This window comes from Crinia signifera, chromosome 2 (genome assembly GCF_055691185.1).
Source record: "Crinia signifera chromosome 2, ASM5569118v1, whole genome shotgun sequence".
NCBI classification, from domain to species: domain Eukaryota; kingdom Metazoa; phylum Chordata; class Amphibia; order Anura; family Myobatrachidae; genus Crinia; species Crinia signifera.
This window is the reverse complement of record NC_139218.1, coordinates 322688984-322826806: the sequence shown is the minus strand read 5'-3', so window position 1 is coordinate 322826806 and position 137823 is coordinate 322688984. Positions and strand designations below refer to the sequence as shown.

General features: G+C 45.7%; 1 protein-coding gene and 1 long non-coding RNA gene across 4 annotated transcripts; one reads left to right on the top strand and one right to left on the bottom strand.

Annotated features, from left to right (window-relative positions):
* Nucleotides 1–19920: 19920 nt before the first annotated feature.
* On the bottom strand, nt 19921–116569 carry LOC146057686 (transmembrane protein 198). Of its 3 annotated transcripts, XM_083169207.1 has the most exons (6): nt 116314–116569; nt 114881–115104; nt 41807–42047; nt 40034–40609; nt 24661–24809; nt 19921–22561 (listed from the first exon to the last, which is right to left on the bottom strand). In XM_083169207.1, exons 3-6 carry the CDS (start codon nt 41994–41996, stop codon nt 22412–22414), a joined length of 1065 nt encoding a protein of 354 aa, XP_083025333.1. In that variant the 5' UTR covers nt 41997–42047; nt 114881–115104; nt 116314–116569; the 3' UTR covers nt 19921–22411. The 3 variants fall into 3 exon arrangements, with proteins under 3 accessions (XP_083025333.1, XP_083025334.1, XP_083025332.1); XM_083169208.1 differs by lacking the exons at nt 114881–115104; nt 116314–116569 and adding an exon at nt 81907–82312; XM_083169206.1 differs by lacking the exons at nt 114881–115104; nt 116314–116569 and adding an exon at nt 81915–82310.
* On the top strand, nt 82189–117118 carry LOC146057687 (uncharacterized). The gene is made up of 5 exons (XR_014469764.1): nt 82189–82556; nt 103505–103587; nt 105519–105785; nt 113123–113161; nt 114614–117118. It is a non-coding gene; the product is annotated as an uncharacterized LOC146057687 (long non-coding RNA).
* Nucleotides 117119–137823: the final 20705 nt, after the last annotated feature.

Below are 137823 nucleotides of genomic sequence, written 5' to 3'. Positions count from 1 at the left end.
AAGTATTTAGAAAACCACATTAATAACCTATGACATCGCTAAGCGGCAGACAATGGGCTCTCCCCGCCCCACTGGATCATCAAGTGCCACCCATGGGACCATCCCACTGCTGGACCATCCTACAGCCTGTTACCACCTGCGATCCCCTGGCTGAGATGCCACATACTATGCCGTCCAAAGTCCGCAAAAATCCTAATTGCTTCTTGTCCAAACATTTCAGATATCTGAGGCTCAACCTGTAATGCTAAACAGCAGTGGTAGTCATTTGCTTAAATACGTTGTCCACCCGCACACCACTTTTATTGCACTGGCTTGCACATGCGCTCCTACTGCTTTTACAAAGTGTACAGGTTCCCATACACTAGGGTGATACACTTATGGTTTGGTCACTTTTCATGCGATCGTGGTGATAAATCACATAAAAAGTGTCCAAGTCCGATGTGGTGTGCGGTCCTGTGCCCGTTGCACTGGCTGCAGGAGAGATGTGTTGGTTTGCAGCTAGGCGGGTTTGGCTGGGATCGCATGCGATATATCATATGCAAAAGGACCACATACGATATATTGAATGAGATCCTGCTGCCTGGGTAGGTCACAGGTGGCTCAAGGGGGGTTCGGAAGTGACTTCTTTGAGGGGAGATGTCGCACAAGTGTATGGACAGCTTTAAGCTCAATCTCTGTATTCCTTCTGTGTTTTTCAGATGTATACCTGTAAACAGGCGCTGGTTTATTAACAGATCTCTGCTAAATTGTTCTTAAGCTCAACATAATCTGCTGTGCCTTATACTTATGTAAGAAGCACACAGCAGGCAATACAAATACAGGCTCTCTAATGGTTATATGTTAGCGCAGCGAGCCACCGAGCCCGAAGCGTGGCGAGCGCACGCAGATTACTTCACATGTATTCCGCTGCACTCACCACACTATCTAAAATTCAACTCCACGCCTACGTGGATAGTGGGGGTATGAAAAGGTCAGAGGACGCAAACCGCCGCCCCTCGCGGGCTCGCTGCGCTTGCCACGCTTCGGGTTGGTGTTGATAGTGGGGGTCGCGTTGACAATGGGGGTGCATTTAACATTGTAAGCACCCATCAGGGTGCTTGTACAATTAAAAATCGCATCGCATGCCATTTGCTGGCATGCAATGCTATGCGATATTTAATTGTACATTCCGGGTCATTTAACGCGAATATCGCATCGCATACCACTAAATACGGTATGCGGTGGTATGCGATGGTATGCGATGGGCGCCATTATAATACACAAGTACCATATATCTTTCTGCAGATAGTATATTGTAGGCTCACGTGTGCTCTGACGGTAACTAGTGGAAAACTAGGTGCACAAATAGCCATGACCGCATTCCGAGATGTGCAGGAGTCCATGCATGGGATGCATACAATACTTGTGGAGCACATATGGACATTAACTTTGTCAGGCCCTATATCATATTACACGTGTACGTCACACCAGCAATATTGTCGCAGATTTACAAATGGTGCTGCTAATATGTCTATTCTGGGTGCAGAATATTTTATATTGTGATAAGATTAACCATATTTCTCTTTTTCTATGAGCCATTAAAATATAAAAGAGTATATATTTATAAAATAGAAATTTATCACATATACAGTATGTTCTTTTTTCTGAATAGTGTAAAGAAAATGCTATATACGGTTGAAATGTTTACTCTTCACATATATTTAAAACGCAGTGGGTGACATTCTATGGGATGCGATTTGCGTTTTGTGGCGTTAATTAGTCAACAAAATGGCGACATCGCATTTTTCCGTCAAATCGCCAATTTAATAGAGTGCGCTAAGGGACTGAAATCGCATTTTATGTGCGTTAAGGTATGCTGACCAAAAGTGCGAACTTAATTCGCATTTTTATCGCATCCAGATGTTTTCGTATAGAAAAGTATACAAATCGCTTATTTAATGCAATGCGCATTTGCAAATCGCACTTTTTAGGTGTCTAACAATCGCACTTATTTTAGACCAGGTTCTGTTTGGCGATTTGGGCCAGAACTCATTTTGGTCAAGTGCACACATGGTTAATTTCACCACAGGTGCCCTCATTTTCACTCACAAACACCCCTACATAAACCCCAACATCATTAAGGACACCTGTGAGGGTTTCAAACATAGAGATTTTGCAGACTATTTTGGAGTTGCTTATCTGTGATGTGGCCCATTTGGAGGAGCTGCGCAGGAGGGAGGAAGCTGCGCAACAGATCCAGGTAGCCCCCCGACTACTGCGTACCCCACGTATGTATTGTGCTCGCCTGTACCTGGACTCCCTCTCGGATCCACAGGTTGTGGGGATGTTTAGGCTGAACCGCATTAACCTGTTGGACTTATATGAGCAGGTGAGAGATGATTTGGACCCTTTTGGGGGAGCCAACTATGTAGTGTCTGGCCAGCACAAATTAATGTGTGCCCTCTACTATTTGGCCACAGGCTTCACTCAGTCTGTGACCTCATGGGCCTTGGGGGTATCACAGGCCACTTTCTCTAAGCATTTTACTCAAGTGTTACTTGCTTTAAAGAAGTTGTGGCGGACATACATCATCAGCCGTTACTTTTCTGGTAAGCACATGTGCCCTGTACTCCAAAATGTACCTGTGGTGTAAGTGTACTCATAAACAAATTATTGACCAATACCATCTGTTTCCACCCACATTTAGCCTAATACACAGTGCCCAATGGATGCAAATGGTGGTGCTGACCTATCCCTTGCTGGTATCTAGCTTGTAAGTACATTTGATACATGTATGAATGAAGGTTGCAGTCAAACATGGCTCACTGGTGTTGTGGAACTACATGTGCCAGCATGCCCTGACACACTACAACCATTACAGTCCAAACCATGAGTGTCAGAGCCTGCTGGAATATGTAGATCCACAACCTTTGCCGGCCATGGAGTTACCCCACACTACTTTAGTGAAATCCCATTGTCATATACCATTACAATATGTTTGAATTCACACAATAATTGGTTTTTATAAAAAGACACAAACACAATGGTATGCGGTTAGACATTTTTACTTCTGCCTACTTTTTCAGACGCAATCTGCATTTTTGCAGGTGAAAGATAACAACTGTGGGGGCATGTTACAAGATGTTTGGGATTTGACAAAATGAACAAACATATATATGAGCTACCTTCTGCCAGCATCATGCACCCCTACACCACTTCTAGACCCTGCGCCAAGGCCACCACAGGTCCTAACACTCCGACGGGGTGGGGGAGCCACTTATTGGTGTGCTGGATACACTGCTGAGGGTTGATGCTGCGCCACCTCCCACATTGGCTTCCAGCTGCTGTATTTGGGCCTGCATAGCTAGTAAGGCATTAGTCTGCGCTGTGCATGATTGGGTTAGTGCAGCTATACTTTGCGCCAGGCTGCCAATATACCTATTCTGTTCCCTTACAGCAGCAGTTTGTTCTGCAAAACGGGTGTCAATGCTGTTAGCAATGCGCACATGAGTGCCTACACCTACCCATACACTACGTGCAATTTTGCGTAACTGAAGGAAGGTGTCACGCATGTACCCCTGGATGTTACCTATTTGCAGGCTTTGGGAGGCCATGAATTCTAACTGTTTGTCCTTGAAATTAACCAAGGAGTTAGCTACTTGGGAAGCAGAAGCTGCTGTATGGGGTGTGTTGGTGGGTGGGGGTGGGTTGGGAGACACCCCACTTGGGGGAAGATCACTCTGTGACGAGGTTTGTATTTCTTCCTCTGCCGCAAAGGTCTCGATCGGATCAAGAATGATGTCCATTTCGTCTAACACCATTATTGAAGAATCTGTTTGGTTGGTCCCTAGTTGTATAGCACCTGTGGATACAGATGAAGAGGTAAGTACTGATGCATATATAGGCCACACTGTCGTCTATACTGTTTTACATAGGGCTTGAGATGCTGGACGCACATACCTAGGGGTGTTATGTACTTACACATGTACCCCGATACAGCATGTAACATTGACATTAATAATAAGTCACATGCCTAGCTCAGATGACATTCATTTCCAGGGGCGGATTGGGAATTAAAACCAGCCCGGGAAATATCTTAAAGCAGCCCTAATGTAGGGGCGGCGGATCTGAATTTTTTTGGGGGTGTGGCCTATTTCAACAAGGCCACTCCATATTTTTGCCGCGGTGGGGGTCATGGCTAGTGGCTCTCTGAGCTGCTGGCTATGTCCCCAGCCCCTCAGGCTGCAGTATAGGCGCATGGGAGGGGGGACGCAGGGTGGAGTAGAATGCTGGGAGGGGAGATGCAGGGTGGCTGAGGACAAAGGGAGGCAGGACGTACGCAAGGGTGGCATAGGACACAGATTATGAGGGGGGCACGCAGAGTGACAGAGGATGCAGGGAGGGGAGTCGCAAAGTGGTGGAGGATGCAGGAAGGGGAGACGCAGAGTGGCGTTAGTTGCATGGTGGCAGAGGATACAGGGAGGGGGGACGCAGGGTGGCGTAGGATGTAGGGTGACAGAGGGGAGACGCAGAGTGGCGTTGGTTGCATGGTGGCAGAGGATACAGGGAGGGGGACGCAGGGTGGCGTAGGATGTAGGGTGACAGAGGGGAGACGCAGAGTGGCATAGGATGTGGGGTAGCGGAGGATTCAGGTAGGGAGGGGGGAAGCAGGGTGGCGTATATATGTAAAAATATATATGTGTGTGTGTGTGTGTGTGTGTGTGTGTGTGTGTGTGTGTGTGTGTGTGTGTGTATGTATGTATGTATGTATATATATATATATATATATATATATATATATATATATATATATATATATATATATATATATATATATAATCCTCCAGTCAGCAGCACTCCCACAGATTTTTCAAACTGAATCAATACCACACTGGGTTAAACGATGAAGCAACATTTCGAATTTTACTTCTTTTTCAAGCTACAACCAACAACAGAATGAGAGACATACACTTACCTAAATAGAGAAGTACAATCATGTGTCTCCGGTCCATTTCCACGAATGGGATCCGGGCTTCCCCCACTTCTGGGTCAGCATCCGTACGCCATCACTTCCCCCTCCGTCATTGAGGGTTACGCCGGTAACCAAGCAACGTCCGCATTGCGTCACCACAGCGGACGTCAGCTGGATCCCCGTCCTACCCATAGTGCTAGGGTTACTGGTAGCGTATTGCCGAAGTCTTCCTGAAGCGTCCTGGAGTTGCACAGCAACCGGTTCGTGAGAGCCCTAGAGAGCGTAGAACATACAAATTAGTGCACACATATAAATCCTTAATCCTGTGCCCACAATAATACCAAAAGCAACACACAGCAATATGCAAATGAGACCACAAAATGATCATGAGGAAACACAAGGGGGGGGGGGGGGGATAGGGGAAATGGGGACAAAGAGAGACAAGGGAGAAGCAGGAAAAATATAAATATAGAGAGATATGCAATGAGTATCTACTAAGGCATAATTCACAGAAACACATTAAGATACCACATAAATATATATATATATATATATATATATATATATATATATATATATACACTACTTCACTGAGGCCACACATTGGGTGGGTAGAGTTAGGGTGCGGGGAGTGTGTGCTAGAGTTAGGCTGCGGGAGTGTGTATGGTTAGAGTTAGGCTGTGACTGTGTGTGTGTGTATGGGTAGAGTAAGGCTGTGTGTGGAGGGGGGGTGTATGGTTAGGGTTAGGCTATAGGGGGTGGTATGGTTAGGATTAGGCATCGTAGGGCATCTGATCGCATCACATCACATCGCATGCCATATAGCTGCATGCGATGCGATGTGTTTTTTATTCAATGACAAAAATTCTCTGTGCATGGCGAGAGATTTTTTCTCTCGCCATGCACTCTCCGTGTTCCGGAGCCTCCTGCTCCCACTTTTCAATGTATTTAAGACTCGCCGCCACTCGCGGCGAGTCCTAACCCCTGCAGCGGACGAGCGTCCGCGGCAGGGAGCTTTCAGGGAGCCGGGGGACGGAAGCAGCCAGAGAGATTAAAGTCTCCCTGGCTGCTCCAGAGGAATGTGGAGGGGAGCTGGGCTCCCCGGGACCCAGGCAGCACAGGCTGCCCCCCCCCTATAGCCAGCGGGGGACCCAGTATTCACTGCACCCGATCGTGCATATTAACGATCGGGTGCAGTAAATATATGAATATCTAATGAGTGGCTCGAGCGCTGCGGCCCCCTGCTGGCTGCACTGTGTAAAAAAAAATAAAAAAATTACAAAAAATATATATATATTTTTTAATTAAATATATATTCATGTGCTATAAGCACATGAATAAAAATAACATGCCCCTTCACAGAAAAAAAAAACCTGATTTTTTGACACCAAAATAAAAAAAAAAAACCTTTTAGTTTAAAAGTTCACATTCCAGCTCTCCATCAAAAGATGGAGAATTTCTACACGGAGAGAGACGGCGAAAATCATTTAGAAAGACGGCGAATATTTCACATTGAATAGGGTGGTTCACTTTTGGAGAGCAAAATGCTCCGTCCAAGGCGAAAAAAGCAAAAATTCTCCATAAAACACGGAGAATTTTTCTCATTGAATACTGCCCGGAGAGTCTGCAAACATGGAGAATATGCAGAAATCCGCGGCGAGTGCATGGCGAGAGAAAAATTCTCTCTCCATGCACGGAGAATTTTCCTCATTGAATACTGGCCTAAGTCAGAAAGAATTTGAAATATCTGACTGGGAAGAGCAATTAACAGGCTTGGATGGGGACCACTGCTTTGAAGTCAGATATCTCCGGTTCCCAAGGGCTGATTTTTAAAATTCTTGTACCCATGGAAAGAGGGGACCCTCAGCTTTCAGCTTAGGCCCCTTAGATTCCTGGAGGGGTTTCGGGGGAATGTTAGAGCACTAACTGCTCTTTGGATGTCGTGTCACTGGTCCTGTGTTATCATTAATGTATATCTCAATAGTGGCAGCGTATTAGAATTACCAATAAATAATTTAGGAAGGCTAAGCACTTTGCAGATAGCTGGGATACATGCATGTCTTACATCTTAGTCATCAGGTAATAATAATATAGGTATAATGTGGGTTTTATTCTCACATTCTGTCTTTGTTCTTTACTGTATATATATAATAGGATCATTGAGGAGGAGGAGAAAGCAGAAGTCATCTCTGAGTACGTAGATCATTGTAAAGTGTTATAGTAATGAATAATATGTTGTACTGTAGGACTTTAATCACAGTAATTATACAGAGCCTCCATCCAACCAACCTCCTATCTGACATTGTGTATAAATATCCTATTCCCTGGTACGCCACTGCAAAATCCCAATAAATAAAGCACACATAGGGCAACTTGCGGCATTAACGATATCATTAACTATAATTCCCAGGCAAATTATATAGAGCATACACACTTAATGATATCATTAGCAACATTATTCAGTGACATCAACTGGAGGCCGCTGAGCACACAGACATTGGTGATATGTCAAATTGAGCTGCATGCACAGACAACGGGGGATTTTCTAGGGTGTCGTTAACACCCTGCGGGATTGAGGATTGCTTGTCATTCGTAGCATACACACCGGGTGATATTTTAAAACAATATCACTCAGAAGGGCCAAATTAGCTATATCGTTTAAAATAAATTACCCAGTGTATACACACCCTTACATTCCCAAGTCCAATGCATGACCATAATTCTAGCATAGCTACCAACACTCCTTTTTTCCTGAGACTGTCATGCTGTCGCATCCATGAATCACAGTGTCCCGCTGGGGGGAAAAGCACTGTTACCAGGGCCTGATTAGAGGTCGCAGGTGCCCTAGGCTAATACACAGGTAGTGCCCCTTGTAATGGTGATAAACACACATGTATGGGCTGTCAGGGACTCGTCATTCATACTGCCCATGTGCAATGTAGTGAAGAAGACTTTGGCTTTAGAATGACCATCTGGCATTGTAGCACAATGTATACAAAATAATGATTCCATCGGTAAGTTAAATTGGCACAGCCATCTGCCAGTGACCTTAATAGCTACCCCCCCCCCCCCCACAGTACATTGGGGCGGGTGAGAGCTAACAAACGTGGAATAAATTAGGCCTTCATTTTGTTCCTCAGCTGTCACCTGCAAGGTGACCCTCCCAGTCCTGGTGCCCTAGGCTGCAGCCTAATCAGTTTATTGGTTAATCAGGTACTGACTGATTGCTATAAGGCTCCACTCTTTTTTTGGATACGCACCTTAGGTGTGCTCAGGTTCCCAGGTCCATGATCACATAAGTTGGAAGGTTTGCTCTAGTTCAGTTCATGGCAGCCCTGACCCAGAAAAGCCCAGAGAAGAAATGCAGGTGGCAGCTGATGCCAGGCCTGGCTATTTGCATAAGTAGAAGTGGGATGGTCATCAAATTATGTCAATGTCGTAAACATTTTGTAGGACCCATCTCTCAATGATGCAATATCTGCAGTCTAATGGCTGTTTCTGACTGTCAATGCTGCTGTTCTATAGATAAGATGGTCATATTGATGCAGAGCCAAAACCGTGCCACCCTGGTTTCCTACATGTGTTTTGTTTGTTGGTTTTGGCAGGAAAAAGGGCAAAAAAAGATTTTTACAGTGGATTCGGTCCAGACTCTGCCGAAGATCAAGGACGTAAGTAACTATACCGTGGTCTCCACTTATTGCTAAAAAAAATCATTAGAACTTATGGCTATGTTCTCAATACTGGTCACAGGTGGCTGATCTGGGGTGAGGAAGGAAGGGGGAAATTTGAAAAAATAAATTCTACCTAATTTATCCCCTTTAATCCTACAGAGACATTAGGTACCCTTCTGCTTCTACCCATCACCAACTGCATCTCCCTGTCACCCTCTTCTTGTTACCCAGTACTTCTGCTCATAATTTTCTACATTACTGACAGAGGCCTCCCCTTGGCATCACCCACTGTCTACCCTGTCTCTCATACCTGATGTCACCCATTGCCTCTAATTGCATACCTCTCAACTTCTTGAAAACTGGATGCGGGACCCTCGCGTGGTACAGCTGCACCAAAAAGGGGACATAGCCTATGCAAATTAGGGGAGTATTGTATGCAAATGATGTCTCAGTCAGGCCACGCCCCTTTTCATCCTCTGCACAGCATCTATTCCTTTCACAGCGTCTATCTGCCTCTTCCCTGTGTCACTATATCTCCATACCCTCTCTTTCCTGTCACCCCTGCCTTGCTAAGGTATTACCCTCTCCCCATCATACAAATATAGCATTCCCTTGAATGATCCTTGTTGTGAGATCACACCCCAGTTCTGAGGCCATGCCCACAGTTCTGGGAGCAAGCACATCTTTTGTGTGCTCAATATACAACCCCACCTCTTCCCCTATTATTTTTACCACACTCACAAAACAGAACGTCACTAAGTAACAAAACATAACTAAGAATATCATTATACTGCTACATTGTAGGTAGAACGCGATTCTGATTTTCACATTCTGTTTTTATATTCTATATGTAACAGGGCACCTGAAAAGAAAGTAGTCAATACTGAGTAAGTATATCTTTATAAAGTACTATAGCTTGTAGTGTAGGACTGTAGATTACAGGCTCTGTGAGACTGGGGGCGGGGCCACAATGGTGCAGAGAGGTTACGGTTGGACTTTTCCGGGGGCCATTCCCAGAGAGGAGACAAATATGTTACACTGTAACATACACACAGAGCTCCTTTACTTCTGTCCATGCTGCTGTTCTATAGAAATATTAGTACAGAACCAAAAGCTTGTCGCATTTACCAACATAAGTTTTAAGCTGCCGACCTGGGGCCACACCGAGCATTGTAAACTTCTGTGCGCGGCACGGCTTCTTGGCCGTGTGGGGTATCGCCGCCCGGCTGCTGCCGATGTGTATGAAAGGGACATTATTCTTGTTATATGTTATTGAACGGCTGATATATCACTGCTACAGTACATCGGTCAGTGTATACCAGCGATATGCCTGAGACCATCGTGCACGGGAGTGTACATACTGTAGGGCCTGATTCATACCTGTTCGCGAGGCTGCATATATTTGTAGCCTAGTGATCAGGTACATGCTGCCCCCCGAATGTCTGCTCCCCCTGCTGCCCGAATTCACTTGCCAGCATGCGGCTGAACAATCATTCCATGGCTCTTCACCTCCGAATGATTTTTCTATCTCTCGCTAATAAAGGTCAGTATAATATTATGGCTGCAAATAGCCGAATTTGGTGTGGGTGCTGATGTCATGTGACGTCAGCCGCCCGCCCCAATTAGGCATCAATACGCCGGCTTTCACAGAGGCACGCCCAGTGTATTTTTATGGGCATGTCCACTGTTTTTGTGGGCACGCCCATGAAACGCTGGGAAGTCCCCTGCCCGCTCCTCTTGGAGCGAATACCATGGTGAGTGCGAAGGCGGTCGTTCTGGGGGTTTGCACATGCACATATCCGTGCATGCGCAAACTCCTGCTACGAGCAGGTCTGAATTACCCCCATCATTAAGGAAATAGAGCATGCACACCCACTGAAGTTTACACTGCATCGTTAGCGATACCGGTATCGTGCATATCGTTAATGATCTATAGCCCAGTGTGGACCCAGTATTACATTTCAAAAATAGTTTATCTGAGAAATATACAATTCTGAGGCGGAATTTAAGAAAAAAAAAGGTCCAATGTTGTAATTTTCCCAATATGCGCTATACATTCAGAGACTAAGAAATGAGAGCTGTGATCACATATGGAATACCGCCATTCTGATATATGTATTTTTCATTTCAGATGCAAACCAGCGACATTGCAACACCTATTGGGGCTATATAACACCATGATTTTGCGCCCCAACCCCCTTTCCCACCTCCCTTCAAAAAAAAAAAAATCTACATTTTAATCAACTTTTTTTTTTTAATTAAAACTTGTAATTGTCTGATAATTGTCCTTTAGTGTTTCTTCACTAACTAATCCCTGACTGGCAGTGTCTCCGCTCCACAGTACAGAGAGCGAGATGGGACAGAGACAGCTGCTGCAGAAAGTTAGCAGTTCTGTTTGTGTAAAAATAAGATAGACAGTAGAGCACATTGCAGGGTTGAGCAGCGGCAGGCAGTGCGAATGCTGGTGACAGATCACTTACTCTTACTCGTGGCTGTCACAGGCTTTGTTATCCTCCAGTGTCATAGGGCGGTATTCAATGACGTGAATCGTTGGTCACGGCGATTCTGATTTCAGATTCGCCAGCCATTCGCCGGTTTTTTGACGGTGATTCGCCACGCGTAGGGATTCGTCGGGAGTCGCCGGGACTAGCTGTGTCACCCTATTCAACGTGGCTGAGAATCGCCGCCCCCAACGGCGATTCTCAGCCAATCCGGCGAATTCCCATGAAAATTCCTATAGACAAAAAACGGCGATTTGTAGCGAATAACATTTGGCGATTGGTGCTTCATTCGCCGGTCGTCATCGGCGAATAGAGGTCGTTGAATAGGGTGATTCGCTTTTTCAGCTCCAAAAATCGCCGGCACACACGAAAAAAACACAGATTCGCCATAAAACTTGGCGAATCTGCCTCATTGAATACCGCCCATAGTGTAATGCAGGGCTACCAGACGGGAGGGGATAGGATGAAGGTGCTTAGGGGGGTATCCGTACCTGATGAGATAGGTAGGAAAGTGAGAAGGATTCAGAGACAGATAGGAGCTTTGCAGAAAGGATGGAGAGACACGAGGAGTTCTGCTGAGAGGGGACAGGCTGGAATGGATACTTAGAGAATATAGGGTTCACAAAGGGTCAGAGGAGCTGTGAGCTGTCTTGGCACGTCCAATCGGGGTTCCTCCTTTCACCATATGCTAAGCTCCACCAAAGAGGGTTCAGCACATGCTGAAAACCATGCAGCAGGAAGGAATGCGCCACTTTAGAGATGGCCATTGGTGTGTTTACCATCGATGATCACCATTAATGGTAGAATGGTATCTAACAATCAATGGTTGTAGCCTATGTAATATATCTCTATCAATGGTTTTGCCAACCGATGGTCATTTCTGTTCATTCACTGGCTGGCCCACAGGTCTTCTACAGGCACTAAATAAAAATCTCATATGGATCAAGCAGTATAAATGCAAGGATAGGCGATACAGACAAATGTTTGGTTTTATACAAGTATTTTCTCCTTTAAGAACACCCGCTTAGTTCCAAGGGCCCGATTCAGACCTGCTCACAGGACAATGTATATTCGTTACATATTGAGCAGGTAAACATTGCCCCCTTGAACATATCCCCACACGAGCGTGTGAGCAGATGTTTAAGCTTACACATCCTCTCGTATGTGGCTGCACAGTGAAAAAATCATTCGATGGCCGCACATCATCGAATGATTTTTCCACCCTTCGGTTTAAAAGCACCGTCCACTTTCCGCTGAATTGGGGACGGGCAATGACATCATGTGACATCAGCCGACCGTCCTAAACAGACATGGATACGTCTACACTTGCAGGTGTCCGCCCAGCGATTCCCTGGGCGTGCCCACCATTTTTATGGACATGCCCATAAGTGCTGGACTGACTCCAGCAACCGCCCCCTGCCCTCCCATCAGTGTGCAAACACCCCGGTGAGTGTGAAACTCGCTAGGGCATTCACACCGGGGTTTGCACATACCCCATCATAGGGACCGGTCACGAATTCAGACCTAAATGAACAAGTCTGAATTGGCCCCCCAAAAACTGGCTGATTCGGAGGTACATTTATTTATTTATTAACAGTTACTTATATAGCGCACACATATACTGCAGCGCTTTACAGAGAATATTTGAACATTCACATCAGTCCCTGCCCCAGTGGAGCTTACAATCTATATTCCCTACCACATGTACACACACACAGACATTCTAGGGTTAATTTTGTTGGGCGCCAATTAGCCTATCAGTATATTTTTGGATTGTGGGAGGCAACCGGAGTACCCGGAGGAAACCCACGCAAGCACAGGGAGAATATACAAACTCTGCACAGTTACAGCCATGGTGGGGATCGAACCCATGACTTCAGCGCTGTGAGGCAGTAATGCTAACCATTACACCATCCGTACTGCCCAAATGCAGAAGGTTGCCTGTGATGTCATGCAGATGTCAATACAAAGTCCTTCCCTGGTGTAAATGTGAATGTGAGGGACTGAGATGCGCACATGCTTTAATACCGATTGGTGCACCAGTTTCTCTCTATGTGTAAGGTGACCTATTTGAGTGGGTGAACATCTGTGTACACAACCACTTATACCAACATGCCTGTGACACTCCCATAAGGCAAACCATCTCTGTGCTCTCGCAGACACTGAAGTGGCAGATACCTTAGACGCCATCTTTGCACCTTCTTCCCCAGCCTCAGTAATGTACTCTGCTGCACATCTGAGCTTTTCAGCTAAGATAAAGGCCTCCGAATCAGGCTGCAGCTGATTTCCCAAAGCCTCAGCCCTCAGCATCATTGCTTTGGCTACCCATGCTGAGGCAATAATAGGGCAGAGTTTGTAACTCACTCCTTTAAATACTGCTTTAAGGTGGTGCCGGACGGGGTCCCGTCGGTCGGGATCCCGACTGTCAAAACACTGACAGCCAGGTTCCCGACGGCCGTCGGCTATTTTCCCTCGTGGGGGGCCACGACCCCCATAATAGAATAGGTGGCATAGCGAGCCACCGTGCCCGTAAGGGGCTTAGTTGCGCTCACCATGATGTCTGGGTCCGGTCAGTCGGGATCCCGACGTTGGGCTAATGACTGTCGGGATCCCGACTGTCGGACCCCTGTACCGCACCCCTTTAAGGCATCCTTCCACCTGCTGGGTGACCTGGAAAACATGCACCATTGGGGGTACTTGAGGACCAGGGTTGGGAACCACTGCTATAGATGTTACATCTGCCCCACCTGCAGTGCACATTGTTTTGCCCATTTTCCAAACAAATTTGTACTGCGATCAGATCTGAATAAGGGCCATAGTCACTTTCCTATCTGGAACTTTCCAAGCTTCCCCCAACAAGGAAACCATGCCTTCATCCGAAGGGAACGTCACAGAAGCTCTACGCATTATTTTAAAGACACAATGTGCCTGCACTTTGTCCTCCTCAGACAAGTTTAATGCCTGTTTCACAGCAAGTCCTCAATACCCGGGACAGAAGCATCAGCCTCTTCCCTCTGCTCCCAACTTACATCCTCTTCACACACACCCTCTTCATCTGAATCCAAATTTAAAACAGAGGAGATGTAGCTAAAGGCCGTCTGGAGGAAGGACTCTATGTTTTGCAAAATGCTCCATAAGGGAGTTCATCCTATGAACACTCTGTGCAGTATCCTGCATGACCTGCAATAACAATGGATCCCCCTGCAAGGGGGCAATAGAGCCCATAGATGTTTGAGAGGAAGAAATAAGGCCAGGAGACTTCACTAAGTTATCCCTTTGCCTATTTAAAGCCTCAACCAAGGCATTCATAGACCTCCCCAACGCAGCAGCCCACACAGGTTCCTGTTGCTCAGGCCTCTGGGCTTGCGCTCCACTGGGCACAGACTCACAAGCAGGGCACAACTCCCCTTGGTCCATCTGTTCACATGTTAATTTTACCCTGCAAAATCTGCAGTCCAATAACAAGGTGGGTGATGATGGCAGATACAAGTGTGGCGACAGGCTGCGTACCAGACTCATAGGGGTAAATTTACTAAGATGGGAGTTCTATTGAATCTATTATTGTGTAGAAGGTGCTAAATAAATAAGTAGAATCGGATTGCCAGATTTAATATGAAACAAATGATTATTTTTTTATACATTGAAGATGCAGGGAATTTATGGCTTTGTTGGGATTTTTTAACATTCATACAGAAAACAGACCTATATCCGACATGGTACACTGTTAATTTGAGTGCCAGGCACAGAATTCATAGTCTATGACCGATGCTAGAACGCTTATTCTCAATGTACTCTGCTGTGTTCGGTATAGGACTTCTGGCCAAAGTGTGCATAATTCCATGGTGAAATGCAGCCTGATAAAGAAGATGCTGGTCTGCTTTCTCAGTAATAACAGAAGACATCTTGCTAGTTTAGCTTAGTTTTTTTTCTCCCTCTAAATGGAACATAAAAGATAAAAATCTTATCATGTGCAAAAGTGTTCAGGAAATGATTATATAACAAGGTCTGCTCAGGATAATAATCAATAGACAGCCTCCCTACTCAGAACAAATGCAGCTTCTGAAACAGAAGTGCATTAAAAGCAGCAGGGAACAGCTTACAATGATTCATCTGTATCAGCTCTCTGCCACTCTTCGCACAGCTCTTCAAGGATGAAACCCACTTTCACAAATTCAATTACTTTTATAGTGCACATAAAGCAGAAGGCGATATTATGTGGTCTGTCCAATGTACAAGAAAATGCAACCAATCAATTTGCTAGAAATAAGAGACATCACCGAAACACGCCATCCTTGAGTGATATAACTAGTTTCTAGTAACTTGGTAAACAAAATTTTAGTTCAAAATGACAGAAAAATGTGTGTAGGCAACAGATACGCCACGTAAAATGGGGTCAACATTTGTTTTTGTCTTTATCTATACAAAACTAGCTGCCAGGACAGTCTATATAAAAAAGTACTTGTCTTGGTAGGCATAAATTGGACCTAGGTTGCCATCACTCTCAAATGCTAAAACAAGGTTTCCTGCTGTGTGGTCCAGGAAACTGCAGCTATGACACACATGCATGGTGGAATAGCTCTCTTACGGCCCATACACACTGGGCGATTTTGAGCTTGTATTACCAGCAGACGAGCGACAGGGAGGACAGCTTCCCATAGCGTCCTGCTATGGAAAGCTGGTCACCCCCAGGAAAATCACTCAGAAGGGTGTAACACTCCCTAGAGGAAGAGTATGAGCGCGGCTCAAGGCACCTGCTTTGGCAGCGCACCACAGCGCAGGGAGATGCCTGCACTGCTGCGCCCAAGGAGATGGAGTGAGACGCTGGTGGCTGGGGATGAGATGCCAGCAGTGGAAAGTGGGATGTGGGTAATGAAGGGTGAGACGCAGCCAGCGCTGCTATGATCAGCTGAGAGAGGGCAATATGCTGGTACTGCTGTGCACTTGCAGCTTTGCCTAGGGCGTCTACATGCCTTGCACCGGCCCTGGCATCAACTCATGCCCGTGTGTCTCTGAGGGATCAGTGAAAGCCCTGCACACCAGGAGAAATCAGAAAGAGAATGGTCTCTTCCCTGGAGATAGATACAGATGAACAGCAGTCAGAATACTGGCACCGGCATCTCGATGGGGAAAATACTGACAGACTTCATACCATAAAAGACTGGCGGTGTGAGCTTACGGTTTGATGCATGCAACTGAACATGTGGTAATTCAGATTCACACCACTCAATTTAGCCTTTGATGACAAAATGGTCCGGCAGGAGTCCTTTCTGTGCAGTACAAACGACACACAACACATTTTCAACCTCCAGTCCTTTTTCAAGTGTGTATTGATGCTGAAAAAAACATTCCATACTTAAGGCAGGAAACTGAAAGTGGTGTTTTCAGCACCAAAACAGACGGTTTGCATATCACCACTAAACCGGAAGTAGGAAGTGTGCGTTCCACCTGGTAGCCAGAACCGGAAGTAATTCACGATGTGACCAGATAGTAAGTAATGTCGGATAAGTCATTTTTGCACTTTATAATTTTTTATGTATACAATGGTAATTAAATTTGTTTTAAATACTCATGACTACTAAGGAGAATTTCATCAGCTTTCAGAAATAAGCACTCAAGAAACTTACCCAACTCATTTCTCCAAAATCGGTCTACAAGCATAGGGGTATATTCAATGAGGACTGCTCGCTGTCACAGCTCGCATGGTCATTATCCGACTAACCCCTGCACACACACAGTTTCCAAGTTGCTGTTTTGTTTGCACCAATGTAAAAACAGCCTGTGCGGCCACCAAAACAGCGAGGCTCACAGCTTAATGCCGCGAGCTCCCTGCATTAGCCGCAGGCCTCGCTGTTTGGAGAAATCCTAGCTGTCCTCTGACAGCGAGGGTTCCCCCGGAACATTGAATAGGGTGAGCGACCGGCCGCATTGAATACGGCCCATAGTGTTGACTTGTTTGGTAAACTGCGGCGCTGCTAATTTCTGTTCGCACTTATTAACAAGTTGCTGTTCAGGTGCGATTTTCAAGCAGAAAATGGCACCAAATGAACCCTAACTAGCACCCTTCGCAGGGCCGAATTGGCTGAAATTTGCTTGCACCCCTATGGAGGTGAAAGCACTTTTCTGCAAATTCAGCCCGTCGTAAAGTGCGCCCGGTGTTGTGATGATTCGCACTCAGTGAATCATCCGCGCACATCGGACCTCTTAGTATTCATAAACTCCTTTCCGTCTATAATAATGTAGGGCAGGGGTGCGTATGAATCACAGAACATCAAAGCTTTATACTTCAGTACATATATATATATTTTTTTAATATCTACCATATCTACAGACAAAATGCTAATGTAAACTGTTCTGTCCACTTGACACTACCAGCACTGTTATAAAGCAATTTAAGAAGAATCCTTGGTACAAGCTATACTACACCATAAAAAAAAAAAAAAAACCACAACCAAACATCAGCAATGTTTTGGACACATCAAACACTTTGTGTGCGTCCCATACAAACATCTGTGTAAACGGAGCATTGTATCACCTGTTCAAACAAATCTACAAAGCCATTTTAGGAATTGACAAGTATAAACACTGAACAGAGACCTTTAATGTTGAAGCCATTTATAGTTGTACAGAAAATAGTGACAAGGAAATAGGGCAATTAAAACTTTCATTAAACTGTATACAGGACTCCAGAGCAAGACAGGTCATTTAAAAAACTGGTTCTGATTATATCTTGTGCCAAATCTAGAAACAGCAACCATCAATACTCTAAATAAGTTACTCTATGGATGGTTTGTGATTCCCGGATATAATTGCCCAGTGCATGCTTGGCCAACCTATGGCTCTCCAGCCGCTGTGAAACACATCCCAGCATGCTCTGCTGCAGTGTTAGCTTTAACTCTAGCAGGGCATGCTGAGACTAGAACAACCACACCCCCAAAAAATTAAAAAAACACAACAACCTTAAAATAGATCTTTACTGCTCATTGTCAGTGTGCTATATTCCATTTTGAACACAAGGGGGAGGTATAAATCATGGTGAACACATCTGTTAAATATTATCCACAATCAAAGTGGAAAAAATGATCTGTAAAGGCTATGAGCCAGATGCACTTAGCTTCAAAAGTGATAAAATGGAGAGTGATAAACAGCCAGCCAATCAGCTCCTGTCTGCCATGTCACAGACAGTGTATGAAAAAGGTCAGGCAGGAGCTAATTGGCTGGTTGTTTATCACTCTCCATTTTATCACTTGGTGCATCAGCCTATGTCTGTTGTGTATTTCGTCTGCGAAAAATCTGCACTACATTAGTACATCACACCTTCATATGATTCAACTAGGATGTACAGTAGAAGATCTAGGTCCTCGTCTGAAAAATAGAGCACACAACATTTTGAATGAATATATTATATTAAATTAAGTTTAAATGTCAAGTATAAATTCTTGGGATAATAAATTAATGCTACAGCTGTCATGGAAGGGGACATTAGAGCTATGAATGCAAGATTAGCACATACAATAGAGGTCCCCATACACTACTGCGAATTGTCTGAAATCACATCAGATTTCCATCGAAACCCAGCAAGAGTTCTTCCATCCAAATTGCCCATTTGTACATGCGACTTATCAGATGCGATTTATGCACAACACTTTTATTGGCAAGCTGCTCAATCAGAGGTAATGTCATTCAGGTGCCAACAGGGAGGGGTAAATCTTGTTAGGAAAAAAAAATGTGATTTATGCACAAGGAGTTCAACTGAAATTGGATGGAATACATCACAGGTGCTAAAAAAGCAATGGGCCCTGATAGCTGCACATCGGATTTATCATTCATACAGCATATCTGACCTCTCACCCGATGAACACAGGATCGCGCATTGGATCAAATGTCAAACACATACGATTTGGCCACTTTTCACCCAATTTCTCGGCCTGTTGGAATTGGGTGAATAGAGGCTAAAATCGCACTAGTACATGGGGGTCTTTATGGTTATATTTATTTTTTTAACAGTCCCCATCAGTGGTTTCTGTGTGAAGGAACTAGTGATAAAGAGCAGATATGCTTTGGCTCACGCTTCTACATTTACAGGATATAAGGTAATGCATTTGGTAAAAGTATCAAAAAAAAAAAATAAAAAAAAAAAAATAAAAAAAAAAAAATTACATTATTAGTAGATCCCCATTGAAAATACACCAGAAAGTGACTATATGACAATCTACAAAATCCAAACAAAATTCTTATTTTTGTAGCACACGCTGAGGAACAGTATAAGGCAGATTCAATTAGCCATGGGCTGTACATCTATTTTCCTGTTCCGATAAGCAGATTCTGCTTGTGCCTCCAAACGCTGCCTGGGTTACAGGTAGAAGGCCTGATTCAGACCTGCACCCATTGCCAATGTTGAATGGAGTTTAGCCATTTATTTTCTTCTGCACACATATCCAGATCCTGTGAACACATTTGTGATCATATCCAGATCCTGTGAACACATTTGTGATCATGTGATCGAAGTTCAGTAAGGTCTTAAAAAAGGTGTGTGTGGTGTGTGTGTGTGTGTGTGTGTGTGTGTGTGTGTGTGTGTGTTATATATATTCTTGCAAACTGCACAGAACACCTGGATGGTCAACCTTTGTCTCTTTTGGATAGAACCTCAAAGACAATCAATAAATAGATTTCACAAAAACATTATAATAAAAAAAGGCATAATAAAAAAACACACAAGATATGAAAATGCCAAGGAGCAAATGAATGCCTAAGAAAATCCATTGATCACAATTGAGCTACAGAGACATGAAAAATACAATATATTCCAACAAATCTATATTTATGAAATTGGTTTTATTGTTATCAGCTGTTGAGTAATGGCACATGCACTTAGAACAGTGCCGCATTGATAACAGCTAGAATATGACTATGACAGGTAGAAGGATGCTAATCAGTTACAGGAAAGCATTAGATGTAGCACCAGCAGGGTTTATTTATCATTGTGTGATCAGGCATGAGTACTTCCCCTTCACCTTAAGCCATCAAAGACAGCAACTGTGAATGTACAAATACAGTGTTTCTCCAGCACTGCCACAGGACACCAGCTTCAGGCTAATGGTGCATACCTATACTAGCTTACACACACAGATAACATACAGTACTGCATTTTCCAGGACACTGGCTGTGAAGTCATCCTATTCTCTCTTTATAAATGTATTTTAAGGGTAATGTATCAAACCATCTAAAGACCACAGACAGGGAAGATTTCTATAATAACTAATCTGCTTCTATCTAATCATTTTATAGGATGCGGTTGAGAAATTATAGCTAGGAGTAGATCAGCTGCTATTGGCAATTTCTCCACTTGCCCTCTTTACAAGGTTTGTTACATCTCCCCCATAGTACAATACACATCAAATATTTATGAGAAGGAACAAAATACTGGCTGCTTGGGTACATCAGACTAGAATGACTTATCCGGAGAAGGGATCAAACCCTTACCCCAGCAGCATTGCTTCTTACCCAACATCCTAAGTTACAAGTTACAATCACACTTGACTTCTGTGAGCATCAGTGAATGGCAGATTCAGAAGAAACCATTTAAAAATCCACAGCTATTGCAGCTACAGGGGGAATGTAACATCGTTAGTAAGCCGGTTAGAGGAAAGGTCTTCCAGATATACAATTATTGGTAGGAGGTGTGGGGGATATGGGTTGGCAGAAGTGAATATATTTTTTTATTTCACAAAGAAAAAAAAAACCACACGCACCTTTCCTCGAGGACAAATTCCCTTTGCTTGACCAGACTACTTATTATTTTGTGTTCTCTCATTTTAGTAAATGCTTCATATTGATATTTAATAAAGTGCATTAGTTTCAATGTTGTCACAATTCCAAGACACCATGCCCGGTTATCTGCAGAATAGCGCAATACAATGGAGTGGTTGAATTTAATGTCTTATCTAAAAATATACCTAACTTTATTTATTTTTAAATATAAAATCTACATTATCTGGGGTTTGTAATCCTGTATCAAAAGCCATGAACTCCTAAGCTATGCCTCCTCCCCTTAAAAAAAATAACGAATTACATTCTGAAACTCTGAAGATTCACTATTATCTAGTCCTGATATAATGACCTATACTAAGAAGTGCAACTGGGCCCAAGCAGAACAAGTGCTAACTAAGATGGAACATACTGTAGTATGAGCTGAATAACTAATCTGCAAGATTTATTCCGCCAAGATCACCTAGTTGTGCTTTTTCTGTATTGTAAATGTGGATAACAGGGTTAGAGCCCATTTTGGAAACACAATGTCTACTTGATCGCTAGGTACACTCTCTACAACAGATGCCTGTAAGGCTGGTCTTTAGGGGACCTCACACACACACACACAGAAAGGTAATACAGATAGTACCTAACCATCATATAGCCCAGCAATAGAGTTACAAAAAATAACCTTCACTCTTTCAGGCACAATTATAAAAGCCTACACAGCTGGACTACTAGGCCCCATACATCTGCGATGGATTGGTGCAATTACACGATCCGCCCCAGCACTGAGGAATGGGGGTGATCCAACATAGTGGACTTCCTCAATTTGCCAATACCAGCCAAAATAGGATCAGGATGGGCACATCAACTAAAATGTAAATGTAGTTTGACAGATTCTCCAACAGAATACGATGGCCACCGCTGTATGTGTTGGATTGGCAGATTGAGGGATCAGGGAAATACCTGTACAGTGCAGATTGTATGGCCTGCATTAGCCATAAAGGAAAGAGAACTTGGTACGGGTATTATTAGAGCTCCAAGCATTCTGTAGTCTCACAAGCTTTCCACTACCTTTCAAAAATCTGCATTGTAGGAGATTAAATAGCATTCAGAAAATCCGCCATCAGTTGATTTGAGATTACAGTTGACTCTTCTGTTTGAACAAGACTTTATGGCTAAGTGGTGCCTGAGAGAACACGGTTTGCCCTGAAGGTACACTTAACATTTTCACAGGTCCATGAGGAAGATCTGAACTGATCTTGTAAAAGGCACCTACTGTATCCAACACTTGTCTATCTGGCAGGTACAATATAAAATGTAAAACTAAAGTAATATTAAACACACACAGTCCAAGCTCCCTGGGACTTCTGTTACTTTATTTGGAGTCTTTAGGAGAGGAGCGCAGTGGCTCTAGTAAATGAGAGGAGATGTACGAAGAGTCACACGAAGAGTCATCGTGTAAGGCACAAAATGCTGCCCTGACACCTACAGTAATGGCAGCTGTGCTCCCTGGGTGCGAGAAGAGAGAGAAAACCTCAGACACGGATGACCGGAGTAGTGGCAGTAAGGGGCACAGTAGAGCCGCACTCATAGTCCATGTCCACAGTAGTCTGCATGTTTGTGCTTAGGCTGCTCATGGAAGTGCCTGTGCCAGTCTGACGTTCTCTTAGGCTCTGCAAGTAACTCTGCAACAGAGGGGGGGAAAAAAGCTGTAAGGTTCCAAAAGCTATAATTACGTGACATTAACAGGCAGTAAACAGAGTGGAACAAAACAAATACTACAAATAACAGTTTCTGCAAAATTACAGACAATTCCTGTCTTGATGTAAGCATCACTGCCTAAATGCAAACCAGTCAATATACAGTAATTAGATACGGCCATCATTTATGCTCATCACAAGCAGAATCCTCAACATGAAAGTCTATAGGTCACACATTGGGCTGGACGGCCTTAAAAAGATAAAATACGGTACTTGTTTCCTAGCACGGCCACAATCTTATGGATCGTGTACCTTTAAGTTAAGGTACACGATCCATACGATGGACCCGATTTCCTTTGAAATCAGGTCCATTTTGCCGGCTAGGACACAATATCGGGGGCATCGCGTCGGTCGGGACCATTAACATTGGTCCTGACGCGACCGACGCGATGCCCCCGATTTTTACATAGGCTTTAATGTTAAAAAATATTTTAACATTGAAATCGTGAGAAAATGTGAAAAATGTGAAATGGGCCAATATGACCCATTTCACATTATAGATGTCCCCGTCGTCACCCCACGATAGACGCCAACCCGAAGCGTGGCGAGCGCAGCGAGCCCGCGAGGGGCGGCGGTGCGCGTCCTACGACCTTTTCATTCCCCTACTATCCCCGTCGGCGTGGAGTTGAGAAAAGAAAGTGTGGTGAGCGCAGCGAGCCACCGAGCCCAAAGCGAGGGGACGCGTATAACTTCACAGGTATACGCGTCCGCTCGCCACGCTTCGGGCTCGCCACACTATTCTATTCTCAACTCCACGCCGACGTGGATAGTAGGGGAATGAAAAGGTCGGAGGACGCGCACCGCCGCCCCTCGCGGGCTCGCTGCGCTCGCCACGCTTCGGGTTGGCGTCTATCGTGGGGTGGTGGTTTACGCCGTTAAATTTGGGGGGGTTGGGAATATTTTACATTGAATCCAATGTAAAATCGGGTCCCAGGGACCTGATTTACATTTCATTCAATGAAAAAATCGGGTCGAAAATCGGTCGGTCGCGTCGATCGCATCGCATGCGACCAAATCGCATGCGATGCGATCGACCCGATTTTTCCGACACGACCACCCGATGTAAATCGGTGTGGCCGTGCTAGGAAACAAGTACCTAAAATACTAATATTACAAAAAAGAAACAAGCACTGCAAAGCTATGCTGGTCATACACTGAATGTCCGCATTCACTGGTTTCAATAAACAGCAACACAGAAGGGCAATGCAACTACCTGAGTGCAATAAAGGTTTCATAGCAGAAATTTAACTGCATTTCCTTCATATATTGATTTAACACTTTATAGCCATTGGGCTCAGCATCAGCTGTGCAGCAGCAGCAGCGGTCTCTCATATATTCCATTAGGATGTGCGTTCTGCTCTACAGTGCACTCCAGCACACGCAGCAGTGTGCACTAGTGACCGACTTGTTTGCCATGTCAGTAATGCACATCTGATTCAGAGACGTACGCTATGCTGATACTTATGGAGCGATTATCAGCCAACTGCGCATGCGCTATGACCGCAATGTGCACGCAACAATTGCCATTACCATACTCGCATGAAGGATATATTTGCAAGTGATTGACAGGAAGAAGCCAATTTGTGGGAGGCAATGGAGAATCTCAAGTTTTTGGGACAGGTCTCAGAGTCACACTGCGATCCTGTAAGCAAATAAACATGACGCCGGCATCAGCGATCCCTCAGCAAGTCTGCGTAAAACAAACTCAGGTCACTGAGTCAATGTGTGTATGAACTGTATTCAGTGGTACATATATGCACACAGTTGGCTCCGGTAGGTCTCATTATAATTACTGGCGGTTGCGCATTAGCATATTGCCGCACATCTGCTGCATACACATTGCCCGTTGCAGAGACATTATAGTTATGCCACTATATTTGTTGGTATTCCTATGTATATAGGCTGACTGAATGTGAAAGGAAGCATTTAGTTAACCAATAAAGCCTTCATTTTGCAAAACATCTCATTAGGTAAAAAAAAAAAAAAAAAAAAACCTGCAAACCCAAACATGGCGATTCTCTCACCGGTGCAAGGATGTCCCCAGTGTATCTTTTCATAGTGTTGGCCTTACGTCGGTATGACCCTTCTTGTGAAGGAACGGTCTGCCGCTTTTTGGCCTCTTTCTGACGAATTCTAAGAAGCTGTAGGCGTTTCTGGCGTCTGCTTAGTATCACTGTCAAATAAAGAAAGAAACAATCGGAGAAGTTACAGAAAATGAGATTGTACAGTTCGGAAAAGCAGAGCAGCAAAATCCCAGTTTAAGTTTCAGGACATGTGTGCCAAGATACAATGATAGACTAGTTCCAGGAAAACATGGCCAGTGTGTAAATCCCATGGAAGGAGTTAAAAAAAAATAATTTGTTAATTCAAAGAGGGTAAGTTTTGTGTCATCTCCGCCAGCGACAAAAGTATGAACATAAAACAGATTGGGAACAAGTAATATACATTTGAATTAAGTTCTTAGTTTTAAAAATGGATTTGTTTGCCATTACTGCAAAATGGGTGATCAGCAATTTCCAAGCAATGAGCAGAGTTTTGTATCCACTTCGTGCAGTGTGAATTGTTGCAGACATAGAATTACATTGGCCTGTAGTCCTCATAAATTGTGACAGAAGGTCAATAGCTTTTCATCCCCTCACATTTAGCGCTAACCCGTAAACACTTCAGTACTCATGACCGTCACATGGCCTGCAGACTCAAGTCACAGAGCTTATTCCTACAAGCTGGACACATTATGCAGCCTTTGTATTGCAGACACAATTAGCACATTATAGTAATATTTCCATGTCACGAGACTATAAAACGCAGCTATGCCCCAGAGGACAATTACATCTAACCATGAAAAGTTTCATATAAAGTCATAGGAATAATAGTAAACTTACAAACTCTGACTGCAAAGTTAAAACACCCAGTAGTACAGTGTTTTTCAAGCACTGTGCCGTGTCACACTAGTGTGCCTTGAGCTGTTCTCAAGTGTGCCCCCAGATCTAGAGATGCTCAAACCAGCTTACATCCACATCCAGTTCAATGGTTATTTACTGTGTCACTTCTTTTCACGTAAAAGGACCAGTGTATTTTATTTTTGTTACCTGTGGGCTCCGGTGTGATTGTTTTTATATCGGGGCCAATAGGTTTGTTTGTTTTTTTCCTGTGGGGGCCAATGTGTTTTGCCCTGTGGGGATCTGATGGTGTGCCTTGGCAATTTTAAAATCTTATTTAGTGTCCGCACAAAAGGTTGAAAATCTCTGCAGAAGTAGATGATCATTCCTGACCATCACAAATGGTTATTGCCAGCCCTGCAGGAACACTGATAAAAGTCAGCCTCCTCTTAAGGATAGAACATGGACGAGTTCCATCTGGTCTATTTAAAATAATTTTCCCAGATTATGGAAAAAAAGAACAAAACCCATCAATGTAATAAAGACCATCTTATTCTGATCCTTATCAGCTTGGAACAAGCAAATACCTTGAGATTTCTTATGCTCTTTGTACATGTTAGTACACTTAAAAGCAGCCAGTCTCAAGCAAGTCTTTTTAAAACAGTAAGTAAAGTAAACCAAGTAACTACTGTAGTGTTTTATTTAATTTATTTAAATAAAATATGAAATGCTCGGTTCTGACCTCGAACACATGCAACCTCAAGATAATGCATTAGCCGCCAACAGTTGTGTTGTGAGCGTGAGACAGGATAATTTTAAGCAGCTCGCTCAGTAAGCAAAGCTAATGCAGTACGTTACAGAACCAGAGCTCTGTATTTGACATCTTTTTAATATTATTGCGGTTGTACAAAGAAGAGATGCAAGTAGAAATTGGCACAGTAGTGAGGGTGCACTAGGGTGGTTAGTGTATGCAGAGGGGTCTCAATATACCTAGCCTCAATCGCTATGCTCCAACAAGCAGGAATAGTGCTTTTTGCACATGAACGTGCTTCGTAAATTGCGACGTTTTGTGACAATACTGCACTGATTAAATGGATATGCAGCACTTCCATATCTTTGATCAACAGAGTATCTAAATTGCAGCAATTCATATACAGACTCAGACTTAGGGGGGTATTTAATGTTTAGGTCACGGCGGTTGAGCTTGGTTTTCCGTTCTCGGTCAGCTCGACCGAGAACATGCAGGCGGGATTCAATATCCCGCCTGCCGGAGAGCGAAAAGTGGGCGTGACAGCGAGTTGCGGCCTGCAGCTCGTCACTTCCCAGCCGCTCTCGGCAGAACGAGCCCAACAGCTAGTGAAGTTGGGCTCGTTCTGCCGAGAAACCCTGCTCAACGCTGGTCGGGGAAGACAGCATTGAATAGGGCCCGGCGGCCATCTCCCATGGGGAGATGGTCGCCGGCGATTGAATACCCCCCTTAGTCGCACACAGATATACAAACCTCACATATAAAATTAATCAGTGCAGTCTGGTGACGCAGTGTTGTTATATTGCAATTAAGATGCAGCCATCAGAGGCGTGGCCTGGAGTAGCTTGGAGTAGGCAGCATTTGTCAGCTCTCCTGCTTAAAATCCTGCTACCAGAAGAACATTTCTACTATTCTGCATCTGGGGTGATACTCTACATTCTGTAGCCACTTCTGAGCCACTTTACGGGGCTCCTGCTCTGCTCTCTGTCCACCGACCACTGGATGTTTAGCGTGACCTAGTCCGGTAGTGTGGCGTCCCTGAGCCCACCAGCTGTCTCCCGGTGCAGTGTGTGGCTGACGCTGTCCTCCTGCTTCGCTAATCTGTGTGCTGTGGTTTCTCCTTGGTGGCCTTTCCTGACGGCTTGCTGAGACCTTCAGTGATTTGGTCCCCGGCAACTGTCCACTCATTTTGCCGCTTCTCCTGGTGTGTTGAGATCCGAGCCCATCTTGGAATCCACCTGATCCTTGAAAGCGGTGAGCTCTGGTGGCGTGCTAACAACTGCCATCTTATGGCTTCATTGATTTATGGATGGCGATTTTGGCTCCCCCTATCCTTTCTACAGTGAGTCACTTGTCCTGAGGGATTCAGTATTGAATCCCGGCGGTCGGGATCCCGGCGTTCAGATTCCCGACGCCGGAATCCCGACAGCCGAAATGCCGACAAGGGGGGGGACATGGATCGCCCCCCCCTTGCGGGCTCGCTGCGCTCGCCACGCAGCGGGCCCGGTGCCTCGCTACGCTCGGCACGCTAATTTATTCTCCCTCCAGGGGTGTTGTGGACACCCCAGGAGGGAGAATGTGTCGGCATTTCGGCGGTCGGGATTCCGCGGTCGGGATTCTGAACGCCAGGATCCCGACCGCCGGGATTTTAACTGCATCCCGTCCTGAGTTATGGAAAGCTCTTTGCAATGGATCCTCTGCGCCACAACAGCTTATTATTATTTGTGCTGGATGCTCCCCTGCTCTTTATTGTGCAAATTGAGACAGTGCTGTTTTTGAGACTTTCTCTTTTCATAGCACACAATATTGGCTAGACTAATGAATAATATTTAAGTATATCTCACTACTGTGGATGCCGTTTTTATTTCCATTTGATTTTACCTAATGTGTGTTACTTATTTGGCTTGTAGTAGGGAGGCAGAGCTAGTATATTCTGGCTCTGAGTGTTTTCAATTTTTGACCTCATATTCTCATGTATACATTAGGCTGCTTATTTCTCAGACTACTGTTAGGTACTGAATGGAGAGGCAATTGTATTTGAATTGCGCACTCGCTGTGTAGATACCTGTGTAGGACCTCTTATGTTATAGTTGTGATTATACAAAACTTGTGGAAATGATGTGATGCAGGCTTTTGTGATTAATAAACAAAATGCTACGAGAACCACAGCACAGAAACGAAAATTGGCAGACATAGGAGAGGATGTAGAGGAGGGCAACACAACAAGAACCAAAAACATCACGACAAACAAGTAGAACAACCACATAATCCCAATGACAATAAAGGTATTTTTAATTTGAGCAGCACAGAACTTACGACACCAGCCAAAAAAGCCCTTCAAAAAGGCCTAAAATTTGCACCAAACCACAAACTAGACAAATTTGAAACATACCTTGACATTAAAGCTTTTACTAGGAAGCTGACACTCAAGAAATATTTTGCTAGGGAAACAGTACAATACACACCCAGAAACACTGAAGACATTTACAAACACACGACTCTAAAAAAACCTTCCAAATTTAATCCAACACACATAAGGGGGCACCTCATCAATACATTCGAGACAATGGTAATTAATGACATGGAAAAAATAGACACCACCAACAAAAATAGAACCAAAATCAACCTCACAAAAGCAGAGAGAGAGGCCATCACAGCATTAAGAGACAATAAAAATCTGACACTGAAACCGGCAGACAAAGGGGGAGGGTTAGTCATCATGGACACAGCTAAATACACAGAGGAGTCACTCAGACTGCTAGGGGACCAGACAACATACCGCATACTCAAGGGAGACCCAACTTCAAAATACAAAGAAGAACTACAATCACTACTCATCAAGGGACACAGTTTAAACATACTGAACAAAAAAGAATTTGAGTACATCAACCCCACCAATCCAGTGATACCTGTTTTCTATCAACTACCCAAAATACATAAAGACACAGTAAACCCACCAGGGAGACCTATAATTTCCGGCATTGATTCCATAACAGCTAACTTATCAAGATACATAGATACATTCTTACAGAAACACGTCAGTACACAAAGATCATACTTTAGGGACACCACTCATACACTGCAAACACTTTCAGAGGTTGAATGGAAGGAGGGAATGTGGCTAGCAACCAGCGATGTCACTTCCCTCTACACCATAATAGAACACACACACGGAATAGAAGCAGCAAAACACTTCCTAGAATCAGACACCACCATACCACAGGAACAAACCACCTTCATCCTTGACTCAATCCACTACATACTCAATCATAATTACACCTGGTTTGACAATCAATTCTACCTACAGACCAAGGGTACTGCGATGGGGACGAGGTTTGCCCCGAGCTATGCCAATCTCTTTATGAGTAAGTGGGAGGAGGAAAACATATGGAGTGGGCATGGCTTCGGGGGAAACCTCGTCCTCTGGCGCAGATTCATCGACGATGTACTTTTCATATGGGAGGGAACAGAAGCAGAATTACTTGAATTTACTAAACACATCAACAACAATAACCTAAATCTTCATTTCACTACACAGTACAGTCAGTCAAAAGTAGAATTCTTGGATCTCGAGATATACATTCACAACAACATCATAGCCACTAAAACATTCCACAAACCAGTAGATGTGAACAGCTACATCCTCTCCACCAGCAGCCATCACCCAAACTGGATAAACAGCATACCCACAGGGCAATTCACACGCATCAGAAGAAACTGCTCCAGATTGGAGGAGTACAAACAACAAGGACAGGAACTCAAACAGAAATTCATTGAAAAAAAGTACAACCCACAGACAGTTGAGGAGGCATACACCAGAGCGCTTACAATAGACAGGTCAACACTAATCAATAAGAATCACACAACAAAGAACACCGAAACCAATGAAGGCCCATATTTCATCACTCAATACAATGACTCGGCCAAACAAATAAAACAAATAATAAATAAACACTGGTACATTTTGAAGCAGGATGATACACTAGCAGAAAACCTAACTGAAAAACCAAAGACAGTATACCGTAAAGCACCTGATCTCAAAAAACAATTAATACACAACCACATACCACCCAAAAACCTTACACAGAGCAGACTGGACGGATCAACACACGCACTGGGATTCCACTATTGTGGTACATGCGCAGCATGTAAAATAACAGACAGGAAAGGACAAAGGAAAGTGACAGATATTATCTCACACACCACAGGACAGACATACAAAATCAAACAAGAGATGACGTGCCATACCAAAGGGGTGATATACCTTATATCATGCCCATGCAATAAACAATATGTAGGGAGAACCATCAGACCCATAAAAACCAGAATGTATGAACACATTCACAACATCAGAAAGGGATTTGAACAACACAGTCTATCACAACATTTCAATGAGACACACAATAGAGACCCCAAAGGGATGACATTCACCGCCATTTCACTAGTACCACACAACTGGAGAGGGGGTGACTATATCAAGAAAATAAATAAGGAAGAACTTAGGTGGATCTATAAATTACAGACAATGCAACCCAAAGGGCACAATGTCGACTTCAACATAAGCGACATAGTATAGACACGACACACCTTCACCCCCATTCATTTAGGGGGTCTTGAAAACAGCCACATCTACAGGTGTCACATCTACACCATATACTGTGCCCAGTACAAGTTTAGCTTATTTTAATCCATTATTTTAATCAAGTTGATACCTTCATCATTCATTCTGCCATAACTCAACTGAAATCAAATCCAGTGCATTTCAATAGACCCTGATTCCATCTCAATACAATCCAACCTCTCAGCACCATTTTGCGGTACAGACACCCCAAACCCACACCCCCATGCTCCCACAAACGGAGAAGGTTGACAGCAAAAAATACTCAAACTATAACAATCTTAAACTTCGGTGCTTAAACAACAGTAACTCTACACAAATAGCACCCAATCAGTATGTATGTGCAAGTCACTTTGCCTGTCAAGCAAAAAAGTTGACATGGTCAACATACAAAGATGTGTCTACACATCAGACCAAACAACTTGCAGCCACAAGCTACGTAACGCATATCAGCTTGACGGCACCACTGACAGGCTACAACCCCGCCCACTACAGAACCAACAACCAATGACTGAGCTCCTGGGCGGGTAGAAATACAGGTAGACAAGAGACAGCACTGCATCCTTGATAAAGGCACGCATGTGCCGAAACGCGTTGGACACCAGGACACAAGCCCTGCACCCATACAGCCACCCCAAAGTCTCCTCCGCAAGGAGTCGAGCGCGCGCCGCTGCAGGACTTCCGTCACCCCGGGTAACGCCGTCCAGCCGAACCCGGAAGTGACGCGAACGACTGCATCAGCGGTGCGGACCAGACTGTCGGCTATCGCACCAAGTGAGGACGCCGGTGAAGACTCGTGGAAAGACGCGGCAAGCTCTCTCTGCAAGCAACGGAACCAGGTATCGGGTAAGTGAACGGTGCACCACCGGAGGGTAAGGGACGCCAGCCCACCGGTACCACCGGACACTTTCCTTGACCACCCAAACTTTTGATCTAACAGGAAACTTCCGCTGCCACTCAGCCTTACAAGTGCCCATTCACAGCTGCAAGCAGCCCCCCCCACCACCGTACCCCACCCAGCCCCATTGATTAATCAAACCCTGTGCATTGCCAAAACACAGAGGTTTCTGCCCAAGTACAATACCGCAACCCAATCTGCAGAAGACACACAGTGAGATCTGCAAGATTGGAGGTCCTTGTGACTTACCCAGCTTATGTTTAAATGTCAAAATAAAGCATTTTGTTTATTAATCACAAAAGCCTGCATCACATCATTTCCACAAGTTTTGTATAATCACAACTATAACATAAGAGGTCCTACACAGGTATCTACACAGCGAGTGCGCAATTCAAATACAATTGCATATACCAGTACCCCGGGATCTAAAGGCAGAAGAACCCAGAATCTGCTGCACCGCAGAACCAATTAAGAGTGGAGCGCAAAAACCAAACCCCCAGTACCATAGATTGCAAAATTTGCCTACGGTTTGTGCAGCATGCACTCACTACACATAAGGGGGACATATCCTTACAAGTAAATGGGAATCCTTGACCTCAGGAACAGTAGGATAGATAGGGCCAACAGTACCTTCTCACAATTTGATCAGACAGCATCTGTACTGACAAAGGGACAAGACATACAGACACGGATTTTCAAACTAGAGAAATTATTGAACAAAGAATCTAAATTGTGGTGGGACACATTTGCATTACAGTGGTATCTAGACCAAAACACAATACCGAAAGGGCTACAGATCAAAAAGAAACCTACATGCAATTTAGACAATGAGGACTTTATGAATAAATGGAACACTATTCTCAAAAACAACTCTATACAATTAATCCAACTTCTGATAGAACAACATGAAAAAGATTTAGACCACCTAAACGCAGAAATAGACTCAATACACAAAATTTTAGAGCCCCACATCACGGACGGAGAGTACAAGGAAATAGAAACAATCACGAAAGCTAGGCTAAACAAGGGGGAGGAAAACATAATAGCCAAGAAAAAATCCAAATTCCTAAGGGATAAATGGGGTATTAGAAACAAAACCATTGACAAAAAGAACAAGACACCACCCAGAAAACAACAGACTCTGACTTCACTTACCCACAAGAGACCGACCACCTTAAACAAAAAACATCTTCTCACACACCCCCTGAACAACTACAAAAAAATATACAGACACCCCAGAAACAATAACATACTAACTTACCAACAATACATGAAAGTCATACACACTGAGAGGGACACAGAAGTAGAAACAGAGGAGGGAGACACAGAGGAAACATGTGCTTCAGAGGGAGACTCCTCCTTTTCAATACATGGAGTAGAGCAAATAGATTATGCGGAAACAGCAAGACAGTCACTGGGAAGAGGCTGCATCACACAGAGAGGAGACACGGTAGAGACAACAGAGATAGGAGAAGGAGGAGACATACAAACCCAAAGGACAGGAGGGGGACACATACAAGAGGATCCCACACAACCACCACAATGGGACATCAATTTTTTAGACATAGAGGCAGGTCTCGCTGCCTGTCAGACACAAACACCAACGAGAACCACAGCACAGAAACGAAAATTGGCAGACATAGGAGAGGATGTAGAGGAGGGCAACACAACAAGAACCAAAAACATCACGACAAACAAGTAGAACAACCACATAATCCCAATGACAATAAAGGTATTTTTAATTTGAGCAGCACAGAACTTACGACACCAGCCAAAAAAGCCCTTCAAAAAGGCCTAAAATTTGCACCAAACCACAAACTAGACAAATTTGAAACATACCTTGACATTAAAGCTTTTACTAGGAAGCTGACACTCAAGAAATATTTTGCTAGGGAAACAGTACAATACACACCCAGAAACACTGAAGACATTTACAAACACACGACTCTAAAAAAACCTTCCAAATTTAATCCAACACACATAAGGGGGCACCTCATCAATACATTCGAGACAATGGTAATTAATGACATGGAAAAAATAGACACCACCAACAAAAATAGAACCAAAATCAACCTCACAAAAGCAGAGAGAGAGGCCATCACAGCATTAAGAGACAATAAAAATCTGACACTGAAACCGGCAGACAAAGGGGGAGGGTTAGTCATCATGGACACAGCTAAATACACAGAGGAGTCACTCAGACTGCTAGGGGACCAGACAACATACCGCATACTCAAGGGAGACCCAACTTCAAAATACAAAGAAGAACTACAATCACTACTCATCAAGGGACACAGTTTAAACATACTGAACAAAAAAGAATTTGAGTACATCAACCCCACCAATCCAGTGATACCTGTTTTCTATCAACTACCCAAAATACATAAAGACACAGTAAACCCACCAGGGAGACCTATAATTTCCGGCATTGATTCCATAACAGCTAACTTATCAAGATACATAGATACATTCTTACAGAAACACGTCAGTACACAAAGATCATACCTTAGGGACACCACTCATACACTGCAAACACTTTCAGAGGTTGAATGGAAGGAGGGAATGTGGCTAGCAACCAGCGATGTCACCTCCCTCTACACCATAATAGAACACACACACGGAATAGAAGCAGCAAAACACTTCCTAGAATCAGACACCACCATACCACAGGAACAAACCACCTTCATCCTTGACTCAATCCACTACATACTCAATCATAATTACACCTGGTTTGACAATCAATTCTACCTACAGACCAAGGGTACTGCGATGGGGACGAGGTTTGCCCCGAGCTATGCCAATCTCTTTATGAGTAAGTGGGAGGAGGAAAACATATGGAGTGGGCATGGCTTCGGGGGAAACCTCGTCCTCTGGCGCAGATTCATCGACGATGTACTTTTCATATGGGAGGGAACAGAAGCAGAATTACTTGAATTTACTAAACACATCAACAACAATAACCTAAATCTTCATTTCACTACACAGTACAGTCAGTCAAAAGTAGAATTCTTGGATCTCGAGATATACATTCACAACAACATCATAGCCACTAAAACATTCCACAAACCAGTAGATGTGAACAGCTACATCCTCTCCACCAGCAGCCATCACCCAAACTGGATAAACAGCATACCCACAGGGCAATTCACACGCATCAGAAGAAACTGCTCCAGATTGGAGGAGTACAAACAACAAGGACAGGAACTCAAACAGAAATTCATTGAAAAAAAGTACAACCCACAGACAGTTGAGGAGGCATACACCAGAGCGCTTACAATAGACAGGTCAACACTAATCAATAAGAATCACACAACAAAGAACACCGAAACCAATGAAGGCCCATATTTCATCACTCAATACAATGACTCGGCCAAACAAATAAAACAAATAATAAATAAACACTGGTACATTTTGAAGCAGGATGATACACTAGCAGAAAACCTAACTGAAAAACCAAAGATAGTATACCGTAAAGCACCTGATCTCAAAAAACAATTAATACACAACCACATACCACCCAAAAACCTTACACAGAGCAGACTGGACGGATCAACACACGCACTGGGATTCCACTATTGTGGTACATGCGCAGCATGTAAAATAACAGACAGGAAAGGACAAAGGAAAGTGACAGATATTATCTCACACACCACAGGACAGACATACAAAATCAAACAAGAGATGACGTGCCATACCAAAGGGGTGATATACCTTATATCATGCCCATGCAATAAACAATATGTAGGGAGAACCATCAGACCCATAAAAACCAGAATGTATGAACACATTCACAACATCAGAAAGGGATTTGAACAACACAGTCTATCACAACATTTCAATGAGACACACAATAGAGACCCCAAAGGGATGACATTCACCGCCATTTCACTAGTACCACACAACTGGAGAGGGGGTGACTATATCAAGAAAATAAATAAGGAAGAACTTAGGTGGATCTATAAATTACAGACAATGCAACCCAAAGGGCACAATGTCGACTTCAACATAAGCGACATAGTATAGACACGACACACCTTCACCCCCATTCATTTAGGGGGTCTTGAAAACAGCCACATCTACAGGTGTCACATCTACACCATATACTGTGCCCAGTACAAGTTTAGCTTATTTTAATCCATTATTTTAATCAAGTTGATACCTTCATCATTCATTCTGCCATAACTCAACTGAAATCAAATCCAGTGCATTTCAATAGACCCTGATTCCATCTCAATACAATCCAACCTCTCAGCACCATTTTGCGGTACAGACACCCCAAACCCACACCCCCATGCTCCCACAAACGGAGAAGGTTGACAGCAAAAAATACTCAAACTATAACAATCTTAAACTTCGGTGCTTAAACAACAGTAACTCTACACAAATAGCACCCAATCAGTATGTATGTGCAAGTCACTTTGCCTGTCAAGCAAAAAAGTTGACATGGTCAACATACAAAGATGTGTCTACACATCAGACCAAACAACTTGCAGCCACAAGCTACGTAACGCATATCAGCTTGACGGCACCACTGACAGGCTACAACCCCGCCCACTACAGAACCAACAACCAATGACTGAGCTCCTGGGCGGGTAGAAATACAGGTAGACAAGAGACAGCACTGCATCCTTGATAAAGGCACGCATGTGCCGAAACGCGTTGGACACCAGGACACAAGCCCTGCACCCATACAGCCACCCCAAAGTCTCCTCCGCAAGGAGTCGAGCGCGCGCCGCTGCAGGACTTCCGTCACCCCGGGTAACGCCGTCCAGCCGAACCCGGAAGTGACGCGAACGACTGCATCAGCGGTGCGGACCAGACTGTCGGCTATCGCACCAAGTGAGGACGCCGGTGAAGACTCGTGGAAAGACGCGGCAAGCTCTCTCTGCAAGCAACGGAACCAGGTATCGGGTAAGTGAACGGTGCACCACCGGAGGGTAAGGGACGCCAGCCCACCGGTACCACCGGACACTTTCCTTGACCACCCAAACTTTTGATCTAACAGGAAACTTCCGCTGCCACTCAGCCTTACAAGTGCCCATTCACAGCTGCAAGCAGCCCCCCCCACCACCGTACCCCACCCAGCCCCATTGATTAATCAAACCCTGTGCATTGCCAAAACACAGAGGTTTCTGCCCAAGTACAATACCGCAACCCAATCTGCAGAAGACACACAGTGAGATCTGCAAGATTGGAGGTCCTTGTGACTTACCCAGCTTATGTTTAAATGTCAAAATAAAGCATTTTGTTTATTAATCACAAAAGCCTGCATCACATCATTTCCACAAGTTTTGTATAATCACAACTATAACATAAGAGGTCCTACACAGGTATCTACACAGCGAGTGCGCAATTCAAATACAATTGCATATACCAGTACCCCGGGATCTAAAGGCAGAAGAACCCAGAATCTGCTGCACCGCAGAACCAATTAAGAGTGGAGCGCAAAAACCAAACCCCCAGTACCATAGACTGAATGGAGAGGACCTGTTCTGTTAAGTCCTTTTATTGCAGGAGAGCTGGCCCTAGCCTACCTAAGGTCACTTGCTTTCTTTGCCCCAGTCCGATATCCGTTTAATATCCACAACATGGGTGGGTGGTAATGGGATTCAGTAGTTAGTGGGGTAAGTTTATTTTATTGGATCCAAACATGCCTAAGTTGGGGGGGGGAGTTGTACAGGGTCAGGGGTTGTATGGTAGGTTTGTTTTGCGATTTGTTTTATTGTGAGTATTGTGGTGGGCGGGGGGTATTGGTAGCTGGGTATACTATATATATATATATATATATTTTTTTTTTTTTTTTTTTCATTCAATCTGCTTTTTAGCTGCACTACACTTTAATAGAAATCTTGTAATGTCTCAAATATGTGGGTCCCGACAGCTGTGACCCTGGGCTTGTTGCGTTTTGCTTGACTGCATATCGCCAGGTGGAATTCAACGTCCTGCCTGCCAATTGACGAAAACGGGGCGCGTCCACATAAACGTCCGTGGATTATCGAGATTCGGCCTTGATCACACCAATTCATGGCCGTTATTGACGTAACGGGCCCGGCCGCTTTTAAAGTCGGGCCCATTCTGTTAATCTGCCTCTTCAAAATCGGGAAAGACAGCATTGAACAGGAACCAGCCAATATTTCCCCTATCGCAAATAGCGGCGGGTATTGAATACACCCCTAAGTGAAATAAAAGCAGTTTTTATTGTTATGGAGTTCAAGAAAAATACAGATTCACAAATTCTGTGATCCCTTTGTTACTTATTTTTAGTAAGTGCTGAACTGTTGTGATACAGTTCCGAGTAATGTTGCTAGGTACAATAAATATATAGTGTGATCTCTATCCACACTCCCTTCAGTCCACTTCTCTCCATCGCTGACCTCTCACCTAATCACCTCCACCCACTCCCGTGTCCAAGACTTCTCACGCGCTGTCCCCCTGCACTGGAACAACCTCATGCCACCCATCAGGCTTTCTGATTCCCTTAACTCCTTCAAGCACTCCCTCAAAATCCACTTTTTTCGACTAGCCTATCCCTCCTCCTACTAACCTCTTTTGATCCTCCATCCGTTCCTACTTATCCTATTTTTTTTCGTTCGTTCACCCACCTCCTTTTAGTATGTTAACTCTTATGAGTAGTGCCCTCCTTCCTCACCCTACCTCTTTACCTCACCAGTGCTCCTGTCCTTCCCTTCCTCTACTTCATCTTCAGTGTCCTCGACAATTTCGACACCTACTTCTGAACGGATGCTGATTTTAGTTGTACCAGCTATACCTCTATTTATGCTGTATTTTATAAACACACCCTGTACGTACTACCACTACTACACAGTTCAATGTTGAATGAAGCCAGAAGAAGATAGTGTGTTCACCAGACAGCAAGTGACAAGCAGTTGTACAAAAATTCACTCAAGAAGTATGTAAAGGGGAGGTGAGAATTAGGAGTAGCGAGACAAGAGTCAAGATGGGGTGACAGATGGTCTAAGATCCGCAAGATAAGCACATGTTTAAAAGGGTATTGGAAGTGATCCAGTAGAAAATACAATAAAATAGTAAGCTAGTGGCATGCAAGCAGAGAGGGGAGGGGGTGGCAAGAGGAAGAACAGAAGCTGAATGGTAATAAGATTAAAGGGGCAGGAAGGTGTGTGGGGTTTGCAAGATTTGTCAGGAGAAAATAGGTTGTAGATTTTGTTTACGAAGTTGGTGGCAAAATCATGGACCTTTAGGGAGAAATAATGTGGACCATATGGGGTGAGATGTAACAAAAAGTGAAGTATATTTGCTTGCTTATCAAGTGAAAGGCCAGTGTTTTAAGATGCAATGATGTATCTACAGTGGAGGAAATCAGAAAGGCATGGAATTTCTGTTCGTGGTACTCAGTAGCTTCTGAACACTTTACAGATGTTAGTTCTGTTTGTGCCATGGTGGACACGAGTATGATTTTTGTGGTTCTCAAACAGTCCTCAGGACCCCACACAGGGCATGTTTTCCGGATCTCCTGGCAGGAGTCCTTGTATAACGGTCACATTTAAAAATCCACAGGCGACCTGAAAAACATGAAGCCTGTGGGGTCCTGAGGATAGAGTTTGAGAACCTGTGTTTTAAATAATATGGAGTTGCTGGAGATGCAATTTTGGTGTGTGTGCGCGTGTGTATGTGTGTGTCCATGCATGCATGCATGCATTTTAAATTAAGCTGGAAAAAGCAGTGGGGATTTAATGGAAATGTTAAAATCACCTAGTATGCAGCCAAAGCCTAGGAGAGAAGTAAGCTAATTCTCAAAGTTGTCAAGGAATAGAAAAACTGGACCTACAGTAGGATTGTGGGATTAGGGATGTAGGCAACACCAACAACAGTGGAGAAAGTCTTTATGAAGTCAATGCCATACACTGATTGAGTGTCCTCTAAAAATTAACAGAAGCAGAAGAATGCCCATGTCGGATTCATAGACCAGGAGTGTGTCTCTACAATAGGTTTCCTGTAAGCTGGGGGGGTTATAGCTAAGGAGGTTAGAGGAGGTGTTTTTTGTTTTTAAATACTACAGATGGAGGAGCCCACTAATGAAAGATAATTGGTGATTGGCATTTTGTATTTTATATTTTGGCATGGCAGAAACTCAAGTTTACAACGGTGAGCAGGCCCAAAGCTGCACTACAGAATATCAATACAAAAAACATTGATCATTTGTTTGGCTAAAAGGTAACATTCTAACATCAGTATTCAGTACTGGCATGAACACAGTGAGCAATGGTATACTTACCATCAGTATGAGAGAAGCCTTCAGCTGTAAGTTTCCACTGGACAACAATTCCTAGTATGCTCAGCACTACCCACATGCCAAGCACGACCCAGCTGAACCAGCAGAGAGAGTGTGAGGCTTCCAGACGGAGACGGTCATATACATACTGTACTAGCAGCAGCATCTCAACAAAATAATCTGCACACACAGTCATGATGGAGGCACCAAATGTAGCAGTGGAAATCACAGTGAAAAGTTTCTGCCACTGCAAGTTCAACAGAGCGAAGAGCATAGCAGATCCCATCAGAACTCCTACTGGAATCCAGGCTGTAGGCGGGTGGTAAAACTGCTCTAAGCCCACCAGGCAGGCAGTGGCCAGTAGCAGTCCAAGAAGCAGACCAGTCATAAACAAGCCCACGCTGTGCACAAGCATTGTGACCAGTCCACAAAGGAGGCCAATGCCCAAGGCAATGCCTGCGCTGAGCTCCAGGCTCAACTGTGTCTCCATGATCCGTTCCTTGTAGCAAAGTAAAAAGATGACTGCTGAACCAGCCAGCAGGCCTGACAGAAACATAATGGCTTTGAAGCACCTGTAACCTGCAAAGAGAAAGGAAAACAATCAGTGGTTACAGATACAGAGTTAGCACGCCACTGTATAATCCTGAAAGGAGGACTCATAAAACGGGTATGGATCATTGGACAGACAGCAACTAGGTTGACAAGCATTAGGTCGACATGGGGTTTTTCATTTTTTTTGTCCCGAATGTCAAAAGTCTACATGGACACTGAAACATAGCACCACGTTCGTTCGCCATGCTTCGGGCATGGTACCTCACTGCGCTTGGCACACTATTTAATTCTCCCACCATGCCCTAGTGCAGCGGTTCTCAAACTGTGGGTCCTGACCCCAAAGTGGGTCCCGAGCTTCTCAGCATGAGGTCGCGACTCCATGTTGCTGACCATCAGGCTGGTGACTTGTCTAATATTAGTCAGTGATTCAAGGAGTCTGGAAAATCTGTTGAATTGTTATTTTAGACTCCTCCCATCACTCTGTGCCTCCACAATGCTGCCATGTATGTGCTGTCTGCTGACTACACATGTAACACATGATGACCTTCTGCACTTGCTGGGGTCCTGTCATTATTTGTATTGTCTGATGGCGTCCCAGAGCAAAATAGTTTGAGGACCCCTGCCCTAGTGGATGGTAGGGCATGAAATACGAAATGTCGACATAGTGACCATATCCCTATAAACCAGCAAACACTATACTATTGCTATGTGTAATTTACACGTATGTAAGGGTTTGGAACTATAGTGTTCTTCAATAGTTTGGCAACACTTACTGCTTACATGAGAAAGGAAACCTGCAAAAAGTGAAGAGTAACACTAAAACCTATGATTAATTAATGTGTGTGTAATGAATAATTCAAAAACTTATGACAAGAACTTGCCTCCTATATTTGCCCATCTCTTCAGACGCTACCTTATAGTATAGGAATCCTGTAGGTTAGACGTATACAAGATAGCAGTGAAAGGCAGAATACTTTCTTTGGCTGATAATGAATACGTTGGGGAAAATCTTATCCACTTCTGTGCTGTATCATTACTTTGTTCTAAACACTAGACTTCATTCTTTTGATGGTCAGTGCCCATAGCAGCATACAACTAGCTATGACAAAATGCTTTCTCACGGATCTTCTAACAAGCGTGGAAGCTACAAATCTCTTTATATTATCTTAACTTTTTTGGGAGGGTGGGGCTGGTAGTATTCTCCAAGACATTTCTCATGCTTACCAAAGAATGTATACACAAGGCCAAAGAGGCAACATAACGAGCAGACCACTGTTGAAACCACATCATAATGCCTTCCATTTTCCAGGCTACATAAGTCCATGAAAGGGTCTTCTTGCCCGGTGTCCACAGTTTGGACATTGAAGTTCTGCAGTACGCCAGGCAGGACAAAGGCTGATATATCAAACGCCATCACTGGATGTGCAGCGTGTGATCAGGTGACCGTATCCATTAATTTAAAAGCCTGCAAAAGAACAGAATAAAATTATTTACCAAAAAAATATGTTGAAAATACTTTCAAGGAAAAACCGGTTGCATAACATTAAAAACCAAATATTACAGTTGCTCAGGAAAATTAAAAAGGAGCAAAGTCTGAAAATATATGATACACAGCTTGAGAGCACTCTGTCACCTTAAGGTTTGGATTCGGACTAAAAAAAAAAAAAAAAGAATTACATTGGTTACAGAGGGATTAGAGCAATATGGTTATATAGTGTTCATTCTAGAACCCTGCACTTTTCTAAACCCATGCAGTTCCTCTTTCCTACCAGAGGGGTCACTCTCTGCTTTGGCGCTTCTAACACTGCCTGGTCTGTATCTCAGCACTGACACAGACCAGACTGTGCTGAGGAACATCAGAGCAGAGAGCTTCATTGATACAACTTGTGATTATATCCATGCAAGTAACTGGATCTAGATGCCCATACACTACTTCGATGTATCGCAGCAGCATATGGGCCATCCAACACCCTTGAGCCGCCCGGGAAGGATGCATGCATGTGAAACATTGCATATGACAGCAGGTAAGAAATGATTGGCACATCTAGGTCTGCCAATTTAGAATGTAGTTATTAGGATTGGATACTTCTCCATCTGGAATATCAGAATCGCCTCAGTAGAGGAATTAAAAAGTTTTGGGTCATAGGGTACATACATTAGGCCAACATGAGTTTTTCACATTTTTGTCAAAAATGTTAACATAAAATCGAGCTTTGTGCATGGTGGCACGGTGCCACTCTGCACACTATTATATTCTCCCTCCATGCCCTAATGGAAGGTAGGGTTTGAAAAACTGCCTGTCGGCATAATTCGAATCGGAATAAGGCGAAAAAAACTCATGTCGACCCAATGTGGGTGTCGACCTTCCAACCTTGTCAACATGAGCCATGTCGAACTAAAGTATGTTTACCTAGCCACTGTATCCCTGCGATTCACCTGTAAGATCACAAAATGACTTTTGGTGTTGGCACAAACATCTATAGGAAGTCCATGTTTGCTGAGGTTTCAACCTATGATTTTCCCCTTCTTGTATAGTGCTCCCTATGTTTATACTACTGTATGATAAGAGGAACACATTTTCAACCACATAAGTCTCTACTTTAGTTGAGTACCTATTAAATAGTAGATTCTATGTTTATAGCCACTTATCTTTAGCTATGCATGCGTTGCTCAGTGTGAAGAGCCACAAAACCATAGTTACTTGTATGACCCATTGCATGCGGTGGATCCCAGAGAGGACAATGGTAAAGACGAATGTGGCTCTAAGCAACACAAAAATACTGTATATGCTTATTTTGGGGTTTTAGTAAATAAAGCACTGTAGTCCGTAAACCAAAACATTAAAATTAGTTCTAAAGCTGCCCATACACGGTCCGTTTAACGGATCTGTTTGGGACTTAATAGTACACATCGCATCGGATCGCATGCCTTGTGCATGCAATGTGATCCGATGCGATGTGTAGCAAGTACAAAAAGTATGTGCAGCACATACTTTTTGTACTGTACTATGTGATGTGCGGGAGCGCGCATCGCATAGTACAAAACGGAGCCGCTGCAAAATGGAGCGTGTATGGGCTCCTTTAATGTGATATTTTGATACTTTTGAAACTGCCGAAAAAGTTTCACATATTTAAATTGACATTGGGATTTGATTGCCAACAGTCATCACAACGCATTTTACACAATATATTTTTAGTAAGGCCATTTAAAATGGACAATGGATCACAAAGGGTTAAAAATTATGCATTTTGACAGGTTCAATTTAGTCTATTGATCGTACACCATGGAAGAGAATATATTGTTATATTTGTTACTTTTCTATGAAAAAGTGGGTGCAGGAACTATTCCTATTAAGGCCATACTACACCCAAATAGAATGGCTAGAGAGGATTTGACTTTGCTTCCTGGTGAACAGATCAGGACTTGCTGTATGGTGTAGGACTCAGTGGTGTCACACTCATGGCCCTCCAGCTGTTGTAGAGTTACACGTCCCAGCATGCCCTGCCACAGTTTTGCCAATCCATTATATAAAATCTGTGGCAAGGCATGCTGGGACATGTAGTTCCACAACAGCTGGAGATCCATGAGTTTGACACCATTGGTGTAGACTGTAGATACATAAATTGGTGCACTACAAGCTCCATCACAAGATGATTAATTTTGCATTTTAAATATTCCCTTTCTAGAAATGGTAGTCTATTAAACCTAGGAGGACTTCCGGCGGGTGGCGCATCCAAGATGGCCACGTTTTACTAGAGCTCCGCTCATCCAGGCTGCATCCAGCGAAATCCACACGGAATCCACCCAGACTCGGGCTGATAACCGTGCCCGGCTTCCTCACAAACACCAGGGGAACACCCCGATACCAATATCGTGGACTTTGAAGCTGAAACAGCCTCACACCGCCGAAGTCTGGCCCGTGATCGGGCCCTCACGTGGGACGCCGCCAAACAGAGGGAGACGAGAGTTCCTGACCTCCCCTCCTGCAGACACCGGTCCCCCCGGAGCCCCCTCCGCACCTCGTCCATCTTACCTTCACTCCGCAGCGAAGCCCCGACAGTCGGAAGAAGAGGACCAGAGGAGGTAATCGGCTGATCCGGTGGAGGTGCCTGGAGACGCGCGGACGCAGAACACCCCTGGACACCGGCAGTCAGACGGCACAGGGAAGCGACACCCTCAAGACACCACGCGGTGAGATCCCTGACGACTCCAGCGCGCCTGGAGGAGAACGGAGACGGCTGAAGCTGCGCCGCGCACGACATCCCCTGCCCGGAGGCACAGACAGACACTGGGCGGAACGCCCTGAGGTAACAATCGCCGGGGAGACGGAGCAGGGAAAATCGATCCCTCCCCACCCAAACCCTCTATCCCCAGCCCCTGTGCCCAAAGCCAGCCACATCTGAACCCGTGCCCTAGCGACAACGGAAAACCGGGGGGCTTGAAATCCCCTCTGAAGCCCACACCACCGGATAACTACACATACCCTCTATCCCCAGCCCCTGCGCCCAAAGCCAGCCACATCTGAGCCCGTACCCTAGTGGTGGCGAAGGACCCGGGGGGCCTGGAAACACATCTAAAGCCTATACCACCAGACAACCAGGAGGCTAACAGATTGTGCCCCATAGGGTGAATGCCCATACCCCCAGCGCTGCTGAAATACTGGGAACTTGCACCAATCACCCCTATCCCCCCTGCTCTTACACCTGAACTTGCTGCTTGACTCTATAAAACACATTAACCAAAAGTGCCTTGAAGGGGCACATCCATTGGATAAAAATCCCCCCTACTACTACTACTACTTCATTGTGACTCTGAGCTAATCAATAGGTGCTGGGAATCCAATTTCCATGTTGCATGACTGTTCTACCCCATGATACATGTGCCCTGCTGCTTACCCATCCCAGACACAGGATTCTGCACATACTCCACCAACCAAAAGGTGTCCTCTAACAAGTGCCTGCGGATCTCCTGGACCTACTGTTATACCACCCTGCCCCTGGCCTCATTTTTCCCCTTCTTCAACCCTCTGGAGCTGCCCTAACCCGAACACTCCTGAAGGATCACAGTCATTGGATGGACTATCCCTCACACATCTGAGACTTGACGCTATCTGGTAACGGGTGGAAATCCACCCACATACTACATAATTGTTTAAGGTCATAATATATGTGCATAACAGCTGAATTACTCTGATACTGTTTAACACTGTACTAAACAGCATAACTAACCAGCACAAAAGGCAACAATTCTGCTCAGCTCCTTACAGGTTAAAAACTCATTCTTCTATATCTTTACACCAAAGTACTGTATATTTATCACATTTATTGAGCACTTGCTGCCATCTTGTGGCGAAAACTGAAATTACCTCAGTTTATCAGATTCAACAGCATATACTCCATACTTTAAAGATTACTGAGAAATCTGTCGCTCAATAATTTTTGAATACTAACGCCTTACCACTGCTCTGCAGGCGAGACGGGAGTTACACTTATTTACAGCCGTTTAGAGCAAAGTGTGTAGGGTACAAAACACCTACTGCCCTGTTATTATATATTACTGCATAGAAACAATGTAGACCACAACCCTCAGTAGGGGGAAACACTCATCTGCTTTAATGTGATAATGTGATATATGACTATTCTTACTTTTTGACCTCCACTAGTGGGCCTGACTCCATTTTAACCTTCTGCCGTCTGATCCTAACTATTTAAGAAACGGAGGAGAGAGGGTGACCCCAGAAAAGATACACCACACGGTACAGTCAAACTATTGTTGCCCAACTCTACACCCTAGACGAAACCCCACCCCTTACTCTCCCCATTTTCCCTACTCATATCCAATCTGGTTAATGGACAGATTCCTGTCCCCACCACGCTCACGCTCCACCTCATCATCTGACGAGCATAGAATGGGCCGCAACAGAACCACTAAACAGACACCCCTAACCCCTCATTCCTCACAATCCACCACGGATGTGAACCCCCCACCCGACGATGACTCCCCCTCAGATAGCCAGACAGGCTTCTCATCCACAGCACAGGAAATATTATCAGTCCTGATGCCACATATTGACAAAAAATTGGATGAATTCAAAACCTCTTTCCAGACTACAGTCCGGGAAGTTGCATCTAACACCTCCCGTATTGCCGACCTTGAACAAAGAGTGAGTGACGCAGAAGACGCCATCACCAGTGCACAATCCTCCTCTGATGCCTCAACCATGATGATACAAGAACTCCAAGACAAAATTGAGGATTTAGAAAACAGGAATCGGAGGAATAACCTCTGATTCATAGGTATCCCAGAAAGTGTTAAACCAAATATGCTGTCAGATTATCTCACCTCCAAAGTATTACTAGCCTTAGACGTATCAGACGTAGTTGACTTCCCACATATAGAACGAGTACATAGAATCGGGCCTGAAAAGTCAGACCCCAACTCGCGCCCTAGACCAGTAATAGCACGATACCTTGATTTCAGAACAAAGGAATCGATACTACGTGCTTACAAGAAAATGGAGCAACTTACAATTGATGGCACCCGTGTACTCATCTTTCAAGATTTCTCGGTGGCAGTAGCCCAAAAACGTAAGGCATTCTCCCCAATATGTAAATTCTTGGTAGACTCCCATAGGAGATTCGCCCTATTGTATCCGGCCAAATTACGGGTGACGGACAACGGACGCACCCTATTATTCGATGACCCTGAAGCCGCAAGAGCACACTTCATGCCATCAATGGGTTCTCCTGGCCCACTAGTGAATACCTGAACCTACCCACAACACTAATGTTCTTTATTGTCTCCCCCTATGATAGATTTTGATTAATGATAAGTTTCTCACTATTAAGTATATTGTTACTATTGTATAGTTCACATCTGGTCGGTTCTGATACCCCAATCAGAACACACCGGGAAAGTTTGGTTTGGAAAATATGGAAAATGTTGTCAAAGCTTCATATGTTACCTACAACTTATGTTTTTTTAATTACTCACACTAAAATCGTATTGCAACATCAGGCATGCTTAATATACTTGATATGGGGTCTACTACTTATCAAGACGCGGTCCCACACTCGCTGGGATGGGGGACCGCCCTGTATGTTTAACTTCTGCTCTAGTATCTTTGCCAGGGCTGGAGTAGGATGACACCGCACATCCCCACTACCTTACCATACTCTTCCCCCCCACACTCTATTAATGTATTATCTTGGAATGTGTGCGGCCTAAACTCCCCAATCAAAAGGAGGAGAATAGTATCTCACATAAAACATCACGACCCAGATATCACCCTATTACAAGAAACCCACTGGAAGGCTGGTGAGGACTCAACACTCAGAGCCCCATGGATTGCAGAGTGCATATCCGCCCCATATGTCACTAAATCAAGAGGAGTGGCCATACTCTTCTCAAAAAAATTGATTTATTCCATTACCGACACAATCTTAGACCCTGAAGGCAGATTCTTACTATTAGATATCCGGATAGGAGACTCGACGTACACCATCTTGAATATATACGCCCCCAACACCCAGACTTCAGATTTCCTATGCCAAATTTCCCAACTACTAGCACAACGACCAAATTCCTCGTTAATTATAGGAGGAGATTTTAATATAGTCAAAGACCCTACATTGGACAAACTACCTCCCCCACGAACTACCTCTTCCAACATCTGGACATCATTTAACACATTCTTGACCCAAACACATGTGACAGATGCATGGAGACTATTCCACCCTACGGACAAATCATACACATTCCACTCGGGAGTCCATCACTCATTCTCACGGATAGACTACATTCTAGTAGCGGATCACCTTATCTCTTCTGTTACCTCAGCTAACATAGGAGACATCTTAATCTCGGATCACGCTCCCATAAATATATCCTTTAACATACCCACTACGAACACGCTACACAGATCTTGGAGATTTCCCTCCTATCTATTCCAATCAGAAAACTTTCGCCAATATCTAAAGCACCACTGGCTAGACTACGTAGACACCAACATAGAACATTGGGATACGCCAGTATTATTCTGGGAAGCTGCAAAAACAGTAATGAGGGGACACATAATAGCATATGTAGCCAAACGAAATAAAGCATCCAGAACACAATACGACTCCCTCCATACCAATATGAACTCTTGTCTCAACGCCTATATCTCCAACCCCACTGATGACAATCACACAGCTTACCAGCAGGCGAAACACCTTCTCGAAGACTTCCTACTTTCACAAGCTCAAAGGCACCTTGACTACACAAAGAACAGATATTATAGATGGGGGAACCGTACGGGGCGTTAGCCAACCTAACTAAACCCTTCCACCGCAGAAGCCACATCACATCCATTAAACGAACCAGTGACTCCCCACCCCTGACAAAGACGCACGACATAGTCAATGCGTTCCAGGATTTTTACACTACGCTATACAAGGCGGACACCCCAGATTATACGCAAATGGACCAACTGATTAGAGACTCTAAACTCCCATCCCTCACCCAATCCCAAATAGAAATGCTTGACAAAGACATCACAGCTGAGGAAGTGACCCAAGCCATTTCGTCCCTCCAAACAAACAAATCCCCGGGGCCGGACGGATTTTCCGGGGAATATTACAAAATATTGCAACCAGATATCATCCCGGCAGTGTTAGAACTCTTTCAGGCCATTCACAAGTCCCGACCCTCTTATCCCACATTCAATGCGGCATACACGACCCTAATCCCCAAACCCGGACGTGACCCCATGAAACTGGACTCATACCGCCCCATCACCCTTTTGAACGTAGATTTCAAGCTCCTATCTAAAATAATGGCAACTAGAATACAGACCTTCTTCTCGGAAATCATTTCACCTACCCAAATGGGATTTGTCGCGGGTCGACAATCCGTCAAGGGTATTCGCACGGCTATCGCCTCGGTAATCGCCTCCAACCTCCACCCCAACGCCCCACACATGTTATTGAGCTTAGATGCCCATAAAGCATTTGATACCGTTTCATGGCCCTTCCTATTCCTAACACTATCAGCCTACTCCTTTGGACCCCATTTCATAAATTTGGTTAAATTCTTTTATGACACCCCTAGCACCTCCCTACTTATTAACGGAACTAAAAGTACACCTATTCAGATGCACAGAGGGACCAGGCAGGGATGCCCCCTCTCCCCGATTCTATTTAATCTCTCCCTAGACCCCATCCTCAGATTAATTGACTCCTGGCCCACCCTACAGGGAATACGTGTAGGCAACATGGAAATTAAAACAACCGCGTTCGCGGATGATGTCTTAATCTATATAGCAAACCCTAAAATTTCTTTACGCCCACTCCTAGACCTACTACATAGCTCAGGCAGCTTATCCGGCTTCCAGATTAATCTGGAAAAGTCAGAAATCCTATATCTAAAGCAGGGGTTCACACGCCCCAAGTGGGCCGCTCAGCTACCCATGAGATGGGCTAGAGGCCGCCTGACTTATTTGGGCATAACCCTGCCCAAAAATATACAAAACTTATACACCTATAACATAAGCAAAACTATTAAAAATCTCGCCAGAGATCTGGGCAGAATGGGCCACCTCCAGCTGTCCTACTTGGGAAGGGCGAACCTCTTGCGAATGATATATTTCCCTAAACTCCTATATCAACTCCAGGTTTTGCCCCTTCTTCTAACTAAATCAGATACCCTCGCTATCACAAAATTGTTCCGAACCTTTATTTGGAACAAGGGGAGAGCAAGGATCGGAATGATAAAACTAACTCAACCAAAATGGAACGGCGGCATTAATTTCCCAGATATAACGGTATACAACCAAGCGGCGGTATTTAGATACCTCAAAGACTGGCTACTTACAAATCAAACCTATGCCAATACCACTCTAGAACAAAACTTCTTACCCCACATCTCCCTAACTGCCTTCCTACATTTAGAAGACAAAGACATCCCTCCAGAAATACACACTAATCCCCTCCTAATGTCCGTCCGTAAATTATGGCTAACCCTACGACACACTTTTAAATTAAACCCAAATCACTCCATACACCTGCCTTTCCTACGAAACCCCCAATTCCATGATGGTAATGCCCCACCCTCCTTCACAAGCTGGAAAAATGCCGGACTTTGTAGAGTAGGGCAATTGTTAGACACCTACTCTCATAAACCACTCACTTTCATGGAAGCCTCGAGAGACTACCCATTCATAACCACCCTCAACCTAAATTTTATCCAAGCCCAGTCATACGCTGACAAGATCTCAAAACTCATTCCGGAAAGAGACTGGAATAATGACCTTGACAACGTACTCTTGGCTCCCCCCCTATCTAAAAAAGCGATCTCTACCTACTACAAGTTTCTCCGAAAACCTATGGATTACACATCACAACGCACAGGCCTTAACCAATGGTTAGAGCACTTCCCTACCCTAACAACAGACACCCTATTAAAAACCCTACAAACCTCAATCACGACATTCCCAATGGCCAAATTCTCGGAAATGTACCTGAACATATTCCACAGATCATACATTTCCCCCTCACGAGGGTACCAGATGCAAATCCTAGACTCCCCGAGATGCCCCAAATGTAATTGCTCTCAAGCAGACCTATACCACTGCTTTTGGGCCTGCCCGCTAGTTAAGAAATTCTGGTCGGAGGTTCGCGACTTTGCCAGCGAACACTTGGTTAATTACACTCCACTCACCCCGGAATGGGCCATTTTTGGCATCCTTCCTGAGGAAACTAGAGCCCCAAAACCCATCAAAAAACTAATGCTGGCAATCTCATCGGCTGCCCGCAAAACGATCCTCCAAGTATGGATTCAAACTTCCCCTCCAGCCCTGGCAATGTTTAAAGACAAATTATTTTTTATTTTTCACATGGATTGGTTGGAGGCCTCTCTCCAAAAGGACTCACGTACCAAACAGTTTTTTACTACATGGAACAGTTATATGGAAACTTTACCCATGTCAACTAAACAAACCCTTCGACAATGTTTCCAGAACACCCGCTGGTACGAAGAACGAATGCTACTTAATGATCCTCCGCTAATCCTAGAATAAAAGATTCCCCTCTTTTGCTAGGATAGACATTCCACACACATATGTTAATAATATGGTAATATATGTCTAAAATGTAACTCAATACTACCTCATGTACTCAAAAAAATGTTTGTATCTGTATCAAATGCCTGAATGTTCAGCAATGTATTTTGTTACGAAATGATGCTTTGACTTAATAAAAAGTTGTTTTAAAAAAAAAAAAAACCCTAGGAAAAGAAAATGTGGACTTGCATTTAATATAGGGATCATAATTTAAACAATATGGCTTGCTGAATACCAACACTTCCAAGGGCCACAAATTCCTAGGACAATTGTTAAAACCTAAAACGTTCCCTGTAAATGAATGCCAGTTGATAACTATGATCAGTCTTCATCTGGATATAAAGTCTCTAGTGGTGTTCAGAGGTCTATGTTTGTGTTCAAGATATGAAAAAGGAGAACAAGGTAGCAGCTGGGAATCCCAACCATGTGTGTGTATGCTGCCGAACCCTTCCCAGCTCCACATCTGGTACACACACTGGAGAAGCGGCCACCCCCCAGCATGAAACGTGAGAGCTCACGACAGCCCTGAAACCCTATACATGCCTTAGAGAAGCAGCACTTCTACAATTCAGGACAAGCATATGTGAATCGCTCCAGGATTTGTTATTTAGTGATTTAAAAGGTATATAGGATATGGACATTCCATTATCGAAATACAATACATCCAGTTGTACAGTCCACTCAAAAACATAAAATATTTACAGTGGAAGACAAATCAAATAGTATCATCAAATAATTCTCTGTAAGCAAGTACAGTTATGGTGTGTACACACGGCGAGATTCCTTTGCTATGTGATAAGTTGTGTGTACACACAGTGCAATTTAGCCTTCAATTTTGACTATATAGTCAAAATCGAATCGGTATCACGTAGACACCGAATGGAGATAGAACGTCTTTAAGCTTTCTATGCTGATTTGATGCCGATGCACGCTCCCGTTCAGCTGAAATCAAAAAAGCCAAATAGACCATACAGCAATAACTATATAGTGCAGATTGTAGATAGTATGAATTGTATGTAAATAGCACATGAGTTAGCAAAGATTGCATAGCAATTGAATCTTATGGTATGTACACACGGTGGGATTCCTTTGCTATTCGACTTGCCATACAATTTTTGCTAACTCATGTGCTAATTACATACAATTCATGCTATCTGCATTAGATTTCCACTTTATAGTCATTGCTGCCCTGTCTATCTGGGTTTCGATTTGTGCTGCCACGGGAGCGCGCATCGGTATCGCAAGGTAAAAAACCTGTGTGATCTGCATGTGATCTATATAGTCAAAATCTCATGCTGGATTGTACCAAATGTACACACCATTAGACAAATAGCAAATCTCACCATGTGTACAGAGCATAAGATCAGATTGCTATGCAATCTTTGCTAACTCCTATGCTATTTACATACAATTCATACTATCTACACTATCTAATCATTGCTGCACTGTCTATGTGGCTTTTTGATTTCAGCTGAACAGGAATAGAAGCTTAAACATGTTCAATCTCCATTCGATGTCAATGCGCGCACGCCTGTGTTGTGCGCATGCTTATCTCAGACGCATGTGTCCGCGTGAACGCGCATTAGTGATCAATTTCCTTTACAAAATGTATTACCAGTGAATAAGTATGTACAGAAGGTAACTGCTTATTGATCATATATTTTAAATGAATACAAATCACAATTTATTTGATTTTCCATTTATTGCATTTGATAAAACAATTCAAACAACTTTTAAGATAAAATTTAGAATTTTAAGGGAATATGTCCTGGTGCAGAGTTCGGGGACAGAACGACCATGATGGGATGGGGTATGTCAGGCAGCGAAGGTTAATAGTGAATCGATATAGAGGTTAGGTCCAGCCGGCAGTCGGAGCACCGGTTGGAGATAACCAAAGATCACTGCTATAGGCATCGATTAAGTAGAGATTCGCATAACCTGACCACTTGTGTCGCAGATCACTAAGAAGATTGCTTCTTGGGTACAACGCTGTGCATGAACTCTACTACTGTTGCATACCCATTATCAACTCAGCTATTAGATTCTTAAAGATTCGCCACAGTGAGGCATTAACTGGCTGAGATGCTCTAGTGGGACCTCAGTGAGTGTCAGAGTGAATTACGCACTAAAAAGGAGTAATAGTTTTGTGGGGGAACTCAGAAACCCAATGGTCCCTTGACAGGAGAAGTAGCTTTTTTTTTTGAACAGGAGGGGCCGTCTGTTATGTACATTAGAGGTTAGGTCTAACCGTGGTCGCAGTCGGCGCACCGGTTGGAGATAACCAAAGAACATAAGATATCCAGAAATAGTGACAGCAATGGGGAACAAAAGTTCTCAGAGGAAGGAGGCTGTTAAAGATGGTTGGATAAGTTGGGCGAAAGCGTCATGCCCAAAGGATCCCCTGGATATATTATGCAAAGAAGTATGGCATATACGCAGTTGCGTGTATGAATGAATGGGTCAACAGGACCAAAAACAGTGTGGTAGAATTGACTATTGCTGGTAGTTTTGGTCCTGAAGTTCTGCTCACAGTGAAAGATAAAATTTGTCAAATTTCATTCAAAAAGGAAAGGTTGAAGCAACATGATTGTGTAAATTTTTGGCAAAGAGAAGGTCAAATACAAATTCAAAAGAATTGTTTAATGAACGAAGGTACAGTTAACTTGAGAAGTACAACTACATACCGCCCATGTTATATTACCGAGGGGGCAATTACCGCTAGAGGAGAACCTAAAATAAATGTACCATCTGAAAATTATATTAACCTGTACCCCTTTTTAATCCCACTTAAGGATCCTGAAAGTGAAGCCAATGTGATGCTGACCTCAGCCGCCTCCTACCCGATAAATATGTGCCGGAGACAAGCCCAGTTAAGGAGGAATTATGAGAACTCCCAGATAGAGGAGACGGCTGACGCCAGTATTCTACAAGGAGGGGCAGGTACGGCTGACGCCAGTATTCTACAAGGAGGGGCAGGTAAGTATGACACACAGACACCACAGAGACAACCATTCTAGAAAACAAAGAAATAACTTTTGACATGTCCACTTTGCACCCTTCATGTCCCTTATGGAAAGCCAGACAGGGATGGGGTGATTCCAGTAAGGCAGGTGGATATGCATTGCCCTCTGACAAGGACAGACTTAATGTCTTTAATCCGAGATTTCCCGGACCCATAACAAAACCTAATGGCCTGCGAGTCCACTGCATTTTGTGGCGAGCCCCACCATTTTAATGAGCACACTCACCATTTCCACCTCGCTGAAAAGAACCAGTGGGGTAGAAACAGCGAGTAAATGGGTTGCCGTCATAGCAATGAATACAGCCCTTAAGCTCTAGTAAGTAAGGTAAGCATTATAAAGACTGCAGAAGGGGACAAGGGAACACGTTTCCTATCCAATCAGCTTGTAGCCACGATTTATAAAATGATAGGTACTGATCCACTCTTTAGGAGGTTTGTCACAATGGGACAAGGACTGATATGAATTATATATTCTCTGTAAAGTGCTTTGTAAAAGTATTGACACTAAATAAATAACTGAAAACTAATGGAAATACTGAACACTACAGGGAGAATTTGGTCAGCATGCTGTGCTACAGGAGGAACCTTGTAGCATAAACATCCACATATGATTATATAAAGTAGCAAGACTTCTCACATGTGTAATGTTCTCTATTTCATTTTAATGTCTCACCAGGTCATAGCAGATAGACTGCTGCTTCCCCTCACAGCCATAAGCCTGCGTCTCATATCAGTCATACTGTCCCAACATCAGCTGTAAGGTAGCGGGGCTGGTGTAACAGCGGTCAAACACTGAGGTACGTAGTATAACCAGATTTCTGTGTCATGTTAGCAAGCTTGAGATTGGCGCAATGCCTTGGATAACAGGACATGTAGAATGAGCAGTGGCCAAGCACATCCACCACAGACCTGTTTCCATGACATGATCATCACCATCCTATTGATCTTGCACAGGTGTGGGAAAGTATATTTCTTGGTGCATTTTAAATACAAGGGTTTATTTTTTGGGGGGTGTAAATTTGTAGATTTGAGCACATGGGTCCCAAATAAGTGATCCTCACTTTGCTTGCCATGCTTCAGGCAAGGTGTCTTGCTTTGCTACTGCTGCGCTCAAACTTTACCAACCTCATGTTGACCTTTTCAGGTGTGAACCGTTTCCACGTAAACCTTTTCACCATGTCAACCACATTGACTTGTGTCGCCCTATTGACTTTCAACCTATCATCCTGATAGGTTAAGAATAGCTTCTATACACGAGTTGTAAATGGGTGAATTTCCAGTTATTGCTACAGCTCCCATAGCAATGACTAGCCCATGACAGAGTGGACTGTCCCAATCAGCTTGTAGTTTACAAATAAGGGGTAGAATCAGATGGGATTGGAAATAGCATCACTGCTGCTTACTTGGAAGCAGCAGCAACATTGCCCAGATATGACAATGCGGCAGCGGTCCCGCACGCATTATCAGTGCTACATCCAACAAGGCAGCATTATTTGATTACTTGTGACACCATCAGCCAGCTGAGTGGCCCGTGACCCCATGTTGTGAAATGGCCATTGTCGCTGCAGCCAAATGGATATGGTCAATCGCATAAAGGGCCTTATTCTGGTTCACTCTCAGAGGCAAATGCCTTCTCAAATGGACAAAACCATGTGCACTGCAGGTGGGGCAGATGTAACTTGTGTAGAGAGAGTTAGATTTGGGTAGGGTGAGATCTATATTGCAGTGTAGCAATAAAGCAGTCAGTATTTTCCCTGCAGAGAAACAAAATAAGGCACCCAAATCTAATTCCCCCCCCCCCCCCCCCCCCCTGCAGAGTACATGGTTTTGTCTATTTGAGAAGGATTTTGCCTCGGAGATTGAGCTAGAATAAGGCCCGATGTCTGTAGCTGTGCTGCTTGCAGGCAGTGCCAGATTAAGTTCTACATGGGCCTGGAGCTGAAAATGATCAAGGGCCTAATGTGCGCAATGATAGCGGGTGTGGCCAGCACCTAATAATGTGGGGGCATGACCAGCATTCTTGTCACCCAGGGGTGTGTCTCTATTTGTGTACTTCGTTTCATCATTATATTTACAGTATGTCAGTAGTTTGCAGCAGCACTCAAACAGACTTATAATAATAGCAACAGCAGTACTTTATCTGGTCCTATGCCGTTACGGTCTTAGATACCCATCATCAGGGACACAAAGTGACACATAAACCGTACACATATAAATACACAGTTACCAACGTAATCCCCACCCACAAAATAGACCTCATTGGTCAGTCACTCACCCACCGCAGCTGCAGACATCAGTGCACCTGGACACCGGATGCCGGAGATAGCCTAGCTCAGCCAACACATGCAGATGGACACCCTCACTACCCTTAACACCATTTATTTACAGTTTCTTATATAGCGCAGCATATTCCGTTGCGCTTTACAATTGGACACCATGCTGATCTCAAGAGCTCTGGGAGCTCAATCCTTGCGCTATTCATAGTGCGCGGAATTAAAATCAACCCCTAAGTTACTAATGACTGCTTCTATCTTCTCCGTGCCGAGTCTGATGCGGATCTTCAAATTAGCTGCAATTACACATGCACTGCGTGTAACTATCTGTGAGCACTGCTTAAAGAATCTACCAGTGTGACTTAAGAGGAAACGTTGGATAATCCTAATGCAGTTAACTTTTTTCAGCAGTTAAATAGTTAGGAAAAGAACAGGATTATGCGGATGGTGGAAAATGTGACAGTCTATTACTGCTCTAGATGGAAAGTATCTTGTTCCTCTCCAAAACATCTGGCACTGGATGTGCAAACACAGGCTGCAAGCACTGATGAGAAAACCACAGTGTACTTCACTACCTCACTGATCTGTAAGATGAACTCACTAACGGACACAGATGGACACGGGGCTAAGAATTCTGTGTTCACAGCAAAAAGCAACACAATTTAAAAAAAGCAAATACATTTAATAGGAGGAGAGATTCAGAAAGTGAGAGATTTGGTAAGAAATCTCCATGTTTTGTTTTTGTTTTTTTAAACGGCAATCATTTACACTTACAATCAAACTGGTTTTGTAGTGTAAATGATTTCCACTTTAAAAAATATATATATGGAGATTTCTTACCAAATCTCACCCTATTACATTTCACCCATTATATTTAAGAGTTTGCCAAGAAGTCTCAGTGATACTACACATCTAGAGTGATCTGTCCCAATGTCCAATCACTGGATATCAATAACCTTATATTTAGGCACTGTGACGGACTTTAGAAACAGGCGATGCTTTTCTGGCAAGAGCACATGGTCTCAAACCATTAACAAATGTGCAGCAATTATGTATGCCTGCGTTCATGTAAGTTATATATCACACATATGCCAAACATTATTAAGCATTATTATTTGTGCAATTTCTAAGCGAGCCATGCGAGGGGATGGGGTCCATGTCAATTACGTCGACATTCGGGACAAAAACCATGAAACTCGGGGCGTGGCCTGGCACGCTGGCTGAGCAGACGCGTCTCTCCGGAGCTCCTGGATAACCCAGCGTTTTCTCCCTTCTAATCTCTCCCCACCCGCTCCAGACTGCCTCCCTACCCTTCCATTAGCCCTCTCTATACCCCCCGCCTGACCCGGTCCGAGGTCGCGGAGCCGGGCAGCACTTTTAAGTGCTGCTGAAGGTTGCGGCCTGGTCCGGCGATAGAAGCCGGGGACTCGAGTTCGGGGAGGAGGAAGGAGCGGTGAGGCGGCGGACGCCGCTTCAATACGGCCGACGGGAGAATCCTCCGCACCCTCCGACTAGCCGCTCAGCAAGCCCTCTCACCTGCTGCCCAGCTGATTGATAGCCCGGAGCGCACCTTCCACCCGCAGCGTGCCGGAACATAGAAGGCAGGCGCCCATCCTCAACACCAGGTGTCACAGAGTTCCCGCACTTCCGGTAAGTGGAGACCTGCCACTACCTGGGACTAACCCCATTCGGGGAGCACTCCACGCCGGCCTCTCACCCTCTACCTGGCCGCGGCTGGACCCGGCCACCACCGCACCCCCACGTGGCTCCGCCATTTTCTCCTCATCCCCACCTGGGCTTGCAGCCCCCCGCAGCAACTCTACAAGACCCCAAAACCTCTCTTGGGACTACCCCCACTTATTAACCACAGGGCTGAACTGCACCCTGCATCACCTGCAGACCCCCTCTTTAACTACCAACTGTGGATGCACTGCTGGGGCCTGTACTTAGCCCACCCTGCCTCAATCTCTCCGGGGGCACTAAGCACCAATACAGCACTCTGCTGAATCCCAGAATACCCCTCAGCCCACATCCCAGCTATAGGGATAATTACATCTCTCAAACACCCCAGGTGCCACCAAGCTCACCCTAGTGACGCTGTGACATAGCGCACTCCAGACAGTCTCTATCTGCAGCACTCCCCATCCAGGCCCCAATGTGAATACCCACATCTCATGGCTGCCGCCCCGTGACGACTACATTTTACACTATATATGAAGCGATAACCTGTTGCAGGAACCCCCACGGTGCCTAATACTACCTTCCCACCACCTGCGCATTCAGTGCCTGCCTCAAATATGGCCCCCAAGAGACCCAAGGAGGTCGCCCCAACCAAAATAAGCATGTCTGCCAGGAAAACTTCCCAAACCCCACAACCGCAAACAAGCCCCTTGCAGCATGCATACATTCCCCTGGGAGTCCATGAGGAGCAAAATCCCCCTATCGGGCTGGCAGGTATAGATGCTGACTCTGACGAACCGGTTACAGTAAAGTCTCTCTGCCAGGTCTTCTCTGCATTCCAAGCAGAGATAGCCAAAGACCTAAAGCTGGCCATCCGAGAGGTTAAAACTGAGCTGGTGGCGATCGGAGACAGAACGGACCACTTAGAGAAGAAAATGGAGGAGTTGGTCGCATCTCACAATGGTCTTATATCTTCTTATGACCGTCAACAAATTGAAATCACCCAATTCAAAGCCAAACTCGCGGACCTCGAGGACAGGTCTAGACGGAACAACATCAAGATCAGGGGCATCCCAGAGTCAGTGACCAACGCCGAACTCGAAGGCTATGCCACTGCACTGTTCTCTAGACTCCTTCCCTCCGCTGATCCCAAAGATCTTCTCATCGACCGCATCCACCGCTTGCCGAGACCCAAAACAATCCCAGCCGACCTACCCAAAGACACCCTCCTCCGGGTCCATTTTTTCACAGTTAAAGAACAACTCCTGAAAGCAGCACGTGAAGCAAAGAAATCCGATACTTTAGGAGGCCTCCAACTGTTTCAAGATTTCTCCCCTGCGACCCTGGCTAACAGGAGAGCCTTCGCCCCTATTACTATGGCACTACGCGCTCACGAGATCCGATACCGCTGGGGGTTCCCTGTGAAGCTGATCATCACACACGAAGACACCACCTACAATGTGTCCACTTTAGAAGCTGGAATGAAACTCCTGCTAGAATGGGACATCTCAACTGCAGGAACCCAAGGGCAGAAGCGCCCCCAGCCCCTCCGCCAGGAATGGGCTGACACTTGATGACCTCTATGCAGTCACGGACATTCCCTCTTCATATCTGAACTCCCTTGCCACCCTACCTCCTTACCTCCCCACAGCGGGTGGAGGTTTATGCGATAAGTATCAGTTTTTATTACTTACAAATGGTTGTAGGATGTTAGGCACTGGGAATTTGCTTACAGATGTTTGTTGCAATTTGATGTTAGTCTGTTAAAAAAAATTTTTTTCTGTTTTTGCCTATGTGCATCGTACCCCATACAATAGTTGGGGTCCATCCGCGCCCGTTCTAGTGAGTTGTATACAGTATTAGTTTACCCACTTCCTTCCAAGTTACACAGGTGGAATGTTTGTTAATTTGTAATATGTTGCTTAGTTCTTAAGGAAAAACAAAATTGAAAGGAAAGTCGTTTCTGGGGCGGCGGCCTTCCTCTTCCCTGCTCCCCGGTGAGGCCGGGCCCCCACCCCAAAAAACCCTCGATACGACTGCATGAAAAACCTTTTTCTTTCCCCTGCAGTAGTCATGCGGGTCCTAGTTGCTGGACCCTTTTGTTTTACCTTTCCCTTTATTCTATTCTCTTTCTGTTACCTGTCTTTCCTCCCCTCCACCCCCCCCCTGGACTGCATTCCTTACCACCAATTTACGCCATCTACCACTCCTCCCACAGACACACCCGAAATATCCACAACATTTTTTTAAGGACATGCCATGCCTAAGCTAATATCTTTAAATGTTAAGGGGCTGAATTCCCCACACAAGCGCAGGATGGCCCTGTCATATCTCCACAAATAAATGGCGTATATAGTGGCCCTCCAAGAGGCGCACTTTGCCTCCTCTAACCCACCCAAATTCAGAGATTCAAACTACCCGACAACCTATTATGCCAATGGCCCCTTCAAACGTAATGGTGTTGCTATCCTTTTTATTCGCCATACTCCCTTTATCTGCCAGTCCCAAACTGCTGACAAGAATGGCAGATACCTGATACTCACTGGCCTCCTAGAGGACAGACTGACGACTATAGTATCCATTTATGCCCCCAACACGAACCAGGTGGCCTTCCTCCGCAAACTCTTAACCCTTGTACGAAAAATCTCAAAAGGCTCCTTGATATTGTTAGGTGATTTCAATCTGGCTCTTGACCCCCGGCTGGACAAATCCCGTCTCCCCTCTACCCACCATACGCATTCAGATAATCAATCGACAGCCCTACGCAATCTATTACTAGAATTTGACCTGTATGACACCTGGAGAATAACTTACCCAACTGGCCGAGAATACACTTTTCATTCTCAAGTCCATAACACCTACTCTAGAATCGACTAAATCCTATGTGATAAGTGGTCCCTCCAACACTCCACGGGAGCAGATATACTCCCCATTACCTGGTCCGACCATGCACCTGTGGTGTGGCAATGGAACTTCCTCCCCTCACTAGTCCCCCCCAGGCCTTGGCGCCTATTCCCTCACTTACTAAAAGACCCCTCAGCCAAAGACACCATATTAAAAACAATGGAAGCATATATGTCTAATAACCAGACAACTGATACCTCGGTGATCAATCACTGGTGTGCTTTTAAGGCGGTCACCAGAGGGGCAGCCATACAAGCCGGAGCCACAATGAAACGCAGAGCCGTCGCAACTCAAAAAGCCCTAGAGGCCAAACTAACAGATCTTGAAAACAGGAATAAAAAATCCCCCTCTGTCTCCCTAAAGACAGAGTTGGCCTCGGTGCGTAGCCAACTCCAGAAACTACTCCTTACACGCACCCAATCAGCTTTAAACAGGATGAGGCATAAATTCTACTTAGCCAGTAACAGATCGGGCAGGATGTTAGCCCGAAAACTACGTGCCCAGCAGGCCAGAAATAGAATTAAATACATTATTTCTCCAAGTAAAGAGAAAGTACATAATCCTAAGGCCATCGCCAATCAGTTTGCTGACTACTATTCTAAGCTTTATAATCTCTCCTTAGACCCCTCCACGCCACAACCTACTAATGCTACCATCGGTGATTTTTTAGACAACTTACACTTCCCTTCCCTTTCCCTTGAACAACTAGATTCCTTAAACGCCCCCTGGTCGCAGGCGGAAATCCAGTCAGCCATTAAATCACTCCCTCGCAACAAAGCCCCTGGGCCTGATGGCTTCATCACAGACTTTTATAAGTCTTTCAGCGACCTACTGTCCCCCTACCTAAGAGATCTTTTCAATGAGCTCTCCTCTGTGGGGAAGGCCCCCCCAGAACTACTGGAGGCCCGAATAGTGACCATCCCGAAGCCCGGCAAAAACCCTGCGTTGTGCCAAAACTACCGTCCGATAGCCCTGCTGAACACTGATATCAAAATTTTTGCTAAATTAATGGCGTCCCGAATAAATTATTTTCTACCCTCGCTGGTCCACCCAGACCAGACAGGGTTCGTCCCTGGGCGACAGGCCCCGGACAACACTAGAAGAGTGTTCAACCTAATTGACTCATTATCTACAGGACAGGACTTGCTTCTCCTCTCACTCGATGCCGAAAAGGCATTTGATCGCCTTAACTGGCAATATATGCAAGAGGTCCTTTCACGTTTTGGCTTCAAGGACCGGATTTTGCGGTCAATTATGTCTCTATATAGTTCCCCATCGGCCCGAGTGTTCAGCAACGGCTTCCTTTCCACCCCTTTTACAATCTCCAATGGCACAAGGCAGGGTTGCCCTCTTTCGCCCCTGATATTTGTTCTCTCCATTGAACCATTGGCTATGTCCATTCGTGATAACCCCAATATCCCAGGTCTCCGAGTGGGCTCTGCTAACCATAAGTTGAGCCTATTCGCAGATGACGTGCTACTTTTTGTGACAGATCCCCCCAAAACGCTCCCACATATCCACGCAACACTATCCTCCTACAGCGCTGCCTCTTATTACAAACTTAACACATCCAAGACTGACGCCCTCCCGATTAACCTTGCAGATTCCCTCCCCTCACTGAAATCCATATATAATTACAACTGGCAGCCCGACTCTATAAAATACTTAGGCATACATATCCCCCCAAACATGAAATCTGTATTTGAGGTTAACCTGTCTCCCCTTCTCATTTCCCTTGCGTCTCTCTCCAGATCGTGGCTAGCATTCGAAATCTCATGGATGGGTAGGATGGCGGCATTTAAGATGTCGCTTCTACACAAGCTTATGTATCTGTTCCGCACCATCCCTTATGTATTCCCGAAAAAGTCTCTGCAATTGGCCACCTCTATTCTAACAAAATATGTATGGTCAACAAAACCCCCAGCTATGGCCCGCTCCAAAATGTCCCTCCCGAGAGCATTTGGAGGACTTGACCTCCCTGAACTGTCCTTCTACCAGACAGCTTGTCTCTTGGCCCCATCTAAGCACTACTAATCTCACTGCCCACACATCCCTCTCTCAGACTTACTAAAGATCCCAAAACATATAAGACCCCCCCTCCCAGCCCTACTCCCCGCGACATCTGCCACCCTACATGTGTGGGACCAACTACTTTCCACTCTCCGTGTCCCTTCTGCCCTTATCACTACTCTCCCTATCACTACAGCGGCAAAACTCATACCCAATTTCAATCTGAACCTCTGGAAACGCAACGGGATTAAAACCCTAGGAGATGTGTTAAACGCCAACACATTCCTCTCCTTCGCTTCCCTACAAGAAACATACTCCCTCCCCTCCCATGAGTACTATCACTACCTGCAGTTGGCCCATTGGTGGAATTCACACCTTGCCAAATACTCTCCTCCAGAAGCTCTCCACCAGACGGTCCTCTCCCGCCCCTCTATGACGATCTCCACAGGTGATATTTCCTTTTGGTATAGGACCCTGATAACTCCCCCTGAGTTTACTAAGACAGCAGCCCATAAGAAATGGGAGATAGATCTAGGCATCCAGCTCTCCGCCCCCCAATGGAGTAAGATCTTCCTATCCTCATACACAATGTCCCGCTGCCTCAATCACTCGGAGATGCATATAAAACTGATTAACCGCCTTTACCTGACCCCCGACCGTCTACATACCTTTTGGCCAACTTGCTCTAACATGTGCTGGCGTCAATGTGGGAAATATATTCCACATTTTTTGGTCTTGTCCCAAACTCAGGGAGTACTGGAGAGAGGTATTTGGTTTGATATCCACAGTAATTCAGATAACTCTCCTGCCTGATCCACTCCTAGCCCTACTCCACGTATACCCCCGGGAACTCCCGGCAGGGAAAACATACGTCCTCGGACACATTCTTATCGCGGCACGTGCAAACCTTGCCCAACAGTGGAAGCAACCCTCCCCGCCTTCCTTTCTCCAGGTTATTTTAAAAACTAATCACCACTACCTCATGGAGACCGGTCACCAACCCCACTCGACTAACCCCCCCCACCCCACCCTAAATGGGCCCCTTGGCATACCTACATAACAAAGGGAGCGGGGACCAGGTTTTTCCCCCCTGACCCCTCTGGGCAGTCAACTACGTTTAGTCTAAATGAAACCCCGGACCCGGAATCTCCCCCACCTTAGGTACTAGATAACAGCCTGATCAAGTCAATGGAGCCGGGACTGTTAGGGAATGCTTATCTCAACCTGCCGTACTGCCCTACTTGATTTGATTTGTCTGGTGTATTATCTACCTCGTATATAGCCAGCTCTGTGCAGCGGTGTGCCTATGTTCTGTTTTATTTATGTTTTGTTCTATTTATTTTAATTTGTAAAATTGTATTGTTTTCAATCCAGAATGCTGTTCCCCCCCCCCCCCCAAGTACCCCCCTTCTTTCTTCTGTACCCCATGTAAAATACAAAAAAAAAACCATGAAACTCAAGTCAACCTTTTGACTGTCGACCCACAAACCTGACAACCTTGTCAACCCAATAAATGTCAATCTAATACGGGTCAACCCAAAGACCCGCACTCTTCTATAGGGGGAATGCATAGCAGATGTGTACACCACGTTACATAGATATGCACACCTGACACACTCACCCACTTAGATCTGTGGGACTAGAAAAAAAAAAAAAAAAGGTGGTGGGAACAGTAACTGGGAAATGAGTGGCCCATACACACTATAAGATTATCTTTCCAATCTGGCTGGTTGGAATAAAAATATGGAAGTTTGGAAACAAATTACAATCAACCATTTGGACAAAAGCAGTTATCTGCATAAATTGTTTTAACCAATTTGTCTGAATGACCATTTTTTGTCTATTTTCCCCCCATGTTACCTATATCCTATTTCAAACACAGCCTGTGACATAGCAGGCAGGAGCTGATTGGCTGGCTGTGTATCACTCTCCATTTTATCACTTTTGAAGCTTAGTGCGGGATGCAGTTTAAATCCCGGCGGTCGGGATCCCGGCGTTCAAAATTCCGAACGCCGAAATCCCGACACTTTCTCCCCCCCGTGGGTGTCCACGACACCCTCGGAGGGAGAATAAATTAGTGTGCCGAGCGTAGCGAGGCACCGGGCCCGCTGCGTGGCGAGCCCGCAAGGGGGGGGGGGGCGATCCACATCCCCCCCTTGTCGGGATTCCGGCGCTCGGGATTCCGGCGTCGGGATTTTGGACGCCGGGATCCCGACCGCCGGCTTTTCATGCCGAATCCCTTAGTGCATCTGACCCAGTATCTTATATACCAGCATAGACATCTACAGTACACCTGTAAAAGCAAAAATCAATTGTGGATGCCTGAGGTCTGGTGCAAATGCTGATAGCAACGGTCACCAGCTAGTTGCTTCTGATTGGCTGTTTGCCAATTTGCAGCTGAAGTTACACATATTATAGTATATTGTTAATGTATTTAATGAAGATTTTCCCTTGCTACATAGAAATGAGTTATAGCAGATGTGCTCCAGAGGCTTGCTTTTGTTTAATTCAAAGATGAATAGCAGAAGCGTATTTTGCTCAGTTGGTCTATCCCCTCGTGTCATTCCTTGGCTTCAGAAAATTCCTGCAGTACAGCACCCAACTTAAACTTCAACTATTAAATGCTGGGTCAGGTCTCGACGCCTTTCCTACTTTGACCCAGGTACCTCACTCCTCACATTAATAATCCAGAATTTTCCCCGGGGTTCAATTTATGAAACCTCATTAGAAGATTTGCGGTGGATGTCTTACCTGGGTCAATTGGTTGATAAATCTGGCCTACGTTCTTTCTCTGATTTACGCAATGGTATTGGCCTTCCATCAAGTCTTTTTTGGTTCTATCTTCAAATCAGACGCTATATCTCCTCTCTCCCTCCATGGAGTTGAAGCTGGGAAACTACCCCCTTTGAGCCACTATTTCTATCACAAAGTTTGCCAACACACTTGGTGTCCAAATTTTACCAGGTATGTTTGGGTAATTTCACTAACTCCATGCCCAGCTATAAGGAGTTGGGTCGAGACTTGACGGAGGACCAATGGAGCAAGATATTTAGATTCATATTTGCGTCTTCGTCATTGGTAGACACTCAAAACTCAATATAAAGATAAGATTTTGTCTCGTTGGTACAGATGCCCCTCCATACTGCATGGAATGGATCCAAATCTCCCAAATGTGTGCTGGAGATGCAACCAGTCCCTGGGTACCCCCTGCATATCTGGTGGTCATGTCCAATACTCTCCGAGTATTGGTGTCAGATTCACGCCATCTCCGAGAAAATTATTAATTTCCTGCTCCCTTTCACGCCAGAATTTTGGTTACTCAGTTCAACAGACATATCCATAACCAGGCATTTAATTAAAGCAGCCAGAGCAATTATACCCTGTTATTGGAGGTCAGCTACATCCGTCGTCCCCCCTCTTACAGTGGTTTCAGAGAATCGACTTCTATATGTCCATGGAAGACCCTACATCCTTCCTGAACCACTCCTCCCAAACTTTTACTGCCATGTGGTATGGATGGTTAACATTCAAGGAATCCTCAGAATACTCCATGCACTCTATGTCCGGCCTTAACCCTAAATCACAGTGATCCTTCAACAATCCTTCTCTCTCCCTCTCTTTCCCTTTTTCTTCTTCTGTTATATTGAATAATATTACTGTAGAAGTGAAATATGTGTGATTCTTATTCAATGGATAAGCGCAGTTGTATTATAATATGCTTGAACATTGTACACTGACTGTGAAAACCTTTACAGATATGGAAAGAATACTGTATATATGTTGTTTTGAAACTTTCATTTAATAAAAAATGATTGCATTAAAAAAAATTCTTGGGTGCAAGTTTGTCTGATGTATTCCTGATACATAGGGCTCATGGAGAAGAGCTTCACATATGTTGCAGCTTTGAAAAAAATGGCGTAGTTGTTTCAGTCTTAGTGGGCAAATGTAATATTAGCAAATGTGTCCAAACTGAACCCATTTTGGTGTAAAAAGTCCCCAAAGAAAGTTTGCATATTAACTATCAGTATAAAAAGTCTGTCACTAAAGAATGAGCCAACTGCAAAAACACACATCACCTACAACTAGATCATTTCTATTCTACTTTACACAACAGAATACTGCACTTTAGCTGATATACAGCCTGCGAGGCAACAAGATTATTCTGCATTATTGGAGTTTTGGAGTTGAAGGGAACCACTTGTCACCGAAAATAATATTAGAGGTGGTAGAACATGCCCAAAATGATTTTTTAATGGGTAAGGGAAAATTGATGTTTATTCATAATTAGGTCATGCTCACCCCTTATGTTCTACAAAGAAAGACAAAGCGCTAATTGTGTGCCCATGTGCCCTCCCTTACTCCCCCTTTTTCTGTCCTCCCTGAACCCCAACTCTTTGCTCAGTCTGCCTGGGAACATTCAGCTCTGACCCGCTGGCCTCAACTGAATGTCAGATATTTGCAGAGAAGGCTGGCAGTTCCATTATCTATAAAGGGCTCTTATTAAGGATGACAGTTAACTCCCTTACTTCCCCATGCACTCTCATGGGGTGGGGGGGGGGGGTGGGGGGACATGCCATGAAGTAGAGTCGATCAATGCTGTAATAAGGGTTAATCAGCAGATTATCCCAGCTGCTCGGAGTCTTGATTTTAAACGCCCGCATTTTTCAAAAGTGGAACCGGCCAATGGTAGCAGCTGCTCTCCCCTAACGGATTTTGTGCACAAGCTGCTATTTTCTTATTCGATAAACAGTCTCATCTGTTTCTTCTAGAAAATAGACCTGCTGTTAGTTTACAATTGCTGCAGAAAGCAGGACTATTCACATTGACATGTTAATCACTCTTTATGAGACTGGAGCTGGAAAAACCCTTCCTCCACCATTCTAAAAGAAAAAAAAAAATCTATTGAAGCCAAATAAATTGTAAAGCAAGTAAGACAGTACATAAAGGGGAATTAGCATTCAACTCCACTTAGCTACAGTACTAACAAGCCCTTCTCTCATTATTCACTGGAAGTGTGACCGAAATGAATATGCCGAATAGACAAACACATACATACGCAAACACTTACCCATAATTATAAAATGAAAACCGAAGGCACCGATGTGACCAAAATCCTACCATACCCCAATTACAGTTTAAAAAGTTACCATATAAAAAAGGTAAAAATAATTATGTAAATATATCACAAAAGTCAAATGCGAGTCAAAATGATGGGAAAATAATTTAGGTTTAGCTATTTTAATAGGGAAAACACAACTGATTTTGGGCTGAGCCAATATTCAGCCTAAGGGGTATTCAATGTTTCCAAGGGAAAAGGCCGGGATTCACGACTGCAGATTCAGCGTTTTGAAAAGTCGAATCCGCTTTTGTGGAAACAGCCGCTACGTTTTTGAATTAGAGGCTGTTTCACAGAAAAAGATGTGAATGGATTTGAATAGATGGAATGCGAATTCCATCTATTCTGTGTGACAACGGACGCTAATTCACAGTTTTCATGCAGAAGATTGAATACCCCCCATGAAAGTGGTAAACTTACTAAAATGGGAGTTCTATTGAAGATGGGATGTAGCCCAAAGCAACCAGATTCTATGGGCTACATCCTATCTTCAATAGAACTCCCATCTTAGTAAATTCACCCCAAAAGAACGCAATGAATCAGTGAAGTCATAGGGCCCACCTCATATTTGCAAAGAATAGCACAGCCACAGAGGATCAGCTGTGCAATTTCATACAAATAAAACGCAAATGCAGCAGGAGGCATCTGCAGGAGAGACACCTGAAGCATACATCTGAGCGCTGCGCCTCCTTATGAAGCCCCGGTTCACTATTGGTCACGATTCACAACAATTGCAGACTGCCGTCATTCTGCATAATCTGAAGCTATTGCATTTAGCACGACTCCCCAATGGTGGTACATACCTCCATTTTGACGTTTTGAAGAACAGCTCAAGTTGCAGGGGATGCGGTCATTTGGTCTTCAGCATGATGGTCGACAGTCATTAGGTCGACTTGGGGCTAGGTCAAAAGGTCATTAGTTCGACAATGTCTAGGTCGACAGTGATAAGGTCGACATGGGGGTTTCCTCTGTTTTTTGAGCCGACAGGCGGTATTTCATGCCCTACCATCCACTAGGGCGTGGTGGGAGAATAAAATAGTGTGCCGAGCGTAGTGAGGCACCGTTGCCAGATGCATCGTGAGCGCACTTGAAACTGTGTCCATGTCGACTGTGTTGACATTCAGGTAAAAAAAACATGTCAACCTTTTGACTGTCGACATATGCATTGTCGAACTAATGACCTGTCGAACTAATGACCTTTCGACCTAGAGCCATGTCGACCTTTTCCCATGTCGTCCTAATGGTGTCGACCATTATGCTGTAGACCAAATGATCCCAACCTAAGTAGCAGACCCATACTCTGCGACCCAAATTGCACAGCATGTTAATTCTACTGGCTAGGGACTGCAGGGGAGTATTTGTGTGCAAACCAGGTTTATGTACAGAGCTGAATTAGATCCACAAGAGTCATTCCTGCATGATTTGGGTTTGATAAATAATCCCCTAATCTATTTTATATATAGACATATTTTGCTACTGGTGAATACATGGGCTATAATGTGTCATACCTCAGCCCTACCATAGTGTAACCATCTCTCTTAAGGGTGCATGGTCAGGTATATTCAGAAGATTTCCTCCACCTAATGCATTGGTGATCATTGAGGGCTATGGTTATCCACAAAACGCATGGACCAACCTAAGCCGGTAACACAGAAGCGCATGGCAGGGATTCTTAACAATTCTAATTAAAGAAACAAAATGTAGGCGTGCGCGTTTCCCAGCACTATATGATCATGAAGGCTTACAGAGGCCCCAATGTAACAAGATACAGCAAATAGAATGCATACGTGGTCAAAATAGGAATTGTAAGAAGCCAGAGGGAAACATATGCTTAATTAAATGTGAGCGCAGCGAACTGAATGAACAATTCCTGGAAAGAAAGGTGAGGGTGGCTAAATGGCAAAAAGAATGAGAACCAGAATGTAGCACTGGGCATATGATCAAACAACAATCTTTACAAGTACATTTATAGACTAAAGGTAGTTTACATTTATAAGTGTCAACAGCTTAAGTGACAAAAACTAAAAAGAAAGTATGACAGCAATGCAGTAGCGGAGCCACAATGTGTCACTACTGCAAGGACCAGACAGGTCAGAACGTCATATACTGTAGGAAGGAGAAATGTTACCACTCACTGCCACATGCCAAACCTTCTCACCAGCTGCTGCCATTCCCACGCTGACATGGATATCAGAGGGAGGCCAAAACCAAGTCTGGCACCAGTTAATAATTCTATGGCCAACAATTTAACAGTCCGATATGGGAAGCACATTTTGTGCCGGGTGGGACAAGATCTCACATTACTCTTAGGATGCCATGAGACCTTGTGTTTCCCATTGCAAAGGAAAGATGGGACCTCCCTGTTATCCTCCACCAATTTCTATTATCATTTGCTCAATATTAAGTTCTCGCACCAACTCCAACTCACCAATCTACCACTATAAAGGCCCCCCATACATCAGAACGAGATTGGACCCAACCATCCAATCTCAAGTGGTCCTGCGACGTATTGCGTGCACACGATCACACCATGCGCCCTCCTGCGGGTCGTGAGGTCAGCCTGCAGATAAGACGTGCTGCACGTTTCATCCATCGCCTCAATACGGTCAAAAAAATGATCACACGTGCTTCGTTCGACCGTTCCATGACCTGCATACGACCTGGTAGTATGCAGGTTGCGCTGATGTATGGCCAGCTTAACACCTAGCTGCCTTCTCTACTAGAGTGTTCAGAAGTCTTCTAAATCTTGGGAGAGGTATCCCTGACTCCCTGGATCCTTAGTGTATTAGTATAGTATATGATGATAATAATGAGTATACACACTGAACCATATTAGAAACCATATCACTCCGAAGGGCCAAAAAGAGAGCAATATTGTTTATAATATTGCTTAGCATGTATGGGGCTTTAACATTCAGCAAGAATGCTATACAATGAAGTACATTTCAGAACAATCATTATCCTTGATATTTTAGTATTTACTAGTTACCAATTGGTCAAAATGATGGAACAGCATAACAGTGTAAGGTCAGCGCCGGACCTTACAAGGTTATGATGTCACTGTTTGCTCGTACGAATAGATCCCCCAAGCAATAGTGGTGCACAGTCCTTTCTGACTAGATTTTGACTACATGTAGTCAAATCACCATGTGTATGGGCGTTCTAGCTGCCGGGAAACTTTCCCTAGCCTGCATCGCAGCAGGTGTATGGGGCTTAAGAAGGTCATGCAATTTATTTATATAGCGCACACATATTCCACAGCGTTTTACAGAGAATATTTTAACATTCACATCAGTCCCCGCCCCAGTGGAGCCAAATAACCTACCAGTATATTTTTGGATTGTGGGAGGAAACGGGAGAACCCGGAGTAAACCCACGCAAGCGAGAACATTCAAACTCTGCAGTTAGGACCATGGTGAGGCAGTAATGATAACCATTGCACCATTCGTTGCCCAGCTTAAGTCCTGAAGCTTTTAAAGTGGCCATGACAAATACTTATAACACTGAACTTGCAACAAATGTGAAATTTACAGCACACATCGGTTCAAAGAATGATTTCCCTAAAAAGATAGTAAATGGAAGTAAAAGTCCCTGGAGACTAATGCTATGCAGGGAGCGATACAAAGCACTGCAAGCGACGGGTAACAATGGTCATGTTGGGAGAGTTCACCAACACACACACACACACGTGTCATCAACTGCTCTCTTCATAATGTACCATCACGGTCTGCAAGGCTGCTTATCACATTACCTCATGTTCTTGATGCAAAGCATATGCATATGAGCGGATAACAAACATCTTAACATTTGCTAAGCAAAAATCATGCAAACACCACATAGGCTGATGAGAGCTAAGTTGTTGATGCCCTGCAATAGTGGTGGAATACATATATTCTCAACAGGCTAGTGCTGCTTTCAGATCGCAAAACTGGCTTTGACCCTGTATTTTAGTGTTCCCGTTAGGCTTCTTTTGCAGGGCGCTGCGCCCTGCCCCTTTAAAACATGCTCAATTCCGCCCTGCCCTTATTGTCCCGCCCTGCGCCCTGCATAATAATATCTTAATGTCTCTCCCCGGCCGCTCCGCCCGCCCTGCGCCCAGCATAATGATACACGCAGCTTGAGCTGCGTGTACTTTCTCTCCCTGGTCGCTCTGCCCGCCCGCCCTGCGCCCTGTATAATGATACACGCAGCTTGAGCTGCGTGTACCGTCTCCCCCCTGTCGCGCTGACATGCCGCTCACCTCTTGCTACGTGAGCGGCATGTGCTCCTGTAAGCACAGATACAGCAAGATCTCAACTACAGTACCGCACAAATTGACGGATTTACAGATGGACGCCGTCAGCACAGCAGATAAGCAGCAGGAGGCAACTGTTAATAGATAGAAACTTTGTGATCCATTGATCCATTGCTGCATCCAAAGACACAGCATCAGATAATAAGCCTAAACACTGGCCTCCCTCCTGGCAAGCTGACATGCCGCTCACGTAGCAAGAGGTGAGCGGCGTGTTAGGGCTAATACAAGCAGCATGCCGCCTCCCCCCTGATTTAATCACCCTGTAGGTAATTTTTGGGGGCATATTACTGTTTTTTTTTTTTGGGGGGGTGGGTAGGGGGTCCTGCGCTATCACAATGCCTGTTATTGGTGAGGGGGGGGTCCTGCGCATTGTGATATTGGTTGGGTGGGGGGGTCCTGCGCTATCACAATGCGCAGGACCCCCCCCCCCCTCACCAATAACAGGCATTGTGATAGCGCAGGACTCCCACCCCACCAATAACAGGCATTGTGATAGCGCAGGACCCCCCCACCCCACCAATGTCACAATGCCTGTTATTGGTGGGGTGGGGGGGTCCTGCACTATCACAATGCCTGTTATTGGTGGGGTGGGGGGGTCCTGCACTAACAGGCATTGTGACATTGGTGGGGTGGGGGGGTCCTGCGCTATCACAATGCCTGTTATTGGTGGGGTGGGGGGGGTCCTGCACTAACAGGCATTGTGATAGTGCAGGACCCCCCCACCCCACCAATATCACAATGCCTGTTAGTGCAGGACCCCCCCCACCCCACCAATAACAGGCATTGTGATAGTGCAGGACCCCCCCACCCCACCAATATCACAATGCCTGTTATTGGTGGGGGGGGGGGGATCCTGCACTATCACAATGCCTGTTATTGGTGGGATGGGGGGGGTCCTGCACTATCACAATGCCAGTTATTGGTGGGATGGGGGGCCTGCACTATCACAATGCCTGTTTCATTGTTTTGGAGTGATTTATTGAGTGTTTAATTAAATTATTTGCTATGATTTAAAAAATGTCATTTTTATAAATGATATGCAGGCCCTGGGTCAACATGCACTGGGTCGACATGGTGTTTTTCACAGTTTTTTGAGCCGACACATGTGCTGACAAGTGGTATTTCATGCCCTACCATCCACTAGGGCGTGGACGCGGTACTACCCCCACCCTCCCCTCCTCCATGTCCATTTCGACACTGCTGACATTCGTATTAAAAAAATGTGAAAAAACCCATGTTGACCTTTTACTGTCGATCTACAGTACTTTAATATGTTGTGCTAATGATTGTGTCGACCGTAATGTCATATTCACCTTGATCCATGTCGACCTTCCTGCATATCAATCTAACAACTGTCAACCTACTTGGTGTCCACTGATCCATACATTACATAAATGACTTTGCAGAGTGATGGTTTGAAGTTCAGGTGTCGCAAGAGATGGTTTATATAGCCTAAAATGTGCTGATGTTTGAAGCTCAGGTGTGATAAGATGGGTTTTATAGCATAAATGTGCTGATGGTAGGGATGCCCATCGAAGATTTGAAATCATTGATGGGTACTTATGTAGTATCTGGGCACCCGATTTTTTGATTGTATGCCTTAAGTTAAGGCATACAATCAGATGCGATGCGATGACCCGATTTTTTCCATAGGATTCAATGTTAAAATGAACTGAGTCCATTTTAACATGGAATTCAATAGGAAAAAGGGGTCCTTTTCATACCCCTACTATCCAAGTGGGCATGGAGTTGGATATAAACCTGTGGCGAGCGTAGCGAGCCACCGAGCCCGAAGCGTGACGAACGGACGGTATTCTGTGTCCCCTCGCGGGGCTCGCTACGCTCACCGCGCTTCGGGCTCGGTGGCTCGCTACGCTCGCCACAAGTTTATATCCAACTCCATGCCCACTTGGATAGTAGGGGTATGAAAAGGACCCCTTTTCCCATTGAATTCCATGTTAAAATGGACTCATTCCATTTTAACATTGATTCCTATGGAAAAATCGGGTCCATCGCATCGCATGCGATTTGGTCGCATGCGATGCGATCCGATTTCTAAATCGGGCGCCCAGATACTACATAAGTACCCATTGATGTTTATTGCTGATGTTGAATACTTTTGCCATCGATGTGGGAGAACTAGATGGTTTCCCTACATCGATGGCAAATGAGAACCGATGGTCCTTCTTTTTTTTTTTAACAAGGTGCCGGGACACGGAGCATAGCTCCGCCACTCGGAAGTCCCGCCCCCGGGTTTTGATCGGCCCAAGGCCCATTCAGTCATATATAAGGAATGACCATTGGTAGCTAAAACTATCGATGGTTATCCATCAGATAGTTTACTAACATCGATGGCTGGGAGCAGAATTGTCATCAAAATAAACCATCGATAGCGTCTGCACCGATGGCCATCCCTGGCTGATGGTTTGAAACTCAGGTGTGATATTAAGATTTATATTATATAGCATAAATGTGGTGATATTTGAAGCTCTGCTGTCACAAGATGGTTTTTATAGCATAAATGTGCTGATAGTTTGAAGCGCAGGTGTGATCAGATGGTTTAAAATCATCTTGTCACACCTGACCTTTAAAGAATCAGCACATTTATGGCATAAATGATGTGCTGATGTTTGAAGCGCAGTTGTCACAAAATGGTTTATATAGCATAAATGTGCTGATGGTGTGACGCTCAGGTGTCACAAGATGGATTATATAGCATAAATGTGCTGATGGTGTGACGCTCAGGTGTCACAAGATGGTTATATGCATAAATGTGCTGATGGTGTGACGCTCAGGTGTCACAGGATGGTTATATAGCATAAATGTGCTGATAGTGTGACGCTCAGGTGTCACAAGATGGTTATATAGCATAAATGTGCTGATGGTGTGACGCTCAGGTGTCACAAGATGTATTATATAGCATAAATGTGCTGACGGTGTGACGCTCAGGTGTCACAAGATGGTTATATAGCATAAATGTGCTGATGGTGTGACGCTCTCAGGTGTCACAAGATGGTTATATAGCATAAATGTGCTGATGGTGTGACGCTCAGGTGTCACAGGATGGATTATATAGCATAAATGTGCTGATGGTGTGACGCTCAGGTGTCACCAGATGGTTATATAGCATAAATGTGCTGATGGTGTGACGATCAGGTGTCACCAGATGGTTATATAGCATAAATGTGCTGATGGTGTGACGCTCAGGTGTCACAGGATGGTTATATAGCATAAATGTGCTGATGGTGTGACGCTCAGGTGTCACAAGATGGTTATATAGCATAAATGTGCTGATGGTGTGACGCTCAGGTGTCACAAGATGGTTATATAGCATAAATGTGCTGATGGTGTGACGCTCAGGTGTCACAGGATGGGTTATATAGCATAAATGTGCTGATGGTGTGACGCTCAGGTGTCACAAGGTGGATTATATAGCATAAATGTGCTGATGGTGTGACGCTCAGGTGTCACAAGATGGGTTATATAGCATAAATGTGCTGACGGTGTGACGCTCAGGTGTCACAAGATGGTTATATAGCATAAATGTGCTGATGGTGTGACGCTCAGGTGTCACAAGATGGTTTATATAGCATAAATATGCCGATGGTGTGACGCTCAGGTGTCACAAGATGGTTATAGAGCATAAATGTGCTGATGGTCTGACGCTCAGGTGTCACAGGATGGATTATATAGCATAAATGTGCTGATGGTGTGACTCTCAGGTGTCACAAGGTGGATTATATACTGTAGCATAAACGTGCTGATTGTTTGTAGCTCAGGTGTCACCATTTTGACCTTTTAAATTAAAATGTGCCCTCGCGAGTGAAAAATGTGCCCTCGCGATTGAAAAATGTGCCCTTCGTGTGGTCAGCACCCTGCCCTAAAAAATTTCTAGAGTGAACACTATATTTGAAAATGTTTCCAAAAATGAGTCTGCCAGGTAAAACCCCTTTCACACCGCATCTCTTAAACGGTATATTACCGCTTAAGTGCGGTTTTTTGGACACTGGCAGACCCGTTTTTGGAAACTTTCCAAATACAGGGTCAAAGCCAGTCTTCAGCGCGCACCCCCCTCCCACACGTTTTGACACCCCCCAATGTGTTTAAGAACACAGCTGCCCCCCCCCCCCCCCCCCCCTGCACGGGTTAACATCCCCGACCCCCCCCCCCCCCGCATTGTGTTTAAGAAAAACCTCCCCCCGTGCAGCCGGTACCTCCTGAGGATCCCGGCAGTATGGACGGCTGGCTGCACTTATGAAAAAAAAAGGGACTTTCAGAAAATGGCTGCCCCATAGGAAAACCAGTTTAAAAAACTGTCTTTCGTATGTGGGCAGCCATTTTCCAAAAGTCACTTTTCTTATAAAAAAGGGATCCTCAGGAGGTACCGGCTGCACGGGGGGGTTTCTTAAACACAATGTGGGGCGGGGGCGGCAGCCTCCAGTACAATGAATATTTAATGAGCTCATTAAATATTCACTGCGCTGAATTTAGGACCCAGCTTATTGGCTGCCTCCTAAATACAGTTTCAGACCCGATTTTGATGCCAAAATACCGGGTCTGAAACGGGTAGGACCCTCCATTTTAACCGTTTTACAAAATCGGCTTTTGTAAACCGGTAAAGTGGTCCTGTACCATTCAGACCACACAGATTACCGTTTTAAAATGGTTAAAAATTGGCAAAACACCGTTTTTTAAGTGCGGTCTGAAAGGGGCATGAGTTTTCATGATATCCTTATTCAGATGAATGGATGGCCAGAAAGTGTTCCTTAAAACTTAAGGTCTCCGCGGGCATCGCATAGTACAAAAATTATGTGCTACACATACTTTTTGTACTGCCCACAGATCGCATCGCATGCAAAACACATGCGTTGCGATTCACCTAATAAAGCATTGCTTTGCACGCTGCTTATCGCAGCGTGTATGGGGACCTAAACTCTCCAAACACAAAACCAATATTTAAAGTCAGTATTTCTTTAAAGAAAATTTCTGGTTACATCTCACAGGTCAAAATGAATAATGCAGTGTTCACACTGCCAATGTGAACAACACAGCTTTTACCCAGCATTTTAATGCCAGGGACAGCAGCGCTGGGCCCCGTTTCCACACCTAAGGCAAATTTCGGGGTGAAGCAGTTTATTTATTAACAGTTTCTTATATAGCACATACATATTCCGCAGCGCTTTACAGAGAAGATTTCAAAATTAACATCAGTCCCCAGTGGAGATTATACTCCCTACCACATATACACACACACACACACACACACACACATAGTGTTCATTCTAGCACCCGCTATCTTTGAAAACCCATGCAGTTCCTGTTCCCTGCCTAGGGTGTCACTGTCTGCTGTGGTGTTTCTAGCACAGGTCTGTTTGCATATTAGTGCTGATATACAGATCACACAGTGCTAGAAGCACTACAGCAGACATCGACACCCCAGGCAGGGAAGAGGAACTGCATGGGTTTTCAAAGATAGCGGGTACTAGAATGAACACTGGACACTCTAATTGGGAGCCAATTGACCTACCAGTATATTTTTGGATTGTGGGAGGAAACCGGAGTACCCAGAGGAAACCCCTGCAAGTACGGGGAGAATATACAAACTCCACACAGTTAGGGCCATTGGCGGTCCCATGCGCAGCTCTGGGGTCACCCGATACAGCAGCAGCATTGGCGGTCCCATGCGCAGGCCTGGGGTCACCCTACACAGAAGCAGCATTGGCAGTCCCATGCACAGCCCTGGGGTCACCCTTCACAGCAGCAGCATTGGCGGTCCCATGCGCAGCCCTGGGGTCATCCTACACAGCAGCAGTATTGGCAGTCCCATGCGCAGCCCCGGTGTCACCCTACACAGCAGCAGTAGTGGCGGTCCCATGCGCAGCCCTGGTGTCACCCTACACAGCAGCAGCATTGGCGGTCCCATGCGCAGCCCTGGGGTCACCCCCTTCTGGCATGTTTTAGCTATAAATGTATGTAACATCCACATCCACTGCACTACAGATCCCAGCCTAGCCTCTGCATTGTCTTCTGGCATGTTTTAGCTATAAATGTATGTAACATCCACATCCACTGCACTACAGATCCCAGCCTAGCCTCTGCATTGTCTTCTGGCATGTTTTAGCTATAAATGTATGTAACATCCACATCCACTGCACTACAGATCCCAGCCTAGCCTCTGCATTGTCTTCTGGCATGTTTTAGCTATAAATGTATGTAACATCCACATCCACTGCACTACAGATCCCAGCCTAGCCTCTGCATTGTCTTCTGGCATGTTTTAGCTATAAATGTATGTAACATCAATAGATAATTGTATTTTGTTAGATGTATGTATAGATTGGAAGGTTCTAAGTAAGCCAATATTAGCATACCTCTTGGTTGGCTAATCAGGCTAGTTTATGATCTTTGTACAATTAGCATTTCAATCAGGTGGGCAAATGGTCTGGCCTGGCCTGGCTCTTAATTTGGGATAGTATTTCTGTAGGGTTAGAAGCAAGACAGCTTGCTGTTTTGCAGCTGGCTGTTTTAGCAAAGGGTGTTCTTAACTAAGGGTAGCATCTGAACAGTTAAAGAAACAGTTGAACAAACATTGAACAACTACATAAAGAAATACCGGAGGAACACAGAAGGACATAAAATTCAACATCATCCACTGAAAATCCAGCATTCTGCAGTGAGTTACCTGACCCAGCATCACCTACAGTCTGCACAGCCAGGACAATGAACTTCATACTGAACCATTCTATGTACCAGAGCCATGGTTCCTCAATCCTGTGCATTCCCTATTCACTCTGCATGCTTTCTGCCCCTGGCAGGGTGTGCTGTGGCATGGCCCACGGTGCAAAGCTATTAGGGGTCAAGGGTGCAGGTGGAGGGGGAAGAGGAGGATAGGAGGAGAGAGAGGACTACTTTGTCCATTCTCTTTACCTGCTGCCTCGTGTCCTGCCATGCTCACTTCTTGCCTCAGGTTTCCTTACCTGCACCTCATGTCACCTGTCTGTCTCCCCCTCCCTCTAGATTGTAAGCTCCTTAGAGCAGGGCCCTCCTCCCTCCTGTTCTCACTGCACTCTTCTTGTATTTCAACTACAGCTCTCTTACTCATCTACAATCTATACCTGCATCTATTCTCATTCACTTCCTTATATCTCAGCTGTATTGTGTACTAAGAATTGTGCTTTAATTGTGTTATGACTAGTTCTGTGTACCCTGTACTGTTCTTTTGTGTTCTATATGTACAGTACTGGCTGGTGCAATCACCATGTGGCGCCGCTGATTGGCTGCCTGGGTGCTGCACAGCTCAGTAATGATATGTTCCAGATGTCTGTGACCCTCATTAGAGTACATCTAGTATATATATCAGTACTGTTACTGGCTACCTAGCTGGCTGTGCAATCACCATGTGGCGCCGCTGATTGGCTGACTGGGTGCTGCACAGCTCAGTAATTATATGGTCCCCATGTCTGTGCTCCTCATTAGAGTACATCTAGTTTATATATATCAGTACTGTTACTGGCTGTGCAATCACCATGTGGCGCCGCTGAATGGCTGCCTGGGTACTGCACAGCTCGGTAAATATGTTCCCCATGTCCGTGTCCCTTATTAGAATGCGTCTTGTGCATATCTGTATGTGTGATGTACATTTGTACTGCCATTGTTGCCTGTTCCTTGTACTGATAACCCTTTGTATTGCAGTATGTGCATTGTTATTTTTATTGTCTGTAAAGCGCCTTGAGTCCTGTTGGAGAAAGTGCGCTATATAAATAAAACTTACTTACTTACTACTTACTTACTTACCTACACAGCAGCAGCATTGGCGGTCCCATGCACAGCCCTGGGGTCACCCTACACAGCAGCATTGGCGGTCCCATGCGCAGCCCTGGGGTCACCCTACACAGCAGCAGCATTGGCGGTCCCATGCGCAGCCCTGGGGTCACCCTTCACAGCAGCAGCAGCATTGGCGGTCCCATGCGCAGCCCTGGGGTTACCCTACACAGCAGCAGCATTGGCGGTCCCATGCGCAGCCCTGGGGTCACCCTTCACAGCAGCAGCACTGGCGGTCCCATGCGCAGCCCTGGGTCACCTCCTACACAGCAGCAGCATTGGCGGTCCCATGCGCAGCCCTGGGGTCACCCTACACAGCAGCAGCATTGGCGGTCCCATGCGCAGCCCTGGGGTCACCCTACACAGCAGCAGCATTGGCGGTCCCATGCGCAGCCCTGGGGTCACCCTACACAGCAGCAGCATTGGCGGTCCCATGCGCAGCCCTGGGGTCACCCTACACAGCAGCAGCATTGGCGGTCCCATGCGCAGCCCTGGGGTCACCCTACACAGCAGCAGCATTGGCGGTCCCATGCGCAGCCCTGGGGTCACCCCCTACACAGCAGCATCGCTGGTCCCCTGTGCAGCCCTGGGTTCACCCCCTACACAGCAGCATCGCTGGTCCCCTGTGCAGCCCTGGGGTCACCCCCTACACAGCAGCATCGCTGGTCCCCTGTGCAGCCCTGGAGTCACCCCCCTACACAGCAACATCACTGGTCCCCTGTGCAGCCCTGGGGTCACCCCCCTACACAGCAGCATCACTGGTCCCCTGTGCAGCCCTGGGGTCACCCCCTACACAGCAGCATCGCTGGTCCCCTGTGCAGCCCTGGGGTCACCCCCCACAATGCAGCATCGCTGGCTGGTACCCTGTGCAGCTCTGGGGGCCACCCTACACAGCAGCATCGCTTGCCCCTGTGCAGCCCTGGGTGGTCACCCTACACAGCAGCATCGCTGGTCCCCTGTGCAGCTCTGGGGGCCACACTACACAGCAACATCGCTGATCCCCTGTGCAGCCCTTGGGGCACTCAACACCGCAGCATTACTGGTCCCCTCCGCAGCCCTGTGGGCACCCTACACAGCAGCAGGCAACAGTACTGTACATAGCGCACCACTTTACCAGAGCGCTGCCGGTCGCTGGAAGATGCTCCCCATGCAGCCAGTTGTCACTTCCTCCGGGGGCCAGCAATCGGAGAGAGGGGAAGGGGGTGGGGTGCGGCGGCTTGTGGCTGCACCTCTTCTCTATTGAAGGCTCGATCTGCGGGGCTTCCAGTACAAACTAAGCAGTAGTGCTGACGGGAGAGTTCAATGATAAATCCCTATCTGTCGGTCCCAGTCCAGCGCTACAGGCTCCATCTCCTTCGCCACACAGCGATGTGATGATGGGAGTCGGACTGACTGGCGGTGACCACATTCAAACTAGCCCAGAGCCCAGCAACACTACTCCCCGCCCCGGCCGCAACAGCTGAAAGGTGACGTCACCCGACCGCACCATCCCAGCCGGACAGGAGGGGCCAGCAACACGCCGGCCACTGATGCACACAGCCCATAAGGCAGCTGCGACGTGTGGGTATCCGCTTTATTTCACTGGTCAATACTCGGGGTAAGCTCATGTGCGGGGGTCACCTGAAATCATGAGGTCGCGCTCCCCTCCTGAGTGAGAAAGTAGCCGGGCCTATAGTTGTGGGTAACATTGTCTATGTGGAGAATGAGATGACTTGTGTCCAGTTGTCCCAGGAGCCAGGACTTTGGTGTTTGTGAGGTAATGCCTGCGCTTGTCAGTCACTTTATCACCTAGGTACCTTCCAGAAGTCCATGTATTTGCTTGATTTGTACACCCATCATTTGCAAATGCAATACAATAAATCAATGTGCCATTGACACGCTTTCACAAGCATAACAGATGTATGCTAAGGTGCCCATACACGTTGCAATTTTAACATGCGTTTTGGATTTTTAAAGTTCAAAATACATCACATAATCTTAAATCGCACCGTGTACCTGCGGGGATGCGATGTGATGCGCGTCCCCGCAGGTACAATATTCTAAAGCACAAAAAGTACCTGCAGGCAGTATTTTTTGTGCTTCATTGCATCGCATCCGTTTTGGAGTACATGTGATGCGATGCAATGTCCATTAGTGACTATTAACTTAAAAAATAAAAAAGGCTGAAATCACATCGCACCCGCACAGTACAGTACATCGCATCCCCTTCCAGTGCCAAAATCGCATGCCACCTTAAAAGTTCAAAACGCACAGCACATGAATATCGGTGCGTGTATGGGCACCTCTACATATATAGATTTCTACATATATAACAATTTAAGAACACAAAGCTACATATTTTATTTATTTACTACCAGTTATTTATATAGCGCACACATATTCCGCAGTGTTGTACAGATAATTTGAACAATCATGCCCCAGTGGAGCTTACAGTCTATATATTCCCTACCACATATAGGGTTAATTTTGTTGGGGCCAATAATTTTGGATAGTGGGAGGAAACCAGAGTACCTGGGGAAACCCACGGGAAGAATATACAAACTCTGCAAAGTAAAGGCCATAGTGGGAATCGAACACATTACCTCATTGCTGTGAGGCAGTAAGGGGGTATTGTGGGCACAGCTGGCCCCAGCCACTCATTCCAACCACAGCACCACCCGAAGCTGCCTCCGCTAAAGCCCACTGCTCCCAAAGTGCTTCTAAAGTGCAGGCTTCTCCTGCACCTCCGGACACTGGCAGCCATTAAAAATGCGGCATCATCTGGTGAGCCAATCAGAGCTTGGATACCGGCAGACGCTCTGATTGGCTGCAAGGCAGCGAGCTCTGGTTGGCTCACCAGTCGCTATATTTTATGTGGCCGCCAGTGTTCGGAGGTGGTGGAGCAGACTGCATTCCTATACAAGCAGTGAGATTCAGCGGGGCAGTGGAAGTGGGCAGCGCAGCTCTGCTCCCCCCACCAGTGACCAGCAGAGCCGGGCGGTGAGAGAGCACCAAATGGGCATTATGTATCATGGCGGGGGAGGCAAGAAAACAGTCCCGGGCCCCACAATTTCTAGTGGCAGCCCTGCCCGTACACACGGGGCAACCTGACCTTTTGTCCTTGGTCACAATCATTGATCTAGGGAAAGCCATCACAATTGATGCAGGGCATACACACGGATACTTTAATATCCTCAACCAATTACAATAAACAATCCATCTTATATATAGATTAATGGATGGCAGTAAGAAACAAAAGAAACAATGCAGTAACTCATTCATTCACAATGCCTTCCAGGCTCCAACCCAAATTACCCGGGTAGGAGTCCTAGGTAAGTCAACCCAGGATTTCTGCTTTGAACGTGTTTCCACTAGCAAAAAATATGTAATGTCAGACTGAGGTGTGGGTGTAACTGGTACCTTGCACTCTTGTTTCTTGCCTGCCGCTGTCCGTCAGTGATCCTCCAACTTCACTCGCCTGAACTCTGCAGGCAAAGGGACAAGGAACCCCAAAGAGCAACACCCCCACACACACGCCCACAATGAGACACTAAGCACATGTGAGGATGTTTTATTATGCTGCTTTCAGACCGCATAACTGGCTTTGACCCTGTATTTGGAAACGTTTCCAAAAACGGGTCTGCCAGATAAAACCCCTTTCACACCGCAGCACTTAAACGGTATATTACCGTTTAAGTGCCGATTTTTTGACACTGGCAGACCCGTTTTTGGAAACTTTCCAAATACAGGGTCAAAGCCAGTGCAGCCTTCAGCCCTCCCCTCCGTGCAGCTCCCCCCCCCCCCCCGCGTGTCGACCGAGAGCATGTCGACGCCCCCCGCGCATGTCGACGCCCCCCGCGCATGTCGACGCCCCCGCGCGTGTCGACGCCCCCCCCACCCCACCCCGCGTGTCGGCGCCCCCCCCCCCCGTGTCGACTTACCCCGTGCCGGTACCTCCGTTGTGGACTGCAGCTCAGTATGCTCGGAAAGCACTTATGAAAAAAGTGTCTTCCAGAAAATGGCTGCCCCATAGGAAACCCTGTTTAAAAAAACTGTCTTCCGTATAGGGGGCAGCCATTTTCTGAAAGACACTTTTTTCATAAGTGCTTTCCGAGCATACTGAGCTGCAGTGCCGGGAACCACAACGGAGATACCGGCACGGGGTAAGTCGACACGGGGGGGGCGCCGACACACGCGGGGGGGCCGTCGACACGCGCGGGGGGGCGTCGACACGCGCGCGGGGGGTGTCGACACGCGCGGGGGGGGGCTCCAGTGCTGTGAATACTTAATGAGCGCTCATTAAGTATTCACTGTGCTGAATTTAGGACCCAGCTCATTGGCTGGGTCCTAAATACCGTTTCTGAGCCGATTTTTGCGCTAAAATACCGGTTCAGAAACGGGTAGGACCCTGCATTTTAACCGGTTAGAAAAAACGGCATTTTCTAACCGGTTAAGTGGGACTGGACCTTTCAGACCGCACACATTACCGTTTTAAAACGGTAAAAAAACGGCAATTTACCGTTTTAAAAGTGCGGTCTGAAAGGGGCATTAGACAGCACTGGATCACGGGTCACCGCTATAAGTAAGATTAGGTGATCATGATGCAATAGAAGTAACAACTGGCCAGCAATGACAAAAGAATACAGTATAAATGGCTTTGAACGATATCGTGCGCAATGGGGCCCTGTCACCACAGGCCACAATTCACACGTTATACTGCGCACCATTACAGTTAAGCAGTCAATGAATAGTGCAATCAATTTCAATCAATTAAAATCACAGGGCAGGAATATGCATTGAATAATACAGTGTAATACAATCAATTAAAGAATACTGTGCGCGATGGGGTCCACAGTAGGCACTGGGCCGCAATTCACACAATATGCTACACTAAAGGTCTCGTTACACATTAAAGTTAGGCACATACAAGTAAGGCAATTCTGTATTGATAACACATGAATTGGTACTGTGTAACAATGAAACCCCAATAGGGTGTACTCATTTACCTAAACTGCTCAGTTTACCCCTAAAGTTAGGTACCTTTGGCAGTGTGACAGTTCCTGCGGCCTTGCAAGTAAAAGGCCTGTTTAGTGACCTGTGTTAAAGAGGGCCTGTTTGGAGAGGCCGGCTGTCCTGAATGTTGGGCCTAGAGCTGAGGGCCCGATAAGGCAGCCAAAAGAGGTGGCGTCCGGTGATGCAGTTCCTGGTTAGAAAGTGAAGGGGTTTGCGGACCACTGGGCAAGCAAAGGCCTGAAGTGTTGCTAGTGGTGGAGTGAGTGGGTGGTCAGGTTAAGCAATTACCATGTACCTGAACCTCTGGTGCCATTGCCAGCTCCTGCCGGTCACTGCTGGGCTGAAAGCACACTGCTGGGCTGGAAGCTCACTGCTGGGTGTTACACTGCTGTCCCGGACCCGCCGGGACAGACAGTGTAGACGAGTGCCGGGGGAGACGTCGGGGGCGTCGCGCAGCAACGCCCCTAGCTTCCGTCCCCACGGCATCGTCAGCAGGCATCGGGGCGTTGCTGGGCAACGTCCCCGAGCGTCTCCGTCGGCGCGCCGGCGCGCTGACGTCATGCGCCCGGCAGTGCAGCGCACGTCAGCGTCGGCGGGGATTTTGAATAAAGAGCCGGCGTCTGCCCAGGACAGGCGCCGGTTATAGCTTTTGCACCTCAGGGTCTCAAGTGTTCCTGGTTCCCACCTACCCGCTACTCCTGGTTCCTGTGCCCAGTCATCCTGCATCCTGTCGTTGTTTCCCAGCCGTGTCCTCCGTTCAGTCTCCTGTACTCCTGGTGTCCGTGTGTTGTCCTTTATCCGTATCCTGGTTCCCGCTGCCTGTTGCCTCCTCGGTGCACAGATAAGTGGGGTCTACCCCCAGACAGCCCTTACTCGTATTTTGATATTGATGGAAACACCTCTGTGTATTGTTACACCTGCTTGGGATATTATTGTGGTACATCTTTGCGTATTGTTACGTCCACCCTGTTATCCACGGAGCAAGGGTGACCTCGCCTTTCTTGGGTTAGTTAGCTATCCCCTTGTTCATCCTTGGCATTGGTGGCGGCGTTGTCAACCCTAAAGACCTGGTGGCATCGGGGGCGGAGCCTGACTAACGGGCTCTGTCGAACGCGGCTATTATAGGCGAAGCCTAGCTCAGCACGCGTCCGCCAATCTCATTCGGTGACAACGGAGTCAGGGTTGGCGAGGACACCCAGTTATCATAACATTATAACCGGCCAAACTATACTCTGGGACTGTTCGCTGCCCCTACAGCCCAGAGGTTCGGTAGTCGTTGTGAGCCCCAATCATGGATCCGACACAACAGGCTGCTGCCCACTCCCTTGCAGGACAGATGCACACGCTGACGCAGAAACTGCAAGAGCTCACCCTACGGGTAAACTCACACGAGGAACGGTCACAGTCTAGCTCCTCCTCCGGTAGGGGTCTGGAGCCTAAGTTAAATCTTCCTGACCGTTTTTCAGGTGACAGGTCCCAGTTCTTTAATTTTAAACAGTCTTGCAGGCTTTATTTCAAGTTACGCCCAGTGTCTTCCGGTTCTGAGGCTCAACGGGTAGGAATGGTTATATCACTCCTGCAGGGAGACCCTCAATCTTGGGCCTTTGGCCTTCCTGATGGTGCTGAGGCTCTCTCTTCAGTGGATGCATTTTTCTCAGCTATGGGGTTATTGTATGATGACCCGGACCGGGCGGCCTCGGCTGAGTCAAATCTTAGGGCCTTGCGTCAAGGGCAGGACACAGCTGAGGCATACTGTACTCAGTTCAGACGTTGGGCTATTGATTCTGGCTGGAACGACCCAGCGCTTCGTAGCCAGTTTCGGATTGGTCTATCCGAATCCCTTAAGAATGCGTTAGTGCATTACCCCACTCCTAAAGACATAGATGGGATCATGCAGTTAGCCATTAAGGTGGATAGGAGATTTCGGGAGCGGCAGAGGGAGAGACGGTCTGGAGTGTTGCCTTCCTCATCTGCGGACGAGTCTACCGAGGTACCCGGAGACGAGCCTATGCAATTGGGGGCCACTCGACTATCTTCCTCCGAAAAGAACCGCCGACGTCTCAAGGGCCTCTGTTTGTATTGTGGGGGTCCCGGTCACCTTGCTGTTGCTTGTCCGCTGAAGGCGGGAAAAGACAGGGCCTAAGTGATACTTGGGGGGTTCACTTGGGCCTGTCGAGCTTTTCTCCCTCAGATTCCGTATTGATTCAGGTATCAGTCTCTGTGACCGACCGTTCTTGGAACGGATCTGCCTTTGTGGATTGTGGGGCGGCCGGTAACTTCATTGATGAAGGCCTGGTGCACCGATTGGGCCTCATGCCCATACCCTTGGCCAATCACGTCTCTGTATGTGGGTTGGATGGCCGTCCACTGTCCAAAGGCAGTATATCGTTTAGGACTCCCTCCCTTCGTCTGTCGGTGGGGGCTCTTCACTCCGAAGATATCACCTTTCTTATATTTCACTGTCCTCTCACTCCTATTGTCCTGGGGCTGCCTTGGTTGAAAAAACACAACCCTGAATTTAATTGGGAAACTGGTGAGATCATTTGGTGGGGAAGGTCCTGTTCGGATGTTTGTCTCACTCTCCCTCTCCGTGTGATGCACCCTGATCTTCAAGCTCTCCCTCCTCAGTACCGCGATTTTGCGGATGTTTTTTCTAAAAAAGAAGCCAACACCCTGCCTCCTCATCGCCCCTTTGATTGTGCCATTGATTTAGTGTCTAACGCCAGACTTCCTAAGGGTCGTTTATATGCGTTATCCGCACCTGAGTCCCAAGCCGTGGACCTCTACATTAAAGAAAGTCTTGAAAAGGGGTTTATTCGGCCCTCAAAATCCCCGGTAGGGGCGGGGTTTTTCTTTGTAGAGAAGAAAGATGGGTCTTTACGGCCCTGTATTGATTACAGAGCCCTTAACAAAATTACGGTCAAAAATTCCTACCCATTACCCCTCATCTTCGTATTATTTGACCAGATTCGGGAGGCAGTGATTTTTTCCAAAATAGACCTCAGGGGGGCCTACAACTTAATCAGAATTAAAAGTGGAGATGAGTGGAAGACCGCGTTTAATACCCACTCGGGGCATTTTGAGTATCTTGTGATGCCTTTTGGTCTAGCTAACGCCCCGGCAGTCTTCCAAGACTTTATTAATGAGGTCCTTCGGCCTTTTTTAGGGGGTTTTGCTGTAGTTTACTTGGACGACATTCTCATTTTTTCAAAGTCTCTTCCCGAGCATCGGCAGCACGTCCGCCTGGTGCTGCAGAGGCTACGGGAGAATCATTTATATGCCAAGTTAGAAAAATGTGAATTTGAAGTGTCACAAGTGACTTTCTTAGGGTATATTATTTCCCCTCAAGGTTTCTCCATGGATCCATCTAAGGTTCAGGCCATTCAATCCTGGGCTCGCCCAACCACGCTCAAGGCCATTCAGCGATTTCTTGGCTTTTCTAATTACTATCGCAAATTTATCCGCTCCTTCTCGGACATCGTGGCCCCCATAGTGGACTTGACCCGGAAAGGGGCTGACCCAGGACAATGGTCTCAACTGGCGATGGATTCTTTTGAAAAATTAAAGAAAGCGTTTTGCTCAGCCCCAATTCTGCACCACCCAGATCCCAGGCTACCCTTTTTAATCAAAGTCGACGCCTCTGATGTGGGTGCTGGAGCAGTCCTGTCTCAGAAGGGGCCACAGGATCTAAAGATTCATCCCTGTGCTTACTTCTCCCGCAAGTTCTCTCCAGCCGAGAGAAATTATGATGTAGGCAATCGTGAGTTATTGGCCATCAAATGGGCGTTTGAGGAGTGGCGTCACTGGCTTAAGGGAGCTCAGCATACCATCACGGTGATCACCGATCACAAGAATCTTTCTTATATTGAGTCCGCCAAACGCCTCAATCCACGACAGGCTCGGTGGGCACTCTTTTTCACCAGATTCCGGTTTATTATCACCTTTAGGCCAGGTTCTAAGAACGTGAAGGCGGATGCCCTCTCCCGCAGTTTCCAGACTTTCCAGGGATCTGAGGTGAAAGCATCCCCCATCGTCCCTTGCTCGGTCATCATGGCGGGCCTGACCCAAGATTTAGCCACCTTAGTGATTGCTGCCCAAGCGTCGGCTCCTCAACAGACCCCACAGGACCGTCTATTTATTCCCCAGAAATTACGGGAGGCGGTTCTCAGGGATTTTCACTCGGCAAAAAGCTCCGGGCATCCAGGTATTGCCAGAACTTTGGAACAGTTAGCCAGGACTGTTTGGTGGCCCTCTATGAGGCAAGATGTCGACAGATTTGTGGCCTCATGTCTGGTCTGTGCGCGACACAAATCTTCTCGACAGTCTCCGATTGGGCCGCTGTTTCCCTTGTCCATTCCTGAAAAACCATGGTCCCATATTTCCATGGACTTTATCGTTGACCTTCCTCCGTCTAGCAAGTTCACCACCATCTGGGTTACTGTGGATAGATTTTCCAAAATGGCTCACTTTACTCCATTACATGGGCTCCCTACAGCTAAACTCCTAGCGAATTTGTTCATCACCAACATTTTTAGGCTTCACGGACTCCCGGTTGATATTGTCTCGGATAGAGGTTCCCAGTTCGTGGCCAGGTTTTGGAAGCAGTTTTGTTCAGCCTTAGGGATTCAGGTCAGTCTCTCCTCTGGTTACCACCCGCAGTCGAATGGACAGACCGAGAGGGTCAACCAGGCTTTGGAACAATACCTCCGCTGTTTCGTTTCAAAGTGCCAGGACAATTGGGCTGAGCTTATTCCATTAGCGGAGTTTGCATATAATAACTCTTATCATACAGCTATTAAGAGCTCTCCTTTTTTCTGCAACTCAGGTTTTCACCCCAAATGTAGTTCTTTCATGCCCCCGGTTGATCCGTCAAGATCCTCGTCCACTGTCTCGTTTTTTAGGAAAGCCTGGAAGAATGTACACATAGCCCTTAGACAATCCTCAGCCCGGTCTAAGATTTTCTTTGATAGGCATAGAAGACCGTGTCTCTTTAAAGTGGGTCAGAGAGTATGGTTATCCACACGCCATATTAGACTTCGACAGCAATGCCCCAAGCTGGGTCCCAGGTTTATCGGTCCATTTCCGATTATCGGACAAATCAACCCGGTGGCATTCAGACTTCAGCTTCCCAGATCTGCGCATCAACAATGTCTTTCATTGTTCCCTGCTCAAACCTGTCGTCGGAACCCTTCCATCCAGCTCTACACGTACTCAAAGACCTGTCTTGGTTAGGGGGCATAAGGAGTATGTGGTGGAACATATCTTGGATTCCAAGGTAGTCAGGGGTCAGCTCAAGTTTCTTGTCCATTGGAAGGGGTTTGGAGATGAGGAAAGATCTTGGGTCCCAGAAAAGTTTTTGCATGCGCCCAGGTTAAAAGCTGAGTTTTTTAAAAAATTTCCCTGGAAACCGGGTTCTAAGGGTTCGGTGACCCCTCCTCAAGGGGGGGGGGGTACTGTTACACTGCTGTCCCGGACCCGCCGGGACAGACAGTGTAGACGAGTGCCGGGGGAGACGTCGGGGGCGTCGCGCAGCAACGCCCCTAGCTTCCGTCCCCACGGCATCGTCAGCAGGCATTGGGGCGTTGCTGGGCAACGTCCCCGAGCGTCTCCGTCGGCGCGCTGACGTCATGCGCCCGGCAGTGCAGCGCACGCCAGCGTCTGCGTGGATTTTGAATAAAGAGCCGGCGTCTGCCCAGGACAGGCGCCGGTTATAGCTTTTGCACCTCAGGGTCTCAAGTGTTCCTGGTTCCCACCTACCCGCTACTCCTGGTTCCTGTGCCCAGTCATCCTGCATCCTGTCGTTGTTTCCCAGCCGTGTCCTCCGTTCAGTCTCCTGTACTCCTGGTGTCCGTGTGTTGTCCTTTATCCGTATCCTGGTTCCCGCTGCCTGTTGCCTCCTCGGTGCACAGATAAGTGGGGTCTACCCCCAGACAGCCCTTACTCGTATTTTGATATTGATGGAAACACCTCTGTGTATTGTTACACCTGCTTGGGATATTATTGTGGTACATCTTTGCGTATTGTTACGTCCACCCTGTTATCCACGGAGCAAGGGTGACCTCGCCTTTCTTGGGTTAGTTAGCTATCCCCTTGTTCATCCTTGGCATTGGTGGCGGCGTTGTCAACCCTAAAGACCTGGTGGCATCGGGGGCGGAGCCTGACTAACGGGCTCTGTCGAACGCGGCTATTATAGGCGAAGCCTAGCTCAGCACACGTCCGCCAATCTCATTCGGTGACAACGGAGTCAGGGTTGGCGAGGACACCCAGTTATCATAACACTGGGCTGGAAGCTGCTGTACCCTCTGGACTCTGCTGGGCTCTCTCCCTCTGTGTCTGTGCTGTAGATCCTGCACACCGGGGCACACACATTGCTGGCTACCACTGCTTATCGGGTCATTCTGCTGCGGACCACTGCCGGATGTGGCTGGGGTCATTCAGGGCTATGAGGTGCTCAGGGTGCCAGATCACTGCACCTCTTCTCGGCTCCTGTGGTCGGCTCCGGCATTTCTGGGTTCAGCTGCCGGAGGTCTCAGTCCTCTGGCTGCGCTTCACTCTCCGTGCCGGGACTCCTCTGGAGCCATCGCTGTGCTAAATCCGGTGGCTCTGGGCATCCTCTAGCGGCTACTGCGTCACCAAGCGCGCCTGTCCCCTGTCAATCACCGCCGGGGCTGCCCTCTTCACTGCGACGTCCTCCGCCTGCAGTCTCGCTGCTGTACGTCCTGTACGCTGTGCTGCTCACTCCTTACAGGTCAGTCTCTCCTCCCGTCTGCATCTGCTCAGCTCCAGGCACCGCTCACTTCACTTCAAGCCCTGCGCTCAGCCTCCTGCTTACCCCTTTCTTAGCGCCCAGCCCGCTGTCTCCTCCCGGGTCTCACTTGCTACACAACAATCTGCCCAGCAACAGGCAGTGCCACCCCTTTACTTTGGCGCCCTGCTGAGCCACCAATGGAAGGGATCTTTCGGCTACAGAGAGTCCAGGTAGGCACTTGGTCCCTCAGCCAGTTATGTCAGAAGAAGGAAAGGAGAGAATAGGTTCTGTGCGCCTAGGCAGCCTATGATGGGTACATCCACAGGGGTGAACCCCTAAACAAGGTAGCAACAAAAAACAAGAGTAGGATGTTCCCTCCACCGGCGCCCTTAAAAGATCAGAGTACATCCCTGGGTCAATAGGAACGGTCCTCTTCTCCAAATTTATTTAGTGGGTATATAAGGGTAGGTATAACCATACGTTCCTCCTGTTGAACCAACGTATCCTCTTCTCCAAATTTGACTGTTTAATAGATAATGAAACGGGAAATCCTCAGATCTCCTCAGCATTCAAACAATTCCTGATGCACTCCCAAAGACAATGAAAGGAAGATAAAGGGGGCATATGGTGCAATACCACCTTTATTCACATAACAACAAAAATAAATATATATCCAAAATCCCATACAAATAGAAATGGCTAATTACCGAATGAGATGGAGAACATGAAACAAATCAGTTCTCATAAGCGCATGGAAACAATAGATGATGGTCCGGAATACGTCATCTAATGTAGGCTTCACCGGCAAAAAGTCCAGATCTAATAATGTATGTACCAAGTCCTCCAAACGCTTTTCAGTCACAACTGTGACCTTTTTCAAGGAGAGTGGCCTTGGTGTTCTGCTCCAGGTATTTTCAGTTATGTCAGAAGTCCAGCTGCTGGGAGGTTGCCTAGCAACCCCTCCGGTCCTGCACTTCAGGCCACCGTGATATTGATAGGCAGTCCGGATGGGACAAGGGGAACAAGAGGGGTACCCTCCAGTCCTGGGGTACCACAGGTACGAATCCAGTGTGATAAGACCAGTTTCTTGCCAACAGAAAGGAATATGGTGGCAGTGTGTGTGTGGGGCAAACCCCAAGACGGCATATGTAGACCCAGCAGAGCCCCTCTGTGAAAGGCATCGCAATACCAACAATTTGTTCATATACCAATTTACTTTATACCATAAACTTTGCAATCTTGGGGCAATGCCAAAAGCTAAGCATAAACAATGCATTTGAGGCATTACACTTTTGGCTCTTTCCAGAGACCATTATTTATTTATTTAACAGTTTCTTAATAGCGCAGCAAATTCCATTGTGCTTTACGATTGGACACACAGATAAAACAAAACTGTGTAATAACAAACAGTAATTGAGGTAGGAAGGCCCTTACTTACAATCTGCACTCTCTGGCCAGGAGCAATATAGGCTCTATAGATAAATTTCGCCTGACTCTCTTGTAGCTGGGAAGAGTGTAGTGCCTTATAAATGTGTGGTATAGGGAGAATAATATAATCTCTAGTGATCTCTAGAGAGAAGTCTTGAGACCATTTCTCTGTTATTGTTATCAGATATCTTAGTAGTAGGGAGGAGGTCCCAGTATATCCATTGGGTTCTGGTAACCGATAACAAGATCAGTACATAAAGAAATCAGAGTGTGTTATTCCAAAATTACCCACCAGATTAGTACATGACAGCCCCCAACTCGTCTATGAATGCAGTGACGTCCATCTTGGGAGCCGACCTGTGCTCTGAATCTAGCCAGCTGCAGGGGTGTTTGCAGGGCCGCCGAGAGAAATCCTGGGCCCCGGTACAACAACTTCCTGGGGCCCCCACGGACGGAGATCCCCGCACACTCTGCGGACCCACTGTTACGCCACTGCTTCCAAGGTGGATACAGGGACAAAAATGTACACCGTAATGCCTATTACACAGGTCACACATCCATTACATATTATACCACATTCCATAATGCTCATTACATGTTATGCCACACACTGTAGTGGGCAGTACACATTATGCAATACACCGTAATACCTATTACATATTTTACCACATGCCATAATTCCCATTACATGTTATTCCACACACCGTAATGCTCATTGCATATTAGGGGGTCAACATGCTCGTTGCCATGGGATTAACCTGCTCTGCCAGGGGTTAACATTCCCTGCCAGGGGTTAGCATTCTCTGCCAGGGGTTAACATGCTCTTTGCCATGGGATTAACGTGATCTGCCAGGGGTTGACATGCTCGTTGCCATGGAGTTACATGCTCTGCCATAGGTTACATTCTTTGCCAGGGGTTACATTCTGACTTCCAGAGTTGTATCTCAGCCCCAGCAGCATGCAGGGAGGCAGCAGACACAGAACAACTAGCCACCCACCTTCCACCTTGGAACACAGTGACCTGGACATGGGTGGAGAAACAGGTCTGGGACTGCTAGACTGGAGACATGGTACTGGCACCTGCTGCTGGTGGCACTTGGGATGGGAATGTGGGGAGCGGGGCGGGCTGGATTCTGCGGAGTGGTACTCCAGCAGGAGGTGGCCTCTCTCTGACCCAGTTCCTCCCGGCACCCAGGGACTACCTACCCTAAGTATCCTCCTGTCGCCGAGCCACGGTAAACTCCCAAGTCACGTGGCTGGCTCTCAGCAGGCCCTGGAGTCGGAGAGCAGAACGACAAAGAGGGACGTCTGTGATGCTGCTGCCTCCACACTGGCCCACATCCGCACTCCCTATGCTGCTGCTGAACAGCTGACACCGGCGCACTCAGATCCGGCGCACTCGCCACGAAATAAAAAAAAACTTTGTGTCCAAACCAGGGCCCCCCTGACAGGCTCGGGCCCGGGTAAACTGTACCTGCTCCCCCCCCCCTCTCGGCACCCCTGGGTGTTTGCAGGGCATCCCCGCCAGGAAACGCTCCATACAGCATGCCAGGCACCATAAGCAGGGGGGAGGGTCTGGAGATGCCTCAATCAGCTATATGCAGGGTAAGTGGGTAGCGGGCACCTGAGCAGTTAACCACTTTTATGCAAAAAACGCCAGGGATCTCCTGTTATCCTGCTCATACTGTGATGTAAGTGAGTAAAGATCCCTTGGACTATACTTCTCGACTTTCAAAAAAAACCTTCTTGGCAGGGGCTGGCTGGCAACTTTCCACCTGGGGTGCACAATAAATGAAGTGGCCACAGCTTCTCTGCCAGTGCTCAACAGCTGCAAAATGGACAAAAAAAACTGTAGGTGTGGTTTATCTGATTAACCCCTCCGTTGGATTTCATTGCCCTTTACAGCACACACTGACCCCTCTCTTTCCAGCTAAATCCATAATTAATACTTTTATTATTATTTTCATTATTAATAAACACACACATTGTCCAACACAGGAATAAATAATATGGGTTGGCCCTCACAGAAAAAAATAACATTGTCCACCTAAGATAAAAAAACAAATTGGCTCCAAAAGAAAATAATAAGACACACTGGCCCCCTCTGGAACAAAAACATTGGCCCTGACAGGAAAATAAAGCACATTGACTCTGACAAGTACAAATAAATGTTGTACCCATGTTTTCTGTGGGGGCAGATATGACGAGTTATAGGGCAAGAGTTTACAAGGCAGGTGTGATGGGTAAGAAGGCAAGTCAGCAAGGCAGGTGTGATGGGTGACGGGGTGAGTTAGCAGGGCAGATGTGGTGGGTGACAGGGCAAGAGACTGGGGCAGGTTTTGTCACAGAACTTCCTCCTTAAAAATCACCTAACAGAGAACCCCCTTCTGTAATCACCTCACTGCAGCCTCTCTTTCAATAAATATCTCATAGCACCCCCCCCCCTCTACAGTACATAACTGACAGCACACATACCTTCCTTTACCCAGTGCCAGCAAATATACCTTTATTTGATTATTTTGGAAGCCTCTGTGAAATGGCACCTTGCATCCTGCCCTCATGTGAAGAGCTAAGGGAGGGGAAACAACCCAGCTGCACTTGATGTGCCATTTTTACATGCGATAAATCGTATATAAACTCCCGGGGACCTGCAGCAGGGGCGGGGAGCAGGAGAGCCGGGCAGCGATGAGTGGTAGGGAAGGCAACTGCGGGTGCCGAGTAGCTTGTAGCGGCGGGTGGGAAGCGGCAGCAGAATAAAACAAATATTTTCAAAAGAGCCAATCAACAGCCGTTACCAACCAGGAAGTGTCATTAGGCGACATAGAGCACAGTGGAACCAGAGCCGGAGTGCCTGCAAGTGCACGCAGGTCCCGGCGGAAGATTGAGATGGCGGGGGACAGAGATCACATCGGGGGACCGAACAAAGAAGGAAGCAGTTGGATTTGGGACAATAGCGCTATTAACGCTCACCAGCTTAAAGGTATCACTGCGGTGGTGCACTGCAGAAGGGTAGGGACACCAGCAACATCCAGCTGATTCTTTCACCATCCCCCACTGTACTGGACTACCAATACACCTTCTTCCCCACTCTTCCCATTATTGCAGGACATTCCTTCAACCTATATTGCAGTTACCTGGATACTCTGCGTACAGAGTTACACTGGTATACATATAGGTTCATTAGGCACCATATATATTTTGATACATCGTCACAGCACTGTGTATTTTGTCACTTAAAATAAATTACCTTTTTCCATTACATATTTCCATTTCCATTGTTTTTTCATCTGTGTTGCATGACATATATCAAAATAGGAGAGTTCACAGTGGAATTTACCCTTATGTACTTTACCCAGGAGAGTGGACATCTCCACCACTAGTTGCAGCACTCCGGCACAGTGAATTGAGTGCAGGCACCTGCCCAAAACCAAAAATCAGCAGCCGGATAGTCTTTTAAAAATATTTTTTTATTCTTCTGCCGCTTCCCGCCACACTGTCCGGCACCTACTGGTGCCAGCTGCCCGGCACCCTATTAATCAGATTATCCCCTGAATACCCCCACAGTGGCATATTTATTATAGTGCAGTATGCACAGTGGACATGGCCCCTGAGTCCCCACACCGCACCCTCCACTAAGTTTTTAATACTTAACTTCCAAAGTCCAGTGATGGCTTCAGAATCGCCGGAAAAATGGTCAGTGCGGCATGATTAATATAAATATTCTCTAATCATTTATATCACAATACCTTAAGTGACTGATATCCCATACAAGATTCAATTTTGGAATCACACAAGAGTGCATTAACTTTCCCATAACTGAATTTAGTGCAAGTCAGAGACAAAGCAGCTCTCTGGCATTAATACTGGACAAGAACCCTTCACTGGAAATACATCATTAAGTGGTAAAGTGTGAATGCTCTGGGCTACCTCACATACAGTATTGTTGAAAAAGCGCCTCTTTGTCAGCATTCTTTGTCCTGTCGTTTTTTAGAAGTGTATTGTGCCCAATGAATTCCAATTACAGGGTTTCTGTCTTTCCCTTATTTGAACTCTCTGCAGTTGGCAGCTTCCAGACAGAAAGATACAGACCTATTTGTACATGCCTTGCCATCTATATAAACAGGCAGATGCACTAAGTTAGAAAATAATAAGTTTTAGATAAGAAAATCGGTTACAGTGTTTTCAGATGAATTGTGCACGCTTAGCTCTGATTAAGTGTCATATTTTGTCTAATCTTTACTAAATACAATGTTTACAATGAGGGAGGCCTCACAGCTTTTGGGACTGTCTCATGAATATCTTGACTAGTACCATTTTTAATATTATACAAGCTGTTTGTACTCATAATTGAAATAGTGCATGAATAATATATGGTGACCCTCGGGTAAAATCATAATACAGCGGCATCACAATGTAACTAAGGGGGTTATTCAATATGGGATTCTGACTGTTGGAACGTCCTGACAATTGGAATCCCAGGCAACTTTTGGTTCATCTGACAATAACTCAACAGTTGGAATTCAATGTTCTAACTGTCAAGTGTTTGAAAGTCTGTGGATCAACGAAAACGGCTGGGGATTGTAAATAGCCATCCGTGAATTCGCCAATCCGCGGCCGTTTCCAACAAAACATATCCGACCAGTGGCCTAATTGAGTGGGTCTCCTGCTCACAGGGGCCGGCCTCTGCTGGCTGTCACTGCTCACCGGCCTTTGGCTACAGCTGCTCACGTGGTCCCAGACGCTGCTGCCCTTATCATGGTCCCCGGCTGCTGGCTGAGGCTTCTCTCCTGCTCCCTGCCTCCGTAGCTTTTCTCACGGTCCCCGGCCGCCGCTGCTGCTACTCTCCTGCTTTCCGGCACTGGGCTCTAACATGCAACAGTGGAACGCGTCCATTGGAGTTCAGGAGTTGCCGCTCGTCCAACATTTCTGCATCCACGCAGCGCACGGGGACTGAGCAACAGAAAGTACCAGGCAGCCACTAGAGCACCTCACTTCCCCAGCAGTGCAGCGATTTTCATAAATAAAAAAACAGAAAATGGCAGGGGGGGGGGGGGGACAGGGTTGTGACCCTGCACTCCGGTAGCGCTGGCTCCCCCCACTACCGCTAGGGCAGCGGAGCCCTAGCTACACCAATGGATCAGACTTTAAATAAAGTCGGATCTAACAACCTTCAATGCTGTCTCTAAAGGCAGCATTGAATACGTGATTACCAATGTTTCCCCTGCCAGGAAATATTGGCACATATTGATTACCCCTCTAAATGTTCTATTGAATGGTAAATCCTAATTTAGGGGGTTATTCTAGTTCACTCACAAAGGCACAATCACTCTCTAATGGGCAAAACCATATGCACTACAGGTGGGGCTGATGTAACATGTGCATAGACAGTTAGATTTGGGTGGGATTTGTACTTCAAACTGATATCTATATTGCAGTGTAAAAATAAAGCAGCAAGTATTTACCCCGCACAGAAACATTAAAACACCCAAATGGAACTCTCTCTGCACATGTTACTTCAGCCCCACCTGCAGTGCATTTGGTTTTGTCCATTAGAGAGTGATTGTGCCTTTGCGAGTGAACTAGAATAACCCCCTTAATCCATACATGATAATAACAAGGGTGAAGGTAGTAAACTATGGTGCCTTTTTAATAAAGCCTAGATCAAGGCTAGATGCACAGATCTCAATGATCTGTGCATGGTTCTGTCAAAACCTGGTCTATTTTTTTGGGCAATTTTTGGTAACGTTTCCCAAAAATCGCACCCTATTACCTTTGCAAGTTGTATACTTTATAATGGGAAAACATCTGGATGCAACATGAAGTGTGACTAAAAATCGCCATTTCAAAATGTACGAATTCACGGCAAAAAGTGTGATTTTTTTTTTTTTACTGCAATTTGCACCCTATTACATGTGCGATTTTCGGAAAATGTGCAATTTCGGACGTTTTTGGCGATTTAATCTCAAAAGTCACAAATTCGGACCCTATTACATTTTGCCCAATATGTCTAAACTTATCGACCTCATCCATCATGCTAAGGGACGGAAACAACATTTAATTTTCCTGTCCACGGGTGCGGAGAAGGCCTTCGATCGAATTGATTGGCAGTTTATGGAGGGTCTTCTCCGTAGTAAGGGATTGGGATCTCATTGTCTCCATCATATACTTGCTTTATATCGCTCCCCTTCTGCAAGAGTTCAGATTAATGAGGCGCTCTCTCATCTCCTTTTATGATAAGTAACGGTACATGTCAGGGTTGCCCCCTTTCTCCAATTATTTTTGTTTTATGTATGGAAGCTCTAGCATGGCCGATCCGAGCCAACAGGGATATTAAGGGTGTACTAGTGGGAGACCATGAGTATAAAGTGGAATTGTTAGCTGATGATCTCCTTGACATGCTATCTGACCCTGTGACTACCCTCCCTGCTCTCATGCATGAGTTTCATAGATTTAGCCATGCATCTAATTTCAAAATTAACTATGCCAAATCAGTAGCCCTTAATATTTCCACCCTGCCAGCATTGTAGAGGGTCTTAAGGATTCCTTCCAGTTCCTATGGCACCTTTCCCAATATTTGGGGTATTGTTATCTCCAAATATTAGTAATCTTATCCAACTTAATTTTCTTCCCCTCCTTGCAAAGTTTAAGGTGGACCTTCAAAAGTGGTCACTTTTGAAACTTTCCTGGTTCAGGAAGATTAACTTTTTGAAAATAAATATTCTCCCCAAGGTTTTGTATCTTCTGCAAACCCTGCAAATCCCAGTCTCTTACTTCAAAACATTACAGGGCCTAAAATAAGTTTTATTTAAGTTACTTGTAAGGTTTGAATTTCCCATACGACTTTAATTCAAAACCAAAGTTGGGGAGGCCTACAACCTTCCTCATTTTTTAAAATTACTACTATGTGGTACATATGCCCAGATTAGTAGAAATGTGAGTCCTGCTACTAAACAATGGGCCCATATTTTAATTCATGCCACTATTTTCCCTTCATACATCCTCCCCTGGATTGATAAGTTACTCCATTTTGCACATCCCACACTGAGTCCTACTATTAAGTGCTGGCAGAAATTTAAACACCATACTCTATATAGCCCTAGACTTTCACTTCCTACACCCCTCTTTGCTAACCCTGATTTTCCTTCTGGTCTCTACACCTTTTCTCTGAAGCATTGGTCCTTAGCTGGGGTTTCTCATATATATCATTTAATATCCAAGACAGGTTTATGTTCCTTCACAGATCCCCAACATACCTATTCCTTACCCTCTAGGTCAGGCTTATGGCCCTCCAGCTGTTGTGAAACCACACATCCCATCATGCCTTTCCATAGTTTTAGCATTTCCCAGTAGCAAAACTGTGGCAATGCATGATGGGAATTGTAGTTTCACAACAGCTGGAGGGCCATAGTTTGGACATGCCTGCTCTAGGTCATTTTGGGCTTACCTACAATTTCGACATTACATTCTTTCCTCTCACACTACTTCACCTAAATCGACCCCAACCAAATTTGAACAGCTATGCTTAGATAAAACCACACCAAAAAATCTTGTGTCTGTCATTTATCAGCTATGTCTAGAGACCCTATCTACTGATTTCCCTCCTTTTATTAAGGCATGGCAAACTGAATTGGTGATTAATATACCAGATGATCCACTTAGTCTCTCACTTCTACTCAAGGATTCAATTACCTGTACTCTCAGATACTCTGCCATGGCTCCGTGGTGTTTGGGAGTCTGACCTGGGTCAACTACATGATGAGACTTTGGAATTGGCAATTGTTGGCCCTCGTCTCTCAACTTTAAATGTTAGGTTCCAACAGGTCCAGTTTTTTATACTGCACAGGATTTATTATACATCAGACAGACTGTATCGCCTTGGCAGCATTTCTACCGTGGTATGCCCTAAGTGTGATACATTGCATGGCTCCTTTTGGCACCTACTTTGGTCATGCCCCCCATATAGCGCCCTTCTGATCAGCAGTTATTGATGTTATCCTAAACACAGGCATCCCGGGGGATGTTCTTTCGCCTGCTGTATGTCTACTGGCTGCCCTAGCAGAGGACTTCTTAGATTCTCCAACCAGGCACTATGTTATAAATCTGTGCACCCTAGCCAAGGTGTGCATTGCCAGAAATTGGCTTGCTAAGAATTTCCCTACTACACAATCTTGGCTTAGGCTGGTTAACTAAACTATTTCTCATGAGAAATGTACATACCTAGCCAGGAAAGCCAGCCATAAATTTCAGGCAGTCTGGTCCAGGTGGCTTGACTCACAATATGTTACTAGTAAAACATGAGTCTCTGAAACCCAACTTTTCCCTGCGGCCCACTGCCGCCCACCATTTCTATATACTTATATGCAATTATGCCCAGTGTATGTCTTACATTGCACGATTTATGTTTGTTCATGATCACAGTCAACATGCATAGCTATTTTCTCTGTTAGCTTTATGTATAAAATGATCCGACAATGAATACGCTTGAGCATCTGTTTGCTTTATCATACCTTTTTTATGTCTGTATTGTTTGTTTTTTTCTGTATAATCTACAACATTTCCAATAAAAATTATTGCGTTAAAAAAAAAAAAAAAAAAATATATATATATATATATATATATATATACCAGATGATCAGTGGCCTAAAGTATTCCAATGTATTCCAAATGTATTCCAATATACATTTGCCAACTCATCTTCGATACAGGTCCTAGAAACTCAATATAAAATACTTTCCAGATGGTACAGGTGCCCGCTACACATACATCAGATGTTCCCAACTATTTCTGACACTTGTTGGCGATGTCACTGTTCCCAAGGTTCCCCATTGCATATCTGTTGGCTTTGTCCGACTACTGGACAATGATTAGGAGACTGATCATGTTAATTACCTGTGTCTGCCTTCCTGACACTCCTGAGTTCTGGCTGCTTAATTACATGGATATACCTATCTCGTTCAAGAAATCATTACTTCGGCATTTGATGAATGCGGCAAGAGCGACTATACCCTGTTTCTGGAGATCCCCAACGCGCCCTCCGATTTCCCGGTGGTTCCTAAAAATGACCATTACATGCTCATGAAGAACCTTACATCTTCTTCTAAATGACCTTCTTCTGTCTTTACCACTACTTGGTACCCATGGTTAAACTTTAAAGAAAGTTCGTAATATGCTTTGTATACTAATACATCCTCATTTGTCACCTAAAAAGACACTGGCAGACTTCTCTTCCTCTGTTCTTCTCTTCCTTGTTTCAGGATTAATTCCTGCTGTATTTCTTATCTTCTCTTTTTACACTCTGTTGTTTTTGTTTGTTTTCTGTTGTGTTTTTTTTTAGTATATTAAATACAACAAATTAAGATGACATAAAATTCTGTGATGTTTATTTATTTGTTCTGTCAATATTCTTACATGGGACTGTATGTTTTATGCTGTTTTATTATTCCCAATATTTCTTGATGTCCCTGTCACACTGTATGTTTGCTATTTACTTTAATAATAACGGAGTGCGTAAAAAAAAATTTTTTTTTTTGCTTTAGCTGAACTATTCAGCAAAGTAACGTTGATTCCCATGTTGTCAAACTCAACTGCAAATTGGAGCAATTTATCAACCTCCTAAAAGGTGAGTTTTTCTGAAGCTTGAATTCAATAGCTACTGTAAGAGCATCTGTGGATTTGTCATCATGTCAAATTTATGTCCGTAATGTCCCATCATAAGCCAAGCCCTCTGGCATTAGGCCACACACCCTTTGGATGCAGAGAACACAGAAGAATTCTGCAAGAGACATGAGGCGGTGCATATTTAAGGGGGGCAGTCCTGCTATTTGGACACTGTTCCGCTATTTGACCCACAGTTTCCATATGACCATATGTCCGCTAGCCCCACCATCATTCAACTGCTGTTGGGTTTAGAATGTCTTATAAGATACACAGTTTAATGGCCAGAAGGGGAAGCAGCAGTGATCTACCTGCTGTGGCCCGGACCGAAAGTAGAATAAAACACTGATCTTGTTACCTTGAACTACCCATATATATTAACTCTGAACTGTCCTTTCTTCCCCACATTCAATAATGTTACATGCATCTACAAAACATAGCCAAAATACAACCAAGACACTGAAAAAAACGCAGACGATGGCCAGATGTTGGGAGGGAGGGCTGCTCATCACTGGGTAAGTGTAGACTTACTGGGCAGCGGCAAAATTCACTAGATTATTTATTCATAAATACATTTCTCCACAAATATGTTCCCAAGCCATGCACAGGGTCTGGGAGACACCGTGATGGGGCGGCGTTTACCTGATCACTGTGCTCCGAACATTCGCAGCCCAGTGATCAGATCTGAATCAGGCCCTTGGTATCCACTTTGAAGAATGGAAAAGAATACAAACTCAAGAGCATCAGTTTATAATTTTTGATGACAGACATTTTGTAGAGAGTAGGGGGAATAATGTTAATACTGTGTTTTGTATTTAAAATAAAAAATAGAAATTATCCTTGCATTATACCTGTACACTGAGTGGTACGTTTACTAAAGCTTCTAGAAATGAAAATAAGTGATGTTGCCCATAGCAACCAATTAGATTATGTCTATAATTTCCCTGCCTCTGTAGTGGGAGAGCCCATGGCATCTTAAGAAAGCTGCCCTGTCTGAGACAGCATAGGCTAACTCATTGGTCTGATGGGTTACCAATGATTCCACTTTTGAATGTAATCGGCAGATGTGAGAAGCCAGTAATGATGGCGTGTGCGTTATTACCATAGTTTCACAATAGCACAGAGAGTGTATTTGCATAAAACTGTGACCAGTGCTATGTTTGTAGAAAAATAGGTTCAGGAACTCTTTGTGAAGGAGCAGAGTAGGCGGAGATGTGGGCGGAGCTTTTGTGGGGGTGGCGCTTCAAACAGTGAATATAGATTTTTCTTTTTAAATGTCAGCATTTTATAGAAATAATAAAGAGACACAGCGGCCTATATTATTAAGAAGACCGGCAAATAGCCTATTTTCTATCACTGCCTCAGTAGAATATATTTTTTCTGGGCTATTTATTAATTTATTTTAAAGCCACTGGGAGAGCTGCACTTGTGGGTTGGGCACAGGCTGGTGAAGAGGGGGCATGTGATATACAGACTGGAAAGGAAAGTGGTATGTGGGGACAGGCAGGTGAGTGCAGGAACCAAAATGAGAGGAAGATGGCATGTGGGGTCAAGAAGGTTAGTAGAGGCATGGATTGATGAAGAGGGGACAATTGAATTACAAACTGGTGGGGAATATAGCGCGTGGGCTCAAAAAATTTATTTGAAGCATAGCTCAGTGAAAAGGGATGTGAGGCACAGACTTAGAGGAAAATGTAATGTGTGGTCAAAATGTATGAGGTGGGAGATGAAATTCTCACACTGGGCTCCACTTGGTCTACAACTGGCGCTGCTCCTTGGCAGTTATAGCAACACTGGCCAGTAGGGTCCCTACTGAACATCTGTGATCCTTTAGTATTTTATTACAATTTTTTTCCCCTCGCCTCACCAATCTTCTTTCTTCTTCCTTCCTCCTAGGAGGAACACTGACTGTGGCTGGCTCCTGCTCAGTGTTCAGTCCAGTCAGTCAGGTGCCGCTGCATTGACTAACTCTGAGGCTGGCGGGAGTGCTCACCGCGCTGCATAAGGTCACCGCGTTGCACCATGGCCTTGGAGGCGGGTGCTGATCTGGGCAATGGAGGCAGCATAGCAGGTCCTCCAGAACACCCTGTACTCAGCCTCAGTTCGCCAGGCCGCTGGTTAATAGAGGTTCCGGAACGCCATTCCGGTGGAAAAATAGCACTGGTGAGTATTATCATGAAAAAAATAGATATCATTTTATATATCTATATCTAGCTAGGTGTTTAAGTATATTGCTAACCAATATACTTAAACAGCGTTTCATGGGCGTTCCCATGAGAACGCTGGCCGTTCCCATGCAAATTGCCTGGCAATTCGGGGGTGGGCAGCTGACATCTGCTGATGTCCTCGCACAGGGCGCCCAAAGGTCTGAGATACCATAGAGGTGTCTCAGATCTGAGAGCGCTGAAGAAATCATTTGATGGCCTTGGGAGTCAACCATAATAAGGGCCTATACAGTATGTATGACTGTTAGAAGGTATCATTGTTTGTACATTTTTATTGTTAAACCCCCAAAAAACCTTGTTTGTTACTATAAAAGAAAACTCTCCTGTGGAATAGACAGACGACCCACTGCTGCTATGTGAAGCTAGAGCAATAATGAATTTGTGTGATGGTCTGTGGGAAACAATGTAACCAGTAAGTACCGATTCAACATATAAGAATGAATGTATGCATCACGCACAAGCAATCATTGTTTTAGCTGAAGGAGACTTAGAGCACATTGTTCTCCTGGCATAAGAAGAAATGTTTCTAGTGATAGCCCTATAACTCTGCCAATACATAATAATAAACTCATGAAAATTAGCTACATTTCTCATTTATAGGGTCAGATGTAATGTGTTTACAATACATGGTTTCTCATTGTAAATGACTTCCCTTAAACGAAGTACCTGGCATTGCCGAATTTTCAATATTCCAGTTATTAAGTTATCATTGAGTTGTATGTAACTGTCTACATATTAAAAACAACTAGCAGCCTAGTAGCTCTTCCAACGCGTCCAGTGTCATTTGTGTTTTTGTGGTGGCACCAGTAGCCCCAATCCTTAGTTTTTCTTTCTGTTACATTTTATAATCCCTTTTCTATTGTAATTTACAGTTGTACAGTACTTCTGTTATCAATGCTGATATTCCAAGGCTTTTGGGTACACAATATATTTGTCTTCCCATCTCCATCGTCAGTTAGGTTAGTTCTTCATTTATGATTTTTCTCACTTTTGGAAATAAAAGTCATGTGACGCCAGCCACCGGCTCTGAGCAGGCATAGACACGCCTGCATTCCCAGGCTAGTTTTTTCTTGGGGCTGCCCATAAAACGCTGGGCGTCCCCTTCACTCCTCTGCCCATGCGAACGCCTCGGCAAATGTGTGAACCCTGGTATGTGTAACTTTTTCTATTATACTCTAACTCTCATTATTCACTTTCCAAGTCTGCTGCTGCCTCGTTACATTAAGGGCCTGATCCAGATCTGTTCACTAGGTTAGCAAACAGGTAAATGCTGACCGCCTGCCATCCTGTCTGCCAGTGCAGTGCCACTCTTAGATGAGCCAGGTGTTTGTGCCGCACACTTGTGTGGCTTAGCACAGTGGCGTAAGTTCATCCCAGTTGCCCGGAGGCATGATAAATATTGGTGCCCCCAACACACATGGAGGTATGGAATGCAGCCTCGCTTGCGATACTTAAGCAACTGCTCACTGCAGAGCCTGGATCACATAAGGTACATAGGGGCAGATTTATTAAGCTCGGTGAAGTGATAAAGAGGGAAATTTATTAAAGGAAATTTGTAAAAAAATAGGTGTATTTGTATCCAGAAATACACTTATTTTTGACATTTACTATCCCGAAAATACGGCAATTCGTATTGATAGCACTATTTTTTTACAAATTTCCTTTAGTAAATTTCCCCCAAAGTGTCTGGTTTTTATCACTGGCCAATCAGCTCCTAACTGTAAAGTTACAGGCTTGGTTTGAAAAAAGACAGGTAGAAGCCAATTGGACGGTGATAAAAACCACTTTATCACTTCACCGAGCTTAATAAACTGTGTGTGGTTCTTTTGCATACCCTTGGCCAGATTCTCTAAGCTTCAAAAGTGATAAAATGGAGAGTGAAAAACAGCCAATCAATCAGCTCCTACCTGCCATGTCAGACGGTGTTTGAAAATGTCAGACAATAGTGTTCCTTCTAGGAACCAAACGGGCGCTGGAGGGGCGGACCAGGCACGGCGACGGCACATATGGAGGCGTGCCCGGGCCGCCGCGTCACAAATGGGGCGTGCCCGGGCTGGCGCGTCACGAATGGGGGCGTGCCCGGGCCGGCGCATCACAAATGGGGCGTGCCCGGGCTGCCGCGTCACCGAAGGAGGCGTGCCCGGGCCGCCGCGTCACCGAAGGGGGTGTTTCCCCGGGCCGCCGCATCACCGAAGGGGGCTTGCCCGGCCGTGACTACGTCCCCGAGCTGCCGGGAAAGCGCCGTGCACCGCAATCTATGGCGGCGCTGGGCTTCACCGGTGCACTCCTGCAGGACAGGCAGCAGGCTGTTTTAGCGGGGCACTGCTAGAGGGGCAGGGTGCATTTTGCCCTTTAAAAATCAGGCAGGGCGCAGAGCCCCGTTAAAACAGCCTAGCGGGAACACTAAGACAGGAGCTGATTGGCTGGCTGTTTATCACCTCCTTTTAGTATGTTAACTCTTATGGGTAGGGCCCTCCTTCCTCACGTACTCACCCTACCTCTTTACCTCACCAGCGCTCCTGCCCTGTTCTTCCCTTCCTCTACTTCATCTTCAGTCTCCTCGACAATTGCGACACCTACTTCCGTACTGATGCTGATTTTAGTTCTACCAGCTATACCCCTATTTATGCTGTATTTTATCAACACACCCTGTACGTTGCCTTGTAATTTGTTTTTTTGTTTGCTATGTACGGCGCTGTGGACACTTTGTGGCGCCTTATAAATAAACAAACTACTACTACTATCACTCTCCATTTTATCACTTTTGAAGCTTAGAGAATCTGGCCCAATATCATATGCGATGCCAGTCATGGCTGCAGATTACGCCAAATCCTATCTCCGGATCTGGGACCATATTGTTGTCCACACGTGCGTGTGGATGTAACTCCGCACAGCTTCCTGCCCCCCCAACATGATCCCCGCATAGCTGTGAATGGATGTTTAGCATATGCATCCATTCGCAGCCTTGGGTGCGGGGCAAAATCATGGAATGATTTCTCCAGTGCTCGCAGATGCAAGACATCTCTCTGGTGTCTTACATTTGCGAGCTCCCTGTGGGGGAAGCGCGAGGGCAGCTGACATCCTCTGACGTCAGCTGCCAAGCCCCCCGCACCCGTTTCACGGGTGAATTACCATGGGAACTCCCAGCGTTTTCATGGGAATGCCCAATCATGCGAAAAAGGGCCATATTGTACTAGCGTATGGCAGCCTTTATAGTTTTACTATATGTATATATTACTATTGGCTATAGTACAGAATTGCTCTTTGTATAATCTGATATGTGTTTCTGATCATCAGAGGACACACCCTACACCTGCTGAGTACAAACTATGTCTGATGCAATCATCACGTGAATTGTTTACATTTTTATATTATACTGTAATGCGGAAATTCAATCTCAGCTGTTTGATCTTTGTCAGATGTCTTCAAGAAACTACCCTTCGGATACAGGAGTGTCTCAGCTGTCTGTAATGGAGAGGAAGTCATATTTATTTCATGTTCCTGGATATGTAGCACTGTAATTTATGTATGTGTTCTACAACTCATATAATCATCTTCTCACTAGTATAGAACAGTTAAACATTTAAGTAGTGGAAAATTACAAAGTGTAGAGGAGTGTCATCACACCGCAAACAAAGGGTTGTAAATCAACCCACAGACAATGTCTAGGTTGACATTGACAAAAGGACAACAAAATAAGACATTGATGTGGAAAAGGTTGACACGTAAAAAGATCAGCATGAGTTTTTCACATTTTGTTGTTAATGTTGACACTTGAGCATGTGGACCCAATAATAGTGTATTGTGTACCCTCAAATGGCTTGCTTTGCTCACCATGCCTCAATGCAGGTGCCTCACCACTGCACTCAGCACACTTTACCATTCCTAATTGGAGTCTACATATATGTTAAAATATGACCAGTGGCGTAGCCACCGTGCGGCAAACCCCATGGTGGCGGGGAGGCGCTGAGTAATGTGGGCGCCAGGATCTGCGGGAGCTATGCCGCGTTCGGGGCCGGGAGCCGAGACCTACTTTGTCTGCGTCCCATCGCTCCTAGCCTCCTCCTAGCTCCTTATGACAAAATGTCCCTCAAAAAATGGCCACCCCCTTACAGCAGACAGTATTTAGGATGATAGAGGGGGCAGCAGCGGCCTCCTCTAGCATCCTTCAAAACAGTCTGCTGTAAGGGGGCGGCCATTTTTTGAGGGACATTTTGTCATAAGGACTCGGAGCCCGGAGGAGGTTAGGAGTGCAAAGTAGATCTGCTGTCCCAACTACCAGTTACAAACGCGCACACAGGTAAGACAGGGGGGAGAGAGGGGGGGTGCCAACATTTAGCAACAGGGGGGGGTGTGTGTGTGCAAAATTTGGCGCTATGCCACTGAGTATGACTAAGTTAAAAAAAATCTGAAAAAAACCCTCAAAACTCATGTCAACCTTTGCATGGATCGACCAATGCCATGTCGACTATTTGCTTATGTGGATAGTCAACCATTGTTTCCCAGTCCGATACCTACATACTTACCTTGTATTCTATACTCTCCAGTAATACCATCGGTTACAACATCGATAGTTCAAGATCACTCAAGTTCTTCCAGCATTCCAGTGTCTATACATACTTGAGTACCACTCACTTAAGCACAGATGGACACAGGCAGAGGGCCGCGACCTAATCGTCAGCTGCAGCATAGTCCAAAGCTCTTTGAAAAGACCACTGGCAAGTTAGACCTTGTGCCTCTGTCCTGGGCGTTCACCAAATTCTCTGTCCCAACTGTATCCCAGTGAGATCATCAGTCTCTCTGCTGCATGAACTCTCATTATATCAAGCCCCTCGCATTACAGTTTATAGCGCCCTCTACTGGCCAACCAGAGTTACTGCCGGGAACACAGCAAGTCCAGATCCTGACATGCCCATTACACATTATGCCAAATAAACCATAATGCCCTTTACACATTATGCCACATACCATAACTCCTATTTCACTTTATGTCACACACCTAAAATGCCTATTACATGTTATACAATACACCGTAATTCCTTTTACATATTATGGTGCTGACACCATTTTATGTCCCATACATAAAAATACCCCTTACAAATTATACCCCAGTAAGGTTTATAATTACTTGTGGCTAGGGGTTTAATGGCAAAATATGCAGCTTTATGTATCTTCTCGAAGTGGCGCCAGTGTTCCCAGCATTCAGAAACCAAAATGCTAGTGCTATGTACCCCCCGGACTGCCTGAAAATCTCATGCGAGTGGTGTATAGCATGTCAGCACTGCACTATTACAGTAAAAACATGGAGCTTTGAAACAGATGGATTCAAGTGTGACTCTATTAGTAAGGCTCACAAATATTCTTTTTTTATAATATTGCATAATTCATGGCACATGATTTACAAATACAATTACTTAGTGTGATGCTAATTGGGGACTTGATGAACTTGCTGTTATGCTGGGTAAACACTATACAGTTATTGGGGCAATCCATAGTCAGAACTACCATTGGAGCAGCAGGTGCAATGCACCGGGCCCATGAGGATTATGGGGTCCACTGTCATTCTCTCCTTATCACCCTGTCACACTATGCCTCTCCCTGTCACCCGCTACCATGTTGCCTATAGTGAACTTGGCTTGGGGTGGAGGAGGGGTGGGGGGTCCAAATGATATTTTTGCACGTGGGCCGCATCCCTCAAGCCGGGGTGTCCACAAACAGGGGTGTAGGGAGGGTGGCTGCAGTGGAGCACAAGCTCCAGGAGCCAAAATCTGTACAAGGCAACGTGAATCAGTGGCTGGTTCTACTCCATTCTCTGTTAGAGCGGCAGTAGCAGCCCCCCACTCACATGGCCAGAGTGGCAGGAGTAGCAGCCCCTCCTCTTTTTCCCCTAGCCAAAGCACAGAAGCCTCTCCTCCTACCCCCCAGGCTAGGGATGGCCATCATTGCCATCGATCGCAATGCATGGGTGAGGGAGGATATAGAGGCATAGGGCAGTGAGGGAGGGAGGACATTGTGGCACAGAGCAGTGGGTGAGGGAGTATATAGAGGCCAATGGCAATGGGTGAGGGAAGACATAGAGGCATAGGGCAGTGCGTGAGGGAAGACATAGAGGCATAGAGCAGTGGGTGAAGGAGGATATAGAGACATAGAACAGTGGCTGAGGGAGGATATAGAGGCAAGAAATTGCTCACTGAGTTCGGGTGCGAACCGATCTGATAACCTCTGTAGAATCAGAGCGTTTGGGTGAAAAGTAATAGGATGAGAGATTCAGAAGGGGAGAGATTTGGTAACAAATCTCTAGTTTTTTTTAAAGCGGCAATCATTTACACTGCAAAATAAAATTGGTTTTGCAGTGTGAAGCTGTGTACACATGCTTAGATTTTTCCCTGTTTTCAATTCGATTTTGCTTATAGAAGCAAAATCAAATCCACATCGAATGGTTTTTAGGACACTTTCGATCTGCATTCGATTCGATGTGCGCTCCCGTTTTCTCAAAATCGAATACAAAAATCTACTGTGCAGCCAAGGAAATCTCGAATTTGATCCAGTAAATCGAATGAGTACATTGTGCCTACATTGTGAAATCGAATCGAATGCAAAAGTACAGATCTAATGCCAAATCGAATGGGATGATCTAATGCCAGATCTAATAGAAAATCGAATCTAACATCAAATCTAAAGCTGCCCATACACGGTCCGTTTAACGGATCCGTTTGGGACTTAAATAGCACGCATCGTATCGCATGCCTTGTGCATGCAGTGTGCATGCAATGCGATGTGTAGCTGGAGCGCGCATCGCATAGTACAGAACGGAGCCATCTACAACGGACCGTGTATGGGCAGCTTAACGCAAATCTAAGCGTGTGTACAGGGCTTTACTCAGTGGTGTCAAACTCATAGCCATCCAGCTGTTGTGGAACTAGACGTCCCAGCATGCCCTGTCACAGATTTTATATAATAGATTGCTAAAACTGTGGCAGGGCATGCTGGTATGTGTAGTTCCACAACAGTTGGAGGGCCATGAGTTTGACACCACAGGTGTAAATAATTGCTGCTTTAAAAAAAAAAACCTGGAGATTTCTTACCAAATTTCTCACTTTCTGAATCTCTCATCCTATTAAATTTCCCCTTTTATCTGATTGGCAGCACCAATCGGGTAGTGTGTGCCCAACTATACTGAGAAATAATGATTACATCCAGACGTGATTTTTAAATGTGATGTGATATATTCTGTAAGTAATTATTTGTTTTTCCTGTTATACAAACTCGCTCCAGGATCCTGAACGGTCTCTTCCTGTTTTGTTGGAATGTGAGGTCAGGATTAACCATATTGCAAATAATCATCTCATGCATTGAAAAATAATAGTTCTATACGGAGCAATGGTTCTGACAATTCTGCTTCTGGTGGCCCCAGCTGAAATTATCTTCTCATCGCATACAAAAATAGGTACTTGTTTCCTAGCACGGCCACATATCTTATGGATCGTGTACCTTTAGTTAAGGTACACGACCCATACGATGGACCCGATTTCCTTTGAAATCAGGTCCATTTGGCCGGCTAGGACAAAATATCGGGGGCATCGCGTCGGTCAGGACCGTTAACAATGATCCCGACGCGACCGACGCGATGCCCGCGATTTCCCCATAGGCTTCAATGTTAAAAAATATTTTAACATTGAAATCGTGTCAGGAAAGGTAAAATATCGGGGGCATCGCGTCGGTCAGGACCATTAACATAGGTCCCGACGCGATGCCCCCGATTTTTACATAGGCTTCAATGTTAAAAGATTTTTTAACATTGAAATCCTGAAAAAATTTGAAAAATGTGAAATGGGCCAATATGACCCATTTCACATTTTAGATGTCCCCGTCGTCACCCCACGATAGACGCCAACCCGAAGCGTGGCGAGCGCAGCGAGCCCGCGAGGGGCGGCGGTGCGCGTCCTCCGACCTTTTCATTCCCCTACTATCCACGTCGGCGTGGAGTTGAGAATAGAATAGTGTGGCGAGCGCAGCGAGCCACCGAGCCCGAAGCGTGGCGAGCGGACGCGGATACCTTCACAGTTATACGCGTCCCCTCGCGGGCTTCACAGGTGTCCGTGGCGACGCGGACACCTGTGAAGTCCGCGAAGGGACGCGTTTACCTGTGAAGGTATCCGCGTCCGCTCGCCACGCTTCGGGCTCGGTGGCTCGCTGCGCTCGCCACGCTTCGGGTTGGCGTCTATCGTGGGGTGGGGTGTACGCCGTGACATTTGGGGGGGTTGGGAATATTTTACATTGAATCCAATGTAAAATCGGGTCCCAGGGACCCGATTTACATTTAATTCAAAAAAAAAAAATCGGGTCCAAAATCGGTCGGTCGCGACGATCGCATCGCATGCGACCAAATTGCATGCGATGCGATCGACCCAATTTTTCCGACACGACCACCCCGATGTAAATCGGTGTGGCCGTGCTAGGAAACAAGTACCCAAAAATATTTATATTATTCTGCTTTACAAAATGCTGACACATTTGTTAATGTATTTCTTTGATCTAATTTTGGGAATAATATCAGAAGTTATACCTTCCTTGTCTCCCTCCTGTACCTTGTTAAAACCCTTGATATATTTAAAAGTTTCTATCCTGTCCCCTCTTTCCCTTTTCTGCGCTAAACTATACATATTAAGATCTTTTAGTCTTTCCTGGTAGGTTTTGTGATGTAGGCCATGCACCATTTTAGTTGCCCTTCTTTGTACATTCTCTAATGTATTTATATCCTTCTAGAGATATGGCCTCCAGAACTGAACACAGTACTCTAGGTGAGGTCGTACCAATGACCTATACAGTGGCATTATTACTTCTTTCTTTCTACTACTGATACCTCTCCCTATGCAACCAAGCATCTGACTTATACAGAGGGAAAGGAGAATTCCTGCGCAAAGACTTCTCACCATTCAATACCAGTAGGATATCATACACTAACAACTTCTAAATTTGAAAATGTATTTATTTATTTCCAAAATATGTAGATGCTAAATTGCAGCCTAATACCGGTATACACAGGTCCCTTAGATGTCATCCCTTCCGGCTTCTGCTCCAGCCGTACTAGTGTTCTAGAATTCTTCTACTTCATAGTTCCGGGCAGTAGATCGTATGTATGCTTGCCTGTATACCTTTCAGCTTCGGGTCCCTTCAGTGACGTCACTGCCGGGATCCCGGCTTCTGCCTTCATGATGGAATGATGGAAAATGTTGTAGAAAAACACTATGATGAATCTAAATTAGAAGAAGAAAGAACACAGGAAATCTAGACAGAAAACCACTTTTGGAGTACAAAAATAAAAATAATGGAAAAACTAAAGAAATTAAGAATGATGTTTTATGCCTAAAAGATTATTCAACTCAGAGCCACTATCTGGAAAAAGTTTACGCAAACATTGGCGCATATGACAAACAGATGCAGTAGCGCACGCAGGGGGGGTTTCTGGGTACTCAGGAGTCTAAGGGCCCTAGGCTGAAAGCTGAGGGTCTCCTCTTTCCAGGGGTACAAGAATTTTAAAAATCGGCCCTTGGGAACCGGAGATATCTGACTTCAAAACAGTGGTCCCCATCCAAGCCTGTTAATTGCTCTTCCCAGTCAGATATTTCAGGTTCTGTCTGACTTAGAGTTTTTCTGAGGGTATATTCCAAAAGCTGGGACTCTCCCCCTTTGATGAATACTAGTAGCTTGTCTCTACAGTTCCCAGAACTAGAGATATCAGCCTTCCAGCAGCTGGTTACTGCTCCAGCTCCACACACCTGGTATGTAGTTTTATATACTCATTGGCAGATTGCTCTGCCTCCTGATCTCTGATCCCCTAGTCCCCAATACCATTTGGTAGGAGGGATTCTCTCGTTTTTAATTCCATTAAAATCTAAGAAATCTATATCTGGGAACTGGAGATATCTGCAGTCAAGCAAGCTGTCCTCCCACCAGAAAATTATGAATAATAAGCCCACTCCACTATACACCCCTCCTCTGCGTATTAAACATCCTCTACCACCCTGGAAGTTATGTGTCAGGGCCCTTTCATTCAGCCCAATGCCCCCTTCTCCCACCATCTGTGCAGTAAAGGGGTAATTAGTGGAAATTACTGATCCAGGCCCTAGATGCTAAGTGGTTGATATAATACCCCCTATCACCAGCGGGACATCAAAGCTTCCCCCACCCCTACCGCTGGAGGATCGGTAGGGGTCCCAATACATTGCTATGCCCAGGGGTCTACACTGCTGTTATATATGTATATGTGCGTGTGTGTGTATTATTTTAATATTATTATTATTTATATACATTTGGTCTATCTATAATACTTTAACTGACCCGGCATATACTGGGTCACCTAAGTGTCCATCTCCGTGCTTTGCTCCGCCCCTCTGGAAACCCCCTTCTGAAAATCCTGCGTTTGCCACTGAGATGAAGGGCTAATGGAACGCTTATCAAGTCACCTTAAAGTAGTGTATAGGAGAGCCACCACCAATGTACTGATAAAGAGCCAATTGAAAAAAGAAGAGACTACTAACAAGACTTTCTCCAGATGCGGCACCTGTACAGCATGTAAGAAGACAAAAATGATGAATAAAAGAATAGTACTATATAACACTGCCCAGGTACAAGGGCGAGCAAACCTTCTTTGCACACGAACCCCGATTGGAGCTCCGGCAGTCGGGATTCTGACGTCGGGATACTGACCATAAGGATCCCCCCTCTCAGACCTTCAGACAACTCACAATTAGAGCTACTAGGCAGCATTCTCTGTCTCCCAACCTACAGCCAGTGAAGGAACAGTTGTCAGAATGCTGATTGGTGGAGCTATTCATCAATCAGTGCTGACAGCCATTCATGTGGAGAGATGCCAGGAGGCGCGTGTTATGATTTTTTTTTTATTTGTTCCCTTGAATGAATGGGTAGTGGCCCCATTTATTTATTTATTTATTAACAGTTTCTTATATAGCGCAGCATATTCCGTTGCGCTTTACAATAGCAGACAGTGAAACAAAACAGGGTATTTACAGACAGTCAAAATGTAGGAGGGCCATTATTAAATTGCTTTGCCCAGGGCCTAAAATGTTGTTAAGATGGCCCGGTCATTAACCTCTCATGCACTCGCCCCTTCAACTAGATCAATTTTGTTGTGTTATAGATGTGTCAAAGATTCAAAGCTATAAACAGTACAGTATTAAAGTATTGGCTTAATGCTTTTCATATTCTGTATGGGTTAATTTGTATCTGAATGTGTTCATCGTGCTTTTCCACAATCAGATGGATGAGGTAAGAGAAATATCTAAAAACAAACTGCAGAGGAATAAAAAACAGAGCAGGAAGTAAAAGAACTTAGCATAGCCCTTCCCTGGGGAATCCATATCCTGCTCTCTATGGCTTCATCATTTTGGTGTTTGATAACAGGCTGCTATATACTCAGCTATACACAGCACAAAGCAAGCTTAACCCTGCTTTCCTCTCACTGCAGATAATAATACAGAAGTACAGAAATCAAGTCAATTTTTTTTTTCCATCTTAACGCATGCAAGTCTGTAACACATTAGATTGGTCATGGAGGGATAAAGGAAGAACAAATACTTACTGTACATAGACAATGGTCATGTGTATTATCTGCTGTCATTGTTATGCTGAATAGTCACAACTATTTAAAATGATCTTTAAATCTCAATCTGCTTCTGGGGTAACTCTTAAATTAGAAGAGGCTGGCTAGTGCCGGTGACAAGGTGCTCCAGCTTCTTCTGTCTGTCAGAGAACATGTTGGATTATTGGCAATATACCTAACTGGCCATGTGTTGTCTAGAACTTTTAGCTCAGTGGTTCCCAACCCTGGTCCTCAATAACCCCAACAATGCACATTTTCCAAGTCTCCACCACGGCTTAAAGTGGTTCTGGAGACGTGGTGGAACCCATTTCCCTCTGCCACTTAATACCCCCCCCCCCCCCCATTAGGCAGAGCCAGGGGAAGTGGTAGGGTTTCTGGCACTCCCTTCAAACTAGAATGCTTTTCTGTTTGAATTACTCTGCAGGGCCAACATTGGTGATGAACTAGTTCCTCACCATTACAGGCGGTGGAGCTTAGTTCCACCCCGTTCCCATCCACTTTAACCCCTGGTCTCCACACAGAAACGCAAAATTAGCTCCACCTGTGGATCTTTTAAAATGTTGTGGTGAGTAATGAGTGCACCTGTGCACCTGCTGGGTGACCTGGAAAACGTGACCTGTTGGGTGTTACTTGAGGACCACGGTTGCGAACCACTGTGTTAGATGGTAAGCTCAAATGGAGTATGAACTGATGTCAATGATTAAATATTCTCTGTAAATTGCTATGTAGTATTGAGGCACTATATTACATAATAATTATAAGCAAGGGGTCCGTATTTAGAAAACTAGTTGCTATTATACAGATGTAGCCCCTCTCACTCAGCCGGGGGCTGATCAAAGAATCGCCAGCCTCTGCCAGCCGCTGGAAGGGAGCGCACAAGCCGATCGCGCGCCTGCTTCTGATGGAGCAGAGACGGGCAGGGTTTTCACTTCCCACCGCTGAGTGACCAGTCAGATGGAGCACCTCTCCACCTGCTCTTGCCAGTGGAGGGGATCTGGTGAGTGCTGGCGCTGAATGAGAGGAGCCCATGACTCACAGCCTGAGATCTTGGGCATGATTCTCACCAAGGCTAGATCTGGAGTTTGTGTTTTCTCCCTGCGTACTCCTGTTTCCCCTCACAGAATTTTAATGGCAATTTTAATGGCAATCTAATAAAAAATTGCCCCAGGTGTACATATTGTGATAGGGAATATAAATTGTAAGCAGGGAATATAAATTGTAAGCAGGGACTGATGTATGTGAATGACTAAATACAGGGTTGCCTACCTGACCCTCCATGAGGGGAAAATGCTCTGTTCCTGGACTTCCCTGGTAATGTATGATTGCCATCACCTGTGGTGAAACACCTTTTTTATCAATTAACTAGCTCACCACAGGGAATCATGGCAATCATACATTACCAGGGAAGTCCAGGAACAGAGCATTTTCTACCTGAAGGAGAGGGTCAGGTAGGTAACCCTGACGAAACATCCACTGCAAAGTGCATTCAAATGTGTGTGAGCTACATAGCTGTTAATAAATAAATTCAGTACACGTCACAATATTTTCACAACAGAACCATTATATTTCAGGGAAAAGCTAATAATTAATAATCCTAGACCAGTGGTTCCCAAAGGACACTTGCAGGGTGCCTTGGGTTGGTGGACCATGATCAATTCATATTATTTATGGGCAATGTAACAGGCAAAATCAGTGCAGGTGGCTGCTAATCATAACATATGAGGACAAACAGGAGCAAATCCTGTCCCTCACCACATACAGTAACTGTGACATAAACACAACTTACTTAGGTTAATACCTTTGTCTGAATTTATTCATAAGAAAAATTTAGCCATGGGGTGTCTTGAAAACATTTGGATGCTCTAGGGCAGGGACTCTCAAACTCTGTCCTCAGGGCCCCACACAGTTCAAATTTTCCAGGTCACCCGGCAGGTGCACATGTGCATTTATTACTAGTGACACATTTTAAAAGATCCACAGGTGGAGCTCATTATTTCACTTGTGATACTTCGAGGAGACCGTCAAAACATGCACTGTGTGGGGTCCTGAGGACCGAATTTGGGAACCTGTGCTCTAGGGTGCCTAGATTAAAAAATGTTTGGGAATCGCTGGCCTAGACAATAGAATTCTCTTTAAATTTAGATCCCCCAAAGCGATTCTCTATTCTACCCCATTCAAAATAATTTCTGATTACCTATGCTTTTGTTAAATGTACATTTCTATTACAGTTTTGTAACTCTGCATGTGGTGAGAGCACAATCAGTGATTTGTGGGGTTATAGAGAATCAGTGTGACAGAGCTGCCCTATGTGACATGCCTTTCTTGTTCTGTCACTGTCTGACTACCTCTTATCATGTGCTTGGCTGCATCAGCTCCGATGGGGCACACAAAGCAGCCACTGTTCTGCTGCCCTTGACCCAAAGGAGATGGAGAGAGGGTAAAGATACAAGTGTTTCAGATTTATTATCCATGTCACGCCCCCTCTCTATTCTTCAGCTACACATAGCTTACTTTTTATGCAGAGGATTATGGGGGATTTTCCTTCTGACACTGAACTACATTGTCAAGGGCACCGTCAGTTCACTCATTATGCAGGGGGGTTGTGAATTGCAAGATAATTCTATTCAATAAGTTCCATGAATACAATATTATTATTTGCATTTAATTAGGCTATTGTTGTAAATATACTGTATCTTTTTAAGGCACAATGAGTAATTACACAGTGCTCTGGCTATAGCCATACTGGAATAACAGCAGCAGTATATGTATTCACAAGAGAACAGAACTCCGGCTTCTTTATGTCTATTTCTCTGGTAGCTCTTGGTATCAGTAGAATACTTTTCAGAACATGTTTTGAAAAAAAAAAAATTCGGTACTTATGTAGTATCTGGGCTGCCGATTTCTAAATCGGGTACATCGCATCGCATCGCATGCGACCATCGGATGCGATGCGATGCGATGACCCGATTTTTCCATAGGAATCAATGTTAAAATGGACTGAGTCCATTTTAACATGGAATTCAATGGGAAAAAGGGGTCCTTTTCATACCCCTACTATCCAAGTGGGCATGGAGTTGGATATAAACCTGTGGCGAGCGTAGCGAGCCACCGAGCCCGAAGCGTGGCGAGCGTAGCGAGCCCCGCGAGGGGACACAGAATACCGTCCCCTCGCGGGGCTCGCTTCGCTCGCCACGCTTCGGGCTCGGTGGCTCGCTGCGCTCGCCACAGGTTTATATCCAACTCCATGCCCACTTGGATAGTAGGGGTATGAAAAGGACCCCTTTTTCCCATTGAATTCCATGTTAAAATGGACTCAGTCCATTTTAACATTGATTCCTATGGAAAAATCGGGTCATCGCATCCGATGGTCGCATGCGATGCGATGCGATGCGATATCGCATCGCATCGCATCTGATTGTATGCCTTAACTTAAGGCATACAATCAAAAAATCGGCAGCCCAGATACTACATAAGTACCAAAAATTCTAATACCCCTTTCGCGCTAGTAGCAAAATCCAAGTTATTGCACGTGCGCACACAGCAACCTGGGATTTTGCTTAGTGTCCAGGCTTTAGCATAGATAGACAGTTAACGCAAAATTACAGAGGTACTAATTAAGTAACCTGTGTTTAGGCATGGATATCCCTAAAACCATACCTCACAACTTTCAAGCATTGAGAACTGCCCTAAGTGGTGTGCAATTAGTAGATGAGGTTTAGGGCATGGGCCTACCTGTATAATTGGTGCAAGATATGCGGTCTGTCTCCAAGGGTGTCACACCCTGTAAAATACAGGATGGACATTTGCGTGCACCTAAGATGCGTGCCCTGAAATAGGGGCATTATGTGGGTAATCTGCACTACAGGGGGACATTAGAAGTGTAGGCAGCACTACAGGGGGCATTATGTGTGTAAGCGACATTACAGGGGCATTTTATGTGAAAACTTCACTAGTGAGGGCATTACGGTGTGTGGCATAAAGTGAATTAAGCATTATGTTGTGACACCTTTTTTTTTTTTTAAAGGTCATAAATATGAAGGATAGTGAGTTAGTATTCTCCTGATGTATCTGGGCACCGTAAATGGATTTGAATAAACTTTAACTTCGCGTAGAAAAGGGCACACAGTTTAATAATGTCTCACCAGCCCAGAAAAAAAGGCAAAAGAAGGCAGGAAAGTCTACCTGTGAGTTTTCAATTACCTTACCAGGATGCAAGCAGGCTCCGGGGCTATATGAATTCTGGTAGAATACCCGCTACGGAGTGCTGTAAGGCATAATTACCAACATGACCCATGCCATGAGGGACAGAATGCTCTGCTCCTGGACTTCCCTCTGAATGTATGATTGCCATCACCTGTTTTGAACAGGTTAAGTGATAAGAAAGACAACGCAGGTGGTGGCAACCATACATTCAAAGGGAAGTCCAGGAGCAGAGCATTCTGCCGGGTCATGTTGGGAGGTTTTTATAAGGTCAGCCTGTATTGCTCAATTGGGCACTGTAATCTATCTTAACATTAGGGTTACCACCTAGTCCCTTTAATTCCGGACACAGGTTCTGTGGCTGGCTGACTTCAAGACTCCACTTCACCTGATTTTAAACTGCCACAGAACCTGTGTAATTAACATGTGTCCGGAATTAAAGGGACTAGGTGGTAACCCTACTTAACATACCCTCCAACATGACCCATTCCATTAGATACAAAATGCTCTGTTCCTGGACTTCCCTAGGTTATGATTAACATCACGTGTGTTGAATTAGTTCATTTATAAGAAAGGTGTGTCAACACAGGTGACGGCAATCATATAAGTATGATGGAAGTCCTGGAACAGAGCATTTTGTACCTAATGGAATGGGTCATATTGGAGGGTATGTAGGTGCATTCCCATGGTTGAAATGCCAAATGCAGATGATAGAACTTTTGGCCAGCGCCAGACAGGCGTTGCACACATCTGTGTCGGCATGGCTTCGCAGGTTGCTGTATGCTCACTGTTACCTACTGTAGCTGCATACCACCCAACATGACCCTCTCCAGGAGGGAAACATTGCGCTGATCCTGCACTTTCCTCTTAATGTATGATTGCCATCACCTGTGGTGAACAGGGTAATTGTTGGAGAAAGGTGCTTTAACACAGGTGATGGCAATCATACATTAAGAGGGAAGTGCAGGAGCAGAGCAAGGTGTCCCTCCTGGAGAGGGTCATGTTGGGAGGTATGTAGCTGCGAGCTGCAGTCCTCAGTGGCCACAGCATGGCTCACAGGTGTTGGCTTGTTTGAGGTCCGACTGCAGGGGCTAAACAGGTCACAGGAGGATGCGGAGTCCAGTCGGAAGGCTGCACCGATAGGGTTACCACCTAGTCCCTTTAATTCCGGACACATATTAATTACACAGGTTCTGTGGCTGGCTGACTTCAAGACTCCACTTCACCTGATTTTAAACTGCCACAGAACCTGTGTAATTAACATGTGTCCGGAATTAAAGGGACTAGGTGGTAACCCTATGCACCGACCATATACCAATCTCCAGTGGTTCACACTGATCTCCTTAACACATTTCACCACTCACAGGGCGGTGTTTTTAAAAGACAAGGATGGTGTTTGACAAAGTTCTGGGGTTATATAACTGTCTGTCAGTTTCCTTCAGGTGCCATTAATTGGGTCAATCAAGGCTGTCATGGCTATTGTGCAGTTGTTTTCAGCACAAAGATCTTTATTTTACACACCAAAAGGAAAGGTAGTATTACTAATTATTAATACAAAACAACACAAATATAAACCATGTATAAATGTATATAAAAAAAGTCTAAAAACATAGAGTCATTTTATATTTTAAGATAAGTTTTATTTTAAAGTCACCTGTGAGTGCCTTTGTTTCTAAATACAATATCTCTCTCCCACCCCTTCTATCCCCTCCCCAGGCCCAGGGTTCCTGGACCTAGTTTTCCAGAAAAATAGTACTGCACACATGTACCTTTATTTGAACTTCAGTTTTATTATTATTATTATTATCATCATCATCACCATTATAGGCTAGAATACAGGTTAAAAATAAATATACAGTTAAAATAGACATATTTAATAAAGAAGTAGCACCACATCATAATTATCAGTACTTTTAGAAGAGATGAGGGGGACATGGACCATATGAGCATGAATTCTTCATAGGGACTAGCCCATGATCTCTATGGGCAGTATTCAATGTGAAATTTTCTCCGTGCATGGCGAGAGATTTTTTCTCTCACCATGCACTCTCCGTGTTCCGGAGCCTCCTGCTCCCCCTATTAAACGTGTTAAAGACTCGCCGCCACTCGCGAGCGTCCGCGGCAGGGAGCTGTCAGGGAGCCGGGGGACGTAGCAGCCAAGAGAGATTAAAGTCTCTCTTGGCTGCTGCAGGGGATATGGGGAGGGGAGCAGGGCTCCCCTGGACCCAGGCAGCACAGGCTGCCCCCCCTATAGCCAGCGGGGGACCCAGTATTCACTGTACCCGAACGTGCATCGGGTGCAGTGAATATATGAATATCTAATGAGCGGCTCGAGCGCTCCGGCCCCCTGCTGGCTGCACTGTGTAAAAAAAAAAAAAAAATGTAAAAAAATATTTTTTTAAAATTAAATATATATTCATGTGCTATAGGCACATGAATAAAAATAACATGGCCCTTCACAGAAAAAAAACTCTGATTTTTTGACACCAAAATTAAAAAAAACACCCTTTTAGTTTAAAAGTTCACATTCCTGCTCTCCATCAAAAGATGGAGAATTTCTACACGGAGAGAGACGGCGAGAATCACTTAGAAAGACGGAGAATATTTCACATTGAATAGGGTGGCTCGCCTTTGGAGAAAAAAAACCTCTCTCCACCGCGTGAAAAGCACAATCTCTCCAGAAATCACAGCGAATTTTTCTCATTGAATACTGCCCTATATCTTGAATGTCTAAAAAATACATTTATTTACATAAAATAAAACCTTTCAACCCCCCCTCTCCTTGGAGCTGCACTAAAAATACTCCAATTAACTAAAAGTAACAAACCTAGTATAGAGAATAGCTCACTACACTAACACAAATATTTTTATATTTAATAACTGGTTTACTAGCGTGATGGTCCAATTATCCAATCTCACATTCAGAAGAAACAATAAAAAAACAAAAAGGGAAAATGAAAACGGAGGGACTACCAAATTATGAGGACGAATAAATACTGTAGCTACTCCTCTGAGTGTAAGTGGCATGTAGTGTAAGTGGCATAACGGTGTGTGGCGTAATATGGAAGGGGCATTATGGAGGGAAGGCGTCTGAAACTATTTTGGCTTGGGGGAGCAATATATATTTATATATAGTTAGGCCACTGGAACATGAGCTGGTGAGAGCAGCAGTAGCAGCAATAGTGCTGTTGCTAGTACTACTATTATTCTCACCATCTCATGCGCCATGTGCTGCTGAGAGTATTAGTAGTAGCAGCAGCAGCATCAGCAGAGCCGAGCACATACACTGGTGAAAAAGGGGCAAAACAGAGAGCACACAGAGTCTCCTCATCTCTTAAGTCGCTCCTGGGGCCTAATTTAGACCCAGGTACAGATCTCTGAAAAGTGCAGATCGCGGACTGGCCTTGCCCTGTGCTGGGTGCCTCACAGCCTGCCTCCAGGAGTTGTCTGAATCAGGCCCCTGGGTTGGTGGTACAGCCTGGGATGCTGAATGGTTTTGTGGTTCAGGTCATCAGTAGCACAGACTACAAAATAGGCATCTGGTAGTAGGAGAGTGTGCCTAGAATTGTCCATTTGGGACAAGAAGCATGTTATTATACTGTAGGCATTTATGTGATACAAAGGATTTAATTTGATAAATACCAATATTAAACTTATTTTTGTTTAGTGCTTTCTGCCCATTTAGGTAAAATGGGCAGAAAATAAAAAAATAATGCCATGCATCAATATGTCTGATAAGAGGAGTGTATAATAGGAGCAGATACCAGGAATTGATCACTGACTACATTGTTCTGCAGACTGTCAGTGTATGGATGGATGGGAGAGCTGTGCCCTGCCCTGGACCCCTGTTCTCCACTCTCACAAACAAGGAGTGTGAGGATGGAGAGTGCAGAGAGAAATCTCTTTTTCGAGTATTTTACACTTTGGAAAAAAACTGTTGTATAATGCATGGTTTGGTTCCCTCTGCTGGAGGAAGACACAGTCTGCATGCTGGCATATGGTTCTTTTAAAGCATAATTCCACTTTATTTTTAACAATTGTGATAAAAAAAATGTTTGGTGTTACTTAACAAAATATAGACCCTGTGTCGGTATTAAGCTCCATGCACACTACATGGCTGCCGATATCATTGAGTGATGTCACCAGGACCCTCTACACAGGCAGATCATTTGGCTATATTACCATATCGACCTGCATGTTTAGAAGATATCACTCATTGTTAACAACATGTGGGAAATAGCATAGGTGATTGACAGGAAGTAGGCATCTGGGGGTGGTAACTGGCCATTAAGTGGAAGAATTACGAAAAATGCTCCCCCCCCCCCCCCCCCCCCCCCAAAAAAAGAAAAAAGGGAAAAGGGGAGGGTGTGTGAAGTCGGGCTCCAGGCCGGAAATGACTGTGTTCATTGCAGCCGCTGGGTAAGTCCAGGGCTAGGTAGCACTTGCAATGAGTGGTGACCAGTGGAAAAATAATTTCCGTCACTAGCCATACACATCTATTTGCACAGTTTACACATTCATTTGCAAAGTCAGGATTTTACTATAGTGAAGCGGTGTCTACCTGCTCACTGTCCCTTTGTCCAGAAGTTAACGAGTTTGGAAATAGGACAGATGTGAAGAGCAATGTAGACAGAGCTCTAGACTATGAAGAGGTGATTGTAATTTATTAACAGTTTATTAACAGTTTCTTATATAGTGCATACATATTTCGCAGCGCTGTACAAAGAATATTTGACCATTCACATCAGTCCATGCCCCAGTGGAGCGTATAATCTATATTCCCTACCACATGTACACGCACACACAGACATTCAAGGGTTAATTTTGTTGGGAGCCAATTAACCTACTTGTATATTTTTGGAATGTGGGAGGAAACCGGAGTACCCGGAGGAAACCCATGCAAACACGGGGAGAATATACAAACTCCGCACAGTTGGGCCATGGTGGGGATTGAACCCATGACCTCAGCGTTGTGAGGCAGTAATGTGTTAGGATCTGGGGGTATCCCCGCCAACCCTAACTCCGTTGTCTCCGCCTGGAATCAACGGACGAGTGCAGGGCTAGTCTTCACCTGGGCCCGTCTCGGCTGAAGGGCGAATTAGGTCCGCCCCACTCCGCTACAGGCAGGTCTTAGGTATGGACAACTCGTCCGCCGAGGCCAGGAGAGCACAAGGGGATAACTAGCTAGACCCTATGAAGGCAGGGAACCCCAGAACCACTGGCAAGTAGATGACACAGGGAGATGCCTACACAGTGATAGACCCGTTGGTGTCTTGACTACGGGAAACGTAGGTAAACGCAACAATGCGTAAAGGTCTTAAAGATAACAATAAGAGACAAAAGGAACAGGATGGAATATCCCAATGATAAATAGCAACAATGCTAAAGCTGGTATCAATAACACAATCTACTGATAAATCAGGAATGTAAAGGATATACCGGGGGAATCCCCGGAGGGTATCCCACCCGGACTCACGGTGACGGAGGTGTCTCGGACGGAACTGTCACGGACCAGGGCACCACTGCTTTTCCCACAGGTATAGAACATGCTGGATGGTAACTGGTTCTCTGGATAGAAGCAGCAAGTGACTCAGGGCAGGAGTACAGCAGATCAGGGACCCACGGAAGACCGGACACGCACAGCAAGACAGACTGGAAAAGACCAGGAAGCACTCACTATATCCGGCGTGGGTCTAATGTCCACAAAGGTTTATAAAGGGGGCTGATCCAATGGTCTGCTGTGGGACCAGCCTCCTAATAATTGCCCCCACCTGTGCTGGTAATTTCCCGCCTGCCGGCGGCTGCCTGGCGTCTCCGTTGCCTAGGCAACCGCTGCGGCAGCGGGGAGACGGGAGCCGGCCTGCGTCGCGGTTGCCTGGCGACGGCAGCCGGAAGTTCGGGCCCGGAAGTGTGCTGACGTCCCGGCTGCAGTCGGGACGCGCACTCCGGGACCCGACGGAGTGTCTGAAACGCTGGCGCCGCAGGACCCAACAGTACCCCCCCCCTTGAGGAGGGGTCAATGAACCCTTAGTGCCAGGTTTCCAAGGAAACTGTCGGAAAAAGGTTTCCTTTAACCGAGGAGCATGGAGGAATCTTTCCGGAACTCAAGACCTCTCTTCTACCCCGTAGTCTTTCCAGTGTACGAGAAATCTGAGCTGCCCCCGAACCCTCTTGGAATCCAGAATTCTCGCCACCACAAACTCTCTATGACCCTGAACCAAGACTGGTTTGGGTTTACGAGCCTGTCTGACACCAAACTGGGTAGAAGAAAATACGGGTTTGAGGAGAGAAGAGTGAAACACATTATTAATCCTCAGGGATTTGGGCAGCAATAACTTGAAAGCCACAGGATTAACTTTTTCTAGGATTAAAAATGGACCAATGAACTTAGGACCCAGTTTCGAAGTGGTCTGGCGGAGCTTAATATTTTGGGTAGATAGCCACACCCTTTGGCCCACCCTAAACCGACAAGGTCTCCTGCGCTTGTCCGCATATGACTTGGAACAAAGAGATGCCCGTTTAAGAGCAGCACGGATCTTTTTCCAAGATTTCCTCAGGTGAGTCACGAAAGAAGAAGAGGAAGGAGCATCCGAAGAAACATCAAATGCAGTGTATTTAGGATGCATTCCAGTGTTACAGAAAAAAAGGGGATTTCCCTGAGGCTGGATTTGTTATAGGAAAATTCCGCTAAAGGGAGCAATTCAGCCCAATCGTTTTGGCATTTAGAGACAAAGCACCTCAAGTACTGTTCTAAGGTTTGATTTACCCTCTCTGTCTGACCGTTGGACTGAGGGTGATACCCCGAGGAAAGACTTACATGAATACCCAGAGTGGTACAAAAGGACCTCCAGAATCGGGCAACAAATTGTGACCCCATGTCCGAAACTACATCCATCGGAAGACCATGAAGTCGAAAGATGTGACGGATGAACAGGCGAGCCAGTTGCTGAGCACTAGGAATCTTCCGTAAGGCCACAAAGTGCGCCATTTTACTGAACCGGTCTACCGTTACCCAGATGGTATTGTAGGAAGAAGACAAAGGCAATTCTACAATAAAATCCATCGAAACGTGGGACCAGGGCCTATGAGGAATGGACAAAGGGTGGAGTCGCCCTATAGGTGATCTTCTGGACGGCTTGGTTTGAGCACAGACCTCGCAGGACATTACAAACTGGTAAGCATCCTGGCGAATACTAGGCCACCAGACTGCCCTGGACAGAGATTCTAGTATTTTCTTTATTCCAGTATGACCAGCGACTTTAGTGGAGTGGAATTCCCTGAGGACTACTTTACGAAGACCTTTCGGTACAAAAAGGCGTCCGGCTGGGGTCTTTTTGGGAGCTTGAACTTGAGATGCTAAGACCCGTGAAGCCAGATCCTGAGTGAGCCCTGCCATAATAATGGACGATGGAACAATCGGAACCTCTGGGAGTCTGGGTTCTTGGACAGGCTGGAAGCTACGAGACAGGGCGTCAGCTTTGACGTTTCTTGGACCTGGCCTAAACGTGATAACAAAGTTAAACCTGGTGAAAAATAAGGCCCATCTAGCTTGCCTGGGGTTCAAACGTTTGGCAGATTCAATATAGGCCAGATTTTTATGATCGGTGATGACAGTGACAACATGTTCCGCCCCTTCCAGCCAGTGACGCCATTCCTGGAATGCCCATTTGATGGCCAAGAGCTCTCTGTTGCCTACGTCATAGTTCCTCTCGGCAGGAGAGAATTTACGGGAAAGGTACGCACACGGGTGGACTTTCTTGTCACCAGGATCCTTTTGTGAGAGAACGGTCCCAGCCCCGATTTCTGAAGCGTCAACTTCTACAAGGAAAGGTAGCTTAGGATCAGGGTGCCTCAAGATGGGAGCCGAGCAAAAGGCTTCTTTTAATTTCTCAAAGGCAACTATGGCCTGTGTGGACCAATCTTGTAGGTCAGCTCCCTTCTTGGTTAGTTCCACAATCGGAGCAACAATGTCTGAGAATGAGTGAATGAACCAGCGATAATAATTCGCAAAGCCTAAAAATCTCTGAATGGCTTTTAAACTGAAAGGGCGAGCCCAGGAGAGAACGGCCTGCACCTTGTTCGGGTCCATAGAGAATCCCTCGGGAGAAATAATGTACCCTAGAAACGCCACTCGGTTTTCCTCGAATTCACATTTCTCCAATTTGGCGTATAGGCCATTCTCGCGGAGTTTTTGGAGCACCATCTTTACATGTTGCCGATGTTCCTGCAGGTTCCTGGAGTAAATGAGAATGTCGTCGAGGTAGATCATGGTGAAGGACCCCAGAAATGGTCGAAGGACTTCATTGATCAGGTCTTGGAAGACCGCAGGGGCGTTAGACAGCCCAAAAGGCATTACGAGATATTCGTAATGGCCCGTATGTGTGTTAAATGCCATCTTCCATTCGTCTCCCTTGCGGATCCTTATCAGATTGTATGCCCCTCTCAAATCTATTTTAGAAAAAACCACCGCTTCCCAGACCTGATCAAAAAGAACCGAAATTAAGGGTAACGGATAGGATTTTTTTACAGTGATTTTATTCAGGGCCCAATAATCTATACATGGTCGCAAGGACCCATCTTTTTTTTCAACAAAAAAGAACCCTGCCCCTACAGGAGATCTGGATGGGCGAATAAAGCCCTTGGCTAGGTTTTCTTGAATATATGAATCCATGGCTTGGGTTTCTGGTATAGAGAGGGCATATAATCGGCCTTTGGGCAAGGGAGCACAGGGGACAAGTTCAATGGCACAGTCAAACGAGCGGTGCGGGGGTAACGTGTCAGCCTCCTTTTTGGAGAAAACATCCGAAAACTCCTGATACTGCGGAGGTAACGTGGGAAGGAGAGGCTGGGTTAAGTGAAGGGGAAGAGAAAGACATTTCTCTCGACAAGTCGGACTCCATCCGGTTATTTCCCCTGACTCCCAGTTTATGTTGGGGTTATGTTTTTTCAACCAGGGTAAACCTAAGACCAGTTGTGCCATGGGACAATGAAGAAGTAGGAAAGAAATGTCCTCGGAGTGAAGCGCCCCAATAGACAATTTAAGAAGTGAGGTTTGTTGGGTAATGGTCCCATTGAGGAGAGGAAGACCATCAAGACCACAGACTGAGATAGGAGGGTTAAGGGGTTGAAGAGGAATGTCTAGTGTGGTGGCAAGGCCTATGTCAAAAAAGTTACCAGCGGCGCCACTGTCTATAAAGGCAGTGACTTCCGTGGTGACCTCCGAAAAACTGATCTTAACGGGCACTAGTAAAGAGTTTAGAGGGGAGAAGCCTGCTAAACTTAAGTGAATCTCCCCACCCTCACTTAGGCTTGATCTTTTACCGACTTGAGAGGGCAACCCACTGCCCGATGACCCTGACCACCACAATAAAGGCACAATCCTTTACTTCTGCGATTTTTCTCAGCAACGGTAAGCCGCATCGCCCCCAACTGCATGGGTTCCTCGTCAGGTTCGGGAGGATTCTCCTCAAGAGGTTTGGAAGGCCATATGCCTGAGGATTTTTCTCTTTGCCGCTCCCGAAGACGTCGATCGACCTTAATGGTGAGTTTCATTAGCTCATCTAAGGATGTGGGCGCCGGATATTGAACCAGAGAATCCTTAATGCATTCCGACAGTCCAATTCGGAACTGACTACAGAGTGCGGGGTCATTCCAGCCGGAATCGACTGCCCACCTCCTGAACTCTGTACAATATACCTCGGCAGGACCTCGACCCTGCTTAAGGGAACGTAAATTCACCTCTGCCGAGGCGGTACGGTCTGGGTCATCGTAAAGGAGTCCCGTGGCTGAAAAGAAATTATTCACCGAGGAGAGAGCCTCAGCATCTGCGGAGAGGCCAAAAGCCCACGTCTGGGGATCTCCTTGGAGGAGAGAAATATTTATTCCCACTTTTGCGTCTCAGAGCAGGAAGATGAGGGACGCAATTTGAAATAAAGTTTACATGCTTCTTGAAAGTTAAAAAACTGAGAGCGGTCTCCCGAGAACCGATCCGGGAGATTTACTTTGGGCTCGACCGCACGGGACGATGACAGGGAATGGGCCACCTTTTCATCTTGTACATTAACCCGGAGGGTGAGGTCCAGCAATCTCTGTGTTAGGTTATGCACCTGGCCGGCTAGAACCTGAGAGGGATCCATCTCCCCAGGGAATGGTGTCGGTTAGGCCGGATATAATGTTAGGATCTGGGGGTATCCCCGCCAACCCTAACTCCGTTGTCTCCGCCTGGAATCGACGGACGAGTGCAGGGCTAGTCTTCACCTGGGCCCATCTCGGCTGAAGGGCGAATTAGGTCCGCCCCACTCCGCTACAGGCAGGTCTTAGGTATGGACAACTCGTCCGCCGAGGCCAGGAGAGCACAAGGGGATAACTAGCTAGACCCTATGAAGGCAGGGAACCCCAGAACCACTGGCGAGTAGATGACACAGGGAGATGCCTACACAGTGATAGACCCGTTGGTGTCTTGACTACGGGAAATGTAGGTAAACGCAACAATGCGTACAGGTCTTAAAGATAACAATAAGAGACAATAGGGACAGGATGGAATATCCCAATGATAAATAGCAACAATGCTAAAGCTGGTATCAATAACACAATCTACTGATAAATCAGGAACGTAAAGGATATACCGGGGGAATCCCCGGAGGGTATCCCACCCGGACTCACGGTGACGGAGGTGTCTCGGACGGAACTGCCACAGACCAGGGCACCACTGCTTTTCCCACAGGTATAGAACACGCTGGATGGTAACTGGTTCTCTGGATAGAAGCAGCAAGTGACTCAGGGCAGGAGTACAGCAGATCAGGGACCCACGGAAGACCGGACACACACAGCAAGACAGACTGGAAAAGACCAGGAAGCACTCACTATATCCGGCGTGGGTCTGATGTCCACAAAGGTTTATAAAGGGGGCTGATCCAATGGTCTGCTGTGGGACCAGCCTCCTAATAATTGCCCCCAACTGTGCTGGTAATTTGCCACCTGCCGGCGGCTGCCTGGCGTCTCCGTTGCCTAGGCAACCGCTGCGGCAGCGGGGAGACGGGAGCCGGCCTGCGTTGCGGTTGCCTGGCGACGGCAGCCGGAAGTTCGGGCCCGGAAGTGTGCTGACAGTCAGGACGCGCACTCCGGGACCCGACGGAGTGTCTGAAACGCTGGCGCCGTGGGACCCAACATAATGCTAACCATTACACCATCCGTGCTGCCCTCACCACACTAAAATCATCTCCACGCCGACGTGGATAGTGGGGGTATGAAAAGGTCGGAGGACGCGTACCGCTGCGCTCGCCACACTTCAGGATGGCATGGATACTGGGGGTTACATCTCATTGTAAGCACCCATCACATATCATGGCATGGGTGCTTGTACAATTAAAAATCAAATTGCATCGCATCGCATGCATCAATATTCCAGGGGGATGCAATGCGATGAGATTTTTAGGAGCCCATACGATGGAAATTGTGGGCGCCATTCTAGGAAACAAGTACCCAATAATTTCCAGGACAGTAGAAATGAGTGACCTCCGCTCGCTGGGACGGAGGACGGCGTAAAACTGCATTATCTAAACCTGATGACAAGCCATAATGGACAGGTATTGGTTGAAAATGCCTCACTCGAATAATACATACTCTTTAGACTCACAAAATCGTACCCTAAAACTATAATCCTGGAATGTCGGTGGACTGAACTCGACAGTAAAAAGGAAACGAGTAGTAGCACATATGAAAAGGTTTAGTCCTGACATCACCTTCTTGCAGGAAACCCACTGGAAAAAGGGGAGGATGCCACTTTAAGGGCACCATGGATAGGCCAGTGTGTCTCGGCAAACTTTTGTAGGAAGGTCAGTGGAGTGGCCATAATATTTCATAAGGATGTGCAGTACTCGATTCTGTCAACCATTATTGATCCTAATGGTAGATTCTTGATACTGGATGTGGAACTGTAGGGGGATAAATATACCCTGGTCAACATCTATGCCCTAAATAATGACCCCCCCCCCCCAGGACTTCATTGGCACATTAACAGGGATATTGACACAACGTGTAAACTTCCCTATAATCATGGCTGTAGACTTAAACTCAGTGGAAAACCCCTTGACTGACAGACAGCCCTTGCAGCAAATTAATCAAACAGTATGGACACATTACCAATCCTTTAAGTCCTCTTTGCAACTTACTGACATATGAAGACTATTTAATATGACCAATAGATCATATAACTTTCACTCAGCAGTGTCACACCAGGGGACTCAGTCGACAAGACTGAGACCTCTGGTGGGGACCTGGACCGGTACCTGAACCGGGGAGGTTGGAGAGGACCCCTGCGCATGAACTGCGCGACAGTGCACCCAGAGCCAATGAGTAGTCAGAGGTAAAAATACAACCAGGTTTATTATGCAGAAGGTTGTAATGGTACAGACAGTAAAGTATGCAGGAGTAATGACAGTTCATGCAGATTGCAATACTTTACAGGGATGATGAATTGTGGAATCGATGGTGGAACATCGGATGGATATCGGAGATGGAGACTGTGGGTCCGGAATGACGGACGGAAGAAGAAGCTTGACTGTGGGTCCGGAATGACGGACGGAAGCTTGACTGTGGGTCCGGAGTAACGGACTATCGATGGTGGAACATCGGATATGGATGATGCAGGAGCATCGGAGGACCAGAGTCCTGGAGCTAGGCTGGACCGCTGGGCTGACGAGGCAGGCTCACAGGTGATGGAATAACCTGGATGTCGACAGGAGATGGAATAACCTGGAACGCTCTGCAGAATGGGAGACAACACCAACGGAGAAGTACACTTGCACGGAGACAAGGACAGCTGACCATATACAGGAGACAACTGAAGCACTAGCATTGATCTGAGAGCTCCCAGCATACTTATACCCACTGGGTGGCCAGGATTGGCCGGGCAGGTATGACTGGGAGATCAGATCACACAGGATTGGATGGGAATGACATGTGACTGGGAAAACATGGCAGCCCCCATGTCAGGCTATGGCGGGAAAGTATGTTTGCGCACACCATGCTGGATACTGGGAGCAATGGCGGCGGACAGGTGGACCGGTGTGCATTGGGTACTGTCACTGGGGACAAGGAGAGCGGTGCACCGCGCAGCCGCGGACTCAGCAGCGCTGAGCAGACTGGAGGATGGCAGCGATGATGGCGCACGGCAGACAGGACGCCGGCAGAGGTGACGTCTGGACCGCAAGCTGAACCTGCGGAGGCACTTAGCCGGTAAGAAAGTCTGTCTGACAGCTCGGATCGTGACAGCACCCCCCCCTTTAAGGGTGGCCCCAGGACACCTTTTAGGCTTGCGGGGAAACTTGGAGTGGAACGCCCGGATGAGTCTGGGAGCATGGACATCGATGGCATTGGTCCATGATCGTTCTTCGGGGCCGTAGCCCTTCCAATCGATCAGATATTGCAGACGACCATATCGGATGCGAGAGTCCAAGATCTTACTGACCTCATATTCTGTTCCACGCTGGGTGCAAACCTTGGGAGCCTTGGGGAGCTTGGAATGAAAGCGATTCAGAACCAGCGGCTTGAGCAGCGAAATGTGGAATGTAGCTGGCACTTTCAAATAGGGCGGCAACTTGAGCTTGTAAGCTACAGGATTGACGACTCGCTCAACTGGGAAAGGACCAATATATCGGGGAGCAAACTTCATCGATGGCACTCTCAATCGAAGATTCTTGGTTGACAACCAGACACGATCTCCTGGACGGAGGGCTGGCACAGCTCTGCGTTTCCTGTCGGCAAATTTTTTGTACCTGCTTGAAGCCTTCAGAAGTGAAGAACGAATGAGCTTCCAGGATTTGACGAATTGCCGGATGGTCGTGTCGACCGCTGGAACAGAGGACACAGGTTGCAGAGTGAAGTCAGGAACTCGAGGATGAAACCCATAATTGGCAAGGAATGGAGTGACATTAGATGAAGAATGATATTGGTTATTATGGCAGAACTCTGCCCATGGAAGAAGTTGAGCCCAGTCATCTTGGGAAGAAGAGACATATGTGCGGAGAAATGCTTCAAGGTCCTGATTCACCCTCTCCGTTTGGCCATTGGTTTGAGGGTGGTAGGCTGTGGAAAACTTTAGTTTGATTTGAAGCAGGGAGCACAGGCTTCGCCAGAATTTGGCTACGAATTGGACTCCTCTATCGGAGATAATTTCGAGAGGCAGTCCATGAAGCTTGAATATCTCTTTGATGAAGAGCTGGGACAGCTTGGAAGCTGACGGAAGACCGGTGAGGGGAACGAAGTGAGCCATCTTGGTGAACCGATCAACAATCACCCAGATGGTGGTGAACTTGTCAGACTCTGGAAGATCAGTTACAAAGTCCATAGAAATATGCGTCCAAGGACGATGTGGCACTGACAGTGGCATCAATTGCCCAGGAGGAGACTGACGACTGGTCTTGTGCTGAGCACATTTAGCACAAGCGGAAACAAAGTCCTGTACATCCTGTTTGAGGGACGGCCACCAGTAGGACCTGGTGATAAACTCGTAAGTTTTCTGAATGCCTGCATGGCCAGCGAATTTTGAAGAATGCGCCCAACAGAGCAACTTCTTTCTTAGAGCTGGCTTTACATATCTTTTCCCTGTAGGGGGCGTGAGATTTGAAACTCTCGTTGCGGAGAATGCCACTGGATCAATAATGAAGTGTTGATGTGTGGACTTAGACTCACTTTCTTGCTCCCATGAGCGGGAAAGGGCATCAGCTTTTCGGTTTTGTGTCCCTGGACAGAACGACAGCTTGAACCGGAACCTGGAAAAGAAAAGTGTCCATCTGGCTTGACGGGGATTTAAACATTGAGCAGACTTGAGATACAGAAGATTCTTGTGGTCTGTGATAATTGTGATCTCATGAACAGCGCCCTCTAGGAGATATCTCCACTCTTCTAATGCCAACTTGATGGCGAGAAGCTCTTGGTCACCGATGGCATAGTTACGCTCTGCAGGCAGGAATTTACGGGAGTAAAACCCACAGGGATGAAGACGACCATCGGGCGCTTTCTGCGAGAGGACTGCCCCAACACCCACTGAGGAGGCATCAACCTCGAGAATAAAGGGCAAAGTAGTATCAGGTTGTCTTAAAACAGGAGCAGAAGTGAACCTCTGTTTCAACAGATGGAAGGCTTCGATGGCTTCTGCCGGCCACTTCGCTGGATTAGACCCCTTTTTAGTCAAGGCAGTGATGGGAGCCACAATAGAAGAGAAGTTACGAATGAATTTTCTGTAATAATTGGCAAAACCCAGGAAACGTTGAATACCTTTCAGCGAAGAGGGAATTGGCCAATCTTGGATGGCCTGCAGTTTTCCTGGATCCATTTGAAGACCGGAACCGGAGACAATGTACCCTAGGAAGGGTATAGACTTCACCTCGAAGACACATTTCTCCAGTTTACAGTAGAGATGATTAGCTCGCAGCCGGGACAGAACCTCTTTGACCCAATAACGATGTTCTGTGATGTTATTGGCGTAGATTAAAATGTCATCGAGATATACAACTACATGACTGTAAAGAATGTCCCGAAAGATCTCATTGACATAGTGCTGGAACACGGCTGGGGCATTACTGAGCCCAAAGGGCATGACGAGGTACTCATAGTGGCCGTCTCTGGTATTAAACGCCGTCTTCCACTCGTCGCCCTCTCGTATGCGGATGAGATTATATGCACCTCTCAGATCGAGTTTTGGAAAGATGGTTGCACCGCTGACACGGTCAAACAGCTCGGTGATGAGAGGCAGCGGATATCGGTTCTTTACTGTAATGTCATTGAGGCCGCGATAATCAATGCAGGGACGTAAGCCTCCATCCTTCTTTTTGACGAAGAAGAATCCTGCGCTAGCAGGAGAAGTCGAAGGACGGATGAATCCCTTTGCCAGATTTTCCTTGATGTAACTGGTCATGGCTTGAGTCTCTGGAAGAGAGAGAGGATAAGTTCTACCTCTGGGTGGTTCTTTGCCTGGGATAAGTTCGATAGGGCAATCCCACGGTCTGTGAGGAGGTAGGACATCAGCGCCAGACTTGCTGAATACATCTGAGTACTCTTGGTAGGGAAGAGGCGGAAGGTCTGCTGCATCGGCTGAAGAATGACGAGCTGGGAGTACCTTTTGGAGACAGGTACCGGAGCAGGAAGGATCCCA

Coding starts and splice junctions, on each gene's coding strand:
- LOC146057686 (XM_083169207.1), bottom strand. CDS start 41,996: ATGGCGTTTGATATATCAGCCTTTGTCCTGCCTGGCGTACTGCAGAAC. Junction 24,810..40,033: donor AGGCTTCTCTCATACTGATG/GTAAGTATACCA, acceptor TTTATTTGACAG/TGATACTAAGCAGACGCCAG. Junction 22,562..24,660: donor CTGGGGACATCCTTGCACCG/GTGAGAGAATCG, acceptor CCTCTGTTGCAG/AGTTACTTGCAGAGCCTAAG.